The 113580-nt window shown below is 42.4% G+C and overlaps 2 protein-coding genes across 3 annotated transcripts; one reads left to right on the top strand and one right to left on the bottom strand.

Moving 5' to 3' along the window:
- Window positions 1-32609: 32609 nt before the first annotated feature.
- Window positions 32610-41455, top strand: FGF23 (fibroblast growth factor 23). The gene is made up of 3 exons (XM_021690705.1): window positions 32610-32912; window positions 38611-38714; window positions 40549-41455. Exons 1-3 carry the CDS (start codon window positions 32717-32719, stop codon window positions 40984-40986), a joined length of 738 nt encoding a protein of 245 aa, XP_021546380.1. The 5' UTR covers window positions 32610-32716; the 3' UTR covers window positions 40987-41455.
- A 12817-nt stretch (window positions 41456-54272) lies between these two features.
- TIGAR (TP53 induced glycolysis regulatory phosphatase) lies at window positions 54273-86735 on the bottom strand. Of its 2 annotated transcripts, XM_021690635.1 has the most exons (6): window positions 86628-86735; window positions 77872-77909; window positions 73693-73814; window positions 60658-60735; window positions 56953-57063; window positions 54273-55823 (listed from the first exon to the last, which is right to left on the bottom strand). In XM_021690635.1, the coding sequence occupies exons 1-6, from the start codon at window positions 86657-86659 to the stop codon at window positions 55392-55394; spliced, it is 813 nt and encodes a 270-aa protein (XP_021546310.1). In that variant the 5' UTR covers window positions 86660-86735; the 3' UTR covers window positions 54273-55391. The 2 variants fall into 2 exon arrangements, with proteins under 2 accessions (XP_021546310.1, XP_021546311.1); XM_021690636.1 differs by lacking the exon at window positions 56953-57063.
- Between the last annotated feature and the right edge of the window lie 26845 nt (window positions 86736-113580).

Here is a 113580-nt window from a genome sequence, read left to right on the forward strand (position 1 = left end):
GAATTTATAATTCTCTATTTCTGTGCTATTGAGGAGAGGCTGATATGGGTCATATGGCAAAGTAGAAACTTGAGGAATCTTGTGTGCATAAATTTGGGAATGCTTTAAGAAAATCCTAGCAGGTCCTCTTTGGAGCACACATCCACTGATGTGAAGAGGTTTTCTACAGAAATGAACATGATGGAGGCTGAATACATGAGGCCAACAAAGAGAACCAGTTCATTTAATTTAGTGAGGTCTGAGTGAAAGAGAATAATTTTGTTAGAGTTTGGTTAAGATGGGCTGTTGGGTTTAGTTTTGATTGTTCAAGAAGTTGTTTTCTGTGCATAAGCCATCCATTTAACCATTTTCTGAGAGTTTTGGTCATCCTGGTCATCTTAAGGAGAATAGTCAAGTGTAAATATCAGATAACCATCTGGACTGACTCTTAAGAAAGCCTCAAATGTTGAACTAAACTATGGTAGACCACACTTCACTGCAACCTTTGGCACTTGGGATGGAATTTATTGTACCAGTTAAGATGGAAAATGTTGAATGCTTGCAATTTATTTGCATTTATAAAATTATGACTGGTGCTAATTCTTTCCTCCCCTCCACTTGTAGAGGGCTTGAGAAGATTAAGGGTAGTATTTAGCTTGACACTGCATGGAGGGGAAAGTAGTGGAAGGGAAGGAGGGTGCCAGCACTGCTTTAAGTTCAAAAGAGGAAATTTAAGTTCATTATGAGAATTATAGGGAATATTGGGGGCAGCACCAGGACACTGCCTCAGAGGGTCACACATGGAAACCAGATGTATTTTTTATGAGGTCTGAAAAGGAGTGTTGTCCCCATAGAGTTAGTTAGAAGTGACCACAAATTATATATCCCCTCTGGGCCTCAGTTTTGTCATCTGTAAAAGGAAGGGACCGGCAGAGATTGTTTATCTTCTGCCCAGGTGTACATATATCACCTGGCAGTTGTAGACTAGAACCGCCCGGCCTGTACCCCAGACAAATGATTCAGAAGGGATTCTGGATGCAGAATCCAGAAATGACTCATGTGGAACCTAAGCATTAGCATCCTGTAAAAGCCCCACATGATCTCAAGTGCTGTCCCGTTGATAACCACAGACCCAGATGACCTCTGTGGTCTCACAGAGCAATACCTTACAGATTTTAGCGCTCTGACCAATGGATAGCTGACTGCATTTGCAATTATGCCTTCTAGTTTGTAAGGAACTCTGAAGCGATAGTGTAGAAATGTTTTAGAACTGAGGATGGACGAGGGTGTTCTTTTTAAAAAATTTGGAGGGCCTCAATTTAAACTTGGGCCATCTGGTACATAAGTTCTTTTTATATATGGGGGATGTACACATGAATATGCTTCTTGTGAGTTTGGGGAGTGGCATGGGCAGAAAAGCATACTCAGTTTAAAAAAGGTTTGGTAGGGGCGCCTGGGTGGCTCAGATGGTTAAGCGTCTGCCTTCGACTCAGGTCATGATCCCGGGGTCCTGGGATCGAGTCCCACATCGGGCTCCCTGCTGGGCGGGGAGCCTGCTTCTCTCCCTCTGCCTCTGCCTCTCTCTCTCTCTCTGACTTTCATGAATAAATTAAAAAAAAATTTTTTTTTAAATAAAAATAAAAATAAAAAAGGTTTGGTAATTCACTTGTTAGCCAAGCAAACAGGGAAACTTCAGGAATAATTCTCTAGTCCATCCAATCATGCATCCACCCAACAATCTTTACTGGATGCCTGCTTCTTACAAAAGTACTGTGCCAGGTCACAGTTGTTTTTTTTTTTAAGATTTTATTTATTTATTGAGAGAGAGAGACATACAGACAGAGCACAAGCGGGATTGAAGAGCAGAGGGAGAGGGAGAAGCAGACTCTCCGCTGAGCAAGGAGACTGATGCGGGGCTCGATCCCAGGACCCTGAGATCATGACCTGAGCCGAAGGCAGACGCTTAACCAACTGAACCACCCAGGCAGCCAGCCACTGTTTGTTTGTTTTTTTTTAAATTTCAAGTTTTTATTTAAATTCTAGTTAGTTAACACATATAGTAAAATTGGTTTCCGGTATAGAATTTAGTGATTCATCACTTACATATAACACCAATGCTCATCACAACAAGTGCCCTCCTTAATACCCATCACCCATTAAGCCCATCCCCCACCCACCTCCCTCCCTCAATCCTCAGTTTGTTCTCTATAGTTAAGAGTCTCCCTTAAAAAAAAAAAAAAGGGCGCCTGGGATCGAGGCCCACATCAGGCTCCCTGCTCAGTGAAGAGCCTGCTTCTCTCTCTGCTTGCTGCTTCCCCTGCTTGTGCTCTCTCGCTCTCTCTCTCTGACAAATAAATAAATAAATAAAATCTTTAAAAAAAAAGAGTCTCTTATACTTTGCTTTCCTCTCTTTTTTTCCCATCCCTTATGTTCATCTGTTTTGTTTCTTAAATTCCACATATGAATGAAATCATAATGCCCATGTCAGTACAGAAGGTGGACCCATGCTCTCTTCACTGGGACAACAATGACAATATCAGAGCAGGAGAAAAGCTACCCTGGCAATCCTTGAGGGTTTGGATTCAACTTTGTACTTCCCCCTACTGTGCCCAGCTCAGAGCTGGACCCTTTAAAAAAAAAAAAGATTTATTTATTTGTTTGAGGGAGGAAGGGGAAGAGGGAGAGTGAGAAAGAGTCCTAGGTAGACTCGTGCCGAGCACTCAGCCTGGACCCTGACATGGGGCTCAACCTCACAACCTGGAGATTATGACAGTGAGATCACTACCTGAGCCAAAACCAAGAGTTGGACACTTAACTGACTGCACCACCCAAGGTGCCCCAGAGCTAGACCTTTGTGAAGACACAGCATATGAGCTTTGATTGATGAAAAAGTGAGCAGATTGATAAATATTCTAGGCTCCTGATTCCAGAGAAAGAATCAACATGGGGCACCTGGCTGGCTCTGTCAGTGGAGCATGTGACTCTGATCTTAGAGTTGTGAGTTCAGGCCTCACGTTGAGTGTAGAGATTGTTTAAAAAACCCTCCTACACTGTTGGTGGGAATGCAAGGTGGTGTAGCCACTCTGGAAAACAGTATGGAGGTTCCTCAAAAAGTTGAAAATAGAGCTACCGTACAACCCAGCAACTGCACTACTGGTTATTTACCCCAAGGATACAAATGTAGTGATCCGAAGGGGTAGGTGCACCCCAATGTTTATAGCAGCAATGTCCACAAGAGCCAAACTGTGGAAAGAGCCAAGATGTCCATCAACAGATGAATGGATAAAGAAGATGTACACACACACACACACACACACACACACACACACACACACACAATGGAATATTATGCAGCCATCAAAAGGAATGAAATCTTGCCATTTACAACGACGTGGTTGGAACTAGAGGGTATTATGCTAAGCGAAATAAGTCAACCAGAGAAGCACATATATCATATGACCTCACTGATATGAGGAATTCTTAATCTCAGGAAACAAACTGAGGGTTGCTGGAGTGGTGGGGGGGGGGGTTTTCTTTGGGATCAAGAATTTTCCTGAATTCTAATGCTTCATTGGTCAAACTGGGCTCTGTTACTGGTAAGGACAATTAGGATCACCATGGCAGCTTTCAAAGTGTGGTTGGGGTCTCCAATGGTCCCTCAGATCCTCCTAGGGGGGTCCATGAGGCCAAAACTGTTTTCACAACAGCATTGCCTTTTTCTGCCTCAGTCCCTCACAGTGGAGTTTTAGACTCCGTGCTATAGGATAACTTGATGGACTGAATGCAGAAGCAGATATCCAGCTGTCTTTTATTAAGCCAGACATTAAAAAGAGAGTTGCAAAAACGTGAAATAATGCTGCTCAATTTACGAAATTTTTTTTTAGTTTTGGAAAATATAGTTATTTTCATTAAAATATGCTAATTAGGTTAACATATAATGGGCTTATTATTATCTTTAATTCAAAATGATTTTTAAATTCCTCAGTTTTAGTGTCAAAAACAATAAATATCAATAAATAAACCCACATAGATAAAAACTTCTTGGGTTCCTCAATAACTTTTTTTTTTAAGATTTTATTTATTTATTTGACAGAGAGAGACACAGCGAGAGAGGGAACACAAGCAGGGGGAGCAGGAGAGGGAGAAGCAGGCTTCCCGCGGAGCAGGGAGCCCGGTGTGGGGCTCGATCCCAGGACCCTGGGATCATGACCTGAGCCGAAGGCAGACGCTTAATGACTGAGCCACCCAGGCACCCCCTCAATAACTTTTTAAGAGCAGAGAGGAGTCTTGAGACCAAAAAGTTTAAGAACCAGCATTCACTGAGGCTGGAATGGGGTCAGCGTCCCCTGAAGCTCCAGGGCTACACAAAGGAGGATGCAAATCAGAACAAATTCAGAAAGAAGTAAGGGGGAAATAATTGCTCGGCAGGTAACCAACAGTATCCACTACAGCACACAAGATTTTTAACTAAGTTGACAAGACCAATGGCTCCCCCAAGATCATACACTAGCTCTGTTGGAGTCCAAACATAAAACCAGGACTTCTGACAACCAGTCGGAATTAGCCGGACCTCTGAATGTGATGCTTTCTGCTAAGCCACGTTGCTTTCTTGCAATAGGGCAGTAAGAGGTTGAGAAATCCTGGTGAGTTTAGAGCAAGTTGGGCATCCTCATAAAATGCCCTGTATAAATGGTGCCGCCTTTCCAGAGAGCAATTTGGCAATATGCATCAGGAGCTTTGAAAGTGTTTATACCCTTTAACCCAGTAGGAATCTACACAAAGGAAATGATCAGAAATGTGAATGGAGTCTACGTGCAAGGATAGTCATCAAAATGTTATCTTTAATAATGGAAACGACCTGAATGTCCAACAAAATGGGAATACTTAAGTAAATTCTGATAAAGCTGCTGGCTGTTTGTAGTGGTTTTGAGGTGGGAATACTCATAAACATGAATGTTTTACAAGCATGTGTTACTTTGGTGATCATAAAAATAATACAGATAAAAAATAACTGATTTTGAAAAACTTTTAATGACATGGGGAAACACAATATACTATTAAAGAAAAAGCATGGCACAATACTAAATATATAATATAATAGCATTTGTATATGTGTGGAAAACTGCAGGAAGGAAGCATTCCATAATGTTAACATTTGTCATAATCTCTAGAGTATGAGATTATCAATGATTTTGCTATTTTTTCCTGAATCTTCAAAGCTCTAGACAGGAGCATTTTCTTCTTTTGTAAGCATGGGAGAAATTGAGGTTGTTATACAAATAGATTGGTGCGGGGGCGCCTGGGTGGTTCAGTTGTCAAGTGTCTGACTTCAGCTCAGGTCATGATCCCAGGGTCCTAGGATCGAGCCCCGCATTGGGCTCTCTGCTCCACAGGAAGCCTGCTTCTCCCTCTCCCACCCCCCCCTGCTTGATTTTGTAAAAATCTTTAAAAAAAACAAAGAAACAAACAAATAGATTGGTGCCGGAAGAGGAAATGAGAATGTAGCAAAGTCGAACATCACTGCTTACCAGGCAAGGGCAAGGGAAGGAGCAGTCTGTGGCCCGCCTATGGCAGACCCTCTTGGTTGCCTTGCTATAGAACCCAGTTTTGCTTGGGCCAGCAATGTACCCACTCCAGGCAAAATACTTGCTCAGCCTTTCTGTAGCCAGAAGTGGTCATGTGACCTGCCTCCTGCCAATAAGACATGAGCAGAATTCTATCCAGGGTTCTGTGTTTCCCTCTTCTTCCTGCCTTGAAAATGTACAGGATGCCTGGAGGTAGAGCAGCCATCTGTCAAGGCAAAGAATCACAGTCATGTCAGACGTGCTGTTGAGCTGCTGAACCATCCCAGCAAACACCTACCTATGGATGTCCAATTATACGACGAGAATACCCCGCTCTGTGTTGGAGCCGTTGTGGCTGGTTCTTCTTGTAGCCAAATGCATTCCTGAAACACCACCATGCAGGAATGTTGAAATGATTAAGCGAGACCATGTATATGAAAGTTTTATACATTGTAAAATATTATCACATCCCAGAAATAATGACCACCATTGACAACAATTGGTGAAAAAAACAGGAAAAAAAAATTCTCAGGACAGTTATTTGGGCATCTTGTGAGTCACGTATCTGAGTGACTGGGTAGATTAACTCCACTTTAAACGTAGCTGTCAGGGGTGCCTGGGTGGCTCAGTCGGTTAGGCGTCTGCCTTCGGCTCGGGTCCTGATCCCAGGGTCCTGGGATCGAGCCCCATGTTGGGCTCTCTGCTCTTCGGGGAGCCTGCTTCTCCCTCTGTCTGCTGCTCCCCCTGCTGTGCTCTCTCTCTCTCTCTGTCAAATAAATAAATAAAATTTTTAAAAAAGGAAAAAATGAAAAAATAAAAGTAGCTGTTTCATATAAACACACATAGTCCATGTGCACTCCCCTGGGTTGAATCTAAACATCTTGCTAACCATGTCTGTAGAAAAGACACTTCTTTCAGGACAGTTTCTCCATCTAAAATGACTAGATAACCACTAAAACCCCATTAACCCTCAGGTATTTGGTTTTAGTTCTGTTCCCAAATGCCTTGTACAGGTAGCCTTGGGCCCGCAGGGTCAAAGGAAGCTGCTGCACTGCACGATGAGCACAAATTCTAGATCCTTCAGGACAGTCCCAAATTTAAATATTCGGTGCCACTCTCCCATTAACTGTGTTATACAGTTCAGACAGTTCAGACAATGTGTCTTGATTTCCTGCTTCAAATACTGTCACCATAAACATAGGACATTTCTACAAGATACCATCTGTGCATAACTAAAATATTAAGTGTACTATGGGACTGTTAAAAATGCTCTTATTAAAAACAATGATGGGGATTAAGGAGGGCACTTGTGATGAGCACCAGGTGATGGACGGAAGTGCTGAATCACTGTATTGTACACCTGAAACTAATATTACACTGTATGTTAACTAACTGGAATTTAAACAAAAACTTTTTAAAAAAATGCTCTTATTAAAAACAAATCCCTTCCCAACCCCATTCCCTGCTTTCATTCTCTTTAGTATTCTGAGATAAGCTAATATTTTTAAAAAACAGTTCCTAAAAACTAATGAAGAAGGAGCTCAGGCTTTCAATTCTACCTGAGCTGATCGGCTCCCAGCTCTTGGACCCCCCTGGGCCTTGCCTTATTCCACATCCTGTCTGAGACCATCTCAGGAGAGGCTCAAGAGCTGGAATGACTCCATGGCACCTTCCCATCCATGTCCCACCTCTCAGCTCCTGGGTGTCTCCCTGGGAACAATGTCACCCTACAGTGCACTCTTAGGATCTCCCAGCTAAATATCCTGCCATCTCCACAGCCAAGTCTAAGGACAACAGCAACAATCTATATAAATAAAACTAACTTCTGCTTCTTGTTTCCACATTGTGTAAAAATGCCTGAAAAGGTTTTTTTAACCAAATTTAGGATGTTTGGGGATGGTGTGACTTAAAATACCATACATGGGGGGGGCGTCTGTGTGGTTCAGTCAGTTAAGCATCTGCCTTTGGTTCAGGTCATAATCTCCTGGAATCAAGCCCCACGTCGGGCTCCCTGCTCAGCGGGGAGCCTGCTTCTCCCTCTCCCTCTGCGTCTCCTCCCACTTGTTCTCCCCCGCCCCCCTCTATCTCTCTCTTTCTCAAATAAATAAATAAAAATCTTAAAAAAAAATACCATACATGGGAATTTTCCTATCGTCCTTGAACTGTTACTAACATCCAAAGCTAAAATCAAAAGGCTCCAAGAATCCTCACAGTTGAAAGAAAGCTGCCAATGCGTTGGTGCCAAATGAACCCAAGCCTTCACCGCAAGGCTTCTAAAAGGCAAGCAAAGCAGCCCTGACTCCAGTTGTCATTATCCCTTCACCTCCTCACCTGTCAACATAGCACAAAGTCAACTGGGGAGGAAGGTGTACTGGCCACCTCAACCCAACTGCTGCCCCAGTTTCCTGTACCTCACTGACCTATGAGCTCCTTCCATGGAGCTTCAGTTGCTGGGTCTTCCTCTGCTCTATGTGCACCTTGCCTTCTCTGAAGGACTGGGATGCAACCTTCTACCCAAAGAAAATACCATTGGTTGGGCCAAAGGGAAACCTGATTTATCATTGGAAGGTAGACACTCAGGATGGAGGTGAAGCTGACCGTCATTCCAACAACCACAATTATTCCATGGAGGCCACCATGCCACTGAGTATTCTAGCAACAAACAGACCCAGAGCAAACTAGAGGAAGGTCAGGGACACCAGCCACTATCTACATGCAGCAGAACATACAAGAAGACCTCTGCTCCAGGAGCGAAGTGGGCACTGAGGAAGGAGGGGGGCAGACTCTCCTGCATCCCCAGTCCCAGCCACTGAAGCTGCAAATCTGAGCCTTTTCTTCTGGTGGGAACAAAGGCAGTGTTTGTGACTGGCTATGAGATTAAAGTTTTACACTGCTATTTCTTATTTATCTTTACATCTCCAAGGGGGTTCTCCCCACTGCTACCAACAAGCCCCTCCAGTCAGCAAACCAGCCCATCAAACAGAAACCTCTTGGATTCCCTGAGAACTGAGACAAGTTGGCATGTCCCAAAGAAATTTTACTAAGTTTTCTGATGAAATAGAAAAGAAGTAATGACAAAAAATTAAAATGGCATAAGGAAAGTGACTTTTCCAAAAGAAGAGTGTCTGGATTTTGAATCTCAGGGAAAGCAGTTAAAGCTTAACTTGTCCTAACGCCATGGTCCTGAAGTGATTTCTGCCCCCGCTGCTCCCAGGGCCCATGTCTTGAGGTAACTGGACCTACCTCTCCTTCCCTCCCAGCTTCTCAACACGTTCAAGGCCTGGCTGGTTCTCAAGACCCCGTGACCCTTCCCCCTTCCAGACTTCATGGACAGGGGAGAGGAGAGGCCTACCCGTCACCACTCAGCAGGCTGAGTCCCAAAGCAGTGAAGATTGACACCACCAACAGCCAATGAGCGACTGGACCCAGCTCCTTGGCCTGCCCACCCCTGAAGGGCGGGGCCAACTGAGCATAACCTGTTGGGCAGAGGACTGAGTTCTTACATAAACTTCTGTGGAACAGAATACACACACAGCCCTTCATAATCCTTCTAGAAGATACTGTGTGGAGATCAACATGTAGTTTCTCACCAAATCTACCTACCAGTTTTTCCAGAACAATTTTTTGGAGGGTTGAGTGTCAGATGAAGTTTGACTTGTGTTTAGGGGTTATCTTTTTTATCTTTTATCTTAGTTCACCAGAAGGTGAACTAAGACTGATGGAGTTCTCGGCAAATTCTTCTTTTTTGTTGTTTTAATAGAGAGAGTGTCCGCGAGAGAGTGGAGAGGGGCAGAGGGAGAGGGAGGGAGAGAATCCCAAGCCGACTCCACACCCAGTGCGGAGCCCTACGCCAGGCTCCATTCCACCACCCGGGATGAGGACCAGAGCCTAAATCAAGAGTCAGTCACTTAACCAGCTAAGTCACCCACGTGCCCCCTCAGCAAATTCTTATTTTTGATCTTTTCCTGACTCTAGAGCATTCATTCATTGTAAAGAAAGGCAAATAATTGTGTTCTGCTGAGTGCCCTCTCCTCATGTGCACATCAGGGACTTCATGATGTAGTAACCAAAACGTAAGCACAAAGAATTACAGAAGGGACATTATTTAACATAAACTTTCAAAACAAAGATGCCAGGTAGACTCAAGTTGTTAGTTATTTACTGAATTACTTCAGGCATTTGTTTCATACATTTATGGCCAGATCTCTTAGGTTCCATTGCCCAGGCTGTCCTTGACCTGGTTATTGCCATGGAAAGTCCCAGTGCAGTGTGAAATCCAGACAGACCTGGGTTTGAATCCCTACTCTGCATTTACTAACTGTGTTTGACCTTGAGCTATTCATATTCCTCTCTGAGCCTCAGCTTTCTCATCTGGAATATGGGTAATGATTTAAATGATTAAATGAAGTATATAACAGTCTTGCCTGGTTACTAGTGCAGAGTACAAAACTCTCCCCCTCACCCATCACCCACACACAAAGATGTTAGTTACTTCTCTTAGAACAGTATTTTCAAATTGTGATTCTGCATCAAATCCCTTTGATGCTTTTTTAAAATGCAGATTTGTTGACACCCTACCAGAATCAGACTCTCTGGTTGTAGAGCTTGGGAATTTGCATCTTTTAAGAAATTCGCCAGTTGATTTTTATATTCACTAAAGACTGAGAACAATGCCCTTGAGAAAAGTTCTCTAAACTCCCTCTCTTTTTCTATGGAATAGCACTCTCTCTTTTTCACTTAGGAGGAGTAGGAAGAATATGTTCATCAAATTCAGGGTATCCCTTGACATAGAATGCCATGAAATTAAACAAGATTGCTCTTCTATATCATGCACCATCCCAATATAATATCAATTGGAAACAAACTTTGTTTTCACTAGTTTTGTTAATGAGAGACCTGTGCTAATAAAGTCAAGGTCACACGTTGACATCCTTGTGAACACATTTTCTTTCCTCTTATTTCAAAGCAACTGGCTGTAGCCTTAAATATGCCTTAAATATGCCACCAAAGCTATTGCCTAAGTGCAAGCCCATCCCCACTGCTGAATGAATTAAAACTCAAACTCTATACAATGTGTTTCAAGAGCTTTAAGAATGATTACAGTGTTAGAAATCAAACTTTATTTCCAAAGAATTATGTACAAAGTTACTCATCAAATCCTTATTTATAATCCAAAAAATAATGTATTATGCAGCCATCCAAAAAAATTACATTTTCAAGAATATTTACTGGCTTGTCAGGATTTATCATTAAGTGGTTAAAAAAACTGAAACACATACACACACACACACACAAAACTGTTTATAGAGTTGTTTTGGTCATCTATTTTTAAATAACAAACCACTCTAAAACTTAGTGGCTTAAAACAGTAATCATTTATTATTTGTCACAATTCTGTATATCAAGAATTTGAGTAGGGATTAGCAGCGTGGTTCTTCTGTTCCAGGCATCATCAGATGGGGTTATTTATTTAGTTGCATTTAGCTGGTGGCTATGCTGGACTAGAAGGCCCAAGAAGGCTTCACTCACATGTCTGGCACCACGGTGTTCCTCCAAATGGCTCTTCTCGATCTCTCTCTTTTTCTGTCTCTCTCTGTCTCTCTCTCCACGTGGCTAGCATGGTGGTCTCTTTACATGACAGCTGGCCTCCAAGCAGAAGCCTTCTAAACACACAAAAACAGAAGCTGCATATCTTTTGAGGTGAAGCCTTGGAAGTTGTACAATGTCACTTCAGCCATAACCTGTTGACCAGAACAAGTCATAGATCCAGCCCATATTCATGGGAAGAAGATATAGGCTCTATCTCTCAATAAGAGGGATGGCAAAGAATTTAACCCATGTTTAATCCACCACAACAGTGTTAACTCAACTTTAAAAACATGTTCATATGCATTGAAAAAAGACCAGAAGATAAAATAACCCCAATATAAAACATTTAACCAAATCTCAGAAGGGAAAGGAGAGTTAAATAACAAAACCTATATAGATATTTCAGAGCTATCCTCAGCCTCGTCCCCAAACCCAGGGCACAGGTTTGGATAAAATAGTTTAGCATTAGTTGAAGGAAAAAAGAAATGGCATGGGATTTAGACAAACATACTATAGAAGTTGAAAGAAAAGAAGACAGAAAGAAAGGGAAGAAGGAAGGAGGGTGGTAGGAAGAATGGAAGGAAGGAAGAACAGAAGGAATGGAGGAGGAAAAAAAGAGAGAGGGAAGGAAAATAAAAGCAGAGAAATAATTATAGCATGCAAAAAAAACAGACAAAAATCCCACAGGGTGTATTGAAGAAAATACAACCCAAGGAAAAGAAGGAAATCCTTCACAAGTGTTTCACACTAAAAAACAACCTAAAGAAAACATGAACTCAATAAAAACAAGAATTCAAAGATGAGATTATTTTTAAAAAATAGAATAAGACAAAAAAAGAAGAGAGATTGTAGAGCTAAGAAAACAGAGAAACAAAGCAAGATCATTATAAAAGTAATAAATAGGTAAGAAACAGAACAGATAGACTACATATGAGAATATTTGTTACTGGAAAGGCTTGAGCTGGTGTCAGTGAATAAAGAAAACAGAAATAAGAACTAACAGCAATTAGAAAATAAGATATGTGAAGGAAGGTGAAAGACAACTCAACATAAGATTTTTGTTGTCCCTGAGGTAGAGAAGGTAAGAAATGAAGTTGAAGTAATAAAGATATAATGCAAGAATTTTCCTTGAAATGGAGGAAGAATCAAACCTACAGACTGAAAGAACACATTGATTCCAGGAAAAACTGACACACAAACTTCAACACCAAGATATGTCCTGTTCACTTATTAAACTTTAAGAATTCTCACACAACCTGAGGATGATATGAAATGTTAAATTGATAGAGCCTTAGGCTCTAGGCTCTAGGACTTAGGAAGTCCTTCTGAATCAAAATCCAGGCATAAAAAAGCAATTCACCTACAAGGAACAAAAGTTGAGCTGACCTCAGACTTCCAAGAGCAATATTTAATGACAGAAACTAGTGGCTCCATCTTTACAACGTTTTGAGGAAAATAAAATGGTTTCCAAAATTCTAACCTCCAAGAAGTCACTTCACATAAAGACCAACACCCAGAATTTCTCCAACCTGACAAAACCTAGGTAGACAGTACCCAGGAACTTGGGGGGGGTGACTATTTTAATATAATTGTATATATTAAAATATTAATCCAAGTAACAATTCAGGAAAGGAGAAACAGCTGAAAAAGTACCGGTGGTGAGCACCATTAGATATGAATGAAGATTAAACAATCATAGAAATGATGATGATTACACAACAAATCTAGACAATGTGAATTTTGACAAATTTTTGATAAGTTTTGACAATGTAAAATTAATGATATACTTAACAAAATTAGGGAGTGATAAGGAGAGAGCAGACATGTGAGAAATACTAATTATTTTTTATTATTTAATTTATTTTCTAACATTTACCCAATCAAAATTGACTAATTTAAATCCGTACCCCACCACATGTGCCCTCCTCAATACCCATCACCTGGTTACCCCATCTCCCCACCCCCCTGCCCCCTGCAACCCTCAGTTTGGCTCCCAGAGTCCAGAATCTCTCATGGTTTGTCTCCCTCTCTGATCTCTTCCCATTCAGTTTTCCCTCCCTTGCCCCCATGGTCCTCTGCTCCATTCCTTATGTGGCACATATGAGTGAAACCATATGATAATTGGCTTTCTCCGCTTGAACTTATTTCACTTAGCATAAGCCCCTCCAGTTCCATCCATGTTGATGTAAAAGTTGGGTATTCATCCTTTCTGATGGCTGAGTAATATTCCATTGTATATATGAACTACATTTTCTTTATCCATTCATCTGTTGAAGTGCATCTTGGCTTCTTCCACAGTTTGGCTATTGTGGACATTGCTGCTATGAAGATTGGGGTGCATGAGCCCTTTCTTTTCACTACGTCTGAGTATTGGGTGTTATATGCAACTAATGAATCGTTGAACATTACATCAAAAACTAATGATGTACTATATGCTGGCTAATTGAACATAATAATAAAAAATAAATTTTAAAAAGTTAAAAAAGAAAAGAAAAAGAAAAAAATAAATCCATACCCCAAAAACACATAAGCAATGATTCCAACCTCTTAATGTTTTTCATAATATTCTCATAATCTATCTTCTTAAATGTTGAAGGATTTTATCAAAACAAAATCTTTTGTGCAAATGACACATTTAACTGAAGTTTACCAATGTCTTCACCAGTTTCATTTCCATTTCTTCTTTTTCTTCTGTTAAATCCAAGGAATATCTAATTAAAACATTTTTGCTTAAAAAATAGAATATGTGGGGTGCCTGGGTGGTTCAATTGGTTAAGCGGCTGCCTTCAGCTCAGGTCATGATCCTGGAGTCCCGGGATCGAGTCCCACATTGGGCTCCCTGCTCGGCAGGGAGTCTGCTTCTCCCTCTGACCCTATCCCCTCTCATGTACTGTCTCTCTCTCTCTCTCATTCTCGCTCTCTCAAATAAATAAATTTAAAAAAAAAAAGATATTCTATAGTCACGGGGCGCCTGGGTGGCTCAGTCGGTTAAGCATCTGCCTTTGGCTCAGGTCATGATCCTGGAGTCCCGGGATCGAGTCCCGCATCGGGCTCTCCACTCAGCAGGGAGTCTGCGTCTCCCTCTTCCGCTGCCCCTCCCCTCAGTGCACAGACTCTCTCTCTCTCTAATAAATAAATAAAATCCTTTAAAAAATAGAATATATGGCATGCTAAAAGTACTTCTGCTAACATTTTCACCTACTCTTCTATCCATAAAGATTCTTATAGATATGCCCGGAATAGAGCTCACTGACGGATGGATATTTATTGGTAGTGGGGTTTGGTTTTTTGGGTTTTTTTTTTCCTTTTTTCTTTTTACTTTATTTTCTTAAATATTTATGAGTAACTTATTTTCATAAAACAAAACAAAAATCAAGAAAGGAGAATCAGAAGAAAATACATCAAGTTGTTATCAAATAATTACTTACATTCAGAGAGGTTATGGATATTTTTAAGCTCTGTCCTTTTCTATAGTTTCCAAAGTTGCTCATCTTTCAGTTCAGTTGCCATCATCACTTCCTCCTGGTTATTCACTGACCCCTATGCCTGGATGAGACCCATTGCCACACCTTCTCATGGGTCTGTGTTCTATGCCCATTGCAACATTTATCCCACTTTAAGGGTGCTAGTAAAATTGTCTTTCTTCTCTGCTAACACTAGCCATTTGAGAACAGAGGCCATGTGTGTCATTTTTTTACTGCTAAAGTATCACATAGCAGCTCCACTCAATAAATATTTATTACATAAATTCACACACTGAAGTTGTATCACAGAGCAAATACTACAGCAGCACACAGCAACTGCTTTTTATATTCTAAATTGACTCCTTTGCTTTTGCCAAACTTATCAAGCTCTAAAGTACATGGACATTTTATGAGGAAATCATTTTTTTAAAGACTTTATCTTCTTTAGAGCAGTTTTAGGTTTACATCAAAATTGAAAGGAAGGTACAGAGATTGTCCATAGATTGTCCATGATCAACTTCCCCCACCAGAGTGGTACATTTGTTACAATTGATGAATCTACATTGATACACCATAATCACCCAAAGTCCAGAGTTTACATTAGGGTTCACTTTTGGTGTTGTTGTAGATTCCATAGGTTTAGACAAACATATCAAATAACCTATATTCATCATTATAGTATCATACGGAGTATTTTCACTGCCCTACAAATCCTTTGTGCTCTGCCTGTTTATCCCTTTTCCCACCCTCCACTCCAATCCCTGACAATTACTGTCTCCACAGTTTTGCCTTTTCCAGAATGTCATATAGTTGAAATCATACAGTATGTAGCCTTTTCAGATTGCCTTCTTTCACTTAGTAATATGTATTTAAAAGTTCCTCCATGTCTTTTCATGCCTTGATAGCACATTTATTTTTAGAATTGGCTAATAGCTCATTGTCTAGATATACCACAGTTTATTTATCCATTCACTTATAGAGACATCTTGGTTGCTTCCACATTTTGGCAATTATGAATAAAGTTGCTATAGACATCCATGTGCAGGTTTTTGTGTGAACATAAGCTTTCAACTCTTTTGGATAAATACCAAGGAGCGTGATTGCTGGATCATATGGTAGAGTATGTTTAGTTGTGTAAGAAACTGCCAAACTGTCTTCCAAAGTGGCTGCACCATGTTGCATAAAATGAGAATTCCTGTTGCATCACATCCTCACCAGGACGGGTGTTGTCAGCATTCTGAATTTTGTTCATTCTAATAGGTGTGTAGTGGGTATCTTTTTTCTCTTTTTTTTACGTTTAAAATCAATTAATGAACATATAGTGTATTATTAGTTTCAGAGGTAGAGTTTAGTGATTCATCAGTTGCATATAACACCCAGGGCTCATTCCATCAAGTGTCCTCCTTAATGCCCATCACCCAGTTACCCCATCCCCCCAGCCACTTCCCCTCCAGCAACACTTTTTGTTTCCTAGAGTTAAGAGTCTCTTATGGTTTGTCTCCCTCTCTGATTTCATCTTATTTTATTTTTCCTTTCCTTCCCCTATGCTCATCTGTTTTGTTTCTTAAATATCAGATGTGTCTTTTGCAAATATTTTCTCCTAGTTTGTGACTTGTCTTTGTCTTTCTCAGAGCAGAAGTTATCATTTTAATGAATTTCAATTATTTCTTTTATGGATCATGCCTCTGGTTTTGTATTTAAAAAGTCATCACATACCCAAGGTCATCTAGGTTTTCTCCTATGCTATCTTCCAGGAGTTCGATAGTTTTGTAGAGGAAATAATTTTTAAAGATTTTTTTTATTTGAGTGTAGGTGACACACAATATTACATTTGTTTCAGGTGTACAACATAATGATTCGACTTCTCTATACATTATGCTCTGCTCATCACAAGCATAGCTACCATCTGTCACCATAAAACACCATGACAGTGTCCCTAACTATATTCCCCTTTTATTTCCATGATTTATTCATTCCATACCTGGAAGCCTGTAACTCCCACTCTCCTTCATCCATTTTTCCTAGCCCCCCAGCCCCCTCCCCCTTGGCAACCATTGGTTTGTTCTCTGTATTTATAGGTCTTATTTTGCTTTCTGTTTGTTTGTTTATTCATTTCAGAATCCACATATGAGTGAAATCATATGATATTTGTCTTTCTCAATCTGACTTATTTCACTTAGCGTAATACACTTTAGGCCCATCACACTGTCACAAATGGCATAATCTCATCTCTTTTAAGGCCATGTAATATTCCATTGTATATATGCATGCATATACATATATACATACCACATCTCCCTTATCCACTATTGATGGACATTTAAGTTGCTTCAGGCAATCTTTTTTTTTTTTTAGAGAGAGTGAGAGAGATAGATGGAGGGGGGAGGAGCAGAGGGAGAGAGAGAGTCTTCAGTAGGCTCCACGTCCAGCACAGAGCCCAACACCAGGCTCTATCTCACAACACTGTCACGACCTGAGCCAAAATCAAGAGTCAGACACTTAACCGACTGAGCCACCCAGGCACCCCCAGGCAATAATTTTTAAATTGAAAATGTAGTCCCTGATTTCCCATTTTCCCTGATTGGAGAAGACAGTTACACATTAGCCCTAAAGTCTTCCCACAGCTGAAAGCCCTATGATTGGAGCAAATGAGACAAATGAGGATTGACAGTGGTATTCCCCTAAAATTTTTCTCTTTGTGATCTGATAAACACATCATTTTCCTTTTGAGTTTCTTTTTTTAAATTTTTATTTTTTTTATTATGTTATGTTAGTCACCATACAGTACATCATTAGTTTTTGATGTAGTGTTCCATGATTCATTGTTTGCATATACCACCCAGTGCTCCATGCAATACATGCCCTCCTTAATACCCATCACCAGGCTATCCCAGCCCGCACCCCCCTCCCTTCTAGAACCCTCAGTTTGTTTCTCAGAGTCCATAGTCTCTTTTTTTTTTTAAAGATTTTATTTATTTATTTGAGACAGAATGAGAGAGAGAGAGCACATGAGAGGGGGGAGGGTCAGAGGGAGAAGCAGGCTCCCCGCTGAGCAGGGGGCCGGATGCGGGACTCGATCCCGGGACTCCAGGATCACGACCTGAGCCAAAGGCAGTCGCTTAACCGACTGAGCCACCCAGGCGCCCCGAGTCCATAGTCTCTTAACTGATTAGCTCAAAACACCACCCTAAATCCCTTCTTATTATTGTCTCTCTGTACTTTAAAAGTGTCCACAGTCTCTATTTTCATTACTGTCCTCATACTGTCCTCATTCCACCCAGTCTGGTCTCCAATCCTACTCCTTTGTAACAGCTTTTTGCAAAATCATGAATGAAAAATTGCAAATTCTGGTCCCTTAGCTTGTGTCTCCTCTCTGCAGCATTTGACATGGTTAATCATGTCCTCTTCCTGGAAATCTTGCTTCCTCTGGCTTCCCTGAGACCCCACTCTCCCATTTTCCCCCTATTCTTGATAAGAACACACTCTGATCTCAACAGGGAGCTTAAGACTTCCTCTTCACTTCACCCCTGGGAATGGAATCTTGGATATAAGTCAATAACAAAATGGGCTTCCTTGAAATACTACCTTACACCTATCAGAATGGCTAAAATAAAAAAGACAAGAAATAACAATGTTGGCGAGGATGTGGAGGAAAAGGAACCCTCATGCACTGTTGGTGGAATGTACACTGGTGCTGCCACTGTAGAAAACAGTATGGAGGTTCCTCAAAAAATTAAAAATAGAAATAATGACATGATCCAGTAATTCTACTACTGAGTATATACCCCCCAAAATGAAAACACTAATTTGAAAAGATATATGCACCCATATATTTATTGCAATATTATTTATAATAGCCAAGATATGGAAGCAACTCAAGTGTCCATTCATGATGAATGAATAAAGAAATATGGTATTAATGGTATATACAATGGAATATTACTCAGCCATAAAAAAAGAATGATATCTTGCTATTTGCAACAACATGGATGGACCTTGAGGGTACTCTGCTAAGTGAAATACACCAGACAGAGAAAAACATAATCATGTGATTTCATTTATATGTGGAATCTAAAAAACAAAACTAACATACAAAAACAACTCTTAAATACAGAGAACAAGGTGGTGGTTGCCAGAGGGGAGGTGGGTAGGGGCATGCGTGAAATAGATAAAAGGGATTAAGAGGTAGAAACTTCCAGTTATAAAATAAATTATCACAGAGATGAAAAGTACAGCATAAGGAATATAGTCCATAATATTGTAATAACGTTGTTTGGTAACACATGGTGACTACACTTATCATGGTGAACACTGAGTAATGTATAGAATTATTGAATCAATATACTGTACACCTGACACTAATAAAACATTGCATGTTAATTATACTGCAAATACATACATACATACATACATATATACCCCCAAAATGGACTCCTTCCTTTGAGGGGTATACACTGGGTCCTGATAGTAGCAGCTGGAAATTTTTAGTAGGAGGAATAAGTATCCTGTGCATGAAAGCAGCTGGGGGTAAACCAAACCATGCCCTCTTCTCAACCACAAAGGTCCCTTTTATTCCTTCCCTCTCTCTTGGCCTCCTTAGAAACCTAGTGGGCTTCAGGGTAGGGCTGGAGGGAGAAGAGACTAGATCAGATAAAATCCCTTTTATCTATTTCACGCATGCCCCTACCCACCTCCCCTCTACTCCAGCCCTCCAGAAAAAAGCCATCGATTCTTCCTTTTATTTACATGTCTTTATTCATTTCCTTCTTTGGGAACTAGAGAGGTAAGACCCCACGGAACAAGAACACAATGGAGGCTTAGAGGAAAGAGGCCAAGAAGAAGCTGCCTTTGTCTGTCTGTGGTCAAGATCTCAAGTTAAAGTTAGTGATGCCCTCAAGACTCACATACTACCTGGCACAGCTCACCAGCATGGAAGTTCTGGCTCAGAATGAAGACAGTGCATTTGCCTGTGGTATCTTCTGTACATCTTCTTTTGGGAATCCATTGCAACCAAAGCTAGTTAATCCAAAAATCAAGTACTCAGACTTCTCAACCAAAACTCTATGAGTAATATTTCTTGATCTCCTTTGTTGGCTCCTCTTCCTCCACTCTCTTCTTAGGTGTCAATATTCCTCAGTTACCCAGGGCCTTTCTTTGTTAGTCCATGGGGATGATACATCCCTAACATTGTTTAAACTATCACCTGTATGAAAACAACTCCCATTTCTCTACCACCAAACCTGATCTCTCTCCCAAGAGCCACATATCTCCTGATGCACTCAAACTAAACAAGACCAAACTCATCTCTCCTACCAACCTATTGCTTTGTGGTGTTCTCTAGCCTGGTGATGGTGCCATCAGCCCCTGGAAGCACTCAACTCAGAAACACATGATCTTTGACTCCTCTCTCTCTCTCTGACCCCCAAGTTAGTAAAATCATTTATTTCTTTGAGTTCTTCTTTCTAAATATTTCTCATCACCCTATTTTTTTCTAGCCCCAAATGGCCCCTGCTTTAGTTTGGCCTATTACTATCTCTCATCCAGAATATTTTGAAATTTTTCTAACCAGTCTCCCTACACATAGACTTGTTTCCCTCAAATTTACTCATCACACTTCTACCAGAGTGATCATACTGAAACCCAGATTTGACCATGCTGATTCCCGGCTCAGAATTGCCAGGGTGTCCCCGTAGGCTGAGGTTACACTCAAAATGCCTTAATATATCACAAAAGTCCATTTTTAATCCAACTATGTCCCCCTTCTCCCCCTTATTTCCCAACACTTCACACCTCCTTTTATGTTGTGGTCATATTGCAATTCTTATAGCTCTCCAAAGATGTGTTCTTTCATGACTCTGCCCTTCTACATGTGATCTCCCCTTTTAAATCACACCTTCTATCACATCTTACCCATGGGCTAATTCTTACTCCTTCAAAACTCTGCTCAACTGTCGACCCTTCTGTGAAACCTAACTTGACTTTCCCTGGCCAGGTTTGAGGCTCTTTTTGCTGCCTCCCAGAGCCCTTTGAACACAACTCCTTCATGGTACAAATCACACTAAGTAATTTTCTGTCTAGCAAGTGCCTTTCCTCACTGCTGTGGGCTTCTTAAAGGCAAGGATAACGTCTTTTCACCCACTTATCTCTGAATCTAGCACAATGTCTAGTGTATGTTAGCCACTTAATATATATTCATTGAATAAGTGGATAAATATTCAGTTCATCTCACCTTGAAATATCTTTATGGAGTAGGAAAAGAAATGTGCATACAATTATTAGAGGCTGTTGGGTACTTTGAGAAAACACAAGGAATGAAAGGGAATGTTGAGTACCTACTGTGAGTCAAGTACTTTGTATATGAGGTAGATAGTGTATCGAGGTAGATAGTGTATCCCAATTTTACAGACATGTTTCCTAAGCTCAGAGAGTTCAAGTAATTTGTCCAAGATGACAGCCAGTTGGCAGACAAAGATTGGAAACCTCATATCTATAAGACATAAAGTCAGAGCCCCCATGCCATATGGTCCATCAAAAGAACTCTGGTAATACCACCTTGCCTTTGGGATTCCCCAGCTGTAATGCAGAGAAAACTAAAGAACCGGGTACAACTCACTGGCTGGCTAATGAGACCTTGAGTCGGCCAATAACCTTTTTTAGCTCCCAAAGTTCTCATCTATAAAATGGTGGTAATAACACAGTTCTCTGCCCTCACAGAGCTGAGAGCTGAGATGAAGTCCAAGTGAGGCCATGTGGCCTTGTTTGAAGGACAACAAGGGGGTGAGAGGTGCCTAGATGGTTGCCATAAAATCATAATGAATGAATGATTTCCTCAAGAATATGAGAACAAGCCCAAAGGCAAAGGCTATGTACTAACCAATGCCTCTCTACAAGGAATGGTGCAGTGATGGGTTGAACAAAGCCCTTGGGTTTGGATGAGGCTGATGGGGATGGCTTCCCTTATGTGGTGAGTCGCCCCAGCTCTGAAGGAAGGGAGCCCCATGTTTTGAGGGAGAGAAGGAAGGGAGAGACTGTGGCGCAGCCAAAGCAAACCTCAGCTCCGGGAACATGGTACTGTAAAAGGGGACAAATAGAACAGATGTGTCTCCCTGGAGTGGGGAACCTGAATTAACTGGAGATCAAGAATAATCTGCCTGGAACGGCAGAGCCTCTCGCCACTTCTGAGGCAATGTCACACCCTTGCTTATCCGTCCCCACAGCCTTGGGCAGGAGCCCTTATCCCTACCTGACAGGAGACTGGAGGATGTTGAGAATGAGTGTCCCAGCTTACGTGCTCAGGTCACAACACTAGCCATGGGGTATAGCTGGGATTTGAACCCGCGTTTTTTGGTCTCATTTCTGTTTTCATTCCATATTCAGTATTCTTCCATCCTATCGTGCTAGGGAGGAATTCATTCCTTCATTCGGTAAAAGCTTATTAAGCAAGCACTTAAAACATGCCAGACGTCAGAAAGAACTCTGAAGTAATGGTAACTCCAAAAGTGCCCTGTGAGGAATTCTGACAGCAAGTGAGAGCCACGTGGGAAGTACCCGAAGCTGTGGCAGGAGGTTGGGGTTTAGAAGAGAAACAATGGCAGCAATAAACATTTCCCATATACCAGGGAGAGCTACGTGACCACTCTATGTGAGATTATTATATGTGCCACGTTATTAAATCCTGTCAACAATCTGATGAGGCAGGTACAATTATCTCCTCTTTCCATATGAGGAAAAGGAGGCCCCATGAGGTGCAATAACTGAACAAAAATGGCAGGCCTGGTACGGGGCATAGGCTGGATTTCTGACCCCACTGTCTAAGTACTTTGACTGCATTAACCCTGAGCTAAGCTGAAGACAGTGATTCATGCCAGGGGAAGGGCTGTGGCGGGCCAGAGTCCAGACAAGGACTGGAGGTGTGAGGCTAGCTGCCGCTCACTCTCCCGTACACACCCAACTCCTCCCCATCAGGCAGCAGGAGCATCCTGTCTGCCCCCCACCCCCACGTCTCAGCAACCATGACCTCCAGCAGGCTGAGGGGATGCCTGCCTCCGGAAGCCCCAACATCCTGCATTCTGCTGAACCCACAACGTGTCAGGCCACTCGTCCCAGCTGCAGCACACAGACTGCCTGAACTGGCAGGCTGGGGCTGAATTACAGCCCCTCAGCTAGAAATAGCCCTCTGAGAAGTATGTGGTGGCTACGTGTCCACAGGGAGGGGAGGAGGCAGGGCAGGGGAGCCAAGGAGTCCCAGGATCCTGAGATAACACAGGTCCGGATGTGCAGAGTCCCAAACATGGTGGGCTGGCCTGGGTCATAGGCTCGAAAGAGGTGAGTGGGAACCAGGATGTCTGCTCCCCGACGTGGGCTGCGTGACAAGCCCCAGGCATCCTGAGAGGGTGGGCTGGGTTCCTCTGGGCAGCCTTTGAGCACCAATCAGATCAGGCAGACTCTGTGTGTGTGTGTGTGTGTGTGTGTATGTGCACACGCCTGTGAGCATGTTTGTGCACACACACACACCCACAGCTCCTCTGCAGTCCACTTTAGAAGCATCACTGTCTTCCGTCTGGTTTTGATCAAAGGTCCAGACTAGGGTAACAGAAGACAGCTACCTAGCAAAGCCCTGCAGGCAGAATAACCAAGGGCTATAGACATTGCTCCTTCTTCCCTCACCTAGGAAAAAACAAATATTTTCTACTTGAATCCCTTTATTCAACAAAGAACAGAAATGAGGTCCATAAGGTGAAGATGAGCTTGCCAAAGGCAGCTTCCCCGACTCCTGCCTCCAAGGTCTGCTCTTCCCACCACATAACATGAGTCAGTAAGGGTAAGACAGGGCTGGAGACAAAATAATTGTCAATGAATGATTCCAAAACTCTCACTGTTAATACTAAAAGGAATTAATGTCCCTGAGGTGGGGGAAAGTGAAACTATCAAACCAAACTCTCCCATCCCTGAGCCAGCGCCAGCACTATGGAAGCAAAGATGGATCCATTTGCAAAGAGCTCATCCAATGCCCAAATGCAATTTCCTCTCTCTCCATAGCACCCCCCTCTCCAAGGGCACACACAGCCACCACCCTTCTACACAGCACCCTATATGGCATATGGCATGGACGAAGCATGAGACACCTGTGCAAAGGAGATGCAAAGAACCACCTCATTACTCCTAAGGCAGCCTTAGAATGCTGATCCCCTTCCAATGAGCTTACTCCAATGAAGAAATGTAGGTGTGCTGTGTTGGAAGGGAGTCTTGCTGAGGGTCAGAAGCCTGATCCAACACTGAGCTCTGCCACTAACATGGCCGTGTGACCTTGGGCAAGTCACCTCCAGGCCTCAGTTTTCCTCATTGTAGAAACAGGCTATGGTGAGGATCTCCAAGGCTCCCAACACCCATTATGAGGTTCTGTTTCTGTGATCCACATAAAGAGGAAAGTGGGGGGAAGTTGTAAGGGAGAAAGGGGAAGAAAATCATGTGGAAAAAGAATAGGTTCAGAATTCACAAAACTCTCAAGCTCAGAAAACTCCAGGTGGGCTTCTGACTGGGAAAGGCACAAAGAGGAACTGTGGTGGGTGCACTGAGAGAAGAAAGCTGGGGAGCTCAGTCACTCGGGCAAGAACTTCACTCCATGATAGCTGGCCAGCTGAAGGGAGACTTGCTCTCCTATGGACTTGTAGCAATAGACAAAGTAGACCATTTTTGTGGGGGACATTATGAAAGTATTTTTGTTTTTTTGTTTTTTAAAGATTTTATTTATTTATTTGACAGAGAGAGAGAGACAGAGAGCGAGGGAACACAAGCAGGGGGAGTGGGAGAGGGAGAAGCAAGCTTCCGCCGAGCAGGGAGCCCGATGCGGGGCTCGATCCCAGGACCCTGGGATCATGACCTGAGCCAAAGGCAGACGCTTAACGACTGAGCCACCCAGGCGCCCCATGAAAGTATTTTTGAAAACTTTTAAAGATCTATTCAAACATGAAGTAAAAAAAAAAAAAAAGATTTTTCTTGGAGGGCAAGGAGTGATAAAGAGAAAGAGAGTCAAGGAGCCCCCTGGAAGTGTGAATACTTGCAGGATTTGGGGAGGGAGTTACAAATTGACAGACTTTTTGCTGAGAATCCTTCATTCAGAAGCTGCGTCTCCCACGCTCCCCGGCTACCCCAGCTACCCCATCTGACCTAAGTCTTTGGCTTTGCTCTCAGTGGAACAAACATAACCCTGTTCTTATCACCCAAAGTGAACCTTTTTTGAAATCATTTACACAGGCTGGGCCACTCCCTGCCCGGGACACGTGTTGTCTTATCTCCCACAGTAGAGGTGGAGGCCAGGAGAGGGTTTCCAGTAAGAAGAAGGGCGGTAGCGGAAGGGAGGAGGGGTGAGGAGTGGGGAGGGAAGGAAAAGGGGCTGGAAGCTGCTAGGGTTGCACTTGTCCTCTGTCCTCAGGTCTCCAGCTGCACTCCGACCTCCAGGGCACTGGGGCTCCCTAGTGAAGGCACTTTCACCCGCTTTGTCCTGCTACCTAAGCTTCTTGTTATGGCACCAAGGGCAAGGCAGCATGGCACAGATTCGGTAATCCTACAGAGGCATCTGTATTTTGTTTTGGAATGTATAATGAGGATTCTATTTACATATTTAGATTTACACTTGAGTACGTCTGTCAGGCTGAGGCTGCTGTTATAGTGATCTATACTACCCAATTATAAAATATATATTATCATCAATGTGATATGAAATATTAGATTAAAGGCACTTTCCTCCCTTGAGTTTATCCTTAATCCAGTGTGGACATGATAAGCAAGGCAGGGGGAGTGAAACGAGTCCACCACCAGAGAATCTGAGCCCTTCCCATCCCCATTCACAGGTAGAGGATAAAGTGTAGCAGGTGACAAAGCAAATAGCTTGGAAAGGGGTAGCAGCTGGAAGGCAAGACAGTGACCTTCCCCGGAGAAACTCCCAGACATCCCACTCCCACTTCCCCAGTTTACAGCTGGAGAAACTTAGGTGCAGAGAGAGGAAGGGATGTCCCTAAGGTTGCACGTACAGATTTTAAAAGAAATGAGTTCAAATTCTGATAGGGAAGCTGCTACATGTGACTGGGACGGCTGAGAGATTTGCTTGTGTTTCATTTAAAGGAATGGAAGGTAACTAATTAGCCATATGCAGTGGAATACTTGCTGTTTTAGCGCATTTCATTGATCTGATCCAGAAATGAATCATTCCAGGTAGTGATTAGATTTTAACACCGGTTGAGGCAAACACCATAGCTGGTCATTTTTAAAAATATACTTTATTTTTGGGGTGCCTGGTTGGCTCAGTCGGTTGAGTGACCGACTCTTGATTTGGGCTCAGGTCATGATTTCAGGGTCATGGAATTGAGCCCCACGTCAGGCTGCACGCTCAGCAGGGAGTCTGCTTGATATTCTCTCCATCTCCCTAAGCTCCTCTACTCTCTCTCTCTCAAATAGATAAATCTTAAAAAATAAAATAAAATATACTTTATTTTTTAGAGCAGTCATAAGTTAAGAAAAAAATGAAGCAGAAAGTACAGAGAGTTCCCATATACGTTCCTCTCCTCTCCCCCTTCCTGCACACAATTTCCCCTATCATCAGCATCTGGCATTAGGGTGGTATATTTGTTATGATTGCTGAACTAAAATTGACACATGATTATAAACCAAAGTCCATCGTTTATTTACATTAAGGTTCGCACTCTTTATGTTGTGCATTCCGTGGGTTTTGGCAAATGCATCATGTCATGTACCCACCATTACAGTATCATACAGAGTAGTTTCACTCCCCTAAAGATCCCCTGTGCTCCAGTTCTTGGCTTTGTGTGCCCTCCTGGTGCCCAGCTCCCCTCACTGTGCAGTGGCTCACATAGGGTACCATAGGGTACCATGTGACTCCTACCCACAACAACAGCACAGAGGGCCCCAGTTGCAGGTAGTCAGCTCTGGGCCTTCACAGCTTACAGGGTCCCCGCTCACCATGGAAAGCCTTTGCTTTTGAGGGATGCGCCTGGCAGTAATAATCCTGAGGCTTTCTTGCTTCTTCTCATCCCCAGTGTATCTTCTGTCACTGTCTATGAGGTCTCTCTTCCAATTCTTCTGTCTTCAGAACTGTTATACTCAGTATAGCTGTCTTATACTCTCGAAAAACTTCAAACCTCTAAGTAAATGAGTACTCAGATATGCTTAATGGAAGCATATTTTAAATTAGTTATATGCTTATGTTTTAATTAAATACTCTCAGACACTGGCTATTCTTACAAAACACTTTTATGCTGTGTAATAAGTTCAAAATAGATGGTGAAATTTAATGTTATGCATTTGAAAATTGAACCCTTTTCCAAAGGGTTAAGTATCTAGCACTCAGGTGCCTACCCTTCTCATCAACAGTGATTACCGAACCATCAGTGTCAATATTTGTAAATTTACAAGACCATGGGAAGATTGGGGGTTTCATTGGCAGGAGTGGCAGGAGTGGAAGCCATTGCCAGCTGAACCTTCTAGAGAAGAACCTTAACATTTCATACGGATTTGAACTCATTTCCAAGCTTTGATGTTTCACTCTTGAGTTCAAAGCTTCAGTCCTAGTCTTCCTTGGAAAAGGGCCTGTCCTGAAGAAACGTCTTCCCAGGTGCCTTTATTTGGGAAAGGCTACCATGAAAAAAAAAAAAAAAAAAAAAAGCCTGGAAATTTTGTTTGGGAGAGGGAAAACTGACACAACATATCTGGAGGGAAAGAGAGAAGACTGACCCCATGGGACATACCAGTTCTGTGGTGACCTACTGGCCCACCTCACAGGACTGTTTTGAGCATCAAATGAGGTACTAGATATGAATGTGCAGATTATAGGTTGTGAAGTGCTGGACAAATGCAAACCATATTCTGCTCAATGTGTTGTAGGCTCCTTGAAGATCAGGACTGTATTTTTTCCATTAGGCTTCCCTAAAGATTTTCTACAAAGTACTAGCCATAAAATTGGCTTTCTGTAAATAGTTATGTATTGACTGAATGGATACATTAGAACAAGAGAGAATCTGCACCCTCTAGGTGCAAAGAACAGGAACTGACTTACCTGAGGCTCTCCCCTCGCCCTCTCAAGCTTCTAGGGAAGCACGTTTTAACTGTCAGGAAAACAAGATCCGGGAATGGCATTTTCAGGAAGGCTGCAGCACCTCCCCCAGACAATTTTGAGAAGAAAAGAAACCACTATTTGTCTAGGATGACTTAGAAATCCATCTGCCTGAGTCCAGGGAGAGAAGATGGTGAAACCATTACCACAATGATGGAGACAAACTCATGAAGAGGCAGGAATAGTGAGGGAGCAGGGGTCTGTGATCCGACCATCTGTAGATGGAGCTTTTAGACAGAGTGTCAAAAAAAAAGAAAAAGAAAGAAAGAAAAAGAAAAAGTGAGCCACCCTGGGACCCAACTCCTGTTTTTCCCTTCACCTTGATCCCCTCTAGGTGCAAAGAGCAGGAACCAACTTACCCTGGACTCTCCCCTCACCCTCTGAAGCTTCTAAGGAGATGCCACACACACCAGGCTCTAGGAAAACGCTGCTCAGGGCACAGTGTACTGATTTAGTGTTCATTACTAAATCCCCTAGAGAGACCCATTTACATCTTAGACTGCACAGTTAGGTTGGAAATCCTGAAAGGAAATGGAAAATTGAACAGGTCACTGAAGCGGGGCTTGTTCTCTGTGTACTAATTCCAGGGCATTGTTGGGACTCAAAGCAACGCTTTGGATGCATCAAGTGTATCCAGATTTAGTTCAGGTTTTTGCCATTAGACTCCAACCTGGTTTCCAGAATGTTGACTCCTGAATCCTACTAGATCCCTTTGAGTTCTGGAATGTGCCTGATACTTGCAGAGAACTTTGGTCCCTCCTCTCATCTCCTGTCACATCCATTGAGCACTTGAAGAGGTATGCATGGCTGGCTCTGCATGTGCATGTATCTTGCTACAGTTTTAGGGACCTTGGATTCAACACAGCAGGGCCACAGAAAATTATCAATTACTTCAGTACAACAAGGAGGGCAAACCATTATTCCCATAAGAAGTTTCCTTTAATTAAACAGAGACTGTGATTACTCTGTCATTCCTTTCATTTGATCTAGATTGAATCTGCTTGCATGCTTCTGTATCCTCAGTGTAACTGTGACACGTTCTTCTAAAGTCAAAGACCTTGTCTTTTTCAATACTCATCCCCCCTCACCCCAGCATCCCCTATGTAGGTACACGCAAAGGGGCCCTCATTTGAATCGTAGCTAATTGATCAACTGTGGATTGTGATCCATCTTGTCACAAACCTAATCTTTAAAATCATTCCTGGGGCACCTGGGTGTCTCAAACAGTTGAGTGTCTGCCTTTGGCTCAGGTCATGATCTTGGGGTCCTGGGATCAAGCCCTGCATTGGGATCCCTGCTCAGTGGGGAGTCCACTTCTCCCTCTCCTTCTCCCTCTGCCCCACACCCCTGCTTGTACATGTGCACTCTCTCTCTCAAATAAATAAGTACAATCTTTTTTAAAATAAATAAATAAATAAATAAAATTAATCCAGTATCCTCGTGTTGCCAAGGAGTTTCCAACTAGCTCCATCTACTACTGAGTGGAAATTTCAGCTCCACAGAGAGGAATCACCAACTGATACTAAACTGGGTACCTCTGAAGCCCCCAGTAAACATGTTGGATGGATGGATGCATGCGTGCATGGAGGCATGGATGGTTCATGCACTTGGTCAGACCCATCAAGATAACATACCTGAACAGTTTGTCTTTAGTACATTTTTCCTGAGAAGTTTTATAAGACCAGAATATTAGAAGCTCAGAGTTGGAAAGAGCCCCTGAGTTCATCTATTCTAATCCTTGGTCTGATACAGGTATCTTCTTTACAGCCTCTTGTTTCTTGAAAAGTCGTATATCAAGGTGGGCGGTGGGATCTCCCAGGTGGCTTTGGAGGAAAGTGCAAATAGTTAGGCTGCACATTCAGTAGGTTTAAGGTTAGTACTGGGTAGTTCTGGTGATTCTAATCTAATTCTAATGGAAGCCAGGTTTGGAATCCACTGGTAGGGAATTTAGCCAGCTGGAAGTTCTGCCATCTGTGCATGCTAATGGGTAAATCCTCTCCTCCACTCTCAACTTTTCCATATCTCAGTGGAAAGAATTATTCTGAGATTCTGTACTCTCCTTTGCTTTCGCCAGGTGGGTAATGCTTCTTCTCCCTGCCCTGTCCCCATTCCCCTCAGAAGTAAACCTACTGTCCTGGACTGTCCTCTGCCTTCAGATCCAGTTGCTAGGTGTTCAGGGCTTCTTCTTGGAGGGAAGTCTGGAAGTGGATTAAGCTGGCCTATCAATTCTCTTTCCTAATACCATAAGCTGAAGCAGCCAGGGAGGTTCCCCCTCCAATCACCATAGGAACGAGTGAATAACCAGGTACTCTTCCTGAGACACCTGCACTGCCTTCCCACTGTGCTCTGGCAGGTGCTAGGGAGTGCCCTTCCCTGTCCATCCTATAAGGCCCCCTCTAGTCTCACTTCCCTCAAAGCCCTCCTCGACCACAGCGTCCACCCACTGTGTTCTCATCCTCTTCTGAATGCCATTACCATTTCTTTTTGAAAAAGATTTTATTTATATATTTGAGAGAGAGAGAGAGATAGAAGGAGCAGGGGGGAGGGGCAGAGGGACAGGGAGAAGCAGGCTCCCCACTGAGCAGGGAGCCCAATGTGGGACTCGATCTCAGGCCCCTGAGATCATGACCTGAGCTGAAGGCAGATGCTTAACTGACTGAGCCACCCAGGCGCCCCACTGTTAGCATTTCTTGCACATCCCAGGAATTTAGCTCTTCTCACACAATGCTTTGTATTGAACAAGGATTTCTTCTGCTCAGTTATAGTATAAGCCCTTCAAGGATGTTTGTTCTGCTTTTCATTCCTGGAACTCCTTCCTCCCTTCTCTCTTGCACAGAGAAGTTTCTTGATACCTGCTGATTGTTTCACAGGTACTTTCCATCTCTACCTTTTGCAACCGGAAAAGGAAATGTGGGGTTATCAACTGGCAAATGTTCCTGGATGATTTGTATTTCAATTCTGAATGCTAAGATGTGGTACTATATTTATGGGTCATTCTGTGACCATTATTAAAGAAGACTGTCTCATATGTCCTAGATCATCTACCTAACCTGGGGAGACAGCACCCCGTATCTTAGAGGCACATCCTGGGTAAAGGCCTGTGTTTGTAGAGAAACGCTGGAGACTACTATGTCTTGTTGCTACTTGCACTCTCTTACCGAGTTCCTGGCTCCCATCTCTTTTGCCCTAACATGTTGTGTGGGTTTGTACATCTAGCAAAGTCCGTAGGCGGTCTAAGGGCCGGACTGCCCAGATTCAAATCCACCGTCAATCCACGTATTGGCTGCACATCTTGGGGCATGTTACTTAAACCGTGTGCATCGGTTCCCTCATCTGTGTAAAGGAGGTAGTTGCATCTCCTCAAATGGTTATTATGACGATGAAATGAGTTACTACAAGTAAAGCTCTCAATAAGTGTTAGTTGTCACTGTGATTATTAGTGGAGAAGCAGCCTAGGGAACCAGGAGAACTTGTCCTAGCTCTCCCACTTAACTGCCTTTGTGACTTTGGACATATGAACCCATGATTGCCATTTCTTCATATATAAAATCAAAATATTGACAATGCCCGGTGTGACTATCTCACAGGGTTGCAGTGAGATTCAAATGAGCTAAGAGATGTAAAAATTAGCATTATAAAATGCTTTCTGAGCTATAAAAACTTGCACAAATGTAGGATAACAAATGGCATCTTTTGCCTGCACCTGTATGATTGTACATCCCATTATGCTTTGTGCAATGGGTACTTATTGCTTCTGCCTCCTCCGTTAGCTTGTGACCTCCTTGAAGCAGAGATCACACCCAGCTCTCTCTTCTATCAACCACGATGTCTAGCCTGATGCCTGCATGCACTCAGTAAGCGGAAAATTGGAAGAGGAGCAGTGTCCTTGTGTGTAAATTTTTCTGGTATGCATTGCAGTAGCTTGCTCCCCATTGGACTGCAGGTACTGGCACTTTCACGCCACATCAAGTGTAGCTTCCCAGAGGGCATACTTGTGAGCAGGTTCTGCAAGGAAGTGTCCAGTCCCAGGAGCCAGGCGCCCAGGAGACACTAACTGTGGGGACACCCTGGCCTGTCCCTCTGCCCCTGGGACCTTCCCGGGTTCTGATCCCCCTTGCTCAGCCACCAGCCTCCCCATCTTCATGACGTCTCTGAGTTAGTCTCCATACTGTTGGAGAGACCATAATACCGGTTTAGTTGCCCTTAGGCAGTCCAAACTAGGAAAACTGAGAAATCAAACCTCAGAATTTCATAAAGCAGCAGTGACCTCAAGGCCTGGCTTCCTTTCTTCCTATTTTGAAATTTTCCCAAGATGGCAACTTTGGCTTTTGGACCTCTATTTCCAGCTCCTATGTCTTCATGAAGAGGGATCTCAGAGGGTGCCCTCTGCCCGATGGTGTCCTGTATTATTTCTGTACCTTCAAGACACCCACCTGGAGCTGTGCACAGAGAAAGCACCGGATGCACAGTTGCTGATTGGAATTAAAAGGACAGAGAAAACCAAAATGAGTAGACTCAATGGGAGATTAATTGCACAGGAGTCTGTCGACTGCATGACTGGAGCTGGACTTTTTTTTTTTTTTCGGAACTGCTGGCTGCCTTCACATTTCCTGGTGGAAGTGGGACAGGTCATCAGACAACCCAGAGTCGTAGATAACTTTTGCCCACACATCACTCACTTTTTGGAGCGCTGGCCTGAAATTGAGGGGTGTGTGTGTGTGTCTGGAACGACGTGCCTTCCGTGCACCTCAGAGGGCTCTGCGTTCTCTTCCAATGGGCTGGTTACAACACAGAGGATGTGGACAGCGGAGTTTTTCCTGTTTGATGTCACAGGGCTACCCTTTAAAAGTCCGAGGGAAAAAAGGAGGGAATCCAGCCTAGGATCCTCACACCAGATACCCACAAAGAAAAGAAAAAGGCCTGCGAGGCACAGGCAGGGGGCTCAGGGAGGCAGTGTCAGGTTTCAAACCCAGCTAGCCATTCAGAGCGCTGCGATGTTGGGGACCCGCCTTGGGCTCCTGGTGTCTGTCCTGTGCTGGGTAGTCAGAGCCTATCCCAACACCTCCCCGCTGCTCGGCTCCAGCTGGGGTGGCCTGACCCACCTGTACACGGCCACCGGCAGGAACAGCTACCACCTGCAGATCCACAAGGACGGCCATGTGGATGGCACACCCCATCAGACCATCTACAGTGAGTAGGGGCTTCATTCAGGCTGGGAAGGATGGGGAGCTCCCCTGTCCACCCGCCCCCAAGGGACCTGGGGAGGCCTTGGGCTAGACCAGAGTGCCAATCCAGCGTCCTAACTTCTTGCCCAGAATCCACTTATTTGTCTGTGAGTGTGTGTGTGTGTGTGCACGCACGTGCCTGTGTGTGTTTAAACCCGGGGAGAAGATTCTTCCACTCCCTTAATTAGCATTTACTTGTTTCTCCCAACAAGAATAATTTGTCTTAACTACAATCCCTCTTCCCACAATAGCAGCCACTCTCACTTTGTTCTAGCCAAAGAATCCAAAAATGTACAGAACCAAAAGGCAAGGAAGTGGAGAGGAGAAAAGTTAGATAGGTCATTGATACTGAGTTCGGCTCATAAACTTTGGACAGGGCTAACAATGGAGGTTATAAAGAAGATTCCTGCTTCAGACCAAGGATTGGAATAGATGAACTCAGGGGCTCTTTCCAACTCTGAGCTTCTAATATTCTGGTCTTATAAAACTTCTCAGGAAAAATGTACTAAAGACAAACTGTCCAGGTATGTTGTCTTGATGGGTCTGACCAAGTGCATGAACCATCCATGCATCCATGCACGCATGCATCTCTCCATCCAACATGTTTACTGGGGGCTTCAGAGGTACCAGTTTGGTATCAGTTGGTGATTCCTCTCTGTGGAGCTGAAATTTCCACTCAGTAGCAGATCGAGCTCGTTGGGAACTCCTTGGCAACATGAGGCCACTGGAATGATTTTAAAGATTAGGTTTGTGACAAGATGGATCACAATCCACAGTTGATCAATTAGCTGTGATTCAAATGAGGGCCCCTTCATGTGCACCTACATAGGGGATTCTGTGGAGAGAGGGGGGATGAGTATTGAAAAAGACAAGGTCTTTGACTTTAGAAGAACGTGTCACAGTTACACTGAGGATACAGAAGCATGCAAGCAGATTCAATCTAGATCAAATGAAAGGAATGACAGAGTAATCACAGTCTCTGTTTAATTAAAGGAAACTTCTTATGGGAATAATGGTTTGCCCTCCTTGCTGTACTGAATTAATCGATAATTTTCTGTGGTCCTGCTGTGTGGAATCAAAAGTCCCTAAAACTGTAGCAAGATGGGGCACCTGGGTGGCTTATTCGGTAACCTTCGGTAAGCTTCGGCTCAGGTCATGATCCCGGGGTCCTGGGATCGAGTCCCACATCGGGCTCCCTGCTCTGCAGGAAGCCTGCTTCTCCCTCTCACACTCCCCCTGCTTCTGTTCCCTCTTTTACTGTCTCTCTCTGTCAAATAAATAAGTAAAATCTTTAAAAAAAAAAAAACTGTAGCAAGATACATGCACATGCAGAGCCAGCCGTGCATGCCTCTCCAAGTGCTCAATGGATGTGACAGGTGATGAGAGGAGGGACCAAAGTTCTCTGCAAGTACCAGGGAGGTTCCAGAACTCAAAAGGGATCTAGAAGGATTCAGGAGTCGACATTTTGGAAACCAGGTTAGAGTCTAATGGCAAAAATCTGAACTAAATCTGGATATACTTGATGTGTCCAAAGTGTTGCTCATTTTATTCAAGGGATATTTAACAGAAACTTTCACTGAAAGGAACCCTCAAAGACATGTCCCCTGGAGCATGACAGAGACAGTGTGAGCCAGCTGTGGTGAGCTGTGTGTGGTACAGTGTGCGATGCTCTGCCTACAAGCAGGCAGCTTGAGCTGTAGAACTTTTCCCTCAAATATCCACCAGCATCAGCCTCAGAGAAGGCATTCATACCAGCTGGAAGTGAATTAAAATGATTGAGAAGAAGCAAAATGAAGGGAAATGATTTCAGATTTTTTTTTGAAATGATTTTGTTTTGTCAGATGTAGACAGTAGCTAAGCATTGTGTCTCTAGAAATTAACACAAACCAGCAGAGGGCAACGGTGCGGGGGGGGTCAGGTTGGGGGCAGAGACTTACTTGTCCTACTTTATATAACCGTTTATACTATTAAAATAAGTCATTGTGTGTATTATCCAAATAAATGTATACACAAAGGTCAAAACTCAGTAAAAAAGGTAAGAGGAAACACCGAGGCATGTGGATAAGTAGCATAAGTAATTCACAGACTGGTGAAAGATTTGCTTACACTTGATGGAAGGTGTGTGGTGTTTTTTCCCTCCTAATTAATTATACATTTCTTGGTGAAATATGATTCATTTGATCATTGTGCTTTAGTCAGTTCTTGATTAATAGTTGAGTGCCCAACCCTTCTTTGGGTTGTCGGTTGTGACATTACCTGCCTGTAAGATTCTATAACCTCCCTTGGGGCTTACATCACTGATATCCTCTGTACCTCCTATACCCCACCCCACTTCCAGAGAGCCTCTCCGACGTCAGTCTCCGATCCTACTATGAAGGAGGCCACCCTCCCACTCCCCACCATCCCTACTTCATAGAAACAGCAGAAGAGATGCTTATTACCCGTGGTTAATACCACGTCCAAGATCCTGATATTTTTCCTTCTTCCATTTTCCCCACTGGTGCTTTCTTTACTTGAAGCTGAATTATCCTGGGGCTCTTTAATCTTGCAAAATATTATCTTTCTTTTGGGGAGCTTGAAACACTTTACATCTACCATCTCATTTATCATTTACCAGCATGAGACTAGAACAGAGCCAATAATTTTCTACTTTTTTTTTAAGATTTATTTATTTATTTGAGAGAGAGAGAGACAGAGAGAGCATGGGGGGAGGGGTGGAAGAAGAGGGAGAGGGCGAGAATCCTCAAGCAGAGTCCCCTCTGAGCATGAATCCCAGGATCCTGAGATCATGACCTCAGCCGAAATCAAGAGTTGGATGCTCAACCAACTGAGGCACCTGGGTGCCCCGATAATTTTCCACTTTTATAGCAGAGTGGAGGCAAGTGGCAATAGTAAAATTACTAGCATTTAGAAAGTGCTTTTATTATGGATAAAAATATTATCTCATTACATCCTCAAGAGGACCAAACGAGGTAAATGATTCCACTACCTATGAAAAACAAAGGTTAAAGGACTACACTGGCTCGAGGTAACCTACAGGACACCCTGACCCCAACCCCATGCTTCTTCTGGGATCACAGGCCAGTCCATTAAGCCCACCAGGCTGCAACAGGTTGTCGCTCCAGAAACCAGTGTTGTGCCTTCCTTCTGCCAGATTCTGCCCTAGAACCTGCCTGCCTGTGAAAACACACCTTCTGCACAGGCAAAGGGAAGGCAATCTGTCTCTTCCATTTTCTGCACTTTCTTGTTGGCTCCCGTTGGTTTGACTCAAGGCTGTGCGTCATTTGTAGCAGCTGCTCGCTCTTCCCCTCCAGGCTGTTTGCTCCTGGGATGGGTCCTGGGGCCCAGCAGCACACGTGGCTCGCACACTGCCCACATTGACCCCAAGCACGAGGCCCGCGTGGCTGCCAAAGTCTGGGCTTGTCATAAACGGCAGGCCAGCGCATGCTACCTAATGCCTTCCATTTGCTCAACGCTTTTTGAAAAAAGTAACTTTTCCAACCATGATTGCTTTCGATTCTGATCGGAACCCTGTAAAGTCGGCAGGCCAGCTACTGTCATTCTCTATACGCAGCTGAGGAACCTGAGGCTAGAACAATGACTTGCCCAAGGCTACAGAGTTAGGAAGTCGCATAACTGGGACCAGAATCCAAGTGCCCTGGTTCCTGGTTCAGTGCCCCTTCCCTGATCTGCTCAGGGGCAGCGTGACTTGGGGTTCTCACTGGTTGCGACATATATCTTGGCACTTGATTTTGTCTCCTCAGGCGGGTGATGACTTTTATTGGAGGTTAATTTCTGGGTTGGAGGAAGAGGATGTTAGAGTCGCTGTCCTGTGTTTGAATCCTGCATTAGTTCCCTTTGCACATAAATTGGGATGCTGCTACTACCCATGTTAATACTAATAAGATTAGCCAGATCACAGTTGTTTGAGAATTTAAAATCTGTAAAGTACCTAAAGCACAACCACTCAAAAACAGGGACTATGTGTAATTTTTTTCTAGTTAGACTGAAAATTCATCAGGATAAAAACTTATTTTTTACACATTCCTTTGTTTCTTTCAGGGCTTGTCATAGACTTAGCCATATATTTGAGACCCATAGACAGACCTCATTATGGGGCAATTTAAATATCCTCTGCACCTCCTATACCCCACCCCACTTCCAGAAGCTTCCCTCAAGGCTAGCTCTTAGCTAAACTTGGAAACAAATTAATGTTTCTCCTTGGCCTTCTTGTTTTCCCTTCTTTCTGGGCTTGCTCCTACCCTCATTCCCTCTGTCCCACATCATTCCAACTTCAGTCCATATGAAGCTCTGCTAGAGTCTAGGTATTGTCTGCTACTCTCCTCAGAGGTCTCTGAGTTGAGCCTACACAGGGTAAAGAGGGGAGACCTAGGTGTAAGTCATCCCGTGAGGCTCCCCCACTTCCTGGGCGCAGATACTGGGCATTTTCAACCTCTCCATACTACATTTCTAGAACAGAAATTCAAACACCTGCCAGGGGGTTGTGAGGCCAAAGGAGATGCACATGGAAATTCTGTGGTAAGCAAATGCAAGTGACTCCAAAGACTTAAAGAAATGATTTTTAGCAGAAAATGTCATATAATTAAACAGCATTTGGGCTGGAACTCTTGCTGAATGATACTCTTGCCACAAAACAGAAAGCTTTAGACTTTCGTCCTTGGAGCAATGCACTGCAGTTGGTAAAACTGCAAGTCCCCACAAGGGCAGGCAGTTATCAGTTATTCAAAGTGTAAGTAGTATGTGTGGGGTTTAGGCCCTTGTTGGAGATTGGTTGTTGAGTGGGGACACAGAAAGACCATGAGGGACTGCACTGGAGGGGACACCACCAAGCGAGAAAGGGACAAAGAGCAGCCATGAAGATCCAAGAAGCAATTCTGTGCATCCGTGGTATCTCTTTGACACAGAAAACTAAACCCTCTGCTCCCAAGAAGCTCACTCTAGGGGAGGCACTATATAATGTAAACTTAGTTTAGGCCAGGTGAATGAAACACACTCTGTAATAAAGGTGAGGGCATTTGTTCTGATTAGGGAGATTAGGAAAGTCCTCATAGAAAGTCACATCTGAGTCTGGCCTTGAAGGATGAGAGACTTTGATAAGCAGAGAAGGGAGGAGAAGATAATTCTAAAAGTGTTCTTAATACATAATGGGTGTTGGGTGATGGATCACTGACTACCATACAGATACCTGAGTGGAGCATCAGGCTCTATACACAAGCTGGATCCTTGAAGGACATCTCGGTGTAGATTTAAGAATTGCATAAGCCCAGAAGGCTTCCGAGAACATGATGACCACCACAAGTATTAAGAGGTATTAGCCAGACAACCAGGGAAGTAAAGACAGTGCAGGCTGAGAGGGAAACATGTGTCCAGCACAGGAGAAAAAATGCTGGGAATTCAGAGTGCTCCATACAGACAAGAGGAGGAAGTAGGAGGCAAATGGGGGATGGGATGGGGGGGTTGTTTGGAGGGGAGAATCAGAAGAAATGAAGCTGAAGAAGTAAGTACAAGGGAGGGTGAAGTGAAGTCATCAGCGCCCTTAAAATCAATCAAGGGAGGTTTCATGGGGGTGGGTTTTCAGGAAGCGCTCAAACATAGGAATTGGATGTGCAGCCAGTTTTTGACCTTGATGATTTTCTCCATAGGTGCCCTGATGATCAGATCAGAGGATGCCGGCTTTGTGGTGATAACAGGTGTGATGAGCAGGAGGTACCTCTGTATGGACTTCAGAGGCAACATCTTTGGATCCGTGAGTTTCTTTTTTGAGCTCGTCACCATTTAAAGATAATTCATTTCTTGAAGGGGGGGAAATCGGAGGGGGAGACGAACCATGAGAGACGATGGACTCTGAAAAACAAACTGAGGGTTCTAGAGGGGAGGGGGGTGGGAGGATGGGTTAGCCTGGTGATGGGTATTAAAGAGGGCACGTTCTGCATGGAGCACTGGGTGTTATGCACAAACAATGAATCATGGAACACTACATCAAAAACGAATGATGTAATGTATGGTGATTAACATAACAATAAAAAAATTTTTTTAAATAAAGATAATTCATTTCTTCCCCAGAGCATAAAATCTTATAAAGATTCCATTGGCAGTGCTTGGTGATGTTTTCATGGAGTGATTTAGTCAATCTAAGTAGTAGATGCTCAGGTTTATACAGCTGGAGTTTGAACCCAGGTAGTCTTGTTCTGGGACTGGGCTCTTAGCCTCTAGTCTGACCACCTATGGGCACCCATGTACACAACACCTACACAACACCTTGTATGTAGGTCCTCTAATAAAAGCCATTAGTGTCTTCTGATTCTTTTACTAGACCTTCTTGACCTTGGGCTGGTCCCCTCATTTCTCTCCACTTCAGTTTCCTCACCTGGAAAAAGTCAGGATCTCCCTCCAGTTAAAGATCTCTCATGGGGACTCCTGGGTGTCTCAGTCAGTTGGGCGCCTGCCTTTGGCTCAGGTCATGATCCCAGAGTCCTGGGATGGAGCCCCACATCAGGCTCCTTGCTCAGCAGGGAGTCTGCTTCTCCCTCTCCCTCTGCCTGCCGCTCCCCCTGCTTGTGCTCATTCCCTCTCTCTCTCCAACAAACAAATAAATAAAATCTTATAAAAAAAACTAAAAAAAATAAAGCTCTCATGAATGATCTCTGCCCCAACTGTGGTCGTCCGTCATTCAGATTGGTAAGCAAAGGATTTCCCAAACCACAGGTTGCAGGCATATTCCAAAGGATTTTGAGATCGTACAGTAGTAGGACTGTTCATCTCAGGAGCCTCTTACCCCCAGACAGACCCACCAGAACTACCATGACAGCAATGACTTTCTGCTTAGCTTGCTGCCCTGTCCCAGCACCTACAACAGTACCTGGCCACAAGTAGACAACTCTCCATGGAACAAACATAGGCATTGAATTAAAATCTCTATTGACCACATTTAGGCATATAGATAGTCCTCATCTGTAAAAACACTCCGTGGAGTCTGAGGATTAACTGAAACAACATGTGAAGGTCCTAGCAGGTGTTCAATAAAACCCAGTACTAGTTAGTGGCAGAGTGAGGGCTCAAACCTAGTCATCTGTTGCCAGAGCTCCCGGCCCTAAATCCCAAACGATATTATCTCTGAGTGCGAGTACCCTCAGTTATGTCTGACCCTACAAACCCCATCCCCCCTCCTTTCTCCAGGCAAGGAGACAGACCCAAGCCAACTCCCAGCCAAAGGCAGAGGCGGGAAGGACCGGGTTCCCCTGACGTTAGCCGTCCCTCCAGAAACTGCACACAAGTGCTGCCTGCCGTGGCCAGCCGAGCCGAGCCAGCCCCGTGCAGGGCCGGCGGGGGGCTCCCGGCGGGCGCGGGGGCTGTGGGGTCAAGTCCCAACCGTGCTCCTTGCTTGGGCGACTTGGAGAGCAACGGTCAGAGATCACTCTCCGCAGAAGGGAGTGGCGAGATGTTAAGGACGCCCCCCTGATAGAGCCCCGGAGGACGAAGCCAGCCCCAGTACCCCCACCCCCACCTCGGAGGGGCGGGCGGGGGGCGGGGCACGGGGGCCGGGGTCCGCCCGGCGCTCACCCCACCGCTCTCCCTTTCAGCACCTCTTCAGCCCGGAGAGCTGCAGGTTCCGACAGCGGACGCTGGAAAACGGCTACGACGTGTACCACTCCCCGCAGCACCGCTTCCTCGTCAGCCTGGGCCAGGCCAAGAGGGCCTTCCTGCCGGGCACCAACCCGCCGCCCTACTCCCAGTTCCTGTCCCGGAGGAACGAGATCCCCCTCATCCACTTCAACACCCCCAGGCCACGGCGGCACACGCGCAGCGCCGAGGACACGGAGCGTGACCCGCTGAACGTGCTGAAGCCCAGGCCCCGCATGACCCCCGCCCCGGCCTCCTGCTCCCAGGAGCTCCCGAGCGCCGAGGACAACAGTGTGGTGGCCAGCGACCCGTTAGGGGTGCTCAGAGGCAGCCGGGTGAACGCGCACGCCGGGGGGATGGGCGTGGACAGGTGCCGCCCCTTCCCCAAGTTCATCTAGGGAAACCAGAAAAGAGTCCTTTCCCAGCAGTCTTTCCGAAAACGAAACTTTTCGGAGCTTTTCGGAGGGACGTGCGCCCTCCGCAGTCCAGGGAAAGGGAAGGTGGGGGGTGAAGTGCGCAGTTAGCGGCTTCTCCCCATGCACCACGAGGTCCCCCGAGAAGGTACCTTTGAGGCCTGAGTCATGGCGCTTTCACCGCCTTCCCCACCTCACCTATACCACCTTTCCGAACTTTGAAGCCCAGAAAGATAAACTAGAAGTTTCGCCTTCATTAAGGAGAGAGGGATTCCCACCACGACCACCACCCTTCCCCCAACCACCCGGGGCAGTTTCTCTTCCCGTGCCTCTCTTCTTCATCAGTCTAGCATTACCAACCAAGCAATGGTTTAGCGAGTTCACCGCTTGGAAGGTGAAGGGAAGAGCCAATACCAGTAGCCTCCGCGGCTCCTTACGTTTGTGTCACCTGCCCTGACCCTGGTGGCATTTTTGAGTCCGCAACCTTGACTAGGGCATTAATAGCTGACTTGGGCAAACTGATAAAAGTCCGAATCTCAAGGCTTTGCTCTTCCTTGAGCATCTCTGGAGAAGAGCTGTCAGAAAGACTGGTAGTAGGCTGGTCAAAACGGAACTGGAATGCTTAGACAACTGAGGCAAGAAACCAAGCTAGAAAATTCAACCTCCCTACGGAGTGGGCCCCCCTTGCCATGCTCTTTCCCCTTCTATGCAGCCAGAGCTGGAGGGCCAAGAATGACCCTGCCTGTTCCCAAGCGGTCCATGATACGACGCTGTCTATGGGCCCTGTCTTGGGCTTTAGTGAATTTGGCCAGAGGAAGAGCTTTGGCATCGGCTCATGAAAATCTCCCCTGCTAGGAAATGGAAATAAATTTTTAAAATGGAAATAAATTCAAATTCCCCTCGGAGGCATTTGATGAAGCCTACTTCCAGGCTGAGTAGTACCGCATTCAGGATAACTGTCACAGGGAGGGAGTCTTGAGACAATGGGACTGCTCTGGGTTCGGTTTTCTGTGGACTGGCAGATTGTGTCCTTCTGTCTAAGTGAAGTGGCATCAAGGACTCAAAGGAAAAGAAGTCCAGTAATCAGGGGACCAAAGTGTAGGAGTTACCCAAAGACAACGCTGTTGGTTCTCCTTACTGCTCTGCAGCGCTGGCTATGGAGGGAGTTAAACACTCCCGGCTGACATGCCTGGGTCTTTGTCCACTTGCAAATTCTGGGGGCATTACTGAAGACAGTTTTCGGTCCCAAGAAAACCAAACCTCACTTACCAAACAGCTGAGCACCAGCCAGGTGGGCCTGATGCTCAACCTCCCTCTACCTAGCCTTACCACCTGACTTGGAGTCTTTCTATGAGGGGGTCCCATGTTCCTACCTCTATTTAGATGGCCGCCCACAGAGCAGAATGCTAGCAAGCAAAGTAGATTTCAACAACAGTTTCTTCGCATCACCTTGTTTTTTCCCACTGCCATCATGCCCCCAGCCTTAGAAACCGATCCGTTTTTACTTATGAAACATTGGAAAACTGTTCTCACCTGATGGTTTTAAGGTCTGGTTCCTATTCTGAAACACTAAAACTATGTATACAACTATATAGCAGTGCATGGCAAATATTATCTCCACAGTTTTCATTTCCTGTTGGAGACATTATACTGTTTAAAAGCTTTTGGAAGCTCCTGTACTGATAACTAGATGTAAAATCCCAAAAGGACTTTGGCAGAAAACTGGTTGTAATCTTATAAACGCAATACCATTTATTAGGGGCTCTTCCTTTGGCGGAGCCAGAGTAGTCCCCACAATTTCCTACATTCCTTAGCATGTGGCAATATTTATTTATTTATTTGGAAAATTTGCTTATCGCTCAGTATTTATAGATATTTATAAAAGTGTAACCCCACTTTTTTTCTTCCTTCTGTTTAAAAGAAAAATAAAATTTATCTCAGTTTCTCTTAGCTTTTCCTTTCTGTGTTACATGAAAGCATGTCAGATATGATAACGACAGGGATTATGGGAAGGCAGAATTGTGAAAATCCAGAGACAGCATTATTGAATTGAAAAAGAGCATCAGAATTTTAAAATAGTCTGCCATTCATAAATGGACTCAGCAATTTTGATTAATCCAGACAGAACGACTGAAAACAAGGAAGATTTTTTATCAGTACTGAACTTCCGATCACTGCAGCTCAAAAGTGTTTTCTTTAAGGAGAGAATTTTGTATTTGGAAAATACCCACAGAAGTAACCCTGTCAATATCCCAGTGAACCACTTAGGATGTACTTGACACAGACACAGTGTTACTGCCCTGTGAGACTTTGTAGCAGGACCCCAAGATAATGAACCTAGGTCTTCTCTCTCAAGCTGGTGCCTCCAGAATTCCTTCTTTAATCTCTACCTGAGCAACTCCCAAACACAGGAAGCAAAGATGCCTATGACACCTGATGACACCTTTCCATCACAATACAAACACACATTTGTATTCAAATTTACATCTGCTCAAGACTAGTTAGTTTTTCACTGCCTGACAGTAGCCTCTTCCCATAACACACAAACGTAAAAGAATTTAGTACAGTGTTCACTACTTTGACTGGTGTTCCAATGACCTTCTGACAACCCAGACTGTCTTTTGATTGCATCCAAGAGTCTGAGTACCAAAGTCCTCCGTACGACAGAGAAGGGTGAGGGACAGGAATCAGGATAGATACAGGACTAGAGGTCAAATGTCTTATTTCTTTAATCACATAAAACAAGACTTATCAAAGGCAGATTATTGCTTTAAAAGTTCTCTCTTTTCTGTTTTTGTTGTTAACATTGCCTCTGCTTGACAAGGCTCATCCCTCCATAGTATTTCTGAAGGCAGAAGGGATAAGTGGTTCTGTTTTATTTCTGGCCCAAAGGACTTTAAAATCTGATAACCCATAGGAATGGAACAGTACCAAAATAACCATATTGGAGTAAATAGGTCTTCATTCCATTATAGAGGGAGAATTAAACACTGGAGAGAAAAGATGTCCTATAGACATTGCCCCTCCACAGGCTTGGAAGAGTTCTTTTTTCTGTCCATGACAGTTCTCCCTAAGGAGAGGAAAATTTAAAACTTCTGACACAACACAGTTAGTGGGGTGAGGATGGGAGAAGGTGAGTGAAGAAAAAAAAGGGGCACCTGGGTGTCTCAGTTGGTTGGGCATCTGCCTTCGACTCGGGTCATGATCCCAAGGTCCTGGGATTGAGCCCCGCATCAGGCTCCCTGCTCGGCGGGAAGCCTGCTTCTCCCTCTCCCACTCCCCCTGATTATGTTCCCTCTCTTGCTGTGTCTCTGTCAGAAAAATAAAAGAAAAATGTGTACATACCACTTTTATGATACATTAGATAATCTGGCTGCTAGAAGCTTCAGAGGTCTAACCATAGGCAGTATGCCCAGTATTTAAAGCCCAATCTTTATCTTGTCCATAGAATTATATAAATCCTGGCATGATAAAGACGGCATCACACCCCTTACACATATTTGTATAGATACTTACTGTTTATACAGAACTTGTACACATCTTAACTAACCTAATGCCTAACGTAGCTTCCACTTCCATCCATGAGACAGTAACTGGTACCACACATGCTGTCCTGGCCAAAAAGCTATAAAACGTATATATGAGGCAACTCTTTTCAGACTACAATCTTTTTTTTTTTTTTTAAGATTTTATTTATTTATTTGAGAGAGAGAGAATGAGAGAGAGAGCACATGAGAGGGGGGAGGGTCAGAGGGTCCCCGCCAAGCAAGGAGCCCGATGTGGGACTCGATCCAGGGACTCCAGGATCGTGACCTGAGCCGAAGGCAGTCGCTCGACCAACTGAGCCACCCAGGCGCCCCTCAGACTACAATCTTTGGGAGAAAAGCAACAAGTCCCCATGATCATCTCTTTCTGTCCTCATTACACGTAGGAGATGGAACCCAGGCAGGGGCTCTGAGAAAGCAGCTGGACTTCGCGGCGGGGCAGGGTGGCTGGAAGGAGAGCTACGCAGAGGGGACGTGTCACAGTCTGCAGGCGCATTCGCTGCAGGTCTCTGGCCAAGGGCTGGGCTGCTCATGCATAGGGAAACATTCAGCAAGACCCTACAAGGACCTGCTGCTACAGAACTGGGAGATGAGCAGGGAGTGCAAACAAGTATTGGCAAAAGCCAACAGAAATATTAAAAGTGATTACCGAAAAATAATACTCAAGGCAGAAAAGGAAGAACAGTAGAACAAAAATCAGATGGGACCAACAGAACCATGACAGACTAAATCCAATCATATCAATAATTATACCATATATAAATGAAACACTACAACCAAAGGCAGCAGTGGTTAGACTGGATTAAATAGAAATATCCAACTATATGTTGTCTATAAGAGATGCACTTGTAAGAAATGGATGGAAAGGTACTGTAGGAGTTTGCTAGGGCTGACATAACAAATTACCAGATTGGGGTGGCTTAAACAACAAAAATTTATTTTCTTGGAGTTCTGGGGTCCAGAAGTCCAAAACCAAGATGCCAGCAGGGCCTCTCACTTTGGCCTAGAGATGGCTGACTTCTTGCTTGTCTGCACATGGTCCTCTCTCTGTGAAGAGGCATCTCTTGGTGTCTCTCAGTGTGTTCACATTTCCTCTTCATTTAAGGACTCCAGTCAGACTGGATTAGGGCCCATCCTATCGGCCTCATTTTAACTTACCTGCCTCTTTTAAAGGCCCTATCTCCAAATACACTCACATTCTGAGTTAGTTGGGACTAGGGTTTCAACGTATGAATTTGGGGAGGAGGGAAGAGGGCATGGTGCAGTCCATACAGATATATATGGTAAAAAGAAGTAAGCATACGAAATACATGCTTGCTACATTAATAGCATATAAAATAGACTTCAAGTTAAGGAATACTGCCATATGTAAAAGAAGCCATTTTTACATTTTACAATGACAAAAGGGCCAATTCATAAGGAAGATATAAAAATCAAATGTTTAGGTCTCTAAAAACAGAGTAAGAAGACACACAAAGCGAAACTAACAAAACTGAAGAGGGAAACAGACAAGTACAATCATAGTTGGAAATGTGAACAGCCTCTCAGGGACTGAGTAAGCAAGGAGGCAAAGAAATCAGTAAGGATAGGGACACCTGGGTGGCTCAGTCAGTTAAGCATCTGCCCTGGGACTGAGCCCCATGTCAGGCTCCCTGCTGAGCAGGGAGCCTGCTTCTCCTCCCTCTGTTGCTTCCCCTGCTTGTGCTCTCTTGCTCTCTGTCAAATAAATAAATAAAATATTTTTTTAAAAAACCAGTAAGGGGCGCCTGGGTGGCTCAGTCGTTAAGCGTCTGCCTTCGGCTCAGGTCGTGATCCCACGGTCCTGGGATTGAGCCCCGCATCGGGCTCTCTGCTCGTCCTAGAGCCTGCTTCTCCCTCTCCCACTCCCCCTGCTTGTGTTCCCTCTCTAGCTGTCTCTCTCCCTCTGTCAAATAAATAAAATAAAATCTTAAAAAAGGGGGGGGCGCCTGGGTGGCTCAGTCATTAAGCGTCTGCCTTCGGCTCAGGTCATGATCCCAGGGTCCTGGGATCGAGCCCCGCATCGGGCTCCCTGCTCGGCGGGAGGGCTGCTTCTCCCTCTCCCACTCCCCCTGCTTGTGTTCCTGCTCTCGCTCTCTCTCTGTCAAATAAATAAATAAAATCTTAAAAAAAAAAAAAAAAAAACCAGTAAGGATAGAAATATCTGAGCAACACTATTAATGAACTTCATACAATTTACATTTTTAGGACACTAAACCCAACAACTATAGAACAGTACTCTTTCCAGGTACATATGAAATGTCCATCAAGGTAGATCATATATGGAGCCAATAAACAGTCTCAACTCAAAAATCCAAAATCTTACAGAAAAAAAAAAAAATCAGTGATTGAATAAATAAATAAATGAGGGAGAAGAGTCCAATCTCTCAGGCAGAATTCCAAAAAATTTATGTGGATATTCTGTCCTCAAGGAGGGGAACATAAACCCCCACTGTGCACACTGACTTTCTCCCAAAGGGCACAGTACAGAAAAGGGGAAAAAAGGGTAACTTGACCATGGAGAAACCTCACAAACACTAGCTCAGACAGGTGATCAAGGTCAACATCAAAATCAGTATCCATAATCAAATGAAATAAGTCATGTTCATAGTATGTACTCTTGCCATGTGCCAAAAATGGTACTTGGCCTGTGTTCTTTTCTCAAAAAATTATAACCCAACTCTACTCAGGAGAAAAACATCAAATTCCCACAGAGAGGGATCCAGCAAAACATCCAACCAGTGTCCCTTAAAACTACCAAGGTGATCAAAAACCAAAGTCTGATAAACCGTCACAGCTAAGAGGGGCCTGAGGAGACATAACAACTAAATGTAATTTAAATGGTAAAAATGGTAAAAATGGGATTGGGAGGGGCTCCTGGGGGGCTCAGTCGTTAAGCGTCTGCCTTCGGCTCAGGTCATGATCCCGGGGTCCTGGGATCGAGCCCCATATCGGGCTCCCTGCTCAGCGGGAAGCCTGCTTCTCCCTCTCCCACTCCCCCTGCTTGTGTTCCCTCTCTCGCTGTGTCTCTCTCTGTCAAATAAATAAATAAAATCTTTAAAAAAAAAAAAATGGGATTGAGAATTCTGGAACAGAAAACGATATTAGGTAAAAACTAAGGAAATCTGGATAAACAATGTACTTTAGTTAATAATAATGCATTGATAGTGATTCATTAATTGTAACAAATGCACTATGAAAATGAATGATATCAATAACAGAGGAAACTGAGCACAGGATATATGGAAACTCTTGCTACTACCTTCTCAACTTTTCTGTAAATCTAAAACCTCTTCTAAAAATGTATATGGAAATACAAAGAACTTGCAACAGCCAAAGAAAACGAAAATAGGAAAAGCCAAAAATAGACCCACATTACATGGTCAACTGATTTTTGGCAAAGGAACCAAAGCGATTCAGGGAGAAAGGAAAGTCTTCTCCAATCCTGATGGAATAACTGGATATTCGTGTGAAAAACCATGACCCTCAACTCCTTACACAAAAATTAATTCCAGATAGAACAGAGACCAAAATGTAAAAGGTAAAACTATACAACTTCTAAAAAAACACAAAAACAAAAGATCTCCATAATTCAGCGTTAGGCAGAGATTTCTTAGAATACAGGAAGAAATAACCATAAAACACATAAAATGGTAAATCAGTCTTATGAAAATTAACAACTATTCATTAAAAACACCATTTAGAAAAGTCATATTATCTGACAAATATAAAAACTGGAATATTATGAATACATAAAAGTGTGTATGTGCTTACACATGCACACAGATAGCTGACAAAGAACTTGTATCTCCACAATACATGAAAAGTTCAAACTCAAAAATAAGAGGACAAACACAATAAAAAAAAAAGACATTTTGCAAAGGAAGCTACATAAATAGACAATATGCATGTGATAAAGTGCTCCACAGCATTAGTGAACAAGAAAGTGAAAAATTACGACTTCTGCAAGATACTACTGCATATCCACCACCATGGCTAAAACAAGACTGAGGATATCAAATTGGTGAGAATGTGAATCACCCAGAGCTCCCATACTTCATTGGTGGGCATAAAAGGATACGAACACCCTGGAGAAAGGTTGGACAAATTTTTCATTGACTAAGCACACATCCATAACTACTCTCTTACCCAGCAACTGCACTCCTAGGTGGTTATCCAAGAGGAATGAAAATATATGTCCACAAAAGACTTGTAAGAAAAAGTATTCCTAGCAGCATTTTCATAATAGCCCCCAAGCTGGAAATGGTCCATGTGCTCAAAAACAGAATAGACTGTGGTATAGTCACACTGGAATTTAATGCATTAATAACAAGGAAGACTGAGGGATGCCTGTGTGGCTCAGTTGGTTGAGCATCTGCCTTCGCCTCAGGTCATGATCCTGGGGTCCTGGGATCAAGCCCCGCATCGGGCTCCCTGCTCAGCGGGGAGTCTGCTTCTCCCTCTGCCTGCCGCTCCCCCTGCTTGTGCTCTCTGACAAATAAATAAAATCTTAAAACAAACAAACAAACAAGGAAGACCGAGATTAGTAATGAGTATACCCGGCATCCAGATCTTGGTGTCTAAATGCCATTTCCACTAAAAGGAAGGAGGGTTTTTGGAGAAAAAAATCGGATTCCCAGGACTGGGGCTGGAAAAGATTAATCTGCGTCGGTTATCATATAACCTCACTGATATGAGGAATTCTTAATCTCAGGAAACAAACTGAGGGTTGCTGGAGTGGTGGGGGGTGGGAGGGATGGGGTGGCTGGGTGATAGACATTGAGGAGGGTATGTGCTATGGTGAGCGCTGTGAATTGTGTAAGACTGTTGAATCACAGACCTGTACCTCTGAAACAAATAATACATTATATGTTAAAAAAAAAAAGAAGAAGAAGAAGATAGCAGGAAGGGAAGAATGAAGGGGGGGAAATCAGAGCGGGAGATGAACCATGAGAGACTATGGAATCTGAGAAACAAACTGAGGGTTCTAGAGGGGAGGGGGGTGGGAGGATGGGTTAGCCTGGTGATGGGTATTAAAGAGGGCACGTTCTGCATGGAGCACTGGGTGTTATGCACAAACAATGAATCATGGAACACTACATCAAAAACTAATGATGTAATGTATGGTGATTAACATAACATAAAAAAAACTATAAAAAAAAAAGATTAATCTGCATCAGGAGCATCTTGTCCTGCCAGAAAGTAAAGCAGTACTTAAAGAATGATGGGAATATATCAACAGAACACAAGAAGCATCTTGAAAGGGCCCCCACAGGACAAATTTGGGACAATCTGAGCACAAAATAACAATAGTACTGGATTCTGAGTCACTGAATACCCCTGAGTTCACAGTGCTATAAATACATAGGTAGGGAAGAAGGGAAAGTTCTTTCTTACTGTAAAATACCAACTAATAAATACAGAAACAAAAACAGAGTTAGAAAATAATCAATGGAGACTAAAAGAGAGGGCGGAAACTCAACAGGAACCACATAAATAGCAACTTTGTGGCAGACAGACTTGGAGATACATCATGGACTTCCTGATGAGACTCACAAAGGACACATCCTTTCTAGGGTAATTCGGACCAAAAGCATAACCCGAATCTAATGATAATGAGAAGTATCAGGAAAAAGCAATAAATACATACATACATACATATATTTTTAAATAACAAGGTCAAGAAAGACAGAGAGGCTAAGAAATGATTCCACATCAGAGGAGAAGAAAGAGACCTGAGAGTTAAATGCAGCACGTGATCCTAGGCTAGATGCTGGACTGGGGAAAAATGAGCCTTAAGGAACATCAATGGAATAACTGGAAACATTTAGATATGGTCTGTGGATTAGATAATAGATTATATCAATACCAAATCCCTTGATTTTGGTATTTATTCTATGGCTTTATATGAGAACATCTTTGCTCTTAGGAAACACACAAAGAGCATGACATCTCCACCTTACTCTCAGGATTCAGGGGTAAAACACACACACACACAGAGTGAATGACAAAGCAAATTTGGCAACAAGTAAGCAAGTGGGGACTCTTGGTAAAGGGTATACAGGCAGCCCTTGTATTATTCTTGCCACTTTTCTGTAGGTTTGACCTATCAAAGCCAAAAGGTTAGCAAAACACACAAACACACACATACATACATTACTAGAACTATTCTCCATTTAGTGTGAGCAAGCAGCAGCTCAGGCGTATTAAAGAGAACTGTTGAGCCACAAAAATACTATGAGCCAGGCCTAGAACTTGCACACAGGTCTTCTGACAACAAACCTTTCCTGGGTCACTGACTGTTCCCATCAGACAATGATCAATCAGCAAACGCTCTCCATAATCCTTAGCGTAGGCCTCAGGGCCACCCCACCTCCCCATCCCCTTAGCCCTCCTCTGCTACCATTCTCCCAACTCCCATTGCAGGTCAAAAATGCAAAACAAGATCCCTCCTCAGGGCATTCTCTCTACTCCCAGCCTGGGTTGCTCTTCTCTAAGAGATCAGCAGAGCTCATCCCCGCCCTTCTGAGAACACCTTAGAAAGCCCTCTTGTACTTACCTAAATAAGGCAGCATCCTCCCTCCCGTCTCGATTCCCCTTACCTTCCTCTGTTTCTCTCTCCCACTGACCACATTCTGACATGTTACCTATTTATTTGTCTTCCTAGACAGACTACAGGTTCCACGAGGATGGAGACTTGGTCTATTTTTCTGTTCACTGCTATATATTTGCAGTTCTTATAATAGCTCTAATAGTTCTTAATAGTAGCCTGACACATGGATGCCATGCTTGGAAAGTATGTATTGAGTGACCAGATAAATTAACAAATGCATGGGATTCCAAATAAACTTGCAACTGAATTTTTCTGGAAATGGATTCTAAAATGTATATGGAAGAATAAAGGAGCACAGAATTAGCTAGGACAACCATAAAAATGAAACAAAAATGGCACAAAAGTAGCCACATAGATCAATACAACAGAATAGAGTCCAAAAATCAACCCACACACATATATATATATATATGGTCAATTAATCTACAACAAAGGAGGCAAGAACATGCCACAGGAAAAAGATAGTGTCTTCAACAAATGGTGTCGGGAAAACTGCACAGCTACATGCAAAGGAAGGAAACTGGACTGCTTTCTTACACCACACACAGAAACAAACCCAAAATTCATTGAAGACCACAAGTGAGACCTGAAGCCATAAAACTCCTAGAAGAAAACATAGGCAGTAATTTGACATCAGCCATAGAAACATTTTTCTAGATATGTCTCCTCAGGCAAGAGAAACAAAAGCAAAATTAAACTACAGGACGATAGCAAAATAAAAAGTTTTTACACAGCAAAGAAACCATCAACAGAAGGACAAAGCAACCTACTGAGTGGGATAAGGTATCTGCAAACGATATATCTGATAAGGGGCGAATATCTAAGATATATAAAGAACTTAATACAACCCAACACCAAAAAAAATAAATAATCTAATTAAAAATTGGGCAGAAAACCTGAAGAGACAGACAAATGGCCAACAGACATGAAAAGATGCTCAGCATCGCTAATCATTTGGAAAACACAAATCGAAATCACAATGAGGTATCACATCTGTCAGAATGGCTAAAATAAAAAAAACAAAATGACAAGTGTTGGCGAGGATATAGAGAAAAAGGAACGTCTGTGGAGGAACTGTTGGTGGGGATGCAAACTGGTGCAGTCACTGTGGAAAACAGTATGGAGCTTCCTCAAAAAATGAAAAATAGAATTAACATATGATCCAGTAATCCCACTACTGGGTATTTAGCCAAGGAATATGAAAACACTAATTCAAAAAGATAAATACACCCCTATGTTTACTGCAGTATTACTTCCAATAGCCAAGACATGGAAGCAACCCAAGTGTCCATCAACAGATGAATGAATAAAGAAGATGATGTATATATATACAATGGAATATTACTCAGCCATAAAAAGAGATCTTGCCATTTGCAACAACATGGATGGACCTAGAGGGTATAATGCTAAGTGAACTAAATCAGACAAAGACAAATACCATATGACTTCACTCATATGTGAAATTTAAGAAACAAAAAAAAATGAACAAAGAAAAAAGAGACAAACAAAAAAAACAGACTCTGAAGTATAGAAAACAGATGGTTACCAGACGGGAGGTGGGTGGGGGGATAGGGGAAATAGGTGAAGGGGATTATGAGTACACTTATCATGATGAACACTGAGTAATGTATAGAACTGTTGAATCATTATATTGTACACCTGAAACAAATAAAACACTATTATACTTCAATTAAGATAAAAAAGAAAAAAGAAAATGAAACAAGATGAGTTATGTACCCTACAGGATATCCAGTTACAAAGCTACAGTAACTAAGTATGATACTGTTATGGGAATACATAGCTCATTAAAACAGAACTAAGCCCACCGACTCCAGCAAATATAATGATGATGTTGGGGTAACTTTTTTACCACAAGGAAAAAAATATATATAAAACTGAATTCTTACCATATACCATACAAAAATAATCTCCAGATAATCTAAAGATCTAGCATTCAAAAAATCCTTTAAAAATATAAGAAAGTAGGAAGCCATTATATGACCTCCTTAATGGACACGACACAATGATCTGACTTAATAATGAAAAACACTTATATGAAAAAAATGCTTAATAAACGTCATGTAAAAGGCAAGTAAACTGGAAGATATTTGCAATGTTACCTCTGCAACTCACTAAGAAAAAGCCAAAGAGTCCAACAGAAAACCAGGCAAAGAGCATAGACCAGTGATTCACCAGTGAGGGGATCCTGTCAATACACATGAGAAAAATGCCCAGACTCGTTAGGAATCACATACAAACTCATCAAAACAATGACATTATACTTTTCACTCATTGGATTCGCAGAATTTCACCAGACAGCATCAAGTGTTGACAGAAATGTAAAAAATAGGAACTTTCGAAAATTGCCAGTGAGACTGAAAACCAGGCCGGCAACTTTGAAAACTCATTTGACTCTTGTCAAACTGGAGATGCACATTTTTTATGCCACAGTACGAAGAGAGATGCAGAAGGCTGTTCCCTGAAAGAAAATACTGAATATACCCTAATGTCCACTACAGGAGACCAAATGAACAAAATGTGCCACATTTATTTAATAGAATACAGTGATAGTAAATACATCCATACATAGCAACATAGATAGAACCCCATGATATAGTAATTGAAAATACAGAATACAGATTGATGATAGTTATGTACATTTGAAAAAACACTGAAGCAATAATGTTTCCTTAGGATTCTAGGTAAACGGTCAGGAACAGATGAATGTACGCACAGACGCCCCGCAGTGCCGTGCCCTCTTGTACTCTGCAGAGGCCACCACTGCGGTGACTGGTTAAAGGAACTTCACTTAGATCTCAGTGTGTTATTTCGTTAAAATAATAATAATAATAATAAAATAAAATAAAACAAAAAGAAAGCGGGGAAGTTATTACTTCTGGATGGTGAGAATGCGGACATTTATTACATTTATTATTATTCGTCCTTTTCGCTTCCCTTTTAAAGTTCTCTCTTGCAGAGGCCTCCCTCTAGTGGTCAACCACGAGCTCTCTTCCAACGCTGACAGGAGAGGGGCACGGATGGACCCACTGAGAACATTGCTAACACTGAACATTACGTAGGACTTACAAGCTGTCCACGGTAAATTTGGACTACACGTGATTTTGGCCTTAACTGACAAACTTTAGTATTAACACTCTTGTAAGGTGAGACTCAGCATTCATCAGCACGGTAACTTAAAAGCAAACCACATGGAAAACACCTTCATTTCGGTGAGGATTTTTTGAGGGGCCAATCTTGTGTACAAAATTCAGTTAACCAAAATCCCTTTGCTCCAGTGCCATCTGCTGGAAGAAAGAGGCAACTGTAACTTCCACAAAACCCCACAGTTGGGGTTACCGGAGCAACATTCTTTCCAAGGAAGCATCCCCCCTTCCTTTGGAGGTTACTGTGTAGTACACTAGTAACCATTTACTCTCATTAGAGCCTTCTCCAAACTAAATTCTTCAGCCTATTAGATGAGAAAGAGATGCTCTTTTGTCTTCTTCTGCGCAGAGTTTCCTTCTTCAATGTTTCTTAGTCAAATGATGCTTTCCATTCTTCCTCACCAGACCAACCTGCAACCATAATCTCCATTCATCCACATTTCAAACCCTCTATAGTAAAAAATTCTAACAGTTGATTTCTATATTAAAAATTTTAGTGTCATTTTGCTTTATATAAAACTGAGGATGGTTAAGAATTTTTAATTTAAAGGACTTTTAAAATACAATATGTTCTCACTATAAATATGCAATGGGAATTATAAATAGTTCCTTCTTTTAAGCACTGGACGATACAGTAAAAAACATACAGTATCTTACCCAAGAGCCAATAAAATAGGCTAGATTTTTCAGATGTTAAAGAAAAATAACAAAGAAAATGAAAAAAACAAACAAACAAACAAAAAAACATAGTTGCAAGGTCATGAATCCCTCAATTTGCAATACTGAATTCCTTGATTCATTTACAATCCAGAGATGTAACTGAACAGGGTGGTGAAATTACTCTGGAAAAAGTCAACTGTACTCAAGACAAAGTAAGTCAATCGTAAATGGTTTCCATTAGTGTTCTCTGTGGCCACGATTCCATTCAAGCTTTATAACCTGCTGTAATAGCTTTTTAACTGTTTCCAAATCAGCGCTAGCAGAGGATGGAAACAAATAAAGCCAAAGGCACTCCCTCAGAAGTTCAAAATTTTGATGTAGATTTAAATTTTAGCGAGTTTCAGTCCCTCCATTCAGATGATCCTGTAGGTACATACAAACACACTGAATTGTTGGCTTCACTTCTCTTCCATTCTCAAAGTTTACAATAAAGAGACTAATCCCTGTGTTGGGACTGACTGACATAAATTCGGATTTGTTCAGAGTTGAGGGTAAGGAACACTTAAGGTCAGTCAGAAAATAATTAAACAGGCTTTTCATGTAAGCACCATGACTCACAACTAAGACACTGGCGGCTAATCCTGGTGCGCCACTGTCTGCATTAGATTCAGAGGCACAGGGTTTTCCTAAAGGAAATATCTCTGCCAGAGAAGTTTCCAGACAGTTGCTTGGAGCTCCTTGGGAAAACTGTTCATTCTGACCTGCTTCTTGCAGGATCAGTTGACAAAGAATATCGAAAAAGTCTTTTCCACGCATTTTCACCTACAAGAAAAGAAATTAAAATAAAGTGGCATTAATGATTGTCTTAAAACATAAACATAAAACACAACTGACTGGATTTTTCTAATATGTCAACATAAAGTATTACATAAGCAGATGAAATTCTGTTTCCACTCATTTGATCAGTAGTAAATGCCTACCATACTTCTGGAATGATGGAAGCACACTGGGGCACAAAGAAGAGTAAGATACAATTTCTAATTCCTTACTTCAAAGCACTTACAATCTAGTTAGGGCGATTTACAAGGGAAAAAGGAGCCCGTAAGAGTGTTAACTAGGTAACGACATCTAGAGCACATCAGTTAGGTTAGAACAACCACCAACAAGGACACAAAATCTTGCCTTTACTAAACTAATAAAAAGTCTTTCCAAGAAAATTATGAAAATAATAAACAGGGGGAAAAAATCCCCAATAATGCAATTCAAAAGCAGAACACTCCAAAGAAAGGCAAGCACGGTGATGGGGTCACTTACAGAGCTAAAGACGCAGGAGGAGAGGCTTGATGATTGCGAGTGTTGAGTTATTTCGCCTCGAGTGTTCTGCCTACCACTGTCCTTGAACAGCAGCGCACTGCTCTCCTGCCTACTACTACCCCTGCTGTGGGTACCGCTGCAGACTCCGAGACTCTCCTTCAAGTATCACCCGATAACATACGTCCTTTACACCCAGTGCTGGCAATGACTGTCGACGTAACAGTAAATAAGGAAGACAGCTTAGAAAGGAAAAACAGGGGCGCCTGGGAGGCTCAGTCGTTAGGCGTCTGCCTTCGGCTCAGGTCATGATCCCAGGGTTCTGGGATCGAGCCCCGCATCGGGCTCCCTGCTCTGCGGGGAGCCTGCTTCTCCCTCTCCCACTCCCCCTGCTTGGGTTCCTCTCTCGCTGTGTCTCTCTCTGTCAAATAAATAAAATCTTTAAATAAATAAATAAATAAATAATAACAAAATAAAAAGGGAAAACAAACACACTGCGCAGAATTGTTTTATAAACCAAACAACTTTCAAACTGCTTAGCTAAGATTTAGAGACATCTCATTTACAAAAGAAACCCAATTTTAGCTACTTTGACGTTGGCAAGATCAGCCACGTGGGAACTCGCCCCAGGGCTACGTACCTGGTCTAAGGTCTCTCCTCCGGGTGGTGTGAACATAGGGCATTCTTCCCCAGCTGCTTTGGCCATTGCCCTTAGCTCACTTAGGGCCCTGCCTTCTGCGACCCCGTATTTCTGCAATGGTCCAATAGACAAAAGTGCCTCAAATGAATCTGCGACACATCCATTAAGTACCTGCTTGCAGCAAACTTGGAACAATCATTCTGGCAAGAAGCTTGGTTTCCTTCCACTTTATTATATCTTTTAAACTGATAATGAGAACATACTCAGTAGAGGCTGCAAACCCTAGAAAATACAGTTGACACCTTGATTGTACACTGTCCAAAGCGGTTGTATGGAACAACACACCAAGTAGACAGTGGGGCTTTCCTGGAAAAATACAGAGACTTACATGGACTCCAGGGCCAGAGACCAATATATGAAGTGCACCAAGTCAGCCACCTCACATCCACACGTACTATCTCATTTGATCCTAACAAGAGCACTACGAGATGGGTATTTTCAGCTCCATATTTATAAACGGGAAAGCTGAGTTTCAGAGAGGTTAAGCAACTGGCCTGTATTCCCACAGCCAATAATTAGTGGAGTTGAAATTCAAACCCAGATCTGTATGTTTTCAAAGCTCATTAGCTCTTTAGATTTATAAAGACTGAGCCATAGCAAAGGACACAGAAGTCACAAAAGAAACACAAATGACCAAGAAACACAGGAAATCTACAATGTAAAAATTAAAATGACACCTTTCAGAAGCTATTAAATTAGAAGACCAAAGACACTACCAATAGCTAGTGTTTATGTAGGAAAAACTTTCTCCTACATCATTCATGGAAGTATAAACTGGCTCAGCTTTTCTAGTAGGAAATTTAGCAATATGTATAAAAGGCTTTAAAAAAAAGTACACCTCAAAAATTCCACTTCTAGGAAATGTATTAGGGGTGTATATAAAGAACTACAAAGAGGTTTATTTTAACATTATTTGTATCAGTGGAAAATCTAGTCACAACCTAGGTGTCCACCAGTAGCAGCTATACAACTTCCATATACTGGAATAATGCAGTCACTAATTAGGTGATCATATCCATGTGCATTCATTAGCACTGAAATACACAAGGAGAAAAGCTAGTTAAAAAACAACACACATACGGGCACCTACGTGGCTTAGTCGGTTGAGCGTCTGACCCTTGATTTCAGCTCAGGTCGTGATCTCAGGGTCATGAGACTGAGCCCCATGTGTCGGGCTCCCTGCTCAGTGGGGAGTCTGCTTGAGATTCTCTCCCTCTCCCCAACTTGCGCTCGCACTCCCTCTCTCTAAAATAAATAAATAAATCTTAAAAAAAAAAAACCCACCACATATAGTAGGGGTACATTTAGAAAAATGCATACACAATCAGATAGATAGACTGACAAACACGAAAAAAAGTCAAGAGCACACATACCAAAATGTTCACAGTATTTGTGCATGGTAGAAATTTTTAACCGTATTTTCCCCCAAACTGTTCTTACTTTTAATTCCCTACAATAGTAACAGATTACTTGCATCATAAAATATTTAATAAAATATTTAGAGATAAACCACCATTTATGGTTTCACACTGCTGATGCCCCAAAATGTTAACACCACCATCAGACAGAAGTCCAACAACTAAATGTTCTTTTTTTATAAGACCATATGCACAGTTGTCAGGTGCTCTTCCAATTCCCAAGTTCAAATTCTTACATCCTCAATTATAACGGGAACAACCTCTAATATAAAGGAGAACATTAAAATCATTACTTGGTTTGTTTTTTCAAGAACGTAAACATCCATTCATTGAATACTCCAAATGCTACACTGAAACATGTCAGGCAATGAGGCGAGAGCAGCGAAGAGACCAGGAGGGACACGCAGCTCCCCACCCTTGCTGAGACTGCAGTGTGGTGGGGTACTAACCTAGAACAGTAGGGGAACAGCGCCGTAATGGAAGGAACTACCGGACATAGACACACACAGCAGAGATGGCTAATCTGCATTTGCAGGGCTGCAGAAGGCCAAAGCCTTGGGGTGAACATAAGTTGGCCAGGTGTGGAAAGCATGTATCCCAGGCAGATTCGGAAGTTCAGTGAGGAAAGAGCATAGGATGCTTGGACAACTCTGAGAAGATCCGCGAGAGGCCTATCACCAGTGGTCCAGAACATGGAATCCAGGGCCAGATGGCCTCAATTTGAATCTGAGCTGTGCCACGTACTAGCTCTATGATGCTGGGCACAGACTTGACCTCTGTGTGCCTTGCTTTCTGCAACTGTAAAAATGCGGTTTTTAAGTCTTCACAACATGGGGGTGTTGTGAAGATTAACAAACCTGCAGGGCTCGGAGCAGGGCCAGAGTGTAGGGAGTGCCATGCAAATGCTCGCTAATATTATTAAGGTCAGGCACGGAGCACAAGGAAGAGGACGGAGGCAGATGGAGGCAACAGATCATATCCTACGGCACGCTGAAAGGCCAGGCTGGAGCTTGGACAGCCTCCCGAAGGTAAAACAGAAACGGAACAGTTCTACACAGGTGCGCAGCAACCACGTTTTCCAGACGACTCTGGCTGCGGCACAGAGATGAGATGAGAAAAGCAAGCACCAGTCATAAGACGGGAGGATCGCTGTTCCCAGTGAGCTAGGAGACAGAGGACACTGAGGGCAGCAGGATGGCAGCAGTGGATTCAGGAACTACACAACAGCAGCCCTGACAAGATGATGGTAGGATGTGCACGTGGGAGGCAAGTCCAAGTCAAAAATGCGTGGTTTGAACAACTGGGTAAAGCAGGGGCCGGGGACAGAAAAGGTGGTGCGTTCCACTGAGCTGTGGGGCACACACGGAGATAAAAAGTAGGTAGTTTGAGACGTGAGCTTAGGCAAGAGCTCTCAGCTAAACATACATATATGGACATCAACTGAAATCACAGGAGAGGATGAAGCCACTAAGGAAGAGAGCAGAGTGAGAAGAGACAGCACAGCCAATGATCACACTCTCCCTACTGTAGATGACAGGCCTCGCTCAGTGCTCCGCTGAACTCACGATGCTTGTCTGTCACTGGAACTGGGTTCCCAGGCACAGAGCGAGCCTCTCCAAGTAGTATCTCTGAGGAAGTTGTAGTATATATTTTGGATGAGAACAGAGAACACCCGCAAGTTATGAAAAGCAATTCCTTAGAGATGCCCAGCCATTTGACATTTCTATCCAGGTACAGAAGAAATCACAGGGCTGCCAGGGACATCAGCCTGCTTAAAGGCCTGTACGAAAGAGCAAAAACTGCTGCTCTAGGAGGAGGCGTGGGGTCAAATCTCAGATCTGAAAGTGAGGTGTGGCTTTAGCTAAATTGCCATTTCAGCAAGAGTCATTTCTGATATATAAAATGGGCACAAGAAAGTCTATTGAAGCTTAAAATTGAGAAGTAGGATGGGGAGGCTGACAAGAGAACTTCGCACTTTTACCTCCAACTCTTCTGTACTAGTTGTTACGAGCAGACTTTGCTTTTATAATTTAGGATGCCTACCTCACACAAATTTAATAACTAAATAAGATACTATGTATGAGCGTATATAACAGCCACGGTTACATAGCAGGTTCTTAACATATATATTAGCTGATTCCACACCCCTACCAAGAATGCATCAGATCAACTGAGGTGGTTTACTGATAATTTACGGTGAAGAATAATATGTAAGTAAGCTACTTACTCTTTCTCGAAGTCTTGAATCATACTTCACTGTCAAATCTTTGCAAACTTTGCTCTTCTCCAAAATCCCATGCACGGTCTGAAAATGGAAAGACAATGGTTTCTTTTCTCATAAAAACAGTCATTCTGGCCAAAATGTCAAAATACAGCACAGTAAAATCAAAAAGAATTAGAGGGTCGCCTGGGTGGCTCAGTCAGTTAAGCATCTGCCTTCGGCTCAGGTCATGATCCCGGGGTCCTGGGATCCGAGCCCCAATCAAGCTTCCTGCTCAGTGGGGAGCCTGCTTCTCCCTTTCCCTCTGCCACTCCCCCTGCTTGTGCTTGCTCTCTCCCTCACTCTCTCTAAGAAATAAAATCTTAAAAAAAAAAAAAGAACTAGAAATAATTTTCCTTCATGAAAGTTGCCTCTCTTCTGTACTGCTCATCCTTCGCCTCTTCACACGAATTTGGATATTTCCTTCTGCGCTATCTTCTAGTTCAGAGGTCAGCAAACTATAGCCCAAGTCCAGACCGAGGCTTGTTGTTGTGAATGAAGATCTATTAGAACACAACCCCTTACATACTGTTTGTGGCTGCTCTCACTGTACAACAGCAGGAGTTGAACAGTTGTGACAGAGAGCATACAGCCCATAAAACTTAAAATACGTACTATCTGGCCCTTTACAGAAAAGGTTCCGGTTCATTAATTCTCCATCCAGGTGTGCCTAAACTGCTGTTAAACCCATCTACTGAGTCTTAATTTCAGTTACATTTTCAGTTCGAGAATTCACGCTTGGTTCTTGTACATCATTTCCAGTTCTCTGCTGAAATTCTCAGTGTCATTTTTTAATCTATGCGTTCAGTGGCTATTTTAAAGTCCGTGTCTGGTAACCAGTTATCGAAGAAGTCCTGAAGCTGTTTCTGTTGTCTTTTGTTTGGGCTCATTTTTGTTCATGTTCCTTTCTCTCGTGGTGTGCCTGGTTATTTTTGATCAACAAGACACTGTATTTGCAAAACTGTAGAAATAATTTAAGTCCACAACCTGCCTTTTTAATCCCCTCCCCACAAAGTAAACATTGTCATCATTATGATTCTGTATTATCAATATTTGTTTACATTTACCTTTACCAGTGTCTTTGCTCACCAGTCTTTTCTAAAACTTAGACCTCCCTTCTGGCATTATTTTCCTTCTTCCATTAGCCTTTCAAAGTTTCTTTATAGCCTGTTTGTCCGAAATGTCTTCATATCACCTACATTCTAGACAATGTTTTTGCTGGGTATAAAACTCTAAGTTAGTCTTTATTATCACTCAGTGCATTAAAAAAAAATTATTACCGATACTAACAAATTTGTTGATAGTCTAATATTGGCCATTAGTGGATGATGTTTGTCCTTCTTTGGAGTTTTGCAATTTTGTTATTGTAAGCGTAGATATGGGCTTCTTTTTATTTATCGTGACTGGGATTTATCACCCTTTCTAGATCTGTTATCTTTCAACAGTTCTGTAAAATTATCAACTGTGACTTCTTTGACCCCTTTCCCATTTTAAATACCTCCTTCTGAAAGACACCAGACCTCATCATATTCTTGATTTCTTTCAAACTCTCATATTTTTAATATGTTCATTACACTGTGCTACATTTCAGTTACTATCTTACATTTACCTATGAGCTAATGATTATTTTGGCCATGTTTAATAACTTAGTACATCCACTGAGTTTCTGATTTTTGGTTTATTAACTTGTTCTGCATTTTTAAACCAATTTTATTGAGGTATAATTTACAACAAAAAATATACCTAGTCTTAAGTGTACAGTTCACAGAGTTTTAAAATATATACATACCTTTCTAAATACCACCAAAATCAAGATATGGAAGAATTCTGTCATCCTAAAAGATTCCTTTGTGTCTTTTCTAGTTGATCCCCCCACTCCTGGCCCCTGGCAACCACGGATCTGCTTTATGTAACTGAAGATTAGATCTGTCTTTTCTAGAGTCTCCCATAAATGGAGTCCTACACTATGTACTCTTTTGTGCCTGGCTTCTTTTGTTCAACATGTTTTTGAGACTTTTCCACGTTGCTGTTGAGCTGTATTCCACCGCGTGAATGTATCACAGTTCACTTATCCATTCATCTACTGATGAACACAGGCGATCCGATTCTTTGCTTATTATAAACAAAGGTGTTAAAAAATTATATACAAGTCTCTCTGTAAACATACATGATTTCTCTTGGATAAATTCTTAGGATGGAAATTGCTGGATCATATGATTACTATATGTTAAACTTCCACTGTTTTCCAAAGTAGTTGCTCCATTTTACATTCTCACTAACAATGTAGGAGTTCTAGTTGTTCCACATTATCTTTTTTTTAAAAAAGATGTTTTATTTATTTATTTGAGAGAGAGAGGGCACAAGACGGGGGAGGGCCAGCAGGGAGCCTGTGGCGGGACTCGATCCCGATCCGGGATCCCGAGACTCCGGGATCATGACCTGAGCCTAAGGCAGTCACTTAACCAACTGAGCCACCCAGGAGCCCCCACATTCTTTTATCTTTTTAATTTTTTGCATTTGCAAATGTTTGTGTAATAGCATCTTACTGTGGTTTTAATTTGCATTTCCATTAAGATCACTTCTGCTAAGCATCTTTTCATCTCCTTACTGACCTTCCATATTCTCTTCTTTTGTGAAGTGCCTGGTCAAATTCAAATCTTTTGCTCATTTTAAAGTGGGTGTTTGTCTAATTACTGAGTTGAAAAAAATTTAGATAAAAAATCTAGGGGCGCCTGGGTGGCTCAGTCGTTAAGCGTCTGCCTACGGCTCAGGTCATGATCCCAGGGTCCTGGGATCGAGCCCTGCATCGGGCTCCCTGCTCGCCGGGAAGCCTGCTTCTCCCTCTCCCACTCCCCTGCTTGTATTCGCTCTCTCGCTATCTCTCTCTGTCAAAATAAATAAATAAAATCTTAAAAAAAAAAAATCTAGATAATTTGTCAGATATATACACACACATACATTAGATATGTAATATACACACTCATAATTTCCTCCCAATCTGCATCTTGTTTATGCTTTGCACTAAGAAACCTTTATAAAGATTTTTCTCTGTGTTTTCTTTTTTTTCTTTTTTTTAAAGATTTTATTTATTTATTTGAGAGAGAGAATGAGATAGAGAGAGCATGAGAGGGGGGAGGGTCAGAGGGAGAAGCAGACTCCCTGCTGAGCAGGGAGCCCGATGTGGGACTTGATCCCAGGACTCCAGGATCGTGCCCTGAGCCGAAGGCAGTCGCCCAACCAACTGAGCCACCCAGGCGCCCCTTTCTCTGTGTTTTCTTATAGAAGATATATAGACTTAGCTTTTAGATTTGTGCTGAGATCAGCTACAAGTTAATTTTTGTGTTATAGGAGCTAAAGGCAAAAGTTCATGTTTTTCCATATGGATAGCCCATTGTTTCAGCACATTTTATTGAAAAGAATACCTTTCAAGTGCTGAATTACCTTGGCACCTTTGTCAAAACCCAACTGATAAAAAGATTCTGACTTCCAGGGAAGATGGCAGAGTAAGAGGAACCCAGGTTTACCTCCTCCCACGGATACAACAAGGTAACATTCACATCAGTGTAAATAACCCAGAAAATGACCCAAAGACTGGAAGAACAAATTCCACAACTAAAGGTAGAGAAGAGGCCACACTGAGATGTGATGGGCCACCCACAGGAGGGAGGAAGCCAAAGGCCTGGAGAAGGAAGAGAAACAGACCCTCACATTGGGAAGCTCCTGTGAGGAAGACAAATCCCTCATAACATTTGGTTTTGAAAACCAGATGGTCCAAATTTTGTGAGCTCTTACACCCAGCAGGACTGAAAACCTGGAATTTAAAAAATCAACAGGATTGGCTCTAGGAGAGCCCCGAGGGCAAGAGGAAGCTGAGTCCAAGCCCTTAAAGAGACTCAGAGACTATGACTCATGCCACAGATTTACAAATGGATTCAGATATAACCAAGATGTCAGAGATGGAATTCAGGCTAGCAATTGTGAAGACAATGGCTAGAATGGAGAAATCAATTAATGGCAACATAGAGTCTCTAAGGGCAGAAACGAAAGCTGAATTGGCAGAATTTAAAAATGCTATCAATGAGATCCAATCTAATCTAGATAATCTAACAGCTGGGGCAAGTGAGGGAGAAGAACGAATTAGTGACCTAGAAGACTAATTAACAGACAAAAAGGGAAACGAGGAGGCCAGGGAAAAACAACTCGGAATCCATGAAAATAGAATCAGAGAAATAAGTGACACCATGAAACGTTCCAATGTCAGAATTATTGGAATCCTTGAGGGGGTGGAGAGAGGACTAGAAGATATATTTGAGCAAATTGTAGCTGAGAACTTCCCTAATCTGGGGAATGAAACAAACATTCGTGTCCTAGAGGTAGAGAGGACCCCTCCCAAGATCAAGGAAACAGGCCAACACCCCGGCATGTAATAGTAAAACTGGCAAATCTTAGAACCAAGGAAACCATCTTAAGGGCAGTTAGGGGGAAGAGATTCCTTACATACAGAAGGCGGAACATCAGAATAACATCAGACCTATCCACAGAGACCTGGCTTGCCAGAAAGAATATGGCAAGACATATTCAGGGTACTAAATGAGAAGAACATGCAGCCAAGAATACTTCATCCAGCAAGGCTGTCATTTAGAATGGATGCAGAGATGCAGAGCTTCCAAGGCCAGCAGAAACTGAAAGAATATATGACCACTAAGCCGGCCCTGCAAGAAATATTAAGGGGGGGGGGATTCTATAAAAGAAGAAAGACCCCAAGAGTGATATACAACAGAAATTTACAGGGACAATCTATAAAAACAATGTCTTCACAGGCAACATGATGACAATTAATTCATATCCTTCAATAATGACTCTCAACGGGGCACCTGGGTGGCTCAGTCGTTAAGCGTCTGCCTTCGGCTCAGGTCATGATCCCGGAGTCCTGGGATCGAGCCCCACATCCGGCTCCTTGCTCAGCGGGAGGCCTGCTTCTCCCTCTCCCACTCCCCCTGCTTGTGTTCCCTCTCTCGCTGTCTCTCTCTCTCTGTCAAAAAATAAATAAAATCTTTAAAAAAATAAAAAAAATAAAAATAAAAAAATAATGACTCTCAACGTGAATGGCCTAAATGCTCCCATAAAACGGCATAGGGTTGCAGACTGGATAAAATGACAGGAACCATACATATGCTGTCTACAGGAGACTCATTTTGAACCTAGAGATACATCCAGACTGAAAGTGAAGGTATGGAGATCTATCTTCCATGCCAATGGACCTCAAAAGAAAGCTGGGGTAGCAATTCTTACATCAGACAAATTAGATTTTACACTAAAGACTGTAGTTAGAGACACAGAAGGACACTATATAATTCTTAAAGGGCCTATCCAACAAGAAGATCTAACAGTTGTAAATATCTATGCCCCCAACATGGGAGCAGCCATCTATATAAGCCAGCTGTTAACCAAAATAAAGAGTCATACTGATAACAATACATTAATTGTAGGAGACCTCAATACTCCACTCTCAACAACAGACAGATCATCTAAGCAGAAAATCAACAAAGAAACAAGAGCTTTGAATGACACACTGGACCAGATGAACCTCATAGATATATACAGAACATTCCACCCTAAAACAACAGAATACTCATTCTTCTCGAGCGCACATGGAACTTGTGCACTCGAGAAGACCCACATACTGGGTCACAAATCAGGTCTCAACCGATACCAAAAGATTGAGATTATTCCCTGCATATTCTCAGACCATAATGCTTTAAAACTGGAACTCAATCACAAGAAAAAATTTGGAAGAAATTCAAACACTTGGAAGCTAAAGACTACTCTGATCGAGAATTTTTGGGTCAACCAGGAAATCAAAGAACTTAAACAATTCATGGAAACCAATGAGAATGAAAACACATCAGTCCGAAACCTATGGGACATTGCAAAAGTGGTCCTAAGGGGGAAATACATAGCCATCCAAGCCTCACTCAAAAAATAGAAAAATCCTGAATTCACCAACTAACTCTACACCTTAAAGAACTAGAGAAAAAGCAACAAATGATGCCTAAGCCACGCATTAGAAGAGAAGTAATTAAGATTAGAGCAGAGATCAATGAATTAGAAACCAGAAACACAGTAGATCAGATCAACGAAACTAGAAGCTGGTTCTTTGAAAGAATAAGATCGATAAACCACTGGCCAGACTTATCCAAAAGAAAAGAGAAAGGACCCAAATTAATAAAATTATGAAAGGGGAGAGATCACAACTAATACCAAGGAAACAGAAACAATTATTAGAAATTATCATCAACAACTATATGCCAATAAACTGAGAAATCTGGATGAAATGGAGGCCTTCCTGGAAACCTATAAACTGCCAAGACTAAAACAGGAAGAAATTGACAACCTGAATAGGCCGATAACCAGTAACAAGATTGAAGCAGTGATCAAAAACCTCCCAAAAAAACAGGAGTCCAGGGCCTGTTAGATTCCCTGGGGAATTCTACCAAACATTCAAAGAAGAAAGAATACCTATTCTCCTGAAGCTCTTTCAAAAAATAGAAACAGAAGGAAAGCTTCCATACTCATTCTATGAGGCCAGCATTACCTTAATCCCCAAACCAGGCAAAGACCCCATCAAAAAGGAGAATTTCAGACCAATATCCCTGATGAATATGGATTCCAAAATCCTCAACAAAATCCTAGCTAATAGGATCCAACAATACATTAAAAGGATCATCCACCACGACCAAGTGGGATTTATCCCCGGGATGCAAGGGTGGTTCAATATTCACAAATCAATCAATGTGATAGAACATATTAATAAGAGAGAGAAGAACCATATGGTCCTCTCAATTGATGCAGAAAAAGCATCTGACAAAATACAGCATCATTTACTGATTAAAACTCTTCAGAGTATAGGGATAGAGGGAACATTCCTCAAGATCATAAAATCCATCTATGAAAAACCCACAGCGAATATTATCCTCAATGGGGGAAATCTGAGAGCTTTTCCCTTAAGATCAGGAACACGTCAAGGATGCCCACTCTTGCCACTACTGTTCAACATAGTACTAGAAGTCCTAGCAACAGCAATCAGACAACAAAAATAAATAAAAGGTATTCAAACTGGCAAAGAAGAAGTCAAACTCTCTCTTTTCGCAGACGACATGATACTTTATGTGGAAAACCCAAAAGACTCCACCCCCAAATTACTAGAACTCATACAGCAATTCAGTAATGTGGCAGGATACAAAATCAATGCACAGAAATCACTTGCTTTCTTATACACTAACAACACAACTGTAGAAAGAGAAATTAGAGAAACGATTCCATATACAATAGCACCAAAAACCATAAGATACCTTGGAATAAACCTAACCAAAGAGGTAAAGGATCTATACTCTAGGAACTACAGAACACTCATGAAAGAAATTGAAGACACAAAAAGATGGAAAAACATTCCATGCTCATGGATCGGAAGGAGAAACATTGTTAAAATGTCTATGTTACCCAGAGCAATCTATACCTTCAACGCCACCCCGATCAAAATTCCAATGACATTTTTCAAAGTGCTGGAACAAACAATCCTAAAATTTGTATTGAATCAGAAAAGACCCCGAATTGCCAAGGAAATGTTGAAAAAGAAAAACAAAGCTGGGGGCATCACGTTGCCCGATTTCAAGCTATATTACAAAGCTGTGATCACCAAGACAGCATGGTACTGGCACAAAAACAGACACATAGACCAGTGGAACAGAATAAAGAGCCCAGATATGGACCCTCAACTCCATGGTCAAATAATCTTCGACAAAGCAGGAAAAAATATGCAATGGAAAAAAGACAGTCTCTTCAATAAATGGTGCTGGGAAAATTGGACAGCCACATGCAGAAGAATGAAACTCAACCATTCTCTAACACCATACACAAAGATAAACTCAAAATGGATGAAAGACCTCAATGTGAGACAGGAATCCATCAAATTCCTAGAGAACATAGGCAGCAACCTCTTTGACATCAGCCACAGCAACTTCTTTCAAGATTCATCTCCAAAGGTTAGTAAAACAAAAGCAAAAATGAACTATTGGGACTTCATCAAGATAAAAAGCTTCTGCACAGCAAAGGAAAACAGTCAACAAAACAAAGAGGCAACCCACAGAATGGGAGAAGATATTTGCAAATGACACTACAGACAAAGCACTGATTTCCAAGATCTATAAAGAACTTCTCAAACTCAACACCTAAAAAACAAATAATCAAGTCAAAAAATGGGCAGAAGGCATGAAGAGACACTTCTCCAAAGAAGACATACAAATGGCCAACAGACACATGAAAAAATGTTCATCATCATTAGCCATCAGGGAAATTCAAATCAAAACCACACTGAGAGACCACCTTAAACCAGTTAGAATGGCAAAAATGGACAAGGCAAGAAACAACAAATGTTGGAGAGGTTGTGGAGAAAGGGGAACCCTCTTACACTGTTGGTGGGAATGCAAGTTGGTACAGCCACTTTGGAAACCAGACCAGTGTGGAAGTGCCTCGAAAAATTAAAATAGAGCTACCCTATGACCCAGCAATTGCACTCCTGGGTATTTACCCCAAAGACACGGATGTAGTGAAAAGAAGGGCCATATGCACCCGATTGTTCATAGCAGCAATGTCCGCAATAGCCAAACTGTGGAAAGAGCCGAGATGCCCTTCAACAGATGAATGGATAAAGAAGATGTGGTCTATATATACAATGGAATATTACTGAGCCATCAGAAAAGATGAATACCCAACTTTTACATCAACATGGATGGGACTGGAGGAGATTATGCTAAATAAAATAAGTCAAGCAGAGAAAGTCAATTATCATATGGTTTCACTTATTTGTGGAACATAAGGAAGAGCATGGAGGACATTAGAAGGAAGGGAAAAATGAAGGGGGGGAAATCAGACGGGGAGATGAACCATGAGAGACTATGGACTCTGAGAAACAATCTGAGGGTTTTAGAGGGGAGGGGAGTGGGGGGATGCGTTAGCCCAGTGATGGGTATTAAGGAGGGCACGTACTGCATGGAGCACTGGGTGTTATATGAAAACAATGAATCGTGGATCACTATGTCAAAAACTAATGATGGGGGCGCCTGGGTGGCTCAGTCATTAAGCATCTGCCTTCGGCTCAGGTCATGATCCCTGGGTCCTGGGATCCAGCCCCGCATCAGGCTCCCTGCTCTGTGGGAGGCCTACTTCTCCCTCTCCCACTCCCCCTGCTTGTGCTCTCTCTTTTTTTTTAAATATTATTTTATTATGTTATGTTAGTCACCATACAATACATCATTAGTTTTTTGGGTTTTTTTTAAGATTTTATTTGACAGAGAGAGAGACAGCGAGAGAGCACAACAAACTGCCCAACAAGATAGAATACAGAAGCAGCAGTTTGAAAAACGCCTGGAAAATACAGGAGGGAGAGTTATTTACTAATCTCAGAGCAAGTCCAGAGGGGCAGCAGTCACAAGACTCCTCCAGGAACAAAGGAGCTGACACGCCCCATCTCCCTCCCCAGCCCCAATGCGTACACACATGGCCCCTGTAGGACCCAGCGAGGCAGACATTCACTACCTAACTTGCTAACACTGCCACCCCACCCTCCAGCACCTTGTGGATCCACCGCCTTCAATACAATGTTGGCCCCGCCCAACCAGGGTGGTGCCACAGGCCTGGCAGTGCGTAAGAAGCCCCGACAGTGGCCAGCACCACTCCAAAGTGACTCCTGCCCTGGGAAGAGGGAAAGATAAGCACACACCCGAGTCACACTGTGGCCCCAGCAGTGGGCTGAAGGCAGACAACTGGTCTGATGGCAGGCCCTGCCCCCCAATGAAAGCTTCTTGGAGCACAACGCAGGGAAAGCACCCTGCAGTCTGGTGCTACCACAGCTCTGGCAAACGCCTGGTCTGACTCAACGCAAGCCCAAGGCAGCCCCACCAGACTGGCCCACTAACAACACAGGGACCAAACCCTGCCCACAACAGGCAAAGAGAGCCATTGTAGATGACTGGACTGAAAGCAAAAGCGGCTTAGCCTCGACAGCAGGGTGCACACAGCACAGAGGAGACACCCCTGAAGAGTCAGGTGCTGGTGAAGAGGGGACACTGCACTGCAGGGCATGACAGGACCTCTTCACAGGCCACGACTTGCAACAGCAGGAGATGTAGCTGACTTTCCTGACACACAGAAACAGACACAGCGAGTTACACAAAATGAGGAGATAGGGATATGCCCCAAATGAAAGAACAGGACAAAATCACAGCAAGAGACCTAAGTGAAATGGAGATAAGTAATATACCCGATAGAGAATGTAAAGTAACGCTCATATAGATACTCACTGGAGTTGAAAAAAAAGTGGAGGACATCAGTGAGACCCTTAACACAGAGATAAAAAAGAACCAATCAGAAATGAAGAACACACAAAATGAACTACTGGGACTTCATCAAGGTAAATTCAATAATTACCTATCAATAATGACTTTGAATGTAAATAGACTAAATGCTCCAATAAAAAGAAATAAGATGACAGAATGGATAAAAAAACAAAACCCATCTATGAGCTGCCCACAAGAGGCTCATTTCAGGCATAAAGATACATGCAGATTGAAAATGAGCGGATGGAGGAACATTTATCATGCAAATGGATGTCAAAAGAAGGCTGGAGTGCAATACTTATATTGGACAAAATAGACTTTGAAACAAAGACTGTAACAAGAGACAAGAATACTATATAATAGTAAACAGAACAATCCAACAAGAAGATATAACTATTGTAAATATTTATGCACCCAACATGTGAGCACCCAAATATATAAAGGAGTTAATAACAAACATAAAGGAAAGAATTGATAGGAATACAATAATAGTTGGGGACTTTAACATCTCCCTTACATTAATAGACAGATCATCTAAACAGAAAATCAACAAGGAAACAGTGGCTTTGAATGACACACTGGACCAGATGGATTTAACAGATAGATATATTCACAACATTTTATCCTAAAACAACAGACTATATATCCTTTTCAAGTGTACATGGAACACTCTCCAGAATAGACCACATATTAGAGCACAAAACAAGTCTCAATAAATTCAGAAAGACCAAAGTCCTACCATGTATCTTTTCTAACCACAACAGTATGAAACTAGACATTAACCACAAGAAAAAATCTGGAAACATCACAAATACATGCTCTTTACCATGTTTAAATAACATGCTACTAAATGATGAATGAGTCAACCAAGAAATTAAAGAGGAAACCAAAAAATACATGGAGACAAATTAAAACGAAAACACAAGGTTCCAAGGTTTTTCTTTGGGATGCAGCAAAAGCTATTCTAAGAGAGAAGTTTACAGCAATACAGACCTACCTCAAAAAGCAAGAAAAATCTCAAAAAACAACATAACTTACACCTAAAGGAGCTTGAAAAAGAACAAAACCTAAAACCAGCAGAAGGAAGGAGATTATAATAAAGAGCAGAAATAAATGAAGTAGAAACTAAAAAAAGAACAAAGCAGATCAATGAAACAAAGAGCTGATTCTTTGAAAAGATCAATAAAACTGAGAGAATCTCAAGGAGACTCCCAGTTGAGCATGGAGCCTGACGTGGGGCTCGATCCCACGACCCATGAGATCATGACCTGAACTAAAATCACGAGTTGGACACTTAACCAACTGAGCCACCCAGACACCCCCATTTTTCCATTTTTAGTCTTCTTTCTTCCTTAATTTTGGGATATTCTGTTTCTATGACTTCATGTTCACTGACCTCTTCTTTAACAGTGTCTAACCTGCTAGTAATCCCCTCCTGTGAAATTTTCATTTCAGAATATTGTATTTTTGATCTCAAGAAGATGAATTTGGTTCTTTTTATATCTTCTATTTCTTTCCTCATTATGTTCCTCTGAGCACAGATCAGCCTCGCTGTTAAGGTGTGACCTTTCTGAAGTTTCCACTGTATGCTTGATGTATTTAACAAAATCTCTCCACTCTGCGTGGTAGGAACTCAAATCATTCCCAACCTGTGGGAGCTCTTGACATTGTCTGGCTTCTGGCTCCCCAGCAACTGTTCTCTCCCTAGCAGTTATGTTTTATACCTGGCCTCATGCAATTTCACCTACGCACATGCAGACTCTAGTCCACCCAGAATTTCAGGGGATCCCTATCCATATTTCTAGAGTTCTTTCTCTGTGCAGCTCCCTCTTCCAGCACTCTGCCCCACAATCTTTAGTTATTTAATCTCCCCAAATTCCAAGCATTGTCTTCTCGATTCACTGAAGTCACTGGCTCTATCTGGCTTCTCCTACCAGCATCGGGAAATTACGTCAGGTGGATGGAACACCAGGACAATCCAAGGGCTCACCTCATTTGTTTCACTTCATTTGGGGATCACAGGCCCACACCGTCTGAAGTCTAATGTCTGCAAACAGCTGTTTCATAAATTTTGTCCTGTTTCTCTAGTTGCTTATGCAGGGAGACTGTATTCCAACCCTGTTATTCCCTCATGGTGAATTATTCCCTCCATGGAGTCTTTAGACATTTATTTGGTTCCTTTTTAATTCTCTGGGGTCATTTTTATAGTAATCTGTTCCCTAAAGACATTTCAAACATGCCTTTTATTTCTTTAGAGTAACATAGTTGTTTTCTTTTCTAACTGTGTCTGGATTCCAATATTTGATGTCTTTGTGGGTTAAATTCCCCCGTCTGGTGTTTCTGCTGGCTCTCTCTCATAAACCTTCTTTGTCTTTTTAAAGATATTTTGTTAGACATTTTCTCCAAACTACTTTAATTTAAAAATTACCAAAATAAAATAAAGTACAAAAGTAAAATGAAAAGAAAGAAGTTCTGTTGGTGGGGGAAGGAGAGGAATGGGTATGGTATCTGGATGTGACTGAATCTCCTACAGACTGAGGAAGCAGTTTTCAAGGTTATAACTGTTAAGACTCTTTACTCATCAGTCTAAACCTTGACTTTAACTTACCTGCTTTGTCCTCATGAGGTCACTGGAGAAAACATGAGTAAACTTCACATTATTAAGAAACATGCCAGCGGCAGCTGCTTGTTTAAATCCAGTTTCTGAAAGAGGCTCATCTATTCCTTGTCCTGTGGTAGTCAGAGAAGGAACAATAACATTCAAATATAAAGATAACAGATGCAAATAAATTACATGTAAGAAAATATAAATAGAATTTATCTATATTTTATTAAAAGATTTCCTTGGGTACTTTTCTATATAACTTTTCAGAGAACCAAAAAAGCAAGTAAAATTAAGCTATAATCCTATAAAGGCTCAGGTATTCAAATGTTTCCCAAAAGAATGTCTGCCTAATGGGAATCAGACGATGATGAGAATTCAGTTGTCTCCAGCTCTCCCCTCTCTTGTGTCTGCCCATCCCTTCGTTAGCTGTTATTTTCTTAATGCTGGCTCTGATCTTATATTCTCAACCCAGGCGCTGCATTTGAAAGGTAGGATCCTCACCTAAAAAGTTTCCCTTCTTTACCTCCACTGCCCAAATGTTCAATACTGTATTATTTCCCCTCCCCCTTGTTCCCTTCCTCCTTCATTCCTTCCTTTTCCTTAAAAAAAAAAAAAAAACTTTGGAACCTTCATTTCCAGGAGAAGGGCTGATTAAACACTCTGAAGCGTCCTCCTATTGCGAAAGAACTAAATGGGTGTGTGTGTGTGTTGTGTGTGTGTGTGTGTGTGCATGCTGCTCACAGGATCTAAGGAAAGTCTCTAAGAGGAAATGCAAAGCAACCAAAATACCCTGAGCTGAAACCTGAATATTAACATTAGAAAAATGGAGTTGCCAGGATATCAGCACAAGCAAGGGGGCAGCTGGGGGAGGGAGCCTGCTGCATGGCACAGCAAGGTAGTAGGACTGAACTCAGCATTCCTGGAAGCCAGAGACCCTACAAGGAAGCTGGTATAGTCTCAGGTCAATAGTAAAATCAAATGCAAATTCGCTTCAGAGCAAATCTGACTGAATAAAGGCTAACACGTTTCCTACTAAGTTAGAGCAAATAATAGTTCAGTCAGTAACTTAACATACAAGAAAATAATTCATCGTGAATGAAAGTCAGCAGAAACAACAAAAAAGAGATTCAGAATCATTAATACTTCAGACATTGAAATCAGCAGATAAAGACTACAAACTGTGAATAAAACATAAAGACGGAATCACAAAAATAAGCAAGTAACAAGAACTCATCAAAAACGACCAGACAGCTTTCTAAAAGAACCAGACAGATCTTTTAATAATGAAAAATATTATGAATTGTTGAGGAGGTAAACAATCCTTCAGTGGATAAAGGGAGATTCAGTAACAGAAAGGCTTAATGAACTCATAGACAGGGCTGAGGTATTACCCCCACATGCAGCACAGACAAAGGAGATGAAACACATCTCACATCTATTAGAGACATGAAGGACAGAATGATATTCCCTAACATACATCTGACTGGAACTCCAGAAAGAAGAAAGAAAATATGAAGAGATAATGGCTGAGAATTTTCCAGAAATGATGGAAAATCTACAGATAAAACACCAAGCAGGATAAATTAAAAAGAAAAAAAAAAATCCCTTCTAGATATATTAAGGGAAACCTATAGAATACCAAAATCAAACAAAAGATTTTAAAAGCAGTTGCAGAGAAAGACTGATTGCCTACCATGGAACATGATTTGGCTGAGAGAAGACTTCTTCTTAACAGGAGCAATGGAAGCAAAAAAAAAAAAAAAAAAAACAGCACAATAACAAGTGCTAAGAGAACTGTCAGTCTAAATTATCTAGGCTAAAAAAATGCTGAATAGAATAAAAATAGAATTGTCTAGAATAGAAACAATTAAAACTATCTTTACCACCAACCAATCTGCTGTAGGGGACCTTTCAAAGAAGATACTTCAGGAATGAAGGTCTGAGATGCAAAAGAAATGAGAAGGAGAGAAACTGGTAAATATATATGTAAATCTAAACAAACATTGTCTAAATAACAAATCAAATAATAATGCCTATGTCGTGTGGTTAAAAAAGGATAGGACTAAGATACCAAGCAATAGTCATATAAGTTCCTTGTATTTTGGGGGAAAGGAGATAGTGATATTATACTTCATTAGATATGAATGGTAAAAATTTAAAGGTAACAATTGAAAGAATGGAAATAGTTTATCATTCCAAAGCCAGTAGGGAAGGGGGGGAGGGGTAGGAGGGAGGAGGGGAGGGGAGGAAGAGAACCAAAATCAGCTACGTAGTATTTACAAGGTAACACTTAAGACATCAGCACCCAGAAAGGTTGAAAGGAAGGCAAGAGAAAAACATACCAGGCGAATTCCAAGCCCAAACAGCTGGAGAAGCTATATTATACTCACAAATGCAAGACTTTATGATAAAAGTCTTAGGATTGTGAGGATACTATAAATAATCAACGATCCAATTCACTAGGAAGGCAGAACAATTTTTAAACCTATATATGTATGTGCCTCATAAAATAGTCTCTAACTACATAAGAGGAGAACACACAAAGCACAAATTGATAGAATGTCAGGTACTAAACTGTAAGTTGGCCATCACAATGGGAAATTCTACATCTCACCCATAAATTGGTATTTCAGTCATGCAGGCAAATTAATAAATTTACAAAATTAGCAAAGCATGGAAGATTTGAACAACAAAACAGAGGTTAATTATTTGACATATAACTCCAAACCCAACAATCAGAAAACACAGATTTTTCTCAAGCATACAATGATAGATTTATAAACACAGCATGTTAACAGATTTCGAAGAGTATCATCAAATAAGCCATCTTGTCAGAATACAAAATGTAATTGGAAGTCAATCATAAAAGAGAACGAGCAAAAACAAAAAGCCCAGTCATCTGGAAATTTACAAAATAGTTCTAAATAATTCATGGCTCACTGAAGAAATCATAGTGGAAATTTAAGACACCTGGTGCTGAATACCTATGAAATGACTACATATCAAAACTGTAGCTATGCAACAAAAATGGTATTTGGAAATATATAAGCCTTGAATGCTTTAACTTAAAGAACTAATAAGCATCTAACTGACAAAGTTAGGAAAAGAACACAAAACAAATGTCAAAACCAGGTGTGACCACAAAAATTTGTATTCCTGCTCCGCTGTTAGTGTCTAATGAAATGAGACAGGTGGGCAGTACTAAAGGACAGGGTGGTAAGGGACAGAAGTACAGAGGCTAATTTGGGTTAGGCACATGTCACTGGAAAACAAAGGTTCATTTAATTATCAGACTAGTTTTCAGAAGACGGAGTGAGGCACTCTGGGTATGAAAATCAGGTTCTGCAAATTCTAGATGTCCCTATCCAAAAAAATAAAACTAAATGTTTTTATAATCACAGCCCAGAAATAGCCTGTCTGGGGCGCCTGGGTGGCTCAGTCGTTAAGCGTCTGCCTTCGGCTCAGGTCATGGTCCCAGGGTCCTGGGATCGAGCCCCACATGGGGCTCCCTGCTCAGCGGGAAGCCTGCTTCTCTCTCTCCCACTCCCCCTGATTGTGTTCCCTCTCTCGCTGTGTCTCTGTCAAATAAATAAATAAAATCTTTTAAAAAAAAGAAAAAGAAATAGCCTGTCTGGCTGAGAGATTACCCAAGATATTCTTTAAAAGCTAGACTTGCTGGATCATAGGGAGATTAAAAGATCTGAACCCAAATTAGCAGAACAACAGAGGAAGAATCTGTTAGAATAAAGTAACAATCCTGTGTGAGAATAGGAATTCGCTTTTTACACCTCTTGTTACTACTAAAAACAATATAACTATCTTAGCAGAAAAATACCATTAACACCAGCCAGCAAACTTCATGTTTCCAAATAGGAAATCATTTTAAATCACAGCAGTAATATTTTAAGAACACTAAACTCAATGTAACTCTTCAATCAGCTGACTGGGCCACTTGAAGCTACCTATAAACAACTTAGAATCCTATTCTTTACATTCAGTTCACTTAAGAGACTTATTCCTCTTGGTGACCATCTGCTCTAATCATATTTCTATGGCTATGACAGTTTCTCTAATGCTGTTCACAATACGAGCTGCCCCCGGTCTACCTCCCCCCCCCCAAATCTGATTAACTCACATATCACATTAACACTAAAGGAGACAGCTAAAATAAAGTATACTAACCTTGAATTATTTTCTCCTTGTTAAATCTTGTTTCTCCACTAAAATAGAGAGGGGGGGGGGGAGAAACCTTTATTACCAAACCAGGTTATTTTTGAAATGAGAAAAAAATCACCAATGAAAGGTAATGATATTCACAAAGGCAGCATATGAACACTGTAGCATACTTCATAATCTAACCTGTAAACATAAAACTTGTTCTAACCTGCTATTTGCAATCGTCTACTCTAATGTATTTAGTTGATGAGCTAAGAATTTCATCCTGCCCCAAATTAAAATGTGTAACTCATGAATCAATCGTAAGTAAATTGTAAGTAGCAAATTCTATGAAAATACATATATAATTTTTATTAAATAATCTTGTGAAAATAAATGATGTTGACTAAAACTCTTTTTACAAGCAGCAGGAGGAAACCATGAGTCCATCTGTTGCTGGGCTGAATAAGCAAGTGCAAGGGAACCTGAATTCAGGGGGAAAGAAGGCCCCAAGCCTTCAGACACCCTGGCTTCTCCCAGCTCCTAGAGCTCAAGCTGTTCCTTCTTGTAATGCTGACAACTATCTTGCAGACCACACTGAAAAACTGAGGTTTCAGTACTATGTTTTGAAGAAGTCAAAACCAAACCGAACCAATTTTGAAGCCACCAGAAGAGGGAAAGGACTGGAAACTTTATCACAAAATAACCATCAATTGAGGCTGGAGGGGAAAGAGAGTGAAGGGGGATGTGCTACCTGGACCAGACCAGACAGCAGGACATACCTGCAACAAAAGCAATCAAGTACATGAAAAGCTATCAAGAACTGAGTGGAAAATTCTTTGAGGCCTTTTTATGTGCTAAGTACAGTGCCAGGCACTGGAAACGGAGACACAAAGGACCGGGAGTGGACTGGGAGAAAGGAGTTGGCTTGTTCTGTATGGACACTGGACACAGAATTGGAAATGATAAGTAAGAATAGTAAATAGGTTTCTTCAGATCAAGTTGTTTCCTCATTTGGTATCAAATGCCCACATATTTATAGATTTCTATGTCAATGAGAGGTGAAAACCCTTTAAAGTAAACTTCATTGCCATGTAGCAGGCTGAGGAACAAAACTGCTTTGGCTGTATCCTTAGGAGCTTGGTTAGGCTTGAGTGACTCTGTTCTTTGTCTGTAAAATGGGGACAATATTAGCCCTATTTAAACAGGACTCTTGGGGCACCTGGGTGGCTCTGTCAGTTAAGTGTCCGGCTCTTAATTTCTTCGACTCAGATCTCGGGGGGGTTTGTGGGATTGAGCCCATGCTGGGCTTGCACTCAGGGGTTGTCTGAGATTCTCTCTCTCCCTCTGCCCCTCCCTGCCCTCCTCACCTGTGGGCGCACTCTATGTCTCTCTCTAAAAATAAATAAATAAATCTTTAAACACGACTCTTGGGGTAACTGAATACAGGCCAAGCAAACTGTTTATCACAGGTAAAGTGTTTAAACACTGCTCAGCTTTAAAAATAAACAAACAAACAAACACTGCTCATCTTTTAGTAAGCACTCAATAGTTCTGTTTATAGGTCATTCTTGGACAGAGCTACACAGAAATCAAAGATTTAAATTAATGCATTTTAAATCTTGTAAAAATTGTGAAATAAACAATATAAACAAATAACATACCATAAAGCCAACATTCAGGTGACCCCACCCAAGTTGACAGATCATCACCTCCAGCCTCCTAGACCTTGTCTCTTTCTGATCACAATGTCCTCCCAACCCCAGTGGATCCACTACCTGGACATTTAGATGCCCACTTGCTTCACCTTTCTTCATAGCTTTCCCACCCATGTATAGCACAGATTAGTCCCCCTGTTGTTGAACTTGATAATGAATTGCTTCTTACAGTATGTAGTCCTCTATGTTGCTTCTGTTCTTTAACATTGTTTGTGATATACATCAATGTTGTTGAGGGTGGCATACTTCTTACGTTCTCATTATTGTGTAACATGCTTGAGAGTTTACCACAATGTATTTATATAGTCTACTGTTGATATTTACATTGTTTCCAGTTTAGAGCTAAGCCGCTGTGACTATCTTTGTACAGAGTGCATCAAATTCTCTAGGGCAGTGGTCCTCAAAGTGTGGCCTCTGGATCAGGATCACTGGCATTGCCTGAGGACTTCTGGAAATGCAAATTCTCAGGCCCCACCCCAGACCCCTGAATCAGAAACTCAGAGGTTGGTGTCCAGTTATCTGTGTTTTAATAAACCCACCAGGTGATTCTGATGCACATTCATGTTTGAAAACCACTCGAGGACTGACAAATTACTCTTTTTGTAAACAGTTATATTGGAATACAGTCACACATGTGTTTGTATGTTGTTTATGGCTTCTTTCACACTATAATAGTGGACTTGAGCAGTTCAGACAGAGTGCATGGCTTGTAAAGCCTAAACTACTTCCTACCCTTTAATTAAGTTTGTTAACCCACACCTAGTGACACAGGCCTAGCACTAGAATTGCTGAGCCACAGAGTATGCAAACATCCCCCAGCAGCATTTCACATCCTCGCCAACATTTAGTAATGTCAGAGTTTCCCATTTGTGCCAGTTTGGCACTAGAACAGTTTATCTCAGTTTGATCTGAATTTGTATTTCCCTGATTACTGTGAAGGCTCATCACCCTTGCTCTGTTTGTTTTAAATAAAGCACTAGTTAAAAAACAAAACAAAACAAAAGCCCTGACCTGGGACTGATTTACACAGATCCAGAAAGGAACTCCATCAGACCTGAGAGTCAGAATCACAAACCCAGGCCTCTGCCTGGAACCCTTGTCCATTGTTTACAGAAATAGTTGTTTGCCAACTCTGCCTACAGCAGTGGTTCTCAAACTTGAGCGTGTATCAGAATCCCCTGGAGGGCTTATTAAAACATAGACTGCTGGACCAAGCCAATAGGTTCTCATTCTTCAAGACCCAACACAGAGCGAGCTCTCTGTGGGAGTCTTCCCTTCCCAGCACATTTCCCCACCTACCTATCCCATTTAAACACCCCAATGCTATACTTCCATTTTACCCAGCACCACTATTAAAAGTTACCACCGGTATGCTAATTAACTTTTTTAGTTGTGTGTCTACCCTGGCTCCAGCTCCTTAAAGGCACAGCCAGAGGTTGCCTTGCCCTAACATACTCATTACCTGGAGAAAATCCTGGGAAATAACAGAACCTCAGTGTATGGCCGTCTGAAAATACCTATCAAAATAACAAATCTGTTTGCCCTTTGATCCAGCAACCCTATTACTGGGAATGTTTACATTCATCCATATTTAAAATAATACTTGTAACAATATTATTTCTAATAGCAAAAAGATGGTAAATAACCTAATTGTCCATTACTAGGGAACTGGTTACATTAACAAATAAATGGTGGTGTGGCTACATAATGGAATACTATGTAACTGTGTCCCTAAAAAGAGAGTGATTTATGTAAAGATATGGAAAAATCTCCGAAATATATTAAGGAGAAAAAGCAAGGTGCAGCATAATATAAAAAAAAAAAAGTTACCTTTTTAGAAAGGTGGTAAATAAGAATAAACATTTGGACCTGCCACAAAACAAAACAAAGAAAACACTGGAAGGATACATGAGAAACTAATAAATATGATCATCTAAGGGGTGAGAGGAGAAGAGGTTAAGACCAGGGAGAATTGTTCTGATTTCTAAATATGTGGATGTAGCTTTAAAAAAAATGTATGACGGGGCGCCTGGGTGGCTCAGTCGGTTAAACGTCTGCCTTGGGCTCAGGTCATGATCTCCGGGTCCTGGGATAGAGCCCCGCATAGGGCTCACGGCGAAGCAGGGAGCCTCCTTCTCCCTCTCTCCCGCCCTTGCTCATGCTCTCTCTTGCTATCTCTCTCTCTCTCGTAAATAAATAAAATCGTTTTAAAAAATGTATGACAAATAAATGAAATGTCTCAGAACTATTTACCACCGGTTTGCCATTATTCTCATTGTTGTGGTTAATATTAATAAAATATGTCTTGTACTCCAAAATTTATTCAGAATCATACAAAACAGATGTGAAAGAGTATATGAATCTCTACCATTCAGACAGAGAAAGCTTCCAGGACGATGATGAAGAAATTGTCATTTCTAATACAGAAAATGATTCCCAAACATTGGATTCACTTCCTGTCTCAGCCTCATAATTTTGCTGAGTGAGGTCAAGAATAAAAGGACTGCTGTTAAATATAAGTAATGTCCTCTTTAGACAGTAGCTTGGTAGCCAATTCAATTTCCAGCAAAATTCAAAGAACCCTCCCTCTGCCATGTTTACTTTTATAAAGGAACTTCAAAAGCTTTTGCCTACTTTATGCCAATCACAAGCTCTCCTGCTCATTTTATAAATTTAAGATCAAGAATGAGGAGAAATTTAATAATTTGCCAATCCAAGTTTTTACAAATCATACAAATTCAGCAGATGATAATTTTTTGTATGCTTGCTAAAAAGACAGCTCACGATTTTAGTTCAATCTCAGTAGCTGATTTGATAAGATGCAGAATAATATAAAAGATTCTATTATCAAAATGTCATACTATAAAAAAATGGAATCTCAGTACTTTCTGACAGTTTTGTAACAGTACTGCCACACCATTTAACTATTTTTGACAAAGGGAGGAAAAAAATAGCAATGATATAATGAAGGATTTTATTTAGCTATAAGTCAACAGAGAGACTGCTGCCGACATTAATTACTGTATTATTAACAATCACTGGCATTCTGCTAGGCATTTTTTATTTTTTGCCTTTAAATCACTTTACAAATATTACAGAGCAGGAAACCTAGAAATAGAATTTTTTTCCCCAAAACTTTCATATATATTTACTTTCACAGCTTTTATCAGCTTTATCAAGAGGTTTGCATAAATCCTTACGGCAACTGTATAAAAGGGTTTTTTGGGAGTGGGAAAGAAAAGTAGGAGCCTAAAATAGTTTTACTATTTTTTTTTTTTAAGATTTTATTTATTTATTTGACAGAGAGAGACACAGTGAGAGAGGGAACACAAGCAGGGGGAGCAGCAGAGGGAGAAGCAGGCTCCCCACTGAGCAGGGAGGCCGATGTGGGGCTCGATCCCAGGACCCCAGGATCATGACCTGAGCCGAAGGCAGACGCTCAACAACTGAGCCACCCAGGCACCCCTAAAATAGTTTTACTATTAATCTACTTCCCTTAACGAAAGTTTGGCTTGTGATAGAGGCAGAGAAGGTAGAGGAAGCTGAAAGGTCAGAGGGATATATTTCGAAGGAGTCAGGAATAACACTACTCATTTTCAAAATCTCCGGTGTGATCCATTTCCAAAACAGAACACCTGACTCTGCAAGAATCCAAATGCTTATGCCAAGAAGTTAAGTCTTATGACCAGCCATTTATAGGCCCTACAAATATGCATCATTCATTTTGTAGGTTATTACACTGTTCTTCACTTCAAAAGATATTTTTATTTTGTTAGCTCTGGTTTACATTCTATGGCATTTCCTTAGAAGTCATTTATAAGGCTTAATTTCCCAATCATATCCTTTAAATAATTTAAATTCAATCAACAAGTATTGTTTGCCACATGACGGAGATAAATCATAGGAAATTAGTACAGTTGGGGGCATGTTTTCAAAACAGGTATGCTTTAGTGTACATGGAAATGCAAAGCCTCACCTGATATTTAATCATGAATACAGCTTTATCCTAATTCTTCTCTACCAATTAATTCATTCAAAAACATGGAAGATTTCAAGGGCTAGTAACACAGAGACTTTCACTAGATAGGTTGAGGGGAAAAAAATGTAACACACCCAACTCATGATATGTTTTTGTTTATAAAGAAGTTAGTCGTAGTTGTAAACGGTCTCCCAATTGATCAACTGTATTCTCAGAAAACAAATACCACAGTAACATAACAATCCCATAGATGTTTATAAAAGTTTATAGGTGCTCTAATATTTACTGTGCTTGTTTTATTAATGACCAGACTGGCATTCAACAAAAAGTAACTGCCAACAGAGGTAGCGTAAGGAAAACAAGCCAGTTTTGCTATCAATAACTTTACTAATTTATCATCTTTGAGTCAATAAAAGTAAACTTAATTTAGTTTGTAAAAAAATTTTTTTAAGTTTTAAGAGCCAGCTAAAAATGGAAGTGAAATGGGATGGCTTTGCAGGCAACTAACTGCAAACACACAAATAATTTCAAGGGAACTGGGGCCTTTCAATGGATTGTGTAAGTGATGGAAATGCCAACCTACGTATATTGGGGTTTTCAACAATGCTGTACTACAAGATCATAAGAAGTTACAGTTTAATAATATTAAAAGACTTCAAGTTTGAAATCTTGGATATTGTATTCCAAAAACGATACATACCCCATAAATATGATGAAGACAAACACACATGTAGTAACAGCGCAAGATTCATAAAGGATTTGGTTGAACTTAAAGAAATTGCATTTCAAAGTTTTCTTGCATTATCTGAAGAGGCATCATTCAATAAAATTATCCATCTCCTAAAACATACTGATCATGCCATCAGTTTCAAAGCATCTATCTTAATTATACAGAATCAGGTAATAGAAAAGGCTGGTGCTATTCCCAATATTATGCTAAATGACCCAATCTTGTGAATTCCAATGAGTCATCATATTTAACTATGGTGACTATTATTAACCAAGTTTGAAATCATTTCTTTTCCTGAAAGAATCTTCAATTCTTAGCTTGGAGAACTCAGAAGGGGAAAGAGGGATGATCTAAACAGAGTTAACCATAACCCTACCAATTATTTCAACACTTTAACTTCACTTTCCCACAAATAAAACAGAACAAAGCAAACTATTCTTATCACTCTTTACAATTATATTAGCAGAAATAAAAAGTAGCCACTAAGTGATATTCCAGCAATCTAAAACACTAGGTTTTAACTCAATTAAATAGGAGGCAGAAGACTCAGCGGTTGAGAGGATGGGCTGCAGAGTCTTACTCCTTTGGTTCAAATCCCAGCCCCCCTATCTAGCCATGTGACTTCAAGCAAGTTACATGCCCTCTGCATCGATTCCCTCACCTGCTAACTGAAGAGCAGTCCTCACCTCACTGGACTGTTGTCAGAACTTAATTACAACAGAGCCTGGCACATAGTAATTTATAAAGACTTATTTCTAAATTGATTCTTCATAGGATTTCTTTAAGGAATCAATTTTTAAAATCAAGCCCTTTTTAAGAAGCAGGGAAGGGACAAAATCCAAATTCATATAACTATTGTCCAATAAGAATCTAAATAGACATCATCCTACTTTTCAAGGGATGGTTAATCCAGATTTCCTACAACTTCAATTACATGTCAGACACTGTGCTGCCTGAGTCAAGGCATCCAGAAAGTGTTGTAACACTGGAAAAATGAGGGCTCCATTTCCTTCTCTGCTACCAGTAAGCTATATGCCCTTAAGTAGGTCATAAAATGGTCATAAAGCATTCTATAAAATGGGGGGGGGGGGGTTGGGAAAGAAGAGACAGAGAGAAACTCGATTTCTGGTTTAGTCATCAAAATCCTGTGAGTCCTAAAGGGATAATTCTGATGATTCACAAGATTATCCTCCTATGAAGGAAGAAGAGGACAAAAAGAAGATAGCAGTTAAAGTCAGCTTGACCAGGTTAAGTCCTATTAGTACTCCTTTTGAGCTCCGGAAAGTCAAAAATGGTATCTTATTTATCTGTATAACCCAGTACACTGGCACGCAGTGCACAAAATGCTGGTCTGGTAAAACTATACGTAAATATTGAGGATTAACTACATTTTTATTAGAGATGTCCTCAGAGAATTAGAAGTTATCTAATTCTTGAGATATATTTCTTCCCCTCCGTTGCGCTATACACTTTGCCTTTGCCTCATTTAATTCTCACACTAGCCCAGGGAGGTAGGTATTATCATTACCCCATTTAATATATCAGGAAACTGAGGTCGTAAAGATTACGTCGGTTAACGGAAGCCCTGGTTACAAGGCTCCTCCTAGCCAGAGCCCAGATTCTAACCCAGGTCTATCTTGCTTGAAAAATCTGTGCTCTTAACCACCCTGAATTGCACTTCCATTGACACTCGGCCAATAAGCGTTCCGAAGGAAAAAGATAACAGACATAAAGACATATCTGCCTTTAGCTCCACCGTGTAATGTTATGATAAAAATATTTGTTCGGGGTGATGCGGTCGGCCGAGACGAGGGCGGAGGCCCTCTTCCTCTGCCAGCAATGTAATCTCCGGAGGGAAGAAATAAATCTCAGATCTGTGCCTGCGGCTGCCCTGGCAAGCTAAGGGGAACAGCAGAAGGCAGCCGGCACAAAAATATCTGCCTTGGACAAGCCATCCCGCAAATTCTTTAGAATCCGCTGGGGAGCGAAAAGCGGCGCACAGGGAAGTCCGGCGACAAGGTTGTCTTTCTTCAGTTTTAACTCCGCCAAGTGCCTGCGAACCTCGACCGTTGACTCCTCCAGACCTCAGTGTGCTCATCTGTAGTGCGGGACTCAGGATACTTAGGACCCGCCTTCCTCGCTCAGCGGTGCTGGGGGACGGGGCGGGGGGGGGGGGGGGGGGGCCCAAGGGAGGCGGCCCCGGCGAAAACACCTCCGAAACAGCCGGGTCCAAGCCAGCCCTCCGAGGGGACAGCAAGCGGGGGAGGGCGGGGGGAGATACAGATCAACGGTCTCTTCACCCACTCCAGAACAGCTCACTGACCAGAAGGCGAGAAGGGCACCCTGCAATACTCACTGCCGGACAACGGTCAGAGCGAAGCGCGTCATCTTCCTGGCGCCCGGAGAGAGGGAAAGCGCTTGCCCCAGCTCCCCAGCTCGCGTGCCCAGCACCCTCCTGCGCGCCGCTTCCCCGCACTGCGGGACACCTCGCCCACACTACTTCCGCCAAGCCCCGCCGGCCGGCCGGCTCCGCTGCCATAGGCCGAGGCGGCCGTCTACGTCATCCCTGGAGGGCCAATCAGGGCGGCGGAAGGCCGGCAGGTCGGAGGAGACTGGTGAGCGTCGAGGCCCCGCCCAGGGCCGTGGCGCTTGCGCCCCTGCGCGCAGGCCTGTGATTGGCGCCCGGCAGGTGCGTGCGGGGCCGGACCTGGAGTCCGCAGTGGAGGTGATTCTTGCCTCGGCAAGTTTGGATCGGGGAGATTCCGGGTAGGTAAGGGAACCAGCTCACGGTTTGGGGTTGATTTCATTTGAAGCTGTAATGCAGCTAGTGGTCTTACCTCAGGGGTGTACAGCGCCAGACACATTGGGTCCTATGAGGTTTTACTGTTAACCCCTAACACTGGGGATGTAGGGTCAGCAAGGTCTGGGGACTTAGACCCACCCAGTTTCGGTCCTCGCCCGCGCCTTGACAGACACACTCCTGCAGCAAACTTTAGGCAGGTTTGTTTTGAGCGCGTTTCTAGACTAGGCCTCATCCTTGGCCTGCTGAGCCCGGTTTCACCGAAGACCCCTGCGGAGCTAATTTATCGAGAATCCCCTCACCCTTCGTATCTAATCAAGCTCCTCTTCCTCCACCCTTGGTATTTAATGGAGCTCCCTGTCCTCCAAGTTCCTCTTCCCCCTCTCCCTTGATATCTAACCAACTTCCTCTTAGTTTCCATTCCCTCGCTCACTCCGCCCCCTGGCTGTAAACCTCCTTTGGTCTCTGCTGTATCTGGAGTTGAATTCAGTCTCTCCTCCACACTGCAATAGTCTTAACCCCAGTTGCAGTGGACTTAAGTAAAGTCTTCCTCCCCCCCCCCCCCCGCCATTTTTTAAGGAGCATCTGACGAATAATGTTTCTTTAACAGCTTTCAGGGCCTTGAGAGAGTTACTTAACCTCTGTGTTACATGATAAGTAAAATGGGATAACAGGTAAAGCTTACTCGTGCCAGATTTACAATGATATAGCTTAATAATGTTAACCTTTACATTGTTTTCCATCCATTTTTACTTAAATTCCCCTATTTGATAATGCATTTCCCCCCAATTATATATGCAAAGATGGGTTAGAGAAGTCAAGTGATGCATGGTATTTATAGGCACACATTTCAGAAACAGTTTCACATGTGTGATCACATTTGGCCCTCAGAACAAGTCCAAGGTAGACAGGGTATCTTCACTTAAGAGACGAAGAATCTTGGGACGCCAGGGTGGCTCAGTCGGTTAAGCGGCTGCCTTCAGCTCAGGTCATGATCCCAGGGTCCTGGGATCGAGTCCCGCATTGGGCTCCTTGCTCAGTAGGGAGCCTGCTTCTCCCTCTGCCTGCAGCTCCCCCTGCTTGTACTCTCGCTCACTCTCTCTCGCCTATGCTCTCTCTAGCAAATAAATAAATAAAATCTAAAAAAAAAAAAAAAAGAGAGACGAAGAATCTGGCCTAGAGAGAAATTGAGCAATTATTCTAGGCTCACAGCTGGTCTGTGGTGATACAGGACTGGTTCAGTGATTCTCAAACCCACCCATTGGAACCATCTAGGACCTTTTGAATGCCAGGCCACAGCCCAGAGAAATTAAATCTGAACCTCTGCCGGAGGGATCCAGACATCAGTAATTTTTTTTTTTTTTACTCCCCAGCTCTTTCCAATGTACGGTCAGCTTTGAGAACTAGAAGCTTAAGGGAGTCCTTCTCCAACTTCAACAGGCATACAAATCCCTTGGGGATCTAGTTAAAATGATTCTGATTTAGTAGATCGGGAGTGGGGACCAAATTCAGCATCTCTAACAAGCTTTCAGAATGATGGTGGAAGGATAATTCAGAGGATTCTAAAAGGAGGCCAAATTACCATGGGAGTACACTGCCTACACATAGTAGATAGTTCATATAAATCTTCTGAATACCTGAATGAATGAATCAGCCCAACAGATTCTCCTGGAAGTTTGAACTAGAAAAGGGAAATTAATTAGGTAGTTATATGTGAGGGCTAAAGAGAAAAAGCATCAAGAGCAACCGTAAGATCAAGCAATGAGGGGCATGCAGACTGAAGCTATGAAGAAACAGAAACCACAAATTAGACAAGCTTGAGAACAGATTTACAGAGTAGGGAGTAAGAACAAGCAAGGTAATGGAAGAAATCAGTAAACACACAGACAGAAACAGACACAAGTGTGTAATGCAGAGACTACCTGGTCCCTAGTCCCTCCAGCTGCCGTAATACCAGATATTTTGTAGGTTCTTTTTTACAATAAAACCTCTTTTTAAGGTAGTCTGAGTACATTTCTAAAGCTTAACTAAAAACAGACTTCCACTTTGTCTCATTTAACACTCAACAATAGCTCTGCAAGGTATGAATTATTAATTTAATTTTATTTTTTTAAGATTTTATCTATTGATTTGAGACAGAGAGCATGAGCAATGGGGAGGGGCAGAGGGAGAGGGAGAAGCAGACTCTCCACTGAGCAGGGAACCCAATGCAGGGCTCCATCCCAAGATCCTGGGATCATGACCTGAGCCAAAGGTGGCCGCTTAACCAGCTGAACCACCCAGATGCCCCTATTTTTATTTTACAGTTGAAAAAATTAAGGCACAGAGAAGTTAACTAATTTCCCATCTCTCAAGATCTCAAAACTGAGTTTGACCCCAGGTAAGTATGCTCTAGGTGGTATCAAAACTATAACTATGAAGGTAAGTACTGGTTCTGTTTCATTATTTCCCGGGCTCCTATCAAAATGTTTAATACACAGTAGGGACTCAATTAAAATTTGTTAATGCATGAATGAGGAATATTTCTTAGGCTCAATTTCTCGAATGAACCAACATCTAAAAAATTATCTGATAAAATGGGAGAGTACTAATTTAGGAGAAATTTAGAAATTTTAAAGCACCAGTATTAAAGAATTGTGCAAGAAATATGTATAAAAAGAGTGTTTTCATTAACTTTAAGAATTAAAAAACACAGTTGAGAAATGAGGATCTTTGAAAGAATGGACATAATCTTGCATTATTCACTCAACAGTTCCAGGATTGCTCTTCAGCTTCTAAAATGAACAGGGAGTTGGTTTAAACTTTGTTTAGATAGAAGCTAGAAATAACCACCGATAGGCTTTTGTTGACAACCTATCACATCACATATGCCCTTTTTTTAAAAATAAAAAATAGTGCTTTGTTGTGGTATAGCATATGATGGACTTCTGAATTAGTTAGGATGGGCCAAGTTATGCTGAGGTAACAAATTAACCCTGAAGTTGTCCATGGCTTAACACATAAAAGTTTCTCTCTTGTGTAACTTGTCTGACATGTATCAAAAGGGCTTTGCTCCACATAGCCACTCAGGGATTAGGGTTGACAGACATATCATGTAAACACATAGATTCATGATTCCTGGGGCAGGAGAGAACAATTGAAGGTCTTGAACCAGTTCTTAGAGGCTTCCTCTGTGCATTGTCCAGAGCTATTGACATGGCCCTATTTAACTGCAAATGTAATGGGAAACATGGAGAACACATACATGTTTAGTGAGTGGACAATGCCATAAATACTGTGCATGTTGGATTATCCTAGGATTCTGTCCTTAGCTCTCTTCTTCACCTAACCATGCAGTCTCCTAGGTGATCCTATCCAATGTATAGATATTTATATCTCCAGTCCACAAGTTTCCAGTCTCCTCCTTCATTTGTCCAGTTACCTACCCAGCATCTTCACTTGGATCTCCAATGGGCATCTCAGGCTAACTTTGTCCACACGGAATCTTTGATTTTTACCTCCTAAGACTGCTCACCCTTCCTCAAGTCTTTCTCATCTCATGGCACTACCTCCTACCCAGTTGCCCATGTAATCCTAGATTCTTATCTTAACCTAACACTCTTCATCAAATTCATCACAAATTTCTGTAGGCTCGATAATGCAGCGAGTGCTGGACTTTTAGTCATGTTTTCAAATAAAGATTTAATTATAGTCTTCACTGAAAATGAGCCAAGGGTGAAAATGCTTGATCTACCCAGGATGTGGGATCAGGGAGGAGAGCGTGGGTTGGCATCAGTTTCCAGATACTTTTAACAATAGCATTAAGGGTGAAATTAATTATATTAATTAAGTAACCAAATGCTGGCCTGCTGGTTAATAGGAGTCAATGAAATTTCTATTTTTCTTGTTTATAATTTTTTAACTAAAGGGTTTTTTCTTATTCTGAGATTAAGACTGAAATAGTCATAGACTTAAATTTATAGGACTTCAAAGATCTTTAAAGATACATGTCTTTGAAATTTGTGGAGACTCATTTTGTCAACTCGTCCATGGTCATTTTGTATAAATTCCTCATGAATGCTTGGGAACAATGTGGGTTCACTCATTATTGGGTACAGAGCTCTATGTATGTCTGAATTGAGCTTACTTATGTTGTTCAAATCTTCATCAATCAATCAATAAATCTAAAAGCTAAAAAAAAAAAAAGTTTCTGTGTGCTTTATTACCAAGTTATGTGTTGAGTCCCTCACTCTTCTTTGTGACCTTACTATATCCAACCCGAAGCTCCATCATCTCTTGTCTGGATGACTGTGGGAGTCAGTCTGTGCTCTTGTACACTATACACAATCTCCTACTCAGCAGCCAAAGGGATGTCTTTATAATCACATCATGCCAGCCCCTTGCTAGTAAATTCTTTAATGGAGTGTCACTGCCACTAGAATAAAGTCCCCACTGCTTACCCAACTCCTACAAGGCCTGGGTGACTTGGGCTCCCTCTAGGTCTCCGGTCCCATTTCTCTGTTCACTCCCCTTCTTCACCAAGCCCTAGCTATAATGCTTCTTTCTGTTCCTAGACCATGACATGCTCATTCCTGTCTCAGGGTCTTTGCATTTTTTGTGCCTTCTGTTTACAAAGCTCCCCCCGCCTCACCCGCCCCAGACGTTTGAGTGGTTATTTCCTTCTCAGGTTTCAGATCCTAACTCAAGTCACCTTGTCAAAAGGCCTTCCCTCAAGCAAAGTAGCCTGCCTGGTGACCATCTATCATCCAATTTTATCTGAAACTCTACCACTTATTTACCTTTTTTACAGGTTTATCACTTGTCTGCCTCTGCTAGAATGTAAATTCCTTGAGGCTAGGGATGACCTTGTTCTCTTTCATGTCTTCAGTGCCTGGAATAGTGCCAGACACATCGTAGGAACTCAATCAATATTTGCCACTGTTGGAAATCATGTTCCTAAAGAATATCTAATGATATGGTAACGTTCCCCTGATACGTGATTAAATGGGAAAAAAAAAAAGGCTAGGATAGAAAACTATTCACTGTGAGCCTAATATTATAAGAAAAAATAACAGACATTTGAAAAAAGACAAGAAGAAACATGTTATTTGTGTCAAAGATTTCTCTAGGAGATATTTATAATGTTAAAAATGCTTATGTGTTGTTTTTTTTTTTAACTAAAGGACTTTTTCCATAAATATATGCAAGATGCCTTTCACAAAGAAAACTATTCAGAGGGTGGATGAGAGAGACTGTATATAGCGTTCTCTGTATGTAGCTACTCGCACATGCTAAGGCAGGCCAACTCAGTATTACTACCATTTAATACAGTAGAACTGAATATTCAAAAAGAAATCTGAATTGATGAGTATGTGCATTCTCTGTATTTTTTCTGTTCACTTTTATGGAGTTTGGCTCTGATTATGTCACTTTATGATTCTAAGATAAAGCTCTCTAAGACCAGAAGAGAGACAAGAAAATTTTAAGACTAAAAATGGACAGACAAAACTGACAGCAGATACCAGTACAAACTGAGAGACTCCAGGGCCAACTAAGAATTGTGGTTTTGCAATTACCCAAGTTATTCCTAACAACACTACTTTGCTTTTTCCCCTCTATTACTTTTAAGTTGGAAATTATAGTGGCTTATGCAAATTTAATAAAAGAGAAAGTCTTGGGCTTTTACTGGCAGGGACTTCCTTGCCCCACCCACTGTCATAATTGATTACATGCTGTACCCTGATGGAAAAACAGAATTTCTCAGCCAACAGAAAATCACAAATACATGGTAAACCATCTGCTTTGTCTGGTGACTGAGAAATAATAATGTGACCGATGATCCGCGCGAGAAGGGGCTGCCAGTCCAACTGTGCCCAGTCTTCCATCAGCTTGCTGTCTGAAGGTGGAGGAGGATTTGTTTTGGCAGCTGCCTTGCCAACATCTGACATCTGTCATCCAGGGTTCTCCATCATTGCTTGTTCCAAAAAAATCATATCTGTTTGTCAAATAGCTTTTCTACTGATGGACAGTCGAAGGATGCCTTCTCAGCCTGATGTGCTTCTGGGGAACTCCCCTTTATGTGAATACATGTATCCACTAATCCCTTTTCATGCCTTGCCTTGGAGCCTGTCACTTACTGGGAGAGAGAGCTCTCCCCAAGCCCAAGTTCATTGCTGTTTGGAAGAGCAGCACGGAGAGGCTACTCTGAAAGTTAAAAATGCTTAGTTTTACAGCCATGGTATCAAGAGTGGTCTCCTCCATCAGGATCCACAGAAAAACAACATCCCCTCCCACCCCTGGCCTTTTGGGAAATTAACATGTGCATATATAATGCCTTTAAAAATAATTCATACAGGGGCGCCTGGGTGGTTCAGTCGTTAAGCGTCTGCCTTTGGCTCAGGTCATGATCCCAGCATCCTGGGATCGAGCCCCACGTCGGGCTCCCTGCTCCGTGGGAAGCCTGCTTCTCCCTCTCCCACACCCCCTGCTTGTGTTCCCTCTCTTGCTGTGTCTCTCTCTGTCAAATAAATAAAATCTTTAAAAAAAAATAATTCATACAGCATTGACATGTTTGCATGTATTCAGATCCTCTGATTCTTGTGCTTCCTATGTAGTACACTTGACATAGACCACCTTACTTAATCCTCTTAATCCAGTGAGGTTTCCCGTTTTATTAAAGAACCCAGAGCTCTTACTGCTTATCAGTGCAAGCCCTGAGATTCAAACGCAGATCTTCTTAAGTGAGACTCTCTCTGCTACAGCACCCTGACTCTCCCTGTCACGATATGTGTGACGGTTTATATGAAACATACAAATGTATGGTACAGTCAGTAATGCTCCAGGCAGATAGCAAGCACTGGGGGGTAGCGAGTGGGAAGGCCCAGGCTCTTGCTTTTGCCACAGCCCTAACAGAATGCTAAGGAAAAAAGAAGACCTTTAGGACCCTAAAATCTTTTTTTTTTTTTAAGATTTTATTTATTTATTTGACAGAGAGAGACACAGTGAGAGCAGGAACATAAACAGGGGGAGTGGGACAGGGAGAAGCAGGCTTCTCGCGGAGCAGGGAGCCCGATGCGGGGCTCGATCCCAGGACGCTGGGACCACGACCCGAGCCGAAGGCAGATGCTTAACGACTGAGCCACCCAGGCGCCCCAGGACCCTAAAATCTTGATCTCTTGGCCCTACTATCTGGAAAGATTAGAGTATAAAGCAAGTAAGGCAGTAGGAAATGCCATATCAAAGCAAATCTTCCATAATGTCTTTGTTTTCATTTTACAGAGACATATGGAAAATGTAAGTGAGATGATTGCTCTTGCTTTTTTTTTTTTTTTCAAAAAAAATTTTGTAACCTCTACACTCAATGTGGAGCTCAAACTCATGACCCTGAGATCAAAAGTCACATGCTCTTCCTGAACCAGCCAGGCAACCCTGAATGACTGTTTTTATTTTTGTTTGTTTTTTAAGATTTTATTTATTTCTATGTCAGAGAGAGCACAAGGGAGAAGCAGACTCCCCGCTGAGCAAAGGGCCCAATGCAGGACTTGATCCCAGGACCCTGAATGAAATGCAGATGCTTAACCAACTGAGCCACCGAGGCTCCCTGAATGATTGCTTTTAGACTCTCTAAGGCATCAAGACTTTCCAGGAACTGAGCCATGAATGGAAAGCTGCAGAAGCCCTAAGTTGGGCGATCCTAACCTCAGAATGGCATGAATCCTTGCAGGGCCTCTGGCTACTGCATTCCTGCTAGGGTAATATTTTTTGAAATAGGACTTGGTGTTTTTCTTCCAGTATTTTTCCCCGGCATTTTTTGGTCCTGTATCCTGGGTCCCCTTTTTCAGGGAAGGGAATGCAACAAGGAAGAGCCTAGGAAAAGAATCTCTGTCCCTGGGGGATAATGAAAGTAATCTTGACATAAATGAAGTCTTAAGCGACTATGTCGAGAAGGCTCCTGCCCTGGACTAGAAAGGTTCTCCCGGCTGAGGGGAAGTGAGGGAGTGTCAGGGGGTCCCCTGAGAAACAGGGACAAACTAGGTGATGTGATTTTTTTAAATGCCATAAGTTTTGGGGTTGAGGGGGACAGGAGGGGCTCCCCTGGAGGTGAAGAGACCCCAGAGAAGGAGCAGCTGTGTAGCGCCCTGGACCGTCTTTTGGTTCCCAGCCCCCAGCCTGGTGTGGAAACAGCAGAATATTTCTTTTACATTCCAGAGTAGCAAAAACTGAGAAAGGCCCAGTAGCAATGTTTTCAGTTCTCTTGAAATATTTCAGAATATGCGGCCTCTGCAGGTGATTCACGTAAGCTAGAACCCAGATGCTACAGGCGTTCTCAGTTGGCTCCAGCAGCTGTAAAGAAACATCGCCGGGGTGGCTTAGAGAGCTGACGTTTGTTCATCACGGGCCTGGAGGCTGCAAGTCCGGGCCTGGGTGCCAGCAGGATCAGGTGCTGGTGAGAGCCCTCTTCCAGGTGGCCGACTGCCCACTTCTCTTCGTATCCTCATGAGGTGGAGAGAGAGAGCTAGCTAGCCCTCTGGCTTCTTCTGATAAGGCCCCTAATCCCATTCATGACCCCATCACCTCCCAAAGTCCCCACCTCCAAATACCATTACCCTGGGGATTAAGTTTCAACATATGAATGGGGGGGCACACAAACATTCAGTCCGTAACACATCCCAATGGAGGATGTACAATCTAAGGTTGGTCCAGAGGTATCCTAATCAGGAGAACCATAGTCCACAGGAACTTCAGTTACCTGTATCTCGACTGATCACGGATACTTTAGTTAGTGCCCTGAAGTTCAGAAATGAGCATGTATTGGTGAAAATAGCAGTCTGTCAACTATAACAATGCAAGTTAGTTCTGGGCCTCATTGAAATTGAGATAGGTGTATTGGCCTACTGAAGCCATCTCAGGACACTCCTCACCTCTGAATAAACAGGGGGACTAGCCTGCACCTCATATCTTAAACAGCCCCGTGTTCAGACATAGGATGAGGAGGCCTTCTGATTGCTTATTGCTAACTCTAAAGGTAAGAGATTCCTACCTTTGGAATATTTACCTGGAGAATGAAAGCTTCATGCAAGGTGGTGGTAGAAACAGAGCCCTGAGCTGTTACATCACTGGGGGGACAGAAGTGTGAAGCGTTTCGGGCCTGCAGTGTCTGTTAAATGTCTGTATGCATGAGCTGCAAAATTTAGTCCAAGCTTTGCTTTCACTGTAAGTTGATAGCAAGGTTGCGAGGGAGTGGCCAATGCTCACACACTTTAAATTTTTTAATGGCTACAAATACCAACCAAGAGACTCTAAGAATTCACTTATGTCAGTATGCAAAGTCACTGATCCTGAAGGGGCTCTGCAGGCTTGAACTGGAGGCCCAAGGATCACATTTTCACCCCTCCCTGAATGCTGGGGCTAGGCAAACCCAACCGAGAATGAGAATGCAAACCTGGGAAGAGGGAGAACACGCTAAGAATGGCCTGAAGAGGCAGATTCTTCTGGTCAAAACTCATTTTAGGGGAAAACAATTACATTCCTGCAAGTGTGAGTGCCAGGCTGACAATCACAGTGGCTCCACATTTATAAACCACATATACTGAGAGGAGCCTACCTGAACAGAACCACTGCCTCTCGCTGAGAGGCAAGGCACAAATGCTGGGAAAGAACATGCCACTTTCAGAGTACAAATCCACCGAAAACCTCTCCTTGGATTCCAAGGCCCCTTTCTTTCTCCTTGGACCTTGTCTTCATTGAAGGGGACGTTCCATCTGGTGATTTCAACCAGCGGTATCCTCCCACCCACCCCACCCGGACTGAAAGTCACTCTCTTAGCTCAATCCTCAGTAAACGAAATAAAAATACATCAAACAGCCCAGCAGGTGGGAGATGCATAACATTGAAATCGCCACACCTGGGTTCCAGTCCTATTCTGCTAACTTCCCATGAGCTGTATGACCCTCCAGTCACTTAGCTAAGAGACAAAGTATCCGATGCACAGCGGGACCTGCGGATTACACAGGATGGGTGGGAAGAGCTCTTTTAAAACCACAAAATGCGGGAGGAGAAGGATGGTGGAGGAGTAGGAGACCTAAATTTCGTCTGGTCCCAGGAATTCAGCTGGATAGGGATCAAACCATTCTGAACACCTGCAAGCTCAACAGGAGTTTGAAGAAAAGAATAGCAGCAACTCTCTGAACAGAAAGGCGACCACTTTCTGGAAGGTAGGACATGCAGAGAAGTGAATCTGAGGTGATATTCGGGAAGATAGATGGCGGGGGAGGGGGCCTCCATCGGCCACTTCTGGCAAGTGATAGAGCATTCACTGGGACAGCATGGTCTCAGGACCCTCAGGGTCACAGAAAGACTGGGGATGCCTGTGTGCGGCAGAGCTCCCAGGTACGGGATCGGGGAAGCCGGCTGCAGAGATGGAGCAGAGGCGAGGGCTCTCAGCTCGGGGTTGCCATAAACCATGATCCGTGGCACAGTTGGGCCACTGCTCCTCCAGCAGGGACCCACCAAGTGGGAGATCCAGGGAGACTCTCCTTCCTCCCCTGGGAGGAGAGGCGCAGGAGCGCACCACAGGGATCTACTGGGTTTGGAGACTCCACACGGGATCGGGTGACAGAGATAGAAATGCTCGGTCACAGGCCGGGTGAGCACAGAGTGCGGCCAGAGACACGGGAGTGACAGACTGTTTTCTCTGGGGGCGCACTGAGGAGTGGGGTCCCGAGTTCTTGGCTCCTCCAGGGCGGAGATTGGGAGGCCGCCATTTTCACTCTCGGCCTCCAAAGCTGCATGGAAAGCTTGCAGGGAACAAAGGCTCCCGAGAGCAAACCGAAGCAGATGCCTTAGCTTAGCCCCCAGCAAGGGCGGAGCAATTCCGCCTCTGGCAAAGACATTTGAGAACCACGGCAACAGGCCCCCTTCCCCAGAAGATCAGCAAGAACAGCTAGCCAAGACCGAGTTTACCAATCAATGAGAACAGCAGAACTCCAGCACTAGGGGAATACTGCACATAGAATTCATGGCTTTTTTACCATGATTCTTTAGTCTTTCAAAGTTAATTTTTTTTTTAAGATTTTATTTATTTGAGAGAGAGAATGAGATAGAGAGAGAGCATGAGAGGGGGGAGGGTCAGAGGGAGAAGCAGACTCCCTGCTGAGCAGGGAGCCCGATGCGGAACTCAATCCCGGGACTCCAGGATCATTACCTGAGCCGAAGGCAGTCGCTTAACCAACTGAGCCACCCAGGCGCCCCGTCAAAGTTAATTTTTTTAATTTTCTTTTTTTTTTCTATTCTTTTTTTTTTTTCTTTTTCCCTTTTTCAACCAACATCTTATCAATCCCTTTTTTAAAAATCTTTTTTTATTTTTCATTTTTAGAGTCATATTCTATCCCTTCATAGTAGTTAACCTTATTTTTGGTATAGATATAAGTTGTTCTCTCTTTAAAATTTTGGGATACAGTTTCTTCTAACAGACCAAAATATACCCTAAATCTCTAGTGTATGGCTTTGTTCTAGTCTCCTGCCTGATCACATTCTCTCCCTTTTTTTTTTTAATTCTTCTTCTTTCTTTTTTCAGCCAACTTCTTATCAATTCCTTTTATAAAATCTTTTATAATTTTCATCTTTACAGTCATATTCCATCCCTTCATCGTATTTACCCTTACTTTTGTACATATATAAGTTTTTCTTTCTTTAAAATTTTGGGAGGCACTTCCTTCTAACAGACCAAAATACGCCCAAAATCTAGTCTGTGGCACTGATCTATGCACCAGCCTGATCATATTTGATCATATTCTTTTTTTTTAAATCTTTTTCTTTTTTTTCTTTTTCTTTCTTTCCCTTTCTTTTCCCCCGGTTTCTGGTCTCTTCTGATTTGTTTAGCGTATATTTTTCTGGGGTTGTTGTTACCCTGTTAGCATTTTGTTCTCTCATTCATCTATTGTCCTCTGGACAAAATGACAAGACGAAAAAATCACCTCAACAAAAAGAACAAGAGGCAGTACTGACTGCCAGGGAACTACTCAATACGGACATTAGTAAGATGTTGGAACTAGAGTTCAGAATGACAATTTTAAAGATACTAGCTGGGCTTGAAAAAAGCATGGAAGATATTAGAGAAACCCTTTCTGGAGAAATAAAAGAACTAAAATCTAACCAAGTCAAAATCAAAAAGGCTATTAATAAGGTGCAATCAAAAATGGGGGCACTAACTGCTAGGATAAATGAGACAGAAGAGAGAATTAGTGATCTAGAAGACCAAATGATGGAAAATAAAGAAGCTGAGAAAAAGAGAGATAAACAACTACTGGATCACGAGGGCAGAATTCGAGAGATAAGTGATACCATAAGATGAAACAATATTAGAATAATTGGGATCCCAGAAGAAGAAGAAAGAGAGAGAGGGGCAGAAGGTATATTGGAGCAAATTATAGCAGAGAACTTCCTTAATTTGGGGAAGGAAACAGGCATCAAAATCCAGGAGGCACAGAGAACCCCCCTCAAAATCAATAAAAATAGGTCAACACCCCGATATCTAATAGTAAAACTTACGAGTCTCAGAGGAAAAGGGAAAACCTTGAAAGCAGCTCGGGAGAAGAGATCTGTAACCTACAATGGTAGAAACATTAGATTGGCAACAGACCTATCCACAGAGACCTGGCAGGCCAGAAAGGACTGGCATGATATATTCAGAGCACTAAATGAGAAAAATATGCAGCCAAGAATACTATATCCAGCTAGGCTGTCATTGAAAATAGAAGGAGAGATAAAAAGCTTCCAGGACAAACAAAAACTAAAGGACTATGCAAACACGAAACTAGCCCTACAAGAAATATTGAAAGGGGTCCTCTAAGCAAAGAGAGAGCCTAAAAGTAACATAGACCAGAAAGGAACACAGACAATATACAGTAACAGTCACCTTACAGGCAATACAATGGCACTAAATTCATATCTTTCAATAATTACCCTGAATGTAAATGGACTAAATGCCCCAATCAAAAGACCCAGGGTATCAGATTGGATAAAAAACCAAGACCCATTGATATGCTGTCTGCAAGAGACTCATTTTAGACCCAAAGACACCCCCAGATTGAGAGTGAGGGGGTGGAAAACCATTTACCATGCTAATGGACATCAAAAGAAAGCTAGGGTGGCAATCCTTATATCAGACTAATTAGATTTTAAACCAAAGACTATAATAAGAGATGAAGAAGGACACTATATCCTACTTAAAGGGTCTATCCAACAAGAAGATCTAACAATTGTAAATATCTATGCCCCTAACATGGGAGCAGCCAATTATATAAGCCAATTAATAACAAAAGCAAACACATCGACAATACAATAATAGTGGGGGACTTTAACACCCCCCCTCACTGAAATGGACAGATCATCTAAGCAAAAGATCAACAAGGAAATAAAGACTTTAAATGACACACTGGACCAAATGGACTTCACAGACCTATTCAGAACATTCCATCCCAAAGCAACAGAATACACATTCTTCTCTAGTGCCCATGGAACATTCTCCAGAATAGATCACATCCTAGGTCACAAATCAGGTCTCAACCGGTACCAAAAGATTGGGATCATTCCCTGCATCTTTTCAGACCACAGTGCTTTGAAACTTCAGCACAATCACAAAAGGAAAGTCGGAAATAACTCAAGTACGTGGAGGCTAAAGAGCATCCTACTAAAGAATGAATGGGTCAACCAGGAAATTAAAGAAGAATTTAAAAAATTCATGGAAACCAATGAAAATGAAAACACAACTGTTCAAAATCTTTGGGATGCAGCAAAGGCAGTCCTAAGAGGAAAGTATAGAGCAATACAAGCCTTTCTCAAGAAACAAGAAAGGTCTCAAATACACAACCTAACCCTACACCTAAAGGAGCTGGAGAGAGAACAGCAAAGAAAGCCTAAACCCAGCAGGAGAAGAGAAATAATAAAGAGCAGAGCAGAAATCAATGAAATAGAAACCAAAGGAAGAGTAGAACAGATCAACGAAACTAGGAGCTGGTTCTTTGAAAGAATTAAGAAGACTGATAAACCCCTGGCCAGACTTATCAAAAAGAAAAGAGAAAGGACCCCAATAAATAAAATCATGAATGAAAGAGGACAGATCACAACCAACACCAAAGAAATACAAACAATTATAAGAACATATTATGAGCAACTCTATGCCAGCAAATTAGATAATCTGGAAGAAATGGATGCATTCCTAGAGAGGTATCAACTACCAAAACTGAACCAGGAAGAAATAGAAAACCTGAACAGACCTATAACCACTAAGGAAATTAAAGCAGTAATCAAAAATCTCCCAAAAAACAAGAGCCCAGGGCCAGATGGCTTCCCAGGGGAATTCTACCAGACATTTCAAGAAGAATTAATACCTATTCTTCTGAAACTGTTCCAAAAAATAGAAATGGAGGGACAACTTCCAAACTTGTTTTATGAGGCCACCATTACCTTGATCCCCAAACCAGACAAAGACCCCATCAAAAAGGAGAATTACAGACCAATATCCCTGATGAACATGGATGCAAAAATTCTCACCAAAATACTAGCCAATAGGATCCAACAGTACATTAAAAGGATTATTCACCATGACCAGGTGGGATTTATCCCTGGGCTGCAAGGTTGGTTCAACATCTGCAAATCAATCAATGTGATATAATACATCAATAAAAGAAAGAACAAGAACCATATCATCCTCTCAATAGATGCAGAAAAAGCATTTGACAAATTACAGCATCCTTTCTGGATCAAAACTCTTCAGAGTATAGGCATAGAGGGTACATACCTCAATATCATAAAAGCCATCTATGAAAAACCTACAGCAAATATCATTCTCAATGGGGAAAACCTGAGAGCTTTCCCCCTAAGGTCAGGAACACGGCAGGGATGTCCACTATCACCACTGCTATTCAACATAGTATTAGAAGTCCTAGCCACAGCAATCAGACAACACAAAGAAATAAAAGGCATCCGAATCGGCAAAGAAGACATCAAACTCTCAGTCTTTGCAAATGGTATGATACTTTATGTGGAAAACCCAAAAGGCTCCACCCCAAAACTGCTAGAACTCATACAGGAATTCAGTCAAGTGGCAGGATATAAAATCAATGCACAGAAATCAGTGGCATTCCTATACACCAACAACAAGACAGAAGAAAGAGAAATTAAGGAGTTGATCCCATTTACAATGGCACCCAAAACCATAAGATACCTAGGAATAAATCTAACCAAAGAGGCAAAGGATCTGTACTCAGAAAACTATAAAATACTCATGAAAGAAATTGAGGAAGACACAAAGAAATGGAGAAACATTCCATGCTCATGGATTGGAAGAACAAATATTGTGAAGATGTCAATGCTACTTAGAGCAATCTACACTTTCAATGCAATCCCTATCAAAATACCATCCACTTTTTTCAAAGAAATGGAATAAATAATCCTAAAATTTGTATGGAACCAGAAAGACCCCGCATAGCCAGAGGAATGTTGAAAAAGAAAAGCAAAGCTGGTGGCATCACAATTCCAGACTTCAAGCTCTGTTATAAAGCTGTCATCATCAAGACAGTATGGTACTGGCACAAAAACAGACACATCGATCAATGGAACAGAATAGAGAGCCCAGAAATGGACCCTCAACTCTATGGTCAACTCATCTTCAACAAAGCAGGAAAGAATGTCCAATGGAAAAAAGACAGTCTCTTCAACAAATGGTGTTGGGAAAATTGGACAGCCACATGCAGAAGAATGAAACTGGACCATTGCCTTACACCACACACACAAATAGAGTCAAAATGGTTGAAAGACCTAAATGTGAGACAGGAGTCCATCAAAATCCTAAAGGAGAACACAGGCAGCAACTTCTTCGACCTCAGCTGCAGCAACTTCTTCCTAGAAACATCGCCAAAGGCAAGGGAAGCAAGAGCAAAAATGAACTATTGGGACTTCATCAAAATAAAAAGCTTTTGCACGGCAAAAGAAACAGTCAACAAAACCAAAAGACAACCGACAGAATGGGAGAAGATATTTGCAAATGACATATTAGATAAAGGGCTAGTATCCAAAATCTATAAAGAACTTATCAAACTCAACACCCAAAGAACAAATGATCCAATCAAGAAATGGGCAGAAGACATGCACAGACATTTTTCCAAAGAAGACATCCAAATGGCCAGCAGACACATGAAAATGTGCTCAACATTGCTTGGCATCAGGGAAATCCAAATCAAAACCTCAATGAGATACCACCTCACACCATTCAGAATGGCTAAAATTAACAAGTCAGGAAACGACAGATGTTGGCGGGGATGCGGAGAAAGGGGAACCCTCCTACACTGTTGGTGGGAATGCAAGCTTGTGCAGCCACTCTGGAAAACAGTATGGAGGTTCCTCAAAAAGTTGAAAATGGGGGGGGAGATGGCAGAGGAGTAGGGGACCCTATTTCAACTGGTCCCCGGAATTGAGCTGGATATCTGCCAGACCACTCTGTGCACCCACGAAACCAGCCCGAGATGTAAGAAGATCTGGATCTCTACAAACAGAATATCGCAGGCAGTTGGTTTTGAGGTACGAATCAGGGAGCCGTGATTCTGCGGGCAGATATCGGAGGATAAATGGCAGCGGGCGGGTGCCTGGCCATGGGGATCCTAGACCTCCAGCGAGTGACAGCCTTGCGCGCTGCGGACGTGCACAGACTCACAGACCGGTAGTGGCGGGGAAAGGACTTTAAGGCAGTCCCCGGGGCGAGAAACGGAGCAGAGGAGTCCTGCGCACGCAAACTGGGATTGGCTCGCGGTTTTAGAAGCACAAAGGGCAGAGACATGCCCCGACCTGGAGGCAGGACTGGGAGCACTGCAGAGGGGCACACAACCCAGGACGCTGCAGTTTATAGCAGTACGGACAGATGGGCGCCTGGGTGGCTCAGTTGGTTAAGCCACTGCCTTCAGCCCAGGTCATGATCCTGGAGTCCCGGGATCAAGTCCCGCATCGGGCTCCCTGCTTGGCGGGGAGTCTGCTTCTCCCTCTGACCCTCCCCCCTCTCATGTGCTTTCTCTCTCTCTCAAATAAATAAATAAATAATCTTTAAAAAAAAAAATTATAGCAGTACGGACAGAAACGGAGATGGTGTGGCCTGGAGAGCTCACTGAAGAACAGACTGCAGTCTCTCTGCTCTGAGGCAGAGGGTTGGAAATGGTCTCTTCTGCTCTGATTCGCGGAAGAGACACGGAAAGCCACCAGGGAAAGGCGCCAGAGAACAAAAGCCCCAAAAACTGATTCCCACTGAGCCCATCCCCCGCCACAGGGGGGCAGGGCAACACTGCCCAAACAGGGTTGCCTGAGTAACAGCGCAGCAGGCCCCTCCTGCAGAAGACAGGCTGGGAAAACAAGAGGCCAGCAACCCTAAGGTCCCAAGAAAACAGGTGCATCTTGCTTGGGTTCTGGTCAATAATTTGGACTCTATACATTCCCTCAAACACCCATCAACAGAATGACTAGGAGGAGGAGCCCCCAAAACAGAAAAGACTCAGAGATTATGACTTCTGCTGCAGATTTACAAATGGTGCAGATATAACCAAGATGTCGGAGAGGGAATTCAGGCTAGCAATTGTGAAGACAATGGCTAGAACGGAGAAATCAATTAATGGCAACATAGAGTCTCTAAGGGCAGAAATAAAAGGTGAATTGGCAGAACTTAAAAATGCTATCAATGGGATCCAATCCAATCTAGATAATCTAACAGCTAGGGTAACTGAGGCAGAAGAGTGAATAAGCGACCTGGAAGACAATATAATAGATAAAAAGGGAAAAGAGGAGGCCCAGGAAAAACAACTCAGAATCCATGAAAATAGAATCAGAGAAATAAGTGACACCATGAAGCATTCCAATAATTGGAATCCCGGAGGGAGTGGAGAGAGAGAGAGAGGACTAGAAGATGTATTTGAGCAAATTGTAGCTGAGAACTTCCCTAATCTGGGGAATGAAACAAACATTTGAGTCCTAGAGGCAGAGAGGACCCCTCCTAAGATCAAGGAAAACAGGGCAACACCCCGGCATGTAATAGTAAAACTTGCAAATCTTAGAACCAAGGAAACCATCTTAAGGGCAGTTAGGGGGAAGAGATTCCTTACATACAGAGGGAGGAACATCAGAATAACATCAGACCTATCCACAGAAACCTGGCTCGCCAGAAAGAATATGGCAAGACATATTCAGGGTACTAAATGAGAAGAACATGCAGCCAAGAATACTTTATCTGGCAAGGCTTTCATTTAGAATGGATGGAGAGATGCAGAGCTTCCACGACTGGCAGAAACTGAAAGAATATATGACCACTAAGGCAGCCCTGCAAGAAATATTAAGGGGGGTTCTATAAAAGGAGAAAGACCCCAAGAGTGATATAAACAGAAATTTACAGGGACAATCTATAAAAACAAGGTCTTCACAGGCAACATGATGACAATTAATTCATATCTTTCAATAATCACTCTCAACGTGAATGGCCTAAATGCTCCCATAAAATGGCACAGGGTTGCAGATTGGATAAAAAGACAGGACCCATCCATATGCTGTCTACAAGAGACTCATTTTGAACCTAAAGATGCATCCAGACTGAAAGTGAAGGGATGGAGATCCATCTTCCATGCCAGCAGACCTCAAAAGAAAGCTGGGGTAGCAATTCTTATATCAGACAAATTAGATTTTAAACTAAAGTCTGTAATAAGAGACACAGAAGGACACTATATCATTCTTAAAGGGTCTATCCGACAAGAAGATCTAACAATTGTAAATATCTATGCCCCCAACATGGGAGCAGCCATCTACATAAGCCAACTGTTAACCAAAATAGTCATATTGATAACAATACGTTAATTGTAGGAGACCTCAAAACTCCACTCTCAGCAATGGACAGATCATCTAAGCAGAAAATCAACAAGAAAACAAGACCTTTGAATGATACATTGGACCAGATGGACCTCATAGATATTTAAAGAACATTCCACCCTAAAACAACAGAATACTCATTCTTCTCGAGCTCACGTGGAACTTTCTCCAGAATAGACCATATACTGGGTCACAAATCAGGTCTCAACCGATACCAAAAGATTGAGATTATTCCCTGCATATTCTCAGACCACAATGCTCTAAAACTGGAACTCAATCACAAGAAAAAATTTGTCAGAAATTCAAACACGTGGAAGCTAAAGCCCACTCTGTTCAAGAATGTTTGGGTCAACCAAGAAACCAAAGAAGAACTTAAACAATTCATGGAAATCAATGAGAATGAAAACACATTGGTCCAAAACCTATGGGATACTGCAAAGGCGGTCCTAAGGGGGAAATACATAGCCATCCAAGCCTCACTCAAAAAAATAGAAAAATCCCGAATTCACCAACTAATTCTACACCATAAAGAACTAGAGAAAAAGCAACAAACGATGCCTAAGCCACGCATTAGAAGAGAAATAATTAAAATTAGAGCAGAAATCAATGAATTAGAAACCAGAAACACAGTAGATCAGATCAACGAAACTAGAAGCTGGTTCTTTGAAAGAATTAATAAGATCGATAAACCACTGGCCAGACTTATCCAAAAGAAAAGAGAAAGGACCCAAATCAATAAAATTATGAACGAAAGGGGAGAGATCACGACTAACACCAAGGAAATAGAAACAATTATTAGAAATTATTATCAACAACTATATGCCAATAAACTGAGAAATCTGGATGAAATGGAGGCCTTCCTGGAAACCTATAAGGTGCCAAGACCGAAATAGGAAGAAATTGACAACCTGAATAGGCCGATAACCAGTAACAAGATTGAAGCAGTGATCAAAAACCTCCCAAAAAACAGAGTCCAGGGCCTGTTGGATTCCCTGGGGAATTCTACCAAACATTCAAAGAAGAAATAATACCTATTCCCCTGAAGCTCTTTCAAAAAATAGAAACAGAAGGAAAGCTTCCAGACTCATTTTATGAGGCCAGCATTACCTTAATCCCCAAACCAGGCAAAGACCCCATCAAAAAGGAGAATTTCAGACCGATATCCCTGATGAATATGGATTCCAAAATCCTCAACAAAATCCTAGCTAACAGGATCCAACAATACATTAAAAGGATCATCCACCACGACCAAGTGGGATTTCTCCCTGGGATGCAAGGGTGGCTCAACATTTGCAAATCAATCAATGTGATGGAACACATTAATAAGAGGAGGGAGAAGAACCATATGGTCCTCTCAATTGATGCAGAAAAAGCATTTGACAAAATACAACATCCTTTCCTGATTAAAACTCTCCAGAGTATAGAGATAGAGGGAACATTCCTCGAGTTCATAAAATCCATCTATGAAAAACCCACAGCGAATATCATCCTCAATGGGGAAAATCTGAGAGCTTTTCCCTTAAGATCAGGAACACGTCAAGGATGCCCACTCTTGCCACTATTGTTCAACATAGTACTAGAAGTCCTAACAACAGCAATCAGACAACAAAAATAAATAAAAGGTATTCAAATTGGCAAAGAAGTCAAACTCTCTCTTTTCGCAGACGACATGATACTTTATGTGGAAAACCCAAAAGACTCCACCCCCAAATTACTAGAACTCATACAGCAATTCAGTAATGTGGCAGGATACAAAATCAATGCACAGAAATCACTTGCTTTCTTATACACTAACAACACAACTGTAGAAAGAGAAATTAGAGAAACGATTCCATATACAATAGCACCAAAAACCATAAGATACCTCGGAATAAACCTAACCAAAGAGGTAAAGGATCTATACTCTAGGAACTACAGAACGTTCATGAAAGAAATTGAAGAAGACACAAAAAGATGTAAAAATATTCCACGCTCATGGATCGGAAGGAGAAACATTGTTAAAATGTCTATGCTACCCAGAGCAATCTATACCTTCAACGCCACCCCGATCAAAATTCCAATGACATTTTTCAAAGTGCTGGAACAAACAATCCTAAAATTTGTATTAAATCAGAAAAGACCCCGAATTGCCAAGGAAATGTTGAAAAAGAAAAACAAAGCTGGGGGCATCACGTTGCCCGATTTCAAGCTATATTACAAAGCTGTGATCACCAAGACAGCATGGTACTGGCACAAAAACAGACATATAGACCAATGGAACAGAATAGAGAACCCAGATATGGACCCTCAACTCTATGGTCAAATAATCTTTGACAAAGCAGGAAAAAATATGCAATGGAAAAAAGACAGTCTCTTCAATAAATGGTGCTGGGAAAATTGGACAGCCACATGCAGAAGAATGAAACTCAACCATTCTCTAACACCGTTCACAAAGATAAACTCAAAGTGGATGAAAGACCTCAGTGTGAGACAGGAATCCATCAAAATCCTAGAGGAGGACATAGGCAGTAACCTCTTTTTTTTTTTTTTTAAAGATTTTTATTTATTTATTTGAGACAGAGAGAATGAGAGAGAGAGAGCACATGAGAGGGGGGAGGGTCAGAGGGAGAAGCAGGCTCCCTGCAGAGCAGGGAGCCTGATGTGGGACTCGGTCCCGGGACTCCAGGATCATGACCTGAGCCGAAGGCAGTCGCTTAACCAACTGAGCCACCCAGGCGCCCTAGGCAGTAACCTCTTTGACATCGCCCACAGCAACTTCTTTCAAGATACATCTCCAAAAGCTAGTGAAACAAAAGCAAAAATGAACTTTTGGGACTTCATCAAGATAAAAAGCTTCTGCACAGCAAAGGAAAATAGTCAACAAAACAAAGAGGCAACCCACAGAATGGGAGAAGATATTTGCAAATGACACTACAGATAAAGGGCTGGTATCCAGGATCTATAAAGAACTTCTCAAACTCAACACCCAAAAAACAAATAATCAAGTCAAAAAGTGGGCAGAAGATATGAAAAGACACTTCTCTGAAGAAGACATACAAATGGCTAACAGACACATGAAAAAATGTTCATCATCATTAGCCATCAGGGAAATCCAAATCAAAACCACACTGAGAGACCACCTTACACCAGTTAGAATGGCAAAAATGGACAGGGAAAGAAACAACAAATGTTGGAGAGGTTGTGGAGAAAGGGGAACCCTCTTACACTGTTGGTGGGAATGGAGGTAGGTACAGCCACTTTGAAAAACAGTGTGGAGGTTCCTCAAAAATTTACAAATAGAGCTACCCTATGACCCAGCAATTGCACTCCTGGGTATTTACCCCAAAGACACGGATGTAGTGAAAAGAAGGGCCATATGCACCCAATTGTTCATAGCAGCAATGTCCGCAATAGCCAAACTGTGGAAAGAGCCAAGATACCCTTCAACAGATGAATGGATAAAGAAGATGTGGTCTATATATACAATGGAATATTACTGAGCCATCAGAAAAGATGAATACCCAACTTTTACATCAACATGGATGGGACTGGAGGAGATTATGCTAAGTGAAATAAGTCAAGCAGAGAAAGTCAATTATCATATGGTTTCACTTATTTGTGGAACATAAGGAATAGCATGGAGGATATTAGGAAAAGGAAGGGAAAAATGGGGGGGGAGGAAGTGGAGGGAGAGATGAACCATGAGAGACTATGGACTCTGAGAAACAATCTGAGGGTTTTAGAGGGGAGGGGGGTGGGGGGATGGGTTAGCCCGGTGATGGGTATTAAGGAGGGCACGTACTGCATGGAGCACTGGGTGTTATATGAAAACAATGGATCGTGGATCACCACATCAAAAACCAATGATGTATTGTATGGTGACTAACATAACATAATAAAATTTAAAAAAAAAAAAAAGTTGAAAATAGAGCTGCCCTACGACCCAGCAATTGCACTACTGGGTATTTACATCAAAAATACAAATGTAGTGATCCAAAGGGGTATGTGCACCCCGATGTTTATAGCAACAATGTCCACAATAGCCAAACTATGGAAAGAGCCAAGATGTCCATCGACAGATGAATGGATAAAGAAGATGTGGTATATATATACAATGGAATGTTATGCAGCCAACCAAAGGAATGAAATCCTGCCATTTGCAGGGACGTGCTTGGAACTGGAGGGTATTATGCTGAGCGAAATAAGTCAGTCAGAGAAGGACATGTATCATATGACCTCACTGATAGGAGGAATTCTTAATCTCAGGAAACAAACTGAGGGTTGCTGGAGTGGTGGGGAGTGGGAGGGATAGGGTGGCTGGGTGATAGACAATGGGGAGGGTATGTGCTATGGTGAGCACTGTGAATTGTGTAAGACTGATGAATCACAGACCTGTACCTCTGAAACAAATAATACGTTATATGTTAAAAAAAAAAAAAAAAAAGAAGATAGTAGGAAGGGAAAAGTGAGGGGGGTGGAATCGGAGGGAGAGATGAACCATTAAGAGACTATGGACTCTGAGAAACAAACTGAGGGTTCTAGAGGGGAGGCGGGTGGGGGGATGGGCTAGCCTGGTGATGGGTATTGAGGAGGGCACGTATTGAATGGAGCACTGGGTGTTATATGCAAACAATGAATCGTGGAACACCACATCAAACACTAATGATGTAATGTATGGTGATTAACATAACATAATAAAATAAAAAAGTAAAATAAAAAAACAATATGATTTAAAGTTTAAAAAAAATAAAAATAAATAGAACCACAAAATGCACTTAGCTGCCAATGATCCCTTATCTCAGTGCCCAAGTTGGCTGGGTTGAGTAGCTAAATAATTGGTACCTGTCGGTGACATTAATTTTTAAAAAAGACTGAATTAGGTGCCTGTCTCACATGCAACGTTCGCCTGAGGACTGCTACCATTCATCCAGCTCTGGCTGTGTGCCAGGCACGGGGAAGTACTCAAATGAATGAACTCAGGAGGTATTTCTATTATTCCACCCCATTTCGCAGATGAGGGAACTGGCTCACTGAGGGGAGAAGTGCCGTGCCCAAGGCCACAAAGCTAGTGGGTAGACCGACGGGGATTCCAGCGCAGGCAGCCCGGGAGAGCACTGTGCTCTTTGCCACCACACTCAGTAGCAGGCGCCTCGTAACTTGTCTGTTTCTGCCATTAGCCACTGAGATCAAGCAGGGCAGGGACGTCAATCAAAGTGCTGAAGAAACACTTGTTGAATGAGGTGTTTGGTGCAGAATGCCTGGCATCTGACCAGCCCTAGACAGTCTATCGGAGGAATGAACAGCGCTCAGGAGCCCTGCGTGTCATTTTGATGGACGGGATCACTGAAACTGCCATGGGATTTGTACTTTTTCAACAGATCTCAAGTCTTACAGGTGCATCTTCTCTTGGGGTCACCGAGGCACGAGAACGAAAAGTGGCTACAAAAAAACAGAGAGAAAGCCGATCTTGAACCTAGTCCCGTGGCCCACCTGCAGACCTCAGTGTGGACTGAGCACTGGGGTCTCGAAGGAACTTCAAAAATCTGGCTCAGCCCCCAGGTATCTGATAACTAAAACCCCTAAAGAGAGAAAGGGGATTATGGAGTCTCATGAGGAGCAGACGTCTTTATTTGGGGCAGAAAAGCGGAGCGAGAATCACAGGCCTGTTCTGCTCCACCTGAGGCGTACAGGGATCCTACCTCATAGCAGACAGGTAAGGCAGACACATTTTTGAAGCCGAGCTGCAAATGCATTAGGTGACATGCAGTAGGTGATGCAGGTGGCATCAAGGAGTGAATCAGGTTCAGTGGGTGCTAGGGGGCAGAGAAGGGGTCAGACCATCCTCAGCTGCATCCCCGACTGCCCCTCAGGCTGGTTGTTGCCGGGACGTGGATTTTCCAAGAGTAGTTAAAATCCCAGCTTTTATGTGAAAGCTCTTGTCTTACATTGGCAAGTAAGTCCAAGGCAATTTAAATCCTGGTGGGAGTCCAACTAAATATTAAGTATGTCTCTGCAGGCCGCCAGTTTGCCAATCCCTGAGCAGAATCAGAAGTCAATCGCATCAGCCTCTCCCAGATGGAGTCAGAATGTAGTAATAATAGAGAGAAGCGGGTGAGGAAACTGCTGGTCCCTCTGGTGGCCAGAGAGCGGAGTTCCTTCTGGGCAGTCATCCTACACCGGGCTGCAAAAGGGTCTTTTGGGAAGTTGTTCCTGTCTGTAGTGTTGGCGCCACCTAGTGGACTTCTCAGGAAGCACCTCAGGTTTAGCCCTTCATGTTGACTCCTAGGAAGGCCAGAGGGTAGTCAGGGCTGGCGGTGACAAGTAAAAGCCAGATCCAAAGCAAATCACCACGAATGAAATGCAAGCCATGTTTTGGATGAAGCAGAAACTCAAGGCTCCAGTGGGAAACTGAGGTGGGGTCAGAGGGGACAGAAGAGCTGTCTTGCTGTCTTCTCGGGCCACCCAGTGCTGCTTGATTGAGCTTGCGGTCAGAGCTGATAGACTCCCCCCTCTTACGTGCGGGGGAGGCCCCCAGAGCCCAGAGCGTGGAAGCCACCAGTCATCATCTCGAAAGTGCCAGCCTTAGTTATTTGAGCCTAAGAGAAATTAGGTAGGTGGGAATCCCAAATTAGTGTTTGTGGCTGAGTTCATCCTGTTTCGTGATGATAAGGTCTGTGCTTACAGCATTTCAGATTCATTATATCATATGTGTTCTTCAAGCTATTTGAATATTTTCCCTTCATTTTTAATTTGCATTACACATTCACTTCCCATCCCTTTATTTTTGGAAAAGGTCAAACTGTTTCTACCATAGAGTTTCCAAACTGTGCTAGCAGCACCTTACCAAAAGGGTTTTCCTAAAACGCATTTGCTTGAGGAAACCTGTCCACTGTCTCCTCAGAAAGTGTCCCCTCCCACCCTTGGGTATCAATTTACTCCATAGGCATTGCATGTGCTGTTAGAGCTCCATGCAATCTTGTAGGCTATGTGTTTTGTTTCCCCCACTGAAAGCTCCTTAACCACGGGGCGTAGGTTTTGTCTTCTCAGCTTTTCCTTGAAGCCCAGCATAGACCCTGCACACAAGGGTGTTGGCTGTGGATGCTCAGCTCTGATAGGCTGAACCTTCACATCCACAGTCACCAGCACTTTTGGTGTCGTTATTGCTATAAGAGCAGGGGAGAAAAAAATCTGGGACAATATTCAGTTTTGAATACTCGCTTCATGGCAGTGTGCTGAGAGTATCACGAAGCCAACTGGAACATTTTATTTTGGTGTTACATCTGTGTACTGCATAACAGTTCTAGATCTTTGGAAAGCCATGTAAGAAATACAAAAGTAGTCAGTAGAGCACAAAAGACCTGGGATTTCTAGTTCTTCACTCCATCGCTAACTTCCACCTCCAGAAAAGGGCACTTTTGTCTCAGGTTTGAGATTTTCCAAGTGTAGGATGAGACGGCTCTGAAAGAATATCACTAGCCAGCTGTACGGAATGGAGCGTCTGCTCCCTTCCCACCCCTAAACATCTGCAGTTCTGAATGGGAGAAGCCCGCGGTGTTCCTGATGGCATCTGGAAGAAGGAGTGGTGTTGTAGTGTTAGTAACAGATAGACACCGATGCTGCAGGGCAAACGGTTGGGGGAGGGAGGGCAGGGACCCGG

The sequence above is a fragment of the Neomonachus schauinslandi genome, chromosome 5 (assembly GCF_002201575.2).
Source record: "Neomonachus schauinslandi chromosome 5, ASM220157v2, whole genome shotgun sequence".
NCBI lineage: Eukaryota > Metazoa > Chordata > Mammalia > Carnivora > Phocidae > Neomonachus > Neomonachus schauinslandi.

Excerpts from the sequence above, each read along its gene's own strand:
- TIGAR (XM_021690635.1), bottom strand. The coding sequence starts at position 86,659 with ATGACGCGCTTCGCTCTGACCGTTGTCCGGCA. Across the intron at positions 77,910-86,627 it reads GCTCTGACCGTTGTCCGGCA|TGGAGAAACAAGATTTAACA; the intron begins GTGAGTATTGCA and ends TCTCTATTTTAG. Across the intron at positions 73,815-77,871 it reads CAAGGAGAAAATAATTCAAG|GACAAGGAATAGATGAGCCT; the intron begins GTTAGTATACTT and ends TGACTACCACAG.
- FGF23 (XM_021690705.1), top strand. The coding sequence starts at position 32,717 with ATGTTGGGGACCCGCCTTGGGCTCCTGGTGTCTGTCCTGTGCTGGGTA. Across the intron at positions 32,913-38,610 it reads ACCCCATCAGACCATCTACA|GTGCCCTGATGATCAGATCA; the intron begins GTGAGTAGGGGC and ends TTTTCTCCATAG. Across the intron at positions 38,715-40,548 it reads GAGGCAACATCTTTGGATCC|CACCTCTTCAGCCCGGAGAG; the intron begins GTGAGTTTCTTT and ends TCTCCCTTTCAG.